General features: G+C 41.7%; 4 protein-coding genes and 1 long non-coding RNA gene across 5 annotated transcripts; 3 read left to right on the forward strand and 2 right to left on the reverse strand.

Moving 5' to 3' along the window:
* Positions 1–678: 678 nt before the first annotated feature.
* On the forward strand, positions 679–27,409 carry Daglb (diacylglycerol lipase beta). The gene is made up of 15 exons (XM_005339709.5): positions 679–858; positions 2,274–2,425; positions 8,782–8,953; positions 9,862–10,120; positions 11,982–12,104; positions 12,989–13,116; positions 13,873–13,999; positions 14,682–14,765; positions 16,448–16,525; positions 19,737–19,817; positions 19,901–20,028; positions 23,932–24,000; positions 24,086–24,158; positions 26,190–26,440; positions 26,550–27,409. The coding sequence occupies exons 1-15, from the start codon at positions 764–766 to the stop codon at positions 26,746–26,748; spliced, it is 2,019 nt and encodes a 672-aa protein (XP_005339766.1). The 5' UTR covers positions 679–763; the 3' UTR covers positions 26,749–27,409.
* Positions 27,410–29,824: 2,415 nt separating this feature from the next.
* On the reverse strand, positions 29,825–55,506 carry Rac1 (Rac family small GTPase 1). Its single transcript, XM_078023682.1, has 6 exons — positions 55,220–55,506; positions 44,700–44,771; positions 42,242–42,359; positions 32,892–32,954; positions 31,815–31,974; positions 29,825–31,477 (listed from the first exon to the last, which is right to left on the reverse strand). The coding sequence occupies exons 1-6, from the start codon at positions 55,252–55,254 to the stop codon at positions 31,347–31,349; spliced, it is 579 nt and encodes a 192-aa protein (XP_077879808.1). The 5' UTR covers positions 55,255–55,506; the 3' UTR covers positions 29,825–31,346.
* A 17,936-nt stretch (positions 55,507–73,442) lies between these two features.
* LOC120887284 (uncharacterized) lies at positions 73,443–74,862 on the reverse strand. The gene is made up of 3 exons (XR_013426823.1): positions 74,601–74,862; positions 73,769–73,838; positions 73,443–73,585 (listed from the first exon to the last, which is right to left on the reverse strand). It is a non-coding gene; the product is annotated as an uncharacterized LOC120887284 (long non-coding RNA).
* A 12-nt stretch (positions 74,863–74,874) lies between these two features.
* Smim10l3 (small integral membrane protein 10 like 3) lies at positions 74,875–87,658 on the forward strand. The gene is made up of 2 exons (XM_078023685.1): positions 74,875–75,259; positions 87,410–87,658. Exons 1-2 carry the CDS (start codon positions 75,074–75,076, stop codon positions 87,428–87,430), a joined length of 207 nt encoding a protein of 68 aa, XP_077879811.1. The 5' UTR covers positions 74,875–75,073; the 3' UTR covers positions 87,431–87,658.
* Fam220a (family with sequence similarity 220 member A) lies at positions 87,492–89,235 on the forward strand. Its single transcript, XM_078023684.1, has one exon. It carries the CDS (start codon positions 87,492–87,494, stop codon positions 88,287–88,289), a length of 798 nt encoding a protein of 265 aa, XP_077879810.1. The 3' UTR covers positions 88,290–89,235.
* Positions 89,236–135,685: the final 46,450 nt, after the last annotated feature.

Raw genomic sequence — 135,685 nt, forward strand, 5'->3', positions numbered from 1 at the left:
AATCAAAGATTTAAGATAAATTTCTCCAAGTTAATATAAATTCATGATGAAATGCCACGTCTCTTAGACTGCTTCCTGCAACGTGCAAATGGTGAAGTTAAACCTAAAAGAACAGAAAATAATATAAAAAGATCTTTACTTTTTCAAAAGCCATGAGGCAAAACGGTAGGATGTTATCCCTTGTTAAAGATGCTCGGTAGGGCCGAGGGGGCCGGCGCACACCTGTAATCCCAGCAACTGGGGAGGCTGAGGCAGGAGGAGCACGAGCTCAAAGCCAGCCTCAGCAACTTAGCGAGACCCTGTCTCAAAATGAAATATAAAGAGGGTTAATGTGGCTCAGTGGTTAGTGGTTAAGTGCATCTGGTTTCCATCCCGGTACCAAAAAAAAGGATGCCTGGTAAGTCCTTAAGTGCTGGCCAACTTCTCTATATATGAAACATTTTCATCGCTAAAAAAGAGGTATGAGGGTCCTTTGCCTTCTCGGGAGCTATACTTTGATCTGGATAGTTCATTTTAGAAATAAGATTTCGTATTATATTTAAAAAGTAAACAGCCATCAGCTGGATCGGCGAGCCTGCGCAGGCGCAGACGGCCGCGGGGCGGGAGGGGGGGGGCGACGTGGGGGTTATTGCGCGTGCGCCTCGGCTCGGAGCGAGCTTGCGCAAGGCCTCGCCCTCGTGGGCGCCTGCGCGGAGTCGCGAGTCGCTTCGCCCGCGGAGTCCGGAAGGTTTGGAGCTGCTCGGTGCGCTGGTGGACCTGCGCCATGCCGGGCATGGTGCTTTTCGGCCGGCGCTGGGCCATCGCCAGTGACGACTTGGTTTTCCCCGGGTTCTTCGAGCTGTTCCTGCGAGTGCTGTGGTAAGGGCGGCCGCTCTGCGGGCGACTGTACCGCGCGGAGGAGGGGCTGGGGGCGCGCTGTCCCTTGAGACAGTGACAAAAGTACCAGCCTGCTGACCGCAGAAGCCGGGACAGGGAAGGCGGTGTCGGGGTCAGGTGCGCGGCCCGGACGTCGGCGCTACAGGGCACGAGCAGCGCCCGGTTGCAACGCTGAGACCTGGCACACGGGAGAGGGGTCCTCGTTGCAGACCAAATACCATTGCCTCGAGCTCTGCTTCTGGAGCCGGGTGCACTTGCTTCATTCCCTAACTCCGCGTGGGAGAGCAAAGCTCCTGCCCTGCAATACGAAAGTTGGAAAATAATGCCCTTCGTTGCATTCTTGAGCCGGTGGTGGCAGAATTTTTCGAGAAGCAGAAAGACTCCTCAAGTGTTGTCTTTCAGAGTGTGGAACCAATGGGAAGCGACACTGGTGCATGAAGTCAGTTCGCAAAGGGTGTGGGCAAGGAGTAATATCATCGTTCTCAAACAGTAGATTCTCAAGGGGAAAGGAATTTGAAAACAAGAGTTATGAGCTACTTCTCAGGAACTTTCTAGTTTTCAGGGCCAGGTTTTCTGAGGTCATTTCCCTGTTATTTCTAGACATGAAGGCCTGATTTCACAAAACTGAAGAAAGCAGTTATCTAGTCCAGTACCCCTTCCTCTTTCTTTTCTTTTTTAATTCCTCCAGGTGGTCACGGGACTCAAACCCAGGGCCTCAAATCCAGGGTCTCACACGAGCACTCTACCACTGAGGTCAATCCCCAGCCCCCAAGTTCTACTTCTTAAAGGCCTGGGCTTGAATCTGTGTAATAAGGCAATCTTGCCAAGTGTTGGGCAGCCTTTTGCTAAAATACCTCTAGGGATAGGTCAGGGTCATTATTACTTTGTGGTTTTCAGTGCTGTCTTTCATTGTTCTGCACTGAATTACAAAATTGTAGTCACAGGGCCACAAAACTACTCTTTTCCTGTCTTATCTGTGCTCAGCATGAACATCTTTACATTTCTGTTTAGTTCCTTCCCTCTTGGTTTTGAATTACACACTGCAGATTATAGTGTGCTTGTTGTTAAACCACCAATGTCCAAATTCTTATTAGTAATTTAGCAAACACATAATTTTTGGCTTACCAGTTGCATATTTCCTCCAGCAGCTCACATTATATTTGCTTATTTGTGATTTTAAAGGGATTATAGCATGCACAGAATAAGAACAATGGTATAAGCATGGAAAGTATAGAAAGCCATGCTCTTTTGTTGACTTGCTTGATCTTTTGTTGATGAAAATTGTATTTCACAGTCAGCCTTGTTTTGAAAAATATTAACTTTCTTTACTTCTTTGAATCATGTTTTACAAAGCTGCTCCTTGGATTCCAATTCTGACCCTCCCTGTTTCTGGACAGGTGGATTGGCGTTCTGACCTTGTATGTCATGCACAGAAAGAAGCTAGACTGTGCTGGAGGAGTTCTTCTCAGCAGTTACTTGATCGTCCTCATGGTCCTTCTGGCAGTTGTTATATGTACTGTTTCGGCCATCGTGTGTGTCAGCATGAAAGGTAGTAGTTTCCTATTTGTTACCTATTTTTTATTTAAATAACCTTATTGAAATGAAATTTGCATACTCTGCAACTCACCCATTTAAAGTGCACAAGTCAATGGTTTTTGCCCAACAGAATTGTGCAACTATCACCACAATCAACCTCAGAATATTTTTATCATCTCCAAAAGATGTACCCATTAATAGTCACTTATTCTCCCCCCCCCCCCAGTTCACCTAGCCCTGGGCATCCACTAGTCTACATTCTCTCTCCATAGATTTGCCTGTTCTGGACATCACAGAAGTAGAATTGTCCTTAATTGGCCTTTTGGTCTGGCTTCTTAGCATAATGTTTTCAAGGTTCATTCATGTTATTCACATTCAGTATTCCATTCCTTCTTATGGCTAAATAAGGTTACATTGAAGGATAGACCACATTTTACTCACTCTACGGTTGGTGAACATTGGATTTCCATTGGGGGCTACTACAGATAATGCTACTTTGAACATTTGCTTGCAGGTTTTTGTATAGATGTGTCTTTTCATTTCTCTCAGATGTGTACCTGGGAGTGGAGTTGCTGGGTCAAGTAGTAACTCTAAGTTTAACCTTTTGGCAAGACTTGCCAGACTTTTGAGCAGCTGCACCTTTTGCTTTCATATCAGTGTGTATAAGCGTTCTAATTTCCTATCCTCACCAACACATTATTATCAGACTTTCTGATTATAGGCATCCTAGTGAGCAGGAAATTGTATCTCATGGTTTTGATTTGTATTTTTTGATGACCATCCTTTCATGTGCTTATTGGCTATTTTTATATCAGTTTTGGAGAATTGTCAACTCTAAAAATATAATTGTCTACTCTAAAAATATATTATCCTTTATAAAGATTATATTATTATTATATAAAGATTATCCTTTTATAAATTATTATTATATAAAGATTATCCTTTTTTTTTTTTCTTTTGGGTGCTGGGGATTGACCCCAGGCCCTTGCATGTGCTAAACTTATAGTCTTCCAGTGAGATATGTCCAATTGTGGATGGCCAACTGGAAGGACAGTTATACAGTGGGTGATAGAGTGTAGGTCCTGACAGTTAGGAATGACCAGCTGAAACAAATGTTAGTAAAATGTTTAATAAGAAAAAGATCCTAGGGCTCCAGATCACTAAGAAGCAGAGCATGCACTCATTTATGATGGAAATATATAGAAAACAGAGCTCTATGTATTTCAGTATTTAGTCAAACTGTGGATCTGTTGGGTCTGGATTGAAGAAGGTCTCCATTCTGTGGTCTCTGTTGATCTCTAGTCTGGGTTTTATTGGTACAAATGCTGAAAGGAGGAACTGAATGTGTACAGCATGGCACTTCCCAGTGCAGTGACAGTGCAGTGACACTTCCCAGTCAAGGCCGATTTTCTGAAAGATAAAGTATTTGGACAGGTGTCATTTTAGACATAGCGTTTTCTAATTCACATGCCCTTTTTGTCAAGTCACATTCCATTTGAACCACTGAGTTTCTAACTGTTATGGGAGGTTCAGATTTGGAACAGTTAAATGTGAACTCCCTTTCCTCTTAAATGTTTTTCTACTGTTTTTGGTGGTGTCAGGACACGTTTGCATTTCTGTGGTGGGTGCCCCTATTCACTCCTCCTAAATGCTCGCATGATGCCTGCACCATCACACCCCTGGTCAGATCCCAGGAGTCCTCTGCAGGTCATACTGTAGTTGTGGGCTGCCTGCCCCACCATCTTCCCTAACCAAGCCTGGCTTTGTTTAGTCCATCCCCACCCCTCACATTCCAACAGTGTGAGAAAAGCTGGTGTGAGCCAGGCTCAGGGTGGTCCTCACATGTGGGTGATTGATTCAGGAGTGGATGTGGGACCCAGTGTGGGCCACTGAAAGTCAGGAGCATGTGCTGGAAGTTTCTAGGGAAGTGCTTCCTTGCTGCTGTAGGAGAGATCAGCATGGCTGTCCTGGGTGGTGCTGCTTCTCTACCCACACACTGAGGAGGCAGCCCCGTGAGAAGCCTGATTCCCATCTACTTCTCAGGACCTGTCCTTTGAGTCTGCACAGGTTCTTCCTGCCTTTAAACCAGTTTGAGTTAGATTTTTCTGATATTTGTTTCTAGAGGTATCCCAGATAAACTAAAAGCAATATCTTATAAGAACTTGTCAATTTAATTACCAATTTGTAGCCAGGTGTGGTGGCACAGGCCTGTAATCCTCGTGGCTTGGGAAGCTTAGGCAGGATTATCATAAGTTTAAGGCCAGCCTCCTCAACTTAGGTTTCACTAAGTTGGGTAGGGCCTTGCTAAGTTGCTGAGGCTGGCTTTGAACTTGCAAGCCTCCTGCCTCAGCCTCCCAAGCTGCTGGTATTACAGGTGTGCACCACCATGCCTGGCCAAAAATAAAAAAATCTTAAAAAGGGGCTGGGGATGTAGCTCAGTGATAAAGTAACTCTGGGTTCAATTTCAGTACCAAAAAAAATTTTTTTAAATTACCAAGTTATTACAAGTAATTACTATTGAATGTCATTAAAACATTATAGAAATTTCAGTGATGAATATCATAAAAAAGGCTTAAAAAAAAAAAAAGGACAAATGGGAAAAGGCAATTGTAACACCTGAGACAAAGAAAGAGACTCCTCAGTATATAAGGATTTCTACAGTGATTAGGAAGGGAACCCACAGGTAATAGAAACACAGGCAGACAGCATGAGCAGTAGAGAAAGCAAATTCAAATGTATAAAATATTTAGCCTCAATCACAAAATAAAATCCCTTAGAACCTTGCATGGTGATGCTGGGTAGAAACAGGCAGCTCTTTTTGTTTTCCGTGCTGGGGTGGAACCCAAGGCCTCAACGTGCTAGGTGAGCCCTGAGCAACATCCTCAGCCCTCAGGCAGCTCATTTGTTGGTGAGAAAGTAAATTAGTTGAGTCCTTTGGGAGACCAATATGGCAATAAGAGTGTGTGTATCTATTTTTTTCCTATATAATTGACTTGTGCAAAGGTGCACTTGTAGGGATCTTCATTGAGATGCTGTTCCTAGAGATAAAACATCATATAACACTATGTGTATCCAAAGGTCACTGATTAGATGGACTGTACTTCATCCTTGTCATGGTCTGCTGTGCTCCTTTACGTGAGAAAGTGATTCCTGGATTTGGATTTGTGGCAAGCCCCTTCCCTTGGACCTCTGATAGTGCCCAGCCTGGGGCAGATGAGCCCAGAACCACTGCTGACCTCTGCCTTTAGGCTGCTGGCACTGAAGCAGGTTGCACGATGGTGAGGGGGAAAAAGAAAGAGAAAATAAGTTGTGAACAGTAAAGGGTGATTTCATGTGGGCTAAGGTCCAGGACATCATATGTCATTTGCTGGTCTTTTCCACAGAATGTAATATGTGTTTGTTTATGTGCAGACTCTCCCTGAAGGAGACACAGCTACTGGCTTACTTCTAGGGAAGGGAACTGAGGACTGGGGTTCCGGGGTGGGAGGAATGCTTAAAATTTACTTTTATTATTATCATCATCACCATTATTTTGTGGACTAGGGGTGGATTCCTGGGTATTATGCTGCTAGACAAGTTTTCTACCACTGAGCTACACCTCAACCCTAAAATTGAGTTTTTGTCAACTTGACCTATTTGAACTTTTTACCTCTGTACTGATTCAGTGAGGTGTATTTGTGTGTGTGTGGGGGGGGGTGTTGTTCGTTTGTTTTTACATTTTAATTTCAGGTCTATTTTAAAATAACACATTGGTAACTTTAATTCTTGGTACAAGGATAACTTCCATTGCCCCTTTTGTTTTATTAGTCAAGTCTTAGTAATTAATCTGTCATTTGAGCAGAAAGACAATATGTATTTAGCTTTACACTGATATTCTCTGAAAGAAATATCACACGTTGTAGAGGGAGTATTTGGAACAAAATAATTGAGTCATCCTTATCCAAGAGACTGATCCTCTTTTTCTTGGTTGTAAATATATAGCTTTGTTGGGAGCGATCACTATTATTGAGTCATTTCTTTTTTTTCTTCAGTGGCACTGGCAGTTGAATCGAGGGACCCTACCACTGAGCTATGTCCCCAGCCCTTTTTTAATTCTTTATTTTGAGACAGGTCTCACTAAGTTGCTGAGGCTGGCCTTGAACTTGGGATCCTCTTGCCTCAGCCTCTTGAGTAGCTGAGATTGCAGGTGTGTGCCACCACACCTTGTTGGTTTATCTTTTTATTGCTGAGCAGTATTGCAAGGTGTGGATGTACTAGTTTAACTTCATATCTACTATAAGAGGCTTTGGTTAGGGCTGGGCTGTGGCTCAGTGGTAGAGCACTTGCCTAGCATGTATGAGGCACTGGGTTCAGTTCTCAGCACCACATATAAATAAATAAAAGAAAGGTCCATTACAACTGAGAAAAATATTTTTTAAAAAAGTGTGAGACTGGGAAGACTCTATCTTTATTTGCACATTCACTTTTCTCTTAGGCAGGTGTAACTATGGAAAGGGACCTTCAGTGTCTCATGTCTTTTCTGGAACCTTGATCTGAAGCACTCCATTTTGCTTCCTCGTCTATGTGTGTATTTCTTTAATGCAGCATTTGTAGCTGTTGTCACTGTTGGCGTTTCAGATAGCGTTGGGACATATGGTGTTAAGACATGTTCTTGTTGAGGGTCCCAGCTCCCCTGGAGGCAGTGTCAGGGTACTGTTTTCTGTTTCTCTAGGAGGGTCAGTTATGTGGAACTGTTTTTACAGATCTGCTTCTTTATCTGTCCCTCAGAGAGAGAGAACTATTAGAAACAATTATTTTATAAAATTTATCTTTGTGCCATAAATGAGTCCAGAGAATGCCTAATATTTTTAAGTGAGACTCTAATTCTCACTTAAAAATATTAACAGAGGATAATTTTTGAAATTTAAAGACTATTTCTTTACCATGTCATTCTTTAGATCGTAGATTTTTTTTTCAATATTGCTTTTGTTTTAATCATTTGGTATTTTTATGTTACTTAGATAAGTGTATCCCCACTTTTTCCCAAAAGGAGTTGATGTTTTACATCAAGAATTTAAACAGGGGCTGGGGATGTGGCTCAAGCGGTAGCGCGCTCGCCTGGCATGCGTGCGGCCCGGGTTCGATCCTCAGCACCACATACCAACAAAGATGTTGTGTCCGCCGAGAACTAAAAAATAAATGTTAAAAATTCTCTCTCTCTCTCACTCTCTCTCTCCTCTCTCACTCTCTCTTTAAAAAAAAAAAAAAAGAATTTAAACACAGTGGTAGAGCACTTGCCTAGCATGTGTGCACAGATGTGTGCCCCCTTAGCTGTACTTAAATGGAAGGGAAGCTCTTTTCTAAAGAGGGAAGTGAGCCGTTGGTTATTTTCTGTATTTCGGGAACCTCTACTGAAGACCTCTACTGATACTTGGATTTGTTTTACAAATACAATAAAAATGTCATGTCTCAATATCAGCCCTCCTCAAGGGGTCCCACACATCAGACTTTTTACTTCCGGGAACAGGGGTATAGTTCAGTGGTAGAGCTCCTGCTTAGCATGGGAAAGACCTTGGCTTCCATCTTTAGCACTAAACAAAAAAGAGTAGTTAACTTCCCCAAAGTGAGGACTACAAGTCAAAGAGCCCCCGTCCCCCGTCTTACAGACCCAGATTATATTTCAGAAAGTACTTCTTACTCTGAGTCTTAGTTTCCTCATTTGTAAAATGGTATAATGACTAAATCACAGTTCATGAAGATTAAAGAATAACAGACATACAGGGTTTAGAATGGTGCTTTGGACAGCACAATTTTCTGTGAGTGTGGAGTTTGTTTTTCTGACTATCAGAACCTGGGCAATGCACCAGGCAAGCACACCTGTAATCCTTGAGAGTTTCAAGTTTGAGGTCAGCCTTAGCAACTTAGGCCCTAAGTAACTTAGCAAGACCCTGTCTCAAAAAATAAAAAGTGCTGGGGAGGTAGCTCAGTGGTAAAGCACCTCTGGGATCAATCCCCTGGTCCAAATTAAAGCAAAACATAAAAAGAACCTGAGGGACTGTATCCTGCTGGTCTGGGACAGCCCTATGGCGTGCCTGTTGCCCCAGCCTGATTATTAACAGTGTCCCCTTTTGCTCTCAGAATTCTCTCCATTTGGGCAGTGATTATGTGTTCACCCCAGTTAGAGCTTTAACCCCCATTGAAGCTGAGAAATGAATCAGGCTTTTTGTTATGAGTCAGGCTTCACCTTGTCAGCTGCTCTCCAGTGAGGGCAATGCTTACCAAGACGGGTGTGGGTGTGCACAGATGTGTGCCCCCTTAGCTGTACTTATGTGGAAGGAAAGCTCTTCTCTGAAGAGGTAAGTGAGCCCTTGGTTATTTTCTGTATTTCAGGAACCATTTGTAACCCTGGACCACGGAAGTCGATGTCTAAGCTGCTGTACATCCGCTTAGCGCTCTTTTTGCCGGAGATGGTCTGGGCTTCTCTGGGGGCAGCCTGGGTAACAGAGGGCGTCCAGTGTGACAGGACTGTTGTGAATGGCATCGTAGCAACCGTCGTTGTCAGGTGAGGCCTTCTGTCTTCTCTTAGTTTTTTTCTCATCACAGATGCCTTTGGGAGGCAGGAGAACAAGTCTTTCTGAGAAACAGGACAGGTAGCCCAGTGTCTATTGGCTTCCTAGCAGAATTAGAATCAGATTGAGTGACTCATGGAACCTTAAGAGACACTGGTTTGTACATGAGAAATAATTCGTTTTCCCTTATATATTTGTCGATGTTTTATTTCTTACTAGTTCTCATTTTTTTGCATTCCCTCTCTTCTAAAAAGGAAGACTACAGACGACCAAAACTAAAAGTAGGATGAGAAAAAATAGAGTGACAGGAGTGGCATCAGGGAATAATAATGTAGTAAGGTTTATAATATGGTTTCATATATTCTAAGCTAAAAATTGACAGATGATCTAATTCCATCTCCTCCTGTTCTGAGTAATGGGCTCCTGCTGTTGCTGCCTTTCCTCAGCCATACCACCAGGGGGCAGCAGAGTCGCCTCACCCATATGCATCTTCCCAGCAGCACACTCCATAAACTCGGTGGGGCGCAAGCGCACAGTAGGGCAACCTAGAAATATGTAAACACATGAACAAAAGAACTATGGGGTAGCGCACAATATGGAAATTCTTTTGGTAAAGGTAGTGCTGTGAAGAGCTAGTTCCAGCTGCTTCTGTGTTCATACTGCAGCTCTGCCCACCAAATAGTTCTGTTTCCTTTGTTTCTTTATTTTTACTACTCTAATCTTTATGGGGCCTGGGTTAGCTATGAGGAACTTTCTTGAAGAACTGAGTTGCTCACCTCAGTCAGGATCTGGGAAATCCACATCCTCCTCGGGAAGGAGCACCTCTGTAGAGATGCAGGGGCTGAGCCATCTGGAGGTGGGGCCCACCGTCACTGAGCCTTTTCCACTCTCTGTTTTGCAGTTGGATCATCATCGCCGCCACGGTGGTCACCATTATCATTGTCTTTGACCCACTGGGGGGGAAAATGGCCCCATATTCCTCGGCTGGTCCCAGTCACCCGGATAGTAATGATTCAAGCCAGTTACTTAATGGCCTCAAGACAGCAGCTACAAGCGTGTGGGAAACCAGAATCAAGTTCTTGTGCTGTTGCATTGGGAAAGACGACCATACTCGAGTTGCTTTTTCGAGTACGGCAGAGCTTTTCTCAACCTACTTTTCAGTAAGCTGAAGGGATATGGTTTGGTCTCTTTCTTCTGTTTCAGTAAATGCTTCTCTGTGAAGATGAGCGCACTGCATCTTGAGCTGAGCCCCCTAGTCTTCCAAAGTGGCATTTGAGAACCTGGAACCTTTGGGCATGGGGCTGGGGGCAGACACTGTGTCTGGGATGAATGCTCTGGGGAGCCATTAACTGCAGGGGCCAGGCTATCTCAAACTCTATCTCGCTAGTCAGGTGCGTCCTGTCATTGACACCTGTTCATTGCATTGTTGAGAGATTTTTTCCAATACTGCAGATGGAACCCAGAGCCTCGCACATGCTAGGAAAGTGCTCTACCATTGAGCCATATCCCCAGCGCTCTTTACTTTATGTTTGAGGCAGGGTCTCACTAAGTCGCCAAGTCTATCCTCAAACTTTTGATCCTTCTGCCTCAGCTTCCTGAATAGCTTCGATTACAGATGTGTTTCACTGTGCCAGGTTTATACTGTCAAGATCTTGAATTCATTTTTAAGGAATAAGGAAGCTGTACATTTCGAGAATGATTTTCTAGTTGTCTTCTTATACATCCTCTGTCCAGCTGACTCAGTGGATACCTACCTGCATAGGCAGAGTCATGCATCCAGGGTAATACCTGTGATTTCTTACCACTTCATATCATGATGGAAATGATAGACTACTCTACTTTTGAAAGAAAGCTTGAAGTGAGGCGATACAAAAGAATGTCATTCTAGAGCCTTCTACTGATTTGAAAATATTTTTTTTTCTTTCGTATTTGGTGTATGATTTTGTCTTTTCATGTAATGTTCTCTGATAAACTGCTGTTATTTTCTATATTGAGACCAAGTAAGGAAGAAAAGTGTCAACATCCTCCATATCTTCCTCTCTCTCTCTCTCTCACTTCTCACTGGTGCCCGACTTTGTACTATTCAGGGCTGGCCCCAGAGCCTGACACCAGGCCACAGCAGCCTCAAGGAGATTAGAGAAGGGTGTTCCCCTGAATCTTGAAGGAGTGCTTCAACCAATATCTAAAGATATTTAGAAGGAGGAAGAAGAGAAGCTGGATATTCTCAGGATTTCTTATTCTTCATCATAGGCAGAACTGATGACCCAGAGGCCCAATGACCAGTACATGGTCCTTTCTTGTGTGCTAGAAGTGCCTGCTGTTGGTAGAGGACTTCTGCTCCTCCATATCTGTCCTGAAGAAAAAGGGTAAGGGGTAAGGTCAGACTCCAGAGGACAGCTCTGTTGCTTTTCTTGTTTGGGGTTTCTTTTACTGTATGCTGCACCCAGTAAGCATACATTCAGCCTCGTAAATCTCTGCTGTAGACTGTTTTAACAAAACTTTTACAGCGGGGCTGGAGTTATGGCTCAGTGGTAGAGCACTTGCCTCACATGCATGAGGCACTAGGATTGATCCTCAGCACCACATTAAAATAAATACATAAAATAAAGATATTGTGTCCATCTACAACTAAAAAAATACTTTTTAAAAAACTTTCACACCAACTTGAAATGATGGTGTAAGCTTGGGTTCAAATTGTGCATTACTAAAATGGTGGAGGATTTACCCATTTACTCCTCGACTTTATAAAAGATTTAAAATAGACTAGAAATAGTTAAGTCACTTGAAGTGGAAGTTTTAAAACGAATAATTGTAGATTTGTCTGAGAACAAGATATGAAAAAATATTAAGCTCACATATAGAAAGAGTCCTACAAGGAAATTGCTTCTTCAATGACTTGTACATGTCATTATATCTATGTGTGTCCACATGTGCCTGTAAATAGTGTAAAATGAATTTTAAGGAGTTACTGGGTAGTTCCTGCTGGATTTTAATGACGGGCCATTTTGATTTCTTTCCCAGGACACAGATCTGGTGCCCAGTGACATCGCGGCGGGTCTCGCCCTTCTCCACCAGCAACAGGACAATGTGAGCAACAGCCAGGAGCCTAGTGAGGTGATCAGCCACTCCCCAGGGGACTCCCAGGTAACCCTGAATTTCTGTTGGATTGACAGTTTTGACACTCACACCTCTGTGTTGATCTTCAAAGAGACACAATTAGCCACAAGCAATTTCAATAGCAGTTGAATCCAGTTTGTGGCTTCTCCTTGTACTTTATCACCTGTCTGTGAGGCAGCTCCTCATCTGGAGTCCAGGAGGTGGAAGCCCATTCTCAGCCAATTTACCATCCATCATGTTTTCAAGGCCCTCTGTTTTAGGAAACTCACTGTTGGATTCTGTGTACCAGAAAAATTCCTTCTAGGGTGGGACTTGAGCCTGGTTCCTACCTCCTGGGGGTGCGTGCTTTCTTCTCTGAGGGATAGAAATAGTTCATCTTTGCTTTATGGTGGTTTTCTGCCATAGATTTTTAAAATTTTCTTTTTTTTTTTAGTTTTGATAGACCTTTATTTATTTGTATGTGGTGCTGAGAATCAAACCCAGTGCCTCACACATGCCAGGCAAGTGCGCTACTGCTGAGCCCTAGCCCCATCTGCCATAGATTTTTATGCTTTCAAAAGTGAAAACTGCAAACAGACTACTTGTGTTTCCCTGCTCCTTGCTGAAACACCCATTTCTTGGCAGTACCTCTTGCAGTTAGAACCTTGCTAATGTCTCCAGGCAGGAGTCAGAAGAATCCTCGGTCTTTTTGATGTTAGCTCCCTCCGTACTCCCTGCGTTTTGGGGTCCATCTAGTCTGTATTTAAGGATTGATTTTCCCTGCAGAAGTTCTCTGAGAGTTCTGGTCAGTGAGGAAAGAGTGGGAAGAATGAGGAATTAGAGTTCTCAGTTTTAAGATCTTAGTGTGTTCATCCTCCCTGTAATGAGTTCCTCTAAATGAAAGCTTTTTTTTTCCCCCCCTTCTCTTACAGGAAGCTGATTTGGATGCAGAATTAGAAAATTGCCATCATTATATGCAGTTTGCAGCAGCTGCCTATGGGTGGCCTCTCTACATTTATAGAAACCCATTTACAGGACTGTGCAAGATTGGAGGTGACTGGTAGGTTGGCTTGGGGTGAGGCTTCCATGTCCACATTTGTCCTTTTTTTAAAAAAAAAAGAAAGTTTTATTTTGAAATCAGAAGTTTTCAAGTTGGTCATGGTGGCACACACCTCAGAATCTCAGCCACTCAGGAGGCTGTGGTAGGATTGAGTTCAAGGCCAGCCTAGGCAACTTAACATAGACCCTGTCTCAAAGTAAAAAGGGGAGGGCTGGGGATATATCTTTGTGGCAGAGCATCCCTGGTGGGTTTGATCTCTGGTATTGAAGGGAAAAAAAAAAAAGCAACAAAGGTGACCAAAGACATCCCTCAATCCTTTATCTGGAGCCACCAGTTCTGACTCATCCCATGTGTACTCTGTCAGCCTCTCTCCATGGGCATATTTCTTTTTCCCTGAACCGTTCAAGATTTACTTATTACTCCATGCTTTTTTACTTCAGCCTGAATTTTCTCAGGACATTCTTTTACAGACCTCCAATAAAATTGTAAAATAAAATTGAAGAAGTTTATCTCTGATTATTAACTAATTTGCAATCAGTAATATCCCTCTTCATGATTTTTCCTCCACCGGGGATGGTACTTTTCACTGTGGTTGTCACAGCTCCCTTTTTTGTTTGCATGCTGGGTACAGAACCCAGCCCTCGTGCGTGGAAGGCAAGAGCTGTGCCACTGCGCACCATCTGCAGCCCCAACTCTTCTGCATAGTCTCCCTCAGCTCGGAACAGCTCCTCCGTAACCTCTTTGCCCTCTTTTTAGTTGCAGAAGCAGAACAACAGAATATGACTTGGTTGGAGGTGATCAGCTCAACTGCCATTTCAGCTCCATCCTGCAAACGACGAGGCTACAATACAGGGACTTCATTCACATAAGCTTTCATGACAAGGTGCAGTATCAAACAGGGGCTCTTAACTAATTTTGCATCCTAGAGTCCTTTGAGATTCCAGTGGGAATTAGGAATTATCCTTTATATAATTCAGAGACACACACTCACCCCAATTCTTGTGTACTGTTTCAGGAGTTCACAAACCCCCCCTTGACTCTCACACAAGTCCATGGATCCAGGTTTAAAACCCAGGTTTAACACAAGGTAGAACATAAAGGGTTCATCAGAGATACCATGCTGTCTCACCTGACTCCAGTAGGTGACAAGATAGTGCAGCCTGAGAATCTGGTGGCTAGCACCTGTGGTCCTGGCCTCCAGGGATGGCCTGTAGCTGCTCAGCACAAGACTGAATTTATCCATCGAATGAACGATCATTGTTGCCGGGACCCAGATGAGGGAGGTGAAGTGAGCCTTGAACCCACCAGGGAGCTTCACAGTAGATTTGACCTACTGGCAGGGGTGAGAGAGGCTAAGAAAGAAAACCGCTGGTCATGACAGTTGAGTGTTTAATGAAGGCCTTTGGTGTGTAGTGTCAAGTGGAGCCCTGGTTGATGAGGACGAGGTGGATGTGTTTCCTCCAGGTTTCTTGTGGCAATTGCAAGGGATGCAGACATGTTCTAACGTTGTATCGTTAGGTGCATGTTTCCATTATGTAGGCCTCACACTGTTTCTCATCCTTCAGGTGTATGAGCTGCCCTTCTTGGTGGCTCTGGACCACAGGAAGGAGGCCGTCGTGGTCGCTGTGAGAGGGACCATGTCTCTCCAGGTAACACTGGACCCTGACAAATTAGACGGGGGTGGGGGTGGAGGGACTGTGCTGGGAGCAGGGAGTACAGATCAGCTAGGCACCCTCGCTCAAAATGAAGGAAACGTTGTTAGGCAACAGCAAAACCACAGGGAAACGCCCTGACAGAAAATGCGGAAGCAAATCCAGAATTGTGAAATGCTCCCTTTTCAAAACACTGTGGGATTGTTGGGAGCAGAGATGCCAGCAGGTTCGTCCCCATCTAGGGGGGCTCTGAGAGGAGCACCTGTTTAGTTCCCCTTCTGAAACTTGCCTGGATATGTGGCCAAGGCCCCAAACCCAAGGGACCACCCCTCAAATCTCCTGTGCCCATAGCCAGAGAGGACTAGTTGAGTCTTGCTGTTGAAAGTCACATGATGCTTCCCAAGTTCCTCTTCCGGTTCCTCACTGGCCCAGTCCTCTTGCCAGTCCCCAGGCAGCTGTAGGCCCCCTTGGTCTCCCCCTGCCCAGCGGCCCCTCCCTTGTTCTCCATCCCAGAGCAGCATTTCTTCCCCTCTCTCGGCGTGCTTTCCGGTTCCTTCTTGACTGCTCCTCTCTCTCACTTCCTCATACTTCTCTGCTGACCCATAAAATGTACTGAGACTCCACAGCTTGTGCCCTCAGCCCTCTTCTGCTGTGGGCCAACTCTGGGGTGCCCGCACCTGGTTCCCAGCACCCCATACTTGCACCTTCAAGGCCATCTGGGTCTCCCAGGACCCTCCGCCCTCCCAGGCCTGAGCTTCCTCAGGACTTCCTGTTTATGCCCACTCTGCCAGCACCCCCCAGTTGCTCCTGAAGAAACAATGGAGTTGTCCTTGCTTTCTCTGGTCACTGCCCCGTCCATTCTGTGTGAAGTTCTAGCCCTGGCCTCTGGCCATGTCCTCTGTTCCCAGCACCATGGCCCTCATTCTGTCCAGGCCTCCTCTTACAGTGGAAAGGCCCCATCTCCATCCCTGTCTCAGCTCTCATCTTCCCAGTGTGTCCTTTCCCATCCTTTTCAAAAACTGCCCATGCTTCCTGCTGCTTTTAGTATGAAGCCCATGCAGATCACCTGAGGGGCTTTGTGCAGTGTAGGTGTGGAGCCTCATCCCAGCAAGCAGCCAGAGTTTAGCTCTTGACTGTGGGCCTCAGGACAGGAGCAGTGCTTTGTTCAAAATCCTGATACAGTTGGGCATGGTGGCACCTGCCTATAATCCCAGCAGCTCAGGAGGCTGAGGCAGGAGGATCGAAAATTCAAAGCCAGCCTCAGCAACATGGAGTCACTAAGCATCTCAGTGAGACTCTGTCTCTAAATAAAATATAAAATAGGGCTGGGGATGTGGCTCAGTGGCTGAGTGCCCCTGAATTCAATTTCTGGTACCAAAAAAATAAGATAAAAAAAACCTGGTACAGGCTCTGTGCTCTGAGGGTCTATGGACTCTGTACAGTCTGTTGGGTATAGGATGACTTGGATGTACCCACAGTCCCTTCAGGTACATGCCTTGTTCCAAGCTGCTGCCCTCAAGGCCTCCGGGCCTGCCTGACTCGTGGGCATTTCTGCTGAGGTCAAGCATCCCAGGGTCCCTTATAAGCAATCTGACCAGGAGCCTGCCACCCACTATCCCTCAGAGGACATGAGTGCACACCACAGGCTGACACTTCTCCTGTCTGTGCCTTTTTTATAGGACATCCTCACCGATCTGTCTGCAGAGAGCGAGAGCCTCCACCTGGAGGCTGAGGTGCAGGACTGTGTGGCACACAAGGTACAGTGGAGTCGCAGGTTCTGTCAGCGCTAATGGAGTGACAGTCACCACATGCCAGCTGCCGCGCACAGCAAGTGCTAGTTCTTACTGTCGTGGTCCCCGCACCAGACCTACGGGTGGCGTGTGTATATGTTTTAGAAACTGGGTCAAAGAGGCGGAGTAACTTATGAAGCCACATAGTTATTGGAGTGTCAGACTGGGCGTGTGAGCCAGAAACGCTGTGGCTTTCCTTCCCTCTTAATTAGAGTCCACTGTCACGGTGACAAAGCTCTTGTGCAATACAGAGCAGCAGAGAAAGAGCTCCTGCCACAGAGGCAGGGACACCTTGGCAGTGCCGCATACTATCTCACAAGTTCTCTGGATGTGTCAGGAGCCAGGGCCTCCGTTTCTCACTGTGCCGTGGGGTGGGGCACAGGAGCACCACCTGATGGGACAAAGAAGCCCCCACGCGCTCGGAGCACAGCCTTAGATTTTTAAACCATGCTTATAGTATTCTATTTTTTTCATTTCTTTGGTGATAGTGAAATATACATAATAATATACATAATATTTGTTATGTTAACCATTTGTTTTATATTTGGGGTACTGGGGATTGAACCCAGAGGCAATTTGCCACTTAACCACATCCCCAGCCCTTTTTATTTTTTTTATAAAGGGTTTTGCTGAGATGCTGAGGCTGGCCTTCAGTTTGTGATCCTCCTGCCTCAGCCTCCCAAGCTGCTGGGGTTAGGGGCATGAACCACCACACCTGACTAATTTTAACCATTGGTAAATGTACAATTCAGTGGCATTAAGTGTTTGCATAATGCTGTGTACCCATCATCACTATCTCTACCCAGGATTTTTTTAAAATATTTTTTTGTAGTTGTAGATGGACAGAATGCCTTTATTTTACTTATTTATTTCTATGTGGTGCTGAGGATCAAACCCAGTGCCTTACGCATGCTACACAAGTGCTCTACTACTGAGCTACAGCCCCAGCCCTCTACCCAGAATTTTTTATCATCCCCACCATAAAGTCTGTACGCATTAAACACTAACAGCCCCCTCTGCAGCCCTTGGGAACGTCTGTCCTGTGTAGTCTCTTTGGATTTGTGTGTTCTGGGAACCTCACGTAGGTGGATTCGTCCAGGTTTGCCCTTTTGCAATTGACTTCTTTCACTTAGTACAGTGTTCAGGGTCCATCCACATTGTGGAATGTATCGGAATTTCGTTCTTTTTAAATCTTCACAATTGTGCATCGTATGGCTGTGCTCGCTTCGTCCACCCACTCACCCGCCCGTGGACACTTGAGGTGTGTCCACCTTTGGCTGTTGTGACTGGTATGGCTGTAAACATGGGTGTGCAAACATCTGTTCAAGTTCCTCCTTTCGTTTCAATCTTGGGGTTGGTACCTCGGAGCGCAGTTGCTAGGTCGTGTGCTGATCCTGTGTTTGAAGGTGAGGAAGCACAAGTGAGCCCACAGTGACTGCGGCATTTTACATTTTCTCTGCCTCCTCGTCAGCACTTGTTATTTGCAGGCTTTGATGATAGCTGTCCTGGGGGTGTGAAGCGGCATCTCGCTGTAGTTTTGGTTGGCATTTCCCTGATGACTCATGACGTTTGCAGAGCAGTTTGTTAACATTTAGGGAAAGTTGGAATGACTCACTTCCAAAGGTCAGAGGAAGGCAAGGACTTGACTTGCTTTTATATCCTTGTTATGAACAGGTGCTACTTCTGTAGTCATCACTTAAAATGGACGAGTGTGAGTGTGAGTGAGGGCTGTGCACTGAACCTGAGCCTCAAGCGTGCTGGGCAAGGGCTCTGCCCGGAGACACTCCCAGTGGGAATTTTTTCTTTAACCTTTAGCTGTCCTTTTGTGCATCAATTCACAAAAGACTGCAGTTTAACTGTTATTGTGTGTGTGAAGAATTTTGAACACCTCAGGGAGCCCTGGAGGCCTTCAGAACTCATGGGCTCTTTTCAGAGAAAGGCTTTCTGTGACCACAAGCGAAGGCCTCTGCCTCACACCAGTTGCCATCTCCAGTACAGTTCGTCCTCCGGCTGGAGCGCCGCTGCCCCAGGCCTGCTGTCTGCTCTTGGCCCTGCCGCTGTCCTCAGTGGTCAGAGCCCAGCCCCGTGCCTCCGGGAGCCATCTCGGCATTCCCTTGTTACCATGTGCCACGGTCTCTTTGGCTCTGTGTGCAGAACTAGCCAAGGGTAGGAACATGATAAACAGCGCCTAGAGGGAACCATGGGGCAGTCTGGAGTTGGGGTCAGGAAGCCCTGAGTGTCAGAGCTTCCGATTGATCCATCCTGTGTGGTGTTCTGCTTGCAGAATTAGCACATTACGCAATCTTATTTGCAGCTGTTGTAGAGATGATCACAATCAGTCTCCCATCTTCCCTCCTCCTCATAGACTGTGAGCCACACAAGGACAGGGCAAGGCCCTCTTGTCTGGGGCCTGGCAGAGAAACTGTCATGAGAAGGCTGTCCACAAGTGGACTGGCCAGCAGGGTTGTCTCCTCTGTTGGGACTGCATAATTCAAGGAGCCTCTGATGTAAAACAGCTAAATAGCTGTATTAGAAAGTTTTAGAATTTATTCTTTGGAGTTAAGCCCAAACCTGAACTTCCTAGAACTCACTTTTGATGAACTTTTTTTTTTTTTTTTGGCCTTTGTAGAGCCAGGGGATACTCGGTGTCATTGGTTAAGGACTGTATTGTAGCTAGACATGATGACACACCTGTAATCCCAGTGACTCAGAAGGCTGAGACTGGAGGGTCTCGGCCTGCCTCAGCAGCTTAGCAAGACCCTATCTCAAAATAAAAAATAAAAAGGACTGGGGATGTGGCTCAGTGGTTAAGCATCCCTAGGTTCAATCCCCAGTACCAAAAATAAAACTAAAAGATAACTGTATTGTAAGCTTTAACATTGTTCAAAAGTGGACAGTCTGCCTCTTTTCTGTGACTGAGCACCTCAGCACTCAGTCATGTGTAAGGTTGGTCTCCCACACCTGGGGGCATCCTGATTATTTTTTTTATTCATTTTATAATCGACTATGTATGTAGTGAGCACCTGTTTCATGCCAGGGTCTGGCCCAGGTGCCAGGAAGGCAGCAGAGAACAGGAGGGCCCCTGACCGCTGGGTCGGGTCCTGTTGGGGAGGTCAGCAGTGAGTGCACACTGTGGGGTCCTGTGTGTGAGCCGTGCTGACCTGCCTGTCTGTTTCAGGGCATTGCTCAGGCTGCCAGATACATTTACCGACGACTCATCAATGATGGGATTCTGAGCCAAGCATTCAGCGTCGCTCCCGTGAGATCCTGTTTTGTTCTTTCCTTCCCCTGTCTTTAGCCGTGTGTTGTTCGCAGTTACTCACTCTGCTCTTCGTCCTCCAGGAATACCGGCTGGTTGTGGTGGGGCACAGCCTGGGCGCAGGAGCAGCTGCCCTGTTGGCCATCATGCTCCGGAGCTCCTACCCACAAGTCCGGGCCTATGCCTTCTCCCCACCCCGAGGGCTGCTAAGGTAATGCCATGCGGTCCGGCGCTTAACAGGGGCTACCCACAAGCTGTCTGGTCCACTTATCTTTTTTAGGGAACCAGGGATTGAACCCAGAGGTGCTTAACCACTGAGTCACATCCCCAGCCGTTTTTTGAGACAGGGTCTTACTATGTTGCTTAGGGCCTCACTAAATTGCTGAGGCTAACTTTGAACTTGATCCTCCCGCTTTAGCCTCTTGAGCTGAAATGATGTAAATCTAAGATTCATTTTATAATAGACTATTTTTTAGAGCAGATTTGGGTTCACAGCTGAATTGAGCAAAGGTACAGAAAGTCCCTGTCTCCCCCACACTTGCAAGCCTCCCCCATTGTCAGCACCCCCAGCTGTCACCTGTCGCCTCTGATAAGCCTACATTGTCACATCTCTGTCAGCTAGTATCCATAGTTTGTGTTAGAGAGTCTCTTGGACGTGTACATTCTATGGATCTGGATAAATAATGACATTCTTATGAATTTACAAAGTATTTTTCTTTGCTGATTCATTATTCTGATTGGACTGTCCTCTGTAACCTTTCACCCTGATTATTTTTTTTTAATTGTACTACGGTTAAAAAAAAAAAAAAAGACAAATTAAGAATAAAAAATAAGAGAATAAAAAAGGGCCTTGTGCCTAATTATAGAAAATTGGGAAAATATAGAAAAGTGAAGAGATAAAAGATCCTTCCTCCCCCCCCCCCCCAGTGCTAGGGATGGAAGCCAGGGCCTAGATGTAGTAGACAAGTGCTCTACCACTGAGCTACACCCCAGCCCCACAATTTTTTAAATAAAATTAAAAACTCAGAGTAGGGAGCATAGCTGGTGCAGTGTATGTGCCTGTTGTCCCAGCTACCACGAGGCTGAGGCAAGTAGGGGGTTACTTGAGCCTAGGAGTTTAAGGTGGGCCTGAAACCTCATCCCAAAAATTCATGTAGAGAGAGTTCATTGTGTGAGCTTCTATTTAATTAGCTTCAGTACAGTAATCTATCAACATATGGCTCATCTTTTTATGTACCTTCACCCTGCTTCCCACATCCCCCACAGCTGAGTTAACTTGGAAGCAAATCTGAGAGAGCATATCATTTTATCTGTAAATAACCCTAATATAAGTAAAACATAAAGGGGTTAGGGGCTGAGAAAGGGGGATCACAAACTGAAACTGATTTCCATGTAACTATAAAACTCTAAAAAAAAAAAAAAAAAAGAAGAAGAAGAAAAGATAAAGGGCTTGGTAATTTTGTTTTGTTTTGCTTTGGGGGGTGAACTGGGGATTGAACCAGGGGCACTCTACCACTGTGCTACATCCCCAGCCCTTTTTATTTTTTAGATGGGGTCTCACCAAGTTGACCAGGCTGGCCTCAGACTTGAGATCCTACAGCTGCAGTCTCTGGAGTAACTGGGATTGCAGGCACATGCTCCACTGCACCCAGCCACCCAGCTTTAATTCTTTTTAATAATGTCTTAATATCTAGTAATAGAAACACGTTTCCCCAGCTATCTCCTAAATGTTTTACAATTGGTTTGTCTGTATTCGTATCCAAAACAAGGTTCTTACATTGTATATGGTGCATTTGCCTTGCAACTGTCTTTTTTTTGGAGGGAGGTGGGTTCCAGGGGCTGAACTCAGGGGCACTTGACAACTGAGCCATATCCCCAGTCCTATTTTGTATTTTATTTAGAGACAAGGTCTCAGTGAGTTGCTTAGCACCTCACTTTTGCTGAGGCTGGCTTTGAACTCGCAATTCACCTGCCTCAGCCTCCCGAGCCGCTGGGATTATAGACGTGCTCCACTGTTCCCGGCTGTACCTGTGTCTTTTAACATACAGATTTTACCCTCTCTTCTGTATTTGTTGAAGAAACCACGTCATGTGTGCTGAAGAACTTGTCCCCTTCTGGATATATATCCATAGTGCCATTGAACATTATCTCTCTCACCTAGGTTGTTTGTAGTTCTTTGAAAATGATACTGAAGGATTTGATCAGATTCAGGGTGCACTTCCTGTCCGTATGACAAAACCTATCTGCAAATATCGCTTACTTTGAAGTACGTAGTTTGTACAGGAAATTCAAGAGAGATACATAAATGCTGGGATCTTTCCACCTAGCACTGCTGGGAAACAGTCCCTGGCCACATTGACTCCTTAGCCTGTCAACATATGAGCTGTCCTGGCCACGGCCACGGCCACAGCCACAGCCACAGGGAGTCCCTTCAGATTGGTTTCTCCAGCCTTTGACCAACCCCATTTGTCGGCTAGTTTTCTCACTTTCTGATAAAACAAACTCTCCTAAACTTTTGGGCTTAAAATGGCCTTAATGGTTTTTTTCTCTGTTCAAATTTGGAATCAATCATACTTCAAGGAGTGTCAGTTCCTGTTGTGGAAAACAGGACTTAAGAGACTGTAATGCAGGGTCAGTTGTGGCTCCTTTCAGCAGAAAGAGGCAGGGAATGGTTTTGTTCAAACCCTTCTCCTGGTGTGTGTATAAACACAGAGATCAGGGATTGAGAATAGTAACACTAATGTAGCTTCCAACAGTGTGAGTATCAGAAGTAGCTCCAGAGTTCTTTGCAGTTAGTTTGTTCATAGGATCTACTCCTGCTAGGGATATACGATCAAATTGCAGTTGTTTAAAGTCACTTGAAATAACTGATTCATGTATCCCATTTGGTTTTTGATTTTAGAGATTATTTGTGTTATTTGATTATGTTCTAATTATGTTAATTATTACATTAACAAAATGTTAACATGGTTCCAGAGACAACCCTACAGAGCAGATACATTCAGAGAAATTTAGTTTCTATCCTGTTCCCTCAAAAATGTCCTTTCTTTCATTCCAGAAGTAACTGTCTGATTTTTTACTTTTCCTTATTATCATATATCAAGCATATCTTCAACTTTTTTTTTAATTTACTTTTTTATATGGTGCTGAGGGTCAACCCAGTGTCTCACAAGTGCTAGGCAAGCGCTCTGCCACTGAGCCCCAGCCCCGGCCCTCTTCTTTTTTTTTTTTTTTTTTTTTTTTTTAAAGAGAGAGTGGAGAGAGAGAGAGAGAGAGAGAGAGAGAATTTTTAACATTTATTGTTTAGTTCTCGGCGGACACAACATCTTTGTTGGTATGTGGTGCTGAGGATCGAACCCGGGCCGCACGCACGCCAGGCGAGCGCGCTACCGCTTGAGCCACATCCCCAGCCCCAACCGGCCCTCTTCTTAAAGGCAGCTATTATACCTGCTCTTGTGCCTCATTTTTATTCCTTTAACTTCAACAGCATAATCTTTTTTTTTTTAAGAGAATTTTTTAGTATTATTTTTTTTTTTTAGTTTTTCGGCAGACACAACATCTTTGTATGTGGTGCTGAGGATCGAACCCGAGCCGCATGCATGCCAGGCGAGTGCGCTACGGCTTGAGCCACATCCTCAGCCCCAACAGCATAATCTTTGAGTGCACCATAACAGTACCCAGAACCCTGTCTCACGGCAGTAGAGAACTCAACTGGATGGTTATAGGCTGGACCCAGTTTTCTGTGGACAGATGTTTGGGTGGTGACCAGCCTCTGCTTTTCAAGTAGCACCACAATGAATAGCTTTCTGCCTGTCCTCTTACATTCTTGCCTCTTACATTCTTAGGTAGATTCTGCTAGGTGGGGTGGCAGGGCCAAAGGTCAACATGTACTTTGGTCTGCTCTCTGGATCCAGTCTGACGCTTTGCTGTGGAGTCTTCATTGAATGTCCGTGTGGCTCTAATAGAACCTGGCGAGAGCTGCTCTGGCTCAAGCCACTTCTCCCCCCTGGAGGCCAGAGAAGAGCTATACCAACCTCCCACTGACCTGGCAGTGTTGCTTTTTTCTCTCTGAAACTGCAGAAGACTGACTTGGCCTCTTGTTTAAAATTTTCAGCAAATCTCTTTACGAGTACTCCAAGGACTTCATTGTGTCACTTGTCCTGGGAAAGGATGTGATTCCCAGGTCAGTGTGCTGGATGGTTGGTCAGTGGGTTGGGGTAGTTGAAAATACTGAGTACTGAGTCTGAATCTCATCTTTTGCTAAACAGGTTAAGTGTGACCAACTTGGAAGATCTGAAGAAAAGGATCTTGCGAGTGATTGCTCACTCTAATAAGCCTAAGGTAATCTGGGCACCAGTGTTAAGAGGGTCTGCAGGGAGAGACCTTATGGAGCTCAGGAGCTCTCTGGACTCAGCCTCAGGGAGGGTACTTTAAGCTGTTGCCCTAAATTCTGTTGCTGCCCTCTGAACAGATTTTTGTCCAGGACTTTGATACCTAAGAAAGCAAATGGCTAAAGCAAGTACACGAAATGCCAGTTAGGAAGTACTGTAACAGAATAATCCTGTTCTATTGAAGTGTTTTGCCTTCTGCCAGACTTCCTAGGCCTGTTTTGTGACTATTCTGGTGCTTTTGGAAATACTGTCTGTGCTTAAGAAAATAAGATTTTAAAATAGATTTTAAGGCTGCTAAATCAGATTTTATGTCCACATTATAGATATTATGCAGTTGTAAAGACAGTGATAGAAGCCGGGAGTGTAGATCACTTGCCTAGCATGCATCAACCCCTGGGTTTGATTCTCAGCACTGAAAAAACAGGTACATGCCTGTAATCCTAGCATCTCAGAAGGCTGAGGCAGGAGGATCGCAAGTTTGAGGCCAGCCTGGGCAATTCAGACCCTGTCTGAAAATTACTAAAAAGGGCTGGGGATGTAACTCAATGGTAAAGTATCCCTGGATTCAGTCCCTAGTACGGCTGTAGATTAATTAATTTTAGAGGAGACAAGGAGCTATTTATAGACATGTATGATTGGGTTTTGACTAAAATTTTGAAAAATATATACCAAATTCCAAAATGTGATCTTATTTGGATAATGGAGTTGCAGATGATCATTTCTTTTGTTTTTTAAACATTTATTTTTTTAGTTGTAGTTGGACACAATATATTTTTATGTGGTGCTGAGGATCGAACCCAGGGCCTTGCACGTGCTAGGCGAGCACTCTACCACTGAGCCACAACCCCAGCCCACTTTTTTCTTTTTTTGACAGGAGAAATAAATCTTTATTCAGTAGCCAAAGAATGGAAAAGAGGGAGCTTTGCTCATGAATCAGCTTCTCCACTTAAGGGGGCCAGGGTTACAGACACAGGTAGGATTAATGATGGTGAGAGACTGGGTAGTAAAGGGGAGGAACACGTGACTTTTTTGAGATTAGGTAAAGATCTTCCAGAACTCAGGTGCCACCTCTTTTTATTCCTTTTATGGTCCAGTTTTTCCAATCATGGCAGCTGGTATATGTCTTTAGCCTTAGAGTAGGGAGACAGACAGACACAGACATTAGGCAAATTCAAGTCAAATCAACCTTATAGTTCTGGACAAAACATTCCTCAGATGATCAATATGTCTATATGCAAAGCTGAGTAAAATCTGACCCAAAGATTAAGGCAGCAAAGGAGAAAGACACAATATGAAGGCAGAGATGCCAAGTGGTCATATCCCAGTCACCCATTTGATACTTGTAGGCCCAAGTGAAGTCAGAGATTTTAGCAAAAATAGCCTTCAGGTGCCTGAAGAACAGCTGAGGCCCCCCTTCCATCACAGCCCACACAGCAGAGGTGTCTTCAGTTCTTTAACTTCAACTTTTTTTTGATTTGTTGCTAATTAGGAAAAAAACTAAACTATCCTTGTATCAGCCATCCTCTCCAAATTTCCTAGAAAGTAGTTTCTAAAGGCTGGGGTGTAGCTCAGTGGAAGAGCATATGCAAGGCCCTCGGTTCAATCTTTAGCTCCCCACAACCCTGAGAAAGAGAGAAAGAAAAAAAAAAACTAGTATCTAGTATCTTTAAGGGCAGGGTAAAACTAATTTGCAAAATTTCATGAAAAGAATTAAGGCATAAGGCCCAGGGGTCCCATCTCCAGCACCACCAAAATAAACAGTGATTTTTCTCATCAAAATATGCATAATATAGTTTTTAAATATTGCTACAAGTATGTTGGCTTTATCACGCAAGAGGCACCCAACACTGGTTTAGGTGGTTTGGCTGAGAGAACTTCCTGAACCTGAGAGTTGCTGCCACCTAGCAGTCCCGTGAGATCCCTCTGGTAAGGGTGGCAGATCCTCAGAGGACCAATGTTCTGTCTTGGTTCTCGCCCTCAGTACAAGATCTTGCTGCAAGGCTGCTGGTACGAACTGTTTGGAGGGAACCCTGATAACTTCCCAACCGAACTGGATGGGGGTGACCAGGGAGACCTGACACAGCCTCTTCTTGGGGAGCAGAGTCTGCTGACACACTGGTCCCCAGCATACAGCTCCTCCAGTGATTCCCCACTTGACTCTCCACCCAAGTACCCGCCTCTGTATCCTCCTGGCAGGATCATCCACCTGGAGGAAGAGGGCAACTCAGGGAGGTGAGTGTGAGGGTGTGCAGGTCTGCACTCACCACCAGGGGAAGAAAGCGTGTGCTGGAGACCAAACTCAAGAAACGCTCACTAGCTAGTATTTTCTTCTCTGTTGAAGGTTTGGCTGCTGGGCTGCTGCTCGGTATAGAGCAAGGTGGTCACATGAAGCAGAATTCAGCAAAATACTCATAGGCCCAAAGATGCTGACAGACCACATGCCAGACATCCTGATGAGAGCCTTGGACAGCATGGTGGCCGACAGAGCAGCCTGTCTCTCCTGTCCAGGACAAGGGGTCTCTAATACAGATGTGGTATAATCAGGTATCCTGGGAATGGCCCCAGAACAATGGATTCATACATTAATTCTTAAACCAACTTAATGCGCAAATAACTTCCATGATGCCAGTACACTGGATGCCCACTGACAGGAATCTGATGGGTACTCAATTTAATGAGCTTCAAGATGACTCAACAGTCCGTTGGAACTACTTTTGATCATAGTGGCAGCAGGATCAGGAGTCAGGGAAGCGTGCCAAGACTACGGGGCTGCCAAGACAGCAATGTGGGGAAGCCAGGTGGAAGCAGCTCCCCGACCCACGCCACCTAAGAACGGCCCCAAAAGGGCAGGAATCCAACGGCATTTGAAGACCCTAAATGGACTGTAGCCTTCCCCCACTCAGGGTCTTGTCCTGCTACCACTTAGGTGGGTCTGAACTTGGATGACAGGTGTATAGTTTATTTTTCCATATCTCAGGGTACTAAGGGCAGCCCTGAGCTCTGTCTTCAAATGAAGATGAGCCAGGTCGGGAGGTAAGCAAAGGCCACTCCTGCTCCCTCAGCCTATGGCTCTGCCTGTGTTTACACCACCTGGGTGTTTAAACAGCGAGAGTTGATAGTTTGATTCTCATGTATTATTTTGGCTCTGAGGCCAGCCAGTGGGTTCAGAAGTTTAAAAAATAAAGTACTTGCACACCATGAGTAGTATTTCCAGGTAGGTTTGCTTTACTGAGTTGTTTTACAGCAATTGTTTTAAGTATTGGCTTTTTCTGCCTACTGTAAACAAAAATGAAATCTTAGATTTTCTGGGCATTCTGGCTAAATATTAAAGATGCACAAGTACCCCGTTTCACCCACAAGACACCCAATAAATGATGGTTGAGGAATTTCTCTGAAAAGCATAAACCCACAAGGATGGGGGAAAGCTAGAGACAAGAATGGTTGGCTCAAGAATGACTCCCAACCAAGCGCTGTGACCACCTGTGATCCCCGTGGCTCAGGAGGCTGAGGCAGGATTTCGAGTTCAAAGCCAGCATCAGCAAGTGAAACCCTAAGCAACTTGGACCCTGTCTCTAAATAAAAAAGGCTGGGGATGTGGTTCAGAGATTAAGCACCCATGGGTTCAGTCCCTGGTACCAAAAAAAAAAAAAAAAAACCATTCCCAAGTAGGAAAGATGAGCTAGCTGGCTCACCACCCAGGTTCCTAGGAACTGAGCAGGTGTGAAAACAGCTATGTCCAAAGGATCTGAGGGGGAGGAAAAATCTGGTCTGGCCCTTTGCTCTTGGGCAGAGGGTGGGGTCTGCGCATCAGCAATTGAGGAAAGGGAATGACCTTCCTCAGAATTTCTCACTGTACTCCCTGGACAATCGGGGAGAACACGCCAGGCAAATCAGACCTCTGGAGACCTTGCTCAGGTAGGCTCCTAGCTGTCTCAGCCATGTCTGGGTTCAATCCCCCTTCTGAAGGGAGAAGGGGACAAATATAAGAGTACTCCACTGCTGCCAGGTTTGCCTCAAAACACAAGTTTCTACACTTCCTGGGGGCAGATGGTGAGAACTAACTTGCTGTCCTAGTGCCACCACATGCTCCCTTACCAATGAGGAACAAGAACAGAAGTGACAAAGAATACACAGGCTGAAGCTCCAAAACGCAAGGTGAAGCTGGGGCCAGAGAGTGCTGTCATCACAAAACTGTCCTAAAGAGCTAAACAGTGAAGAGTTAAAGAACATCTGAACTGAAAGCAGGAGATAAATTATCAATCTAAAATTTTAGAACAGGCCATGAGTATCACAGTAGAATGGTTATTTTCAAAGATGTAAAGGCTTAAAAATACACACTTTCCATTCCCCCATGTTCTCAGGAATCTCTTGGAAAAGTTATTCATCAGGATGAAGGAAATAAAAGATCAACATATAAGAGGTGGATGTCATCAAATGATTTTGAGACTTAGGAAAATCTTGAGACTCAGACAACAGATGGATGCTGACTGTTGAACTTTCAGTGAGTACACAGAAGCTGGGTGTGTTGGCCCACACCTGTAATCCTGGAAGCTCAGGAGGCTGAGGCAGGAGGATCTTGAGTTCAAAGCCAGCCTTAGCAACGGCAAAGCACTGAGCAACTCAGTAAGATCCCATCTCTAAATGAATACAAAATAGGGTTGGGAATGTGGCTCAGTGAGTTCAATCCCCAGGACCCTACTCCAAAAAAATAAGTACACAGAAAACCAAATTAAACATCCCAAAGAAAACCAAAAACGTAGGAAAAGAAGGGGAAAAAAAGAAAGGCAGAGTTATTACAAGGGAAAAATAGAAGTAGTTAGTCTATATAGCAATAATCACATAGATGCTTAAAAAAAAAAAATCAGTATTTCAAGAATGGGAAGGTTTGAGGAGTAGGGTTGCAGTAAGGAGAGAAAGCCTCAAGTCTTTCACCATGGGAGTAAATCTGAAAGATTCAACAAACACGAAAAGCATAAATTTAGGTGTGTAGTAAATATCAAATTTTCAATTGGTACAGCATTTGCAAACAGGGCTCTAGGTTCAGTGCCCAGCACTACAAAAATAACCTGGAGTATTACCTATAGAGGGCATGAAGGGAGTAAGAGACTGCTGTTCTTTTTAACAAACTTTCAGAATTTTTATCTTTAAAAACTGCTTACTTACCTTTGGTTTAAAAAAAGCTCAAAAATATAAGACTTTTCAAGGAAAACTGATTCTAACATCAACTTTTTATGTATGTTTGAGACAGGATTGAGGTGATGTAGTCCACCCCCCACCCTACCAAGCTCTCAACACTGGGATATTGGCCCTGAGCTCTGGCCTAGGACACACGCATCCCAGCATGCCTATCTCCACGTGGACAGCTTGCAGCAATTCAATAGGCCCAAACATGACCCCCACTCCCCGCCCCCACCAACACACACACACACACACACACACACAGTGTATGGTTCGGCTGCGGACTCGCCCACTTTTCCCCTGCAGGTGACACTCCCTTTGTCCATCCACTGTGAAAATGAAAGCCTCTAGCATTCCAGGACTTTAAAATCCACTTTAAAGTGAGACACACTAGGAGCTTGTTCATCAAATTCTCAAAAATTCGAGTATTACCAGTCATATGATTCAAGAATTTATTAAGTCATACATGCAAAACATACTGCTAATTGCATTAGCAAAAGATCAATGTAAAAACACTCCACAATTCTGCAACTGTCAATTTAAAAAATTTTGTTCTAGTGGTTGAAAGGTCCAACATTGTGTTCTTGCCAGTGAGTTTAAGTTGTACAGAACATTGTTAGCACTAGCACAGTTTACAGAACCTCACAGACCCAAAGGAACATCATTAGGCAAAGCCACAACAGGAAGCGTGTGTCCGTGTGTGTGTGTGAGGTAAACAGGGTCAGTATTAGTCACGTGACAGTGTTGGTAATCTGGCAAGACAGTGATGTTAAGAAGGTTCATAGTTGAAGAATATCTAAAATATTTTAAAAACTGTAAAGCTGCAACACATGATTTTTACACCTAGTTACTAGAAAACTAAGGAAAGCATTTATTAGCTTTGAATAAAGTAACATGAAAACAGGAATGCACTTTTACTAACCTACAAAAAAACTAATGCATTATCAGAAAGATTTATAGTACAATTAGGAGGCATATTGCTCATTAAGAAGGGGTTCTATAAGAAAAGCACTTACTAAGTTAGCAACTATGGGAATGGCCGTTCAAAAGTGAATTAAATGCCCAATTCCGGGAGGGATGGCAAGTATAGGAAAATGGAGAAGCTTAAGAAAAGACACTTAATACCGACCTTTCTTCATCTACTGCATTTGACAGAAATTAATCTTTAAAAATCTTTACCCGTGACACTTTTTTATTCAGTTGAATTATTCTGTGTACAATGTAGTGTAAATTAATCTCCACTTATATTTAGTCAAAATACTGTCTTCATCCTTTGATCACGTCGTGTTTCACACACTCCACCCAGCACACCCACGACTAGGAACAGAATACTTCATTAGAAGAAACACGTGAATGAGAGTTCTGTTCAAAGTCTCTGCAAAAGCTAGTCGACTGATTAAAAAAAAAAAAAAACCTCACTATGAAATCAGAAACTTATCCAAAGAGCTGAGTTATACTCATTTCATTACAACATACAGTACAGTTACGTGGTGAACATGGGCTGATAAGTTACTGATGCATTAAACGGCAACATTTCATTAAGGAGGCTGTGCTGCTTCACACGATCTCAAACTACTCGGAAAGCGTCTGCACCTCCTGACTTCAGAAGCGCAGTCTTCTTAGACAAAGGTCTCCCAACAGTTTAGTGCTCAGTGTTCTCAGCACAACGCAATTTAGTTCAGAAGGTATTTTGGCAACTCTTAATCTGAGCAAGAATAGGGACTTTCGAAAAATAAGGCTTTAAGAAGGCTTGTCACTTTAGGGCTAAATTTTAATAGAATGTGAGTTTGAGCTCATACACTTAAAACAAACCCTTAAAATTACTGATTGGTTCAAAATGGTTTTATGGAAAAATTAATCTTTAACAAAAACTTGGCATTGAGTGCGAAGGCTCCACTGTTTTTGAGCAAAGCATACAAAGGTTCCAAGGGGCAGGATCAAGAACGAGGGACTTGGACATTTACAACAGCAGGCATTTTCTCTTCCTCTTCTTGACAGGAGGTGGGCAGAGAACTGCTCGGATAGCTTCATCAAACACTGTCTTGAGGCCTCGCTGTGTGAGTGCTGAGCACTCCAGGTATTTTACAGCACCTACGAGACACACAGCCACACAGCAATGTACACTCAGCATGGCACGACACGACTCCTGATCAGGACAGCAGTAAAAGGCTGCTCCCCTGGAACCCTGCACCTTCTTCTGCTGATGTGACATGGCACTGCAGAGCCAACTCTAACTCTAACCCCACCTCCACCTCCACCTCCCAAGGGCTAACTAACACTAAGGCCTAGAAGGGCCTTGCTGGTTCCCCAAAAGCAAGCCAACCCTAAGCAGGAAAAATACATTCTCTCTACATCCCCAGACTGAACCTTAGCCTCTCACTAGAGTAAAAGACATGCAGATCAGGTAGGAAAATGCAGGATTTCATACCAATCTCCTTAGCCATGGCTAACCCTTGTGGATAGGTGATGGGAGTCAGCTTCTTCTCCTTCAGTTTCTCAATTGTGTCTTTATCATCCCTAAGATCAAGTTTAGTTCCCACTAGGATGATAGGAGTGTTGGGACAATGGTGTCGCACTTCCGGATACCACTAGATGTGAAAAGAACAAAGTCTGTACCATTCTCCTCCACAGATGACCTTGACCTAAATTACAACTAAGGTGCCAAACTGTGCCAACCACCCCACTTCAGCTGCTGCCTGTCCTTTGCACCTTCCAGCTCAGCCTGAAAGAACTGTTAAGAAATAATCCTAGCAAGCCAGGACTCCTGGCATGAAGGAAAAAAATCAGAGGAAATCACTTTATTTGGGGGAAAACATCCAATTCTTAGGATTATCTCAGAAAATTCATCATCTGTTCAGGGATAAAAATACACAAACTACCTAGTGGAGTACTCTGGCTCTGCCACCATTGCCCACCCTGAAAATGTCCCTGATTATTACAACAAAAAGGTCTCTCTCCCTACATTGACAAAGAACAAGCAAAAAGAAATGGTCATTAGACTGACTCCAAAGATGTTCTTTATTTTCTGAATGAGACCTGAAGCTTTAGAAATCTATATCCTAAAGGCATTGCCTAAAAACTGATTACGGGACTAAGGATATAGTTCAGTTGGTTAGTGCTTGTCTCACATGCACGAAGCCCTGGGTTCAATCCCCAGCACCACAAAGAAATAATAATAATAATAATAATAAACCTGATAAAGTTCCCAAGAAATAAAATCACTAAGACCAATTTGAATAACTGAAAATTCATAGCACTAAATGATATTTTTTTATTGTTCCTTCCAATATTTAAAAGAAATAAGCATTACATGCCTATAATCCTAGCTGCTCAGGAGACTGAGGCATGAGGATTACAAATTGGACATCAGCCATAGCAACTTAGTGAGATCCTGTCTCAAAAATTTAAAAACTAAAGGGCTAGGGAGGTAAATTTAGTAGTAAAGCACCCCTGGATTCAATCCTCAATACCAAAAGAAAAAAAAACAAAACAAAATCCTACTTACCTTTGCACGGACATTTTCAAATGATGCAGGACTCACAAGGGAAAAGCAAATTAAGAAAACATCCTATAAAAAGGAAACAGGAAAGCATTCAGAAAACAACCTTAAAATGAGGAAGATGATTTGCTTCCTAAAGGCTGCTGGGAATGAGTCATTGGGTGCGGTGCTTACTGGTACCAGCAGCTGATGTCAGAGGCCAGCTCACCCCACTCACCCCACCAGTCTGTCAGACGACTCCCAAATCAGAACCAGCACATCAAGCAACTAGTGAATTATGAGAAAGGAAGGGAGAAGGAAAATACTGAAAGCTGTTGGAGGCTGGGAAAGCATCAAATCAGACCCCCAGGGGGCCTCTTTTCCCTAACTCTCAACTGGAGACCTAATTATCTGTTATAAACAGGCAAAAAAAAGTACAGTAGTGCTCTTCCAATACTTCTGTAAAATATGATCTCTCAGTTTCCCAAAAGCAGAGTCAATTTTAAAAACATTAGCTACAAACAATATGCTTTTCATTAAGTTTTCTAATAGCAGGTTAAGTACAAACATTTTTAGATTATCACTGAGTTCCAATTAAACTGCTGTCACAGTCCCTGGCCACAAAATAGTGGCTGGCTTATTTGCTGTCCCCACCCTTCGCTCTCCAACAAAGGGTTATTTAAGTGTGGAAGTAGCATCTTCCTAGCTGAGAACCACCTAGATACAGTCACAGACTCTCAAGCATAATCAGGGCCTCTGGAGAACTTGCCCCCAGGGCAGCTGTTGCTAAATAGAGATGCAAAGGAAAAGCAGCGCAGAGTAAATACTTGAAGAGAATTGCTGGTTAGACAGAAAATATTTGACTTTTTCTTCCCATGTAATACTGCACATAATGTAAAATTCAAATATTTACCTGTATAAAAAATGCCCAAGAGTTTCTAAAATGCTAGGATTATAAAACATATCCCTAGAAAAACGCAATTATGCTGCTTTTGAAATGCATACAATTCCCAAGCTAGCACTTTAAACCATCCAGCTGGTTATCTTGTACCTGAAAAGGAAAGAAACATCCCATACAACAGCTTTTTTATGAATAACATTGTTTAAATACTGGCTCATGCACAAGCTTGTCCAAGAATCACCAGGGCACCCCAGCATCCAAGTTGATTGCAACCATCTCAAAGCATGAGTGGGTTAGCTCACCAGTGCCACACAGCCACCCAGACAGCCCACCACACAGGACAACACAGCAAAGAGAGAATGCTCTGGCAGCAAGGTTAGTCCTGCCCAGGCTCAACATGAAGCCACCCCTGTGAGTTCCCAGGTGGATTCTCACACCACCTCCTCTAATCAGCCCAGAAGGGGCCCTCTCACAAACCCTTCCTTGCACTTGGAAGGAGGGAAGCAAGCAGTTCAGAAACTGCTTCAATCAAGCTGGTAGGTGACCTGTCACGCTCCAATGAAAGCTTTTTTCATCAAGCAAAACCTCACCTTGAGTGAATTACAAACAAAACACTCAAGGAACTTGAGGTTCAATAAGAATTCCTAGGAAAACTAAGTGAAATGAGAGAAGAGATAAAGCTTGAGGCTTAAGTCGATTGAAAGTCTTACATACGGCAATCGGCTTGTCTTTGCCCCTGGACGTTATATCCTTACCATACGTGTCTCCAACCTAGTAACGTATGAGAACTTTGTTTGAGTTCAGTACAAACTGAAGAAAAATTAAAAAAAAAAAAAAAAAAAATCAACGTAACCTGTTATTTATTCTTTATCAGAATTTCAGCTCAACCCTCCTGAGGGATCCAAAAGCATTTAATAACCTAAGACATCTTTGATGCCAAACACCACTGAATCATTCAATGAAACCTGGCCAAAGGTTTCATTCCATCAGTGCAGTTCAACAATGGTCAAGTCAGACAAAACAACTGGGGTGCCACAAAGGTGTTCCTTCTACTGTGGAGCACACACCAGAATTTAACACATTCCCATGCAGCTGGAAATGTTAGCAAGTGTCCCCTAACATAAAGGCCTGCTCATGTGCTGTCACTGGCATAAGTCAGCAACAGGCACTTCTTCAAAGAGCTGCATGCAAGTTCTTACAGACAAGTCCTGCAGAAGCCTGCATACAGAAAAGGCACCTGCCTGTGAAACATGCCTAATAGAACAGACTTGAGGGTTTTTCCAGGACACAGCCAGAGTTGAGAGCTGACAATTCTAACACTGAACACTAAAAGCTCCTGTGCAGAGCTGTGTTCCTGTCTTCCTCCTAGTTCTGTGTGTAGTATGGATTTAGACTTGTATTACCGAAATGAACAATGCGATTCAAAGTAAGACTCAATTCCAAGCCCCACTGTGGATTTGGTGAGGTTGCTCCTTAGAGACAAAAGTTAACAACATTTCCAGTGTTTACCACAATGCTTTTAATTCACTTCTTTGCTTCAAATAAAAATCAATAGACTTATTCTTTCAACACAGAACTCTTGAGGATTCTTCTAAGGGCAAATGAGAATTATCCTAATTTCATCTCACTCAAGATTCTCTAATTTATAATTCAAAGATAATATTTGTTTCCCCTAACCCTCCTGATTTAATGTTTGGGCTGTTTTTAAAGATTTGTCCTCTGAAGGAATTGATGAGGGGCCAAATATTCATTGTGATCCACACTTGCTGAGATCAGTCTCACAAAAAACAGACTCAGAATACCATCTAATCACATTTGTTGTACCCTTTTCAGTTTTTAAGAACATCTTTTTTGATAGATAAGGGATATGCACAACAGGAGCCAAGCAGTTCCAGTTCCCCTCCTTTGCGAACACTGCACCATCTGCCTGTTCCTTCCTTGTTGCTTTTTCTTCCCCCAGCCTAAATATAGCTTTCAGAAAACATGTCTGGTGCTTCTGACACTTACTTTCTACCACCTATTCCGTCCAACTCTACTTTCCTAACACCGTGGCATGTGAGGTTGTGCTGGTCAACCTGGCTCTCTGTTCTTCCCTGTCCTTGAACCATCAGCAAGCACTCCTTAGGAATACCTGGCTCTTTCAAGGTCTCTCACTTTCCTTCTTCACAAGTCACGTGGCTGTTAGAACACCTCTAGTCCTGGCCTATCTTTCCTGTGACTTGAACACTAATGCTTTCCTCAGATCACTATGATGTTTCCAACTATACCAGACGCCCAACATGCCTTTTAAGAAAGTGGCAAGTCTTCCATGTCTTTATTAGTCTCCTATCACAAGCCACTTCCCTTCTTCACTGGTCAAAAGTACAGACAGAAACAATTCCACCAGCTGCTCCTCTGCCTGTCTACAGTACAGTCCACACTGATGGGCTGGTCTTGGTAGAATGTGACTGGGCAGACATCTGCATGGCTGAAATCTCACTACTCCAAAAGCAGTATTGTTTCTTTCATTTTATTCTCTTTTCCGGTCAGTGTTGGAATTCTGCCCTGCCCTCAACTTAGTACTGAGGACTGAGCCTATGGGTGCTTTATCAATCCCCAGCCAGAGGCTGGGGATTGATTAGAGACAGGGAATCACTAATCAACCCAAGCTGTCCTGGAACTTGCAATCATCCTACTTCAGCCTCCTGATTAGCTAGGATTACAAGTGTGTGAAATTTTCTTTTTGTTAATACAGGCATTTTATGCGCAAAGAAAGGACCAGGATATACATACATGACAGAGAAAAGGCAGAACTAAAAAAAGCTGGACATGTGTCATCACTGTGGAACCTCTAAGAAAATAGGCCCCAGAAAAAAAAAAAAGAAGCAGCCCAACACCTGGGAAGTAGCCTGGTGCCAACAGCTTTGTCACAGTGGGCCTGTTGAATGTAATAATTTCTCAGAACATCAATATCAGACAAGGCCCCATGTGACCACAATGAAATGAGACCAAAAGTAAAGAAAAAGACAAACTTATAATCTTGTCTAAGTGCAGACAAGTCAAAAGAATCACTGCAAACTACAAAACTGCTAAACATCCACTGCTCCTAATAAATGAGTTACATACTTCCACCACAGCTTTAGTTTTGCTTCATCTCCCCACCAACTAGATGATCAAAATATACCAATGCAGAATTATCCTGCTCCTGATGGTATGCATCCACAAACAACAACTTCCTTTTTGAGCCCTACCACTCCCCCAACCATACAGCACAAGAGCAAATCTCACCCCAGTTTTCAGGTATTTCTCTTTCATGGCAAAAAGTAACAAACCCAATTCTGCTTAACTATAAGTGTGTTCCTAATGACCTGTAGCCGAAGGACACTGACCCAACTAATGAAGGCTGAGGCCTTTTGAAAAAAAATCAAAATTTCCCAATTAAACCAGGCATGGTGATACACACCTGTAATCCCAGCAGCTCGGGTGGCTGCGGCAGGAGAATTCCAACCTCAAAGCCAGCCTCAGCAAGTCGGCAAGGCCCTAAGTAACTGAGCAAGACCCTGTCTCAAAATAAAATATAAAAAAGGGGACTAGGGCTGGGGATGTGGCTCAAGTGCTAGTGTGCTCGCCTGGCATGTGTGCGGCCCGGGTTCGATCCTCAGCACCACATACAAACAAAGATGTTGTGTCTGCCGAACACTAAAAAATAAATATTAAAATTTTTTTTAAAAAGCGGGGGGGACTAGGGTTGTGGCTCAGCAGTAGAGTGCTCACCTCACATGCGAGAGCCTGGGTTCGATTCTCAGAACCACATAAAAATAAATAAGTGAAATAAAGGTATTGTGTCCAACTACAACTAAAATAAATACACACACACACACACGGATGAGGATGTGCCTCAGTGGTTAAGCACCCTTCATTAATCCCTGTAACCTACCCCCCCCCAAAAAAAATTCCCAGCTATATAAAGCATAGTTTTTCTTTTATCCAATGTTGCAGCAGTCTAACCCACTATTAACCCACTAGGGTGCCACAAAGGTGTTTCTTCTACCTGTAGAGCACACACCAGAATTTAACACATTCCCATGCAGCTGGAAATGTTAGCAAGTGTCCCCTAACATAAAGGTCAGCAACAGGCACTTCTTCAAAGAGCTGCATGCAAGTTCTTACAGACAAGTCCTGCAGAAGCCTGCATACAGAAAAGGCACCTGCCTGTGAAACATGCCTAATAGACCAGACTTGAGGGTTTTTCCAGGACACAGCCAGAGTTGAGAGCTGACAATTCTAACACTGAACACTAAAAGCTCCTGTGAAGAGCTGTGTTCCTGTCTTCCTCCTAGTTCTGTGTGTAGTATGGATTTAGACTTGTATTACCGAAATGAACAATGCAGTTCAAAGTAAGACTCAATTCCAAGCCTCACTATGGATTTGGTGAGGTTGTTCCTTAGAGACAGACAAAAGTTAACATTTCCAGTGTTTACCACAATGCTTTTAATTCACTTCTTTGCTTCAAATAAAAATCAATAGACTTATTCTTTCAACACAGAACTCTTGAGGATTCTTCTAAGGGCAAATGAGAATTATTCTAATTTCATTCCAGATGTGGACCACCTACAAAAACTTAAACCAAATAGTTCTTTGAATTGGCATGAGGATTGGTAAGGGGAGAAAGAGGAAGGCTGGTGGTGAGCAAGTCCCCTACTTTAAGCTTCAAAAACTCCTCAATCTTGGCAGTCCTTCCAAAGACAGACTCAGAATGCATCTGACATACTTTTGTAGGCTTCTCCTATAATACAGCCTCTAACAAAACTAGGCTGTCCCAAACCCCTGGTATTAGAATCGTTTACCTTTATACAAAGAAGGTTGGGAAAGCATCAAAATCTGCACATGCTGTGTGCCCAGGCAGATTTCAAGGGTATGTGCTGTGAGACCTACGAGATATCTAAAACAAAAACTCATACATCAGCAAGGCCTACAGTGGGTCCACGCTTGCTGCCCATGACAGGATCAAGCATGCTTTCCTTATTGAGGGAAAGAAAACTGCTATGTTGAACGGACAAGCAGAGTCAGAAACCTACATTTTTAAAAAGTAATAATTAAAAACTGAAGCTTGAGTAATAAACAGTCAAAAGACAAAAAAAAAAAAAAAGACCTTAAACTAAGCAAAAAAATACTACTTGGGCAATTTTGAAAAAATGTGTAAATATTTATTATGTTTGCAGAATTGAAAACTTAGGACTTAATGGGTTAAAACCTTCAAGCAGGTGTGGTGGCACATACTTATAATCCCAGTGACTCAAAAAGCTGAGACAGGAGAATCACAAGTTCATCCAGACTTGTTGAGACCCTGTCTCAAAATGGTGGGGTGGGAACAGGATATTGGGGATATAGCTCAGTGGTAAATCATGTGTTCTATTCCCAGCAAAAAAAAAAAAAAAAAAAGGTGAGAGGAGGGCTGACCTAAACAGAGGCCTACCATCTCAGCAAACAGTCTACATCAGCTGGATCAGACACCCACAGGGCATAAGCCTTATGATGCTGACATACCACTCATGTTCCTACTCCTGTCACTAAGTCCACACAGTGAAATAGAAGATGTTGGATTTGAGCATTACTTTGATCTACCTATATGAGCATGCAGAACTTGCAAAAAAATATAGGTAACTTATTGAAGGGTAGAAAAGCCCTTAGGATTATTTAATTTGGAAAAATAATTTGAAGGGTAACTTCAACTGAAAATGATGACTAGCTGCTCACTATCTTTTGGAGAACCAAGTAGAAATTAATGGTTTAGACAAGATTTAGTTACATAGAACTATACAACAGAGAAGATGCCAACTTTAAATAACATGAAGAGCATAATATCTCTTTTTTGCATGGCCTAAATAAGAAATCTTCAACCTGGCCCTTCAGGAATGGGTTTGAGAAGTCTTGGGTAAGCCACATAAAAAGCCCTGCAGTCCAAAGAGCCAAAATCAGAGATCAAGTTCCATTCAACACTTAGGTTGAGAGGTTTCCCCATTACCAACAAGACACCAAGGTGCCATCCTGTAACTCCCAGGCCAAATCCTCTAGGTAAAAAGTGATTCAAAGTAATGAGACATCCGGGCCCTGGTACCAAACCATTTGGGCCTGCCCCTGAGCTCCCAAGATCATTCCTTTGCAAAAAGGAGTTGAAACAAGCATATCTTTAACTGCTAGTCAGGTGCTCCTTAAGCACCCCCACTCACCCTCCTCAATTCTGGCACATGATGTATTACACAGCAGTCAGTTTATGGGTCTTTTCTGAAAGTTACTTGAGAGCAAGAACCCTGTCTTATTCCTTTTTTCCTACTCAAGTGCTTTATAGGAAAACAGTCCACTGATGTACATAGTCAAGACCTAAAAAGTTTAGTCTTAAGCCCCATCAGGGCAACATCCCCTTTGATTTCAGGCCTCTAACATAAAATAACAACATAGCTTTCTTCAATCTGAGAGTTCACCCTATCTGTGCTCCTCAGCAGAATGGGACTCTTGCCAAGTCACCTTTGACTTGCTATGAGTGACTCCCTCAGAGAAAATGGCCTTGCCCTATCCTATATCCCCTGAGTCACAGTGGGGTGGCTCTCATTTCTCAGAAATGATGCCACACTCTTCCAGATTATCTAGGGGTTGATATTCCTATTCTACCAGTCACTGTTTTTAAATCCACTTAAAATTTGGAATGATTTGCCAGGCACAGTGGTGCACGCTAATCCCAGCAGCTCTGAAGGATGAGGCAAGAGAATCACAAGTTCAAAGCCAGCCTCAGCAACTTAGCAAGGCCCTCAACAACTCAGTGAGACCCTGTCTCTAAATAAAATACAAAAAAGGGCTGGGGATGTGGCTCAGTGGTTGAGTGCCCCTGAGTTCAACACCCCCCTAAAAAAAGGAATGATTCAACACTCACTGATTACAGAATAGTTTTCAAGATATTTAAGATTTTGAACCATTTTATGTTTATGGGCTGATTTTTAATACTTAAATCACATTTAATTTTTAGCTATAGATTTAACTGAGAAACCACCCAACTGAAACCTCCCACACTATATTTAGCACTGTTAACTGAAGTATAATGTGCAAAAACTACATAGTTTAGACTGTATTTGGCAATACTTCCAGCTAGAAACAAAATGCATGAGACTGTTGGTTAGAGGGAAAAGGCTGTATTCAAAATCTTAAAACTATCACTAAACAGGAAGTTTGTTTTGAAAAACAAGATCTAAGAAGATAATGGTTGGGCTGGGGTTGTAGCTCAGCAGTAGCATATGTGAGGCACTGGGTTCGACCCTCAGCACCACATAAAAATAAATAAATAAAATAAAGGTATTTTGTCCACCCACAACTAAAAAAAAATTTTTTAAATACATAACACTCAATTAAAAAAAAAAGAAAGAAAAGTAATGATTAAGTCAATTAAGGCTACCCTACCAATCAGGGCTCATATATGATCATTCTCTAAGCTCTTCCTGATCCCATCTAGCACATTCACAGAAAATGACACTCACCAAAACACAACTTTCACCTAATGAGCCTCTACACTGATCAAATTGTATCAATAAGAATGAAGAGGAATCCAAATAGCAGTTAACACTAGAGTGTGTGCAATATGCTAAGAATTTTCTATGTACATTACATGTATTAACTCACTCAAGAAACAAAGAGGCAAAAACTAGAGAAGACACTGTCCAAGGTCACACAGCAGCTAGGAAGTGGAAAAGCAGGATCTGAACCCTAGGAATTTGCTCTGCTTCCTCTTTAAGTACCCATTGTTCTTGCCAGCTTCTGCTCTAATTCACTTTTTAATCTTTTAGTTGTTTTATAGAGAGGCAAAACAAATTTTTTTCTGATTGGCACAGCAGACCCATTTTATAAAAATAAAACCTCAATCTACATGGAAAAGATTTAGGTCTAAAGTCAAAGAATTATATATTTTATAAGAAAAAAATTATTAAGCCCTGATTAAATACTAATGTGGTTTAAAGAGACCTTAATCTTAACTACTTAATTTGATACTGTAGTGAAAAACTGTCCCAAAGCAAATCATCTTCAAATTAACTGCTATTAAAAACTGGTTTGTGACAATAAAAGCATTACCAGTTTTATTATGAGTGGGGGAAGTTTAATAAATATGGTAATTCTGTTTCCATGAGAAGAGGACAGATTATTCAATAAATAGTATTATATTTTACCTCCACTTGGAGGAGAGTCTGATGCTTGCCTATACTATACTAAAAATGAATTATAAATTAAAGATAAAACCTTTAGCTAAAAAAAAGCCTAATAAAATTAAATGAAAGAATGTAGAATGCACAAGGCTAAATAACTGGTAATGCTCAAAAAGTAAAAATATGAATTGCATGTAGGGAACCAATTTACATTGAGTGCTATTACTCAATATACCCAAATCACAGCAAAATAAGCAAACCATAGATATGCATTAATAAAACATTCTAGAATAAATCATTAAAGTCCTTACTGTTTGTGGATAGGAGAGGGGGCGCAATCTGTCATAATCTTCTTGTCCAGCTGTATCCCATAAGCCCAGATTCACAGGTTTTCCATCTACCATAACATTGGCAGAATAGTTGTCAAAACTGTAGAATGAGATAAAAGTGGTTAGTCACAGACAAAGGATCAAAGTCACTGTCCCAGCAGCACCTCACATCTCATAGAAGGTTTGCTAAAAGGCAGCAAATGGACCTGGATACTTCCAGGCCAGGAAATGACCACAAAGGCAAAAGGAGAAAGAGCTCTGAGAGAGAACGGCAGGCAGGATGGCTGAAATGTATGAGGAACCAACTAAACACACACATGAGAAAGAAAAATGCCTGAGAAACAAAGGACAAACTACTAAATTTAAGTGAAACAAATTTCTGTCAGCAATAAAAAATCTTTGCCTTAATAAACAAAAAGTTGGGGCTGGGGTTGTGGCTCAGTGGTAGAGTGCTCGCCTAGCATGCACGAGGCACTGGATTCAATCCTTAGCACCACATAAATGTAAAATAAAAATATTGTGTCCACCTAAAACTAAAAAATAAATTTAAAAAATAAAATAAAATAAACAGAAAGTTTAAGATTTTTTTCCAGGAAAAAGTGGAATTAGTTCCTCCTTCAAATCCCACGTGTGAAGTTTTCCATGTACATGTCTTATAATTTTCAAGAAGTGTTTCCAGCCCTCACATCTGAGTATATGGAGTGATACTTGGTACAGTCTTGGTCATCCATGCCTACAACCAAAGTACAGTGGTAACAAGATATACCTGACTTTAGAAGCCACCCATGTTTTCAAAATGAGCACACCTAATCACATCAATGTTTAAAATAACTTAAAGCTACTATACACAAATTAGTTACTATAGGAAAAGGCAACAGAGAAAAAAGGCTTATAGGCTGACAGATATTTAAAAAGTGCTACTGGCATCATAGCTAATTAAAACAAAAATAAGGGCTTTATGATTTTTTTCAAGCTTTGCAATTTAAGCCAAGACAAATACCCTAATACATTATTAGTCTATAAAAGTCAAGGATTTACTTTTTATATGCTTTTAATACTTCATGCCTCTTACTATACTGCAAGAAGAGCAGAGTCGAGATCTAAGCAAGCTCCCAATATAATTTACAGAATTTAATGACCTAACTTGTTTTTATAAATAAAAGGTTTGGGAGGTGCCCATGGCCACTACTGGTAGCAAAGTAGGTTAAATGAATGTGGTAATTCTACTTCCATGAGGAAAGGACAGATTATTCAATAAGTATTCAATAAACAGTATTGTATTTTCCCCCCACTGGCATGGGTGGAAAACCAGATGCTTGCCTCATACTATACCAAAAATTAATTAAAAACATTAGCCAAAAAAAGCCTACAAAAAAAAAAACTAGATAATATTCTTGCATCGAGGCAAAAAAAAAAGTGACCAGTGGTATATAATCAGGTATAGTACTTCAAAATCAATAATCATTAGGGATTTAAGCTCTATCTATATGCATAGATAAAGTAAATTCCCACCATAAATACAAGACAACTAGGACAGAGTGTTACCATTTACATACTTTAAAATGTTCAATGGCACTTTCACAGAGCACCTAAGCAGTGTGCTGTGCTTGAGCAGGGCGGGACTTAAAGTCATTCCTCTCCACAGTGTCTCTGCCTCCACTGGGATGCACAAGACTCATTGGGCCACAGTGAAGCTTGGCTACTTGAAACTCCCTGGTAACCCAACATCAAAAAAGCATTTTGCTGGAGCTGGGATTGTGGCTCATCAGTAGAGAGTTTACCTAGCATGTGCGGGGTGCTGGGTTTATTCCTCAGTACCACATAAAAATAAAATAGAGGTACTGTGTCCAACTACAACTGAAAACAAAAAAAGCACTTTTCCTTCTCCACCCAATTCTGCTGCCCTTGGGGAAGATGCAGCCCAATGGCCATTTCTATCCTACCTGGTTTCAACTGTGAAGCCTGTAACTTAACAGTGACCTAGAACCAACTGATGAATGACTTGTCAGAAAATGCCAATTAAAATCTAATGGAATACTTCACGTTTCACTTCCCATAGAGCCAAATCTATCCAAAACTCTTACATTCACAAGAATTGTTCTCTGACCAATCTCTGGTCGGCTTCCTTTTGACTAGCTCTGGATTTCTTTATATTACTACCAAGTGCTATATCTCACACTAAATTTTAACTTTGTTTTCTTGAGTATCTAAAAATTAGAAAAGCAAGGCTGTGTTTGTTCCATCATGTGAGAAAATTATATTAAACTGACCAGGTATTTCATAAAAGTCCAAAATACTTACAATTAAATCCCAGACAATGTTTGAGAGGAAAACAAATTATATCCACATATACAAGCATTAAGATAGGGTTAACAACAAATGGGAAAAAAAATCAGAAAAAAACATATCAGACAATACAAATATAACTGAAGATACTTACACAGTGGGGATATACTCTCCAGGAAATGCATTGGTTGTATAACTGATCAGTAGGCAAGTTTTACCTACAGCTCTAAAAGGAGAAAAATAAGATTGCTTAGTTGACATGAACAAAATTATAGTTTTCTTTGTTCTGTTAAAATAATTTCTAGAAATCCAAACAAACCAGCATTTTTTCAGAAAGGTAAGACTTTGGATCCATCTAGTTCTATTAAGGTTATGTGGTATTAGCACCAATAGTCAATATTTGTACAGTTGTTTGTACAAATTACAAAAGGAAGTTACAAAAGGAAGAACATTTTAAAATTTAAAAAATGTTTCTTCTGTGAACATCTTCTGTGAACAAGCCTTTCATACAAGAAGTTTTAAGTTCTGTACTCAATGTATTAGTTCACTAATACTAACGCAAACATAGCTTGCCCCTGCAACATACATGCAGTTATTTCTGTAAGAACTAACTTATTTTGTCATCCCTCAGGGACACAGCTCAAACTTCCATCCACTTCCTAAAGGTTTCCCTCAGTTTTGACTCTTCTCCAGAGCTTTTAGTTAAAAACCACCTTACACAAATGTTCTCACATTAATTTATCTGTATGCATTTGCCACGTCATGAGCTTTTAAAAAAGGGTCTAACAATACAGTCTACACATATTAATTAATAGCTCAGAGATGATAGTGTAAACTTCCCAAACAGTTACAAAGAGAAAGTAAAAGAGAACCATGTAGAAATAAATATTCAGGGCAAAAGAGCCACCTGTACAACTGGTAATGGGTACAGACTGGATCAATATTACCAGTAAACCATCAGGCAAAAGCCAAAGTGGTGATTCAGTCTCCCAACCACCTGAAATGTTTTTCAAGAGAATATTTCTAAAAATTAAGATTCCTGGGGCCGGGGATGTGGCTCAAGCGATAGCACACTCGCCTGGCATGCGTGTGGCCTGGGTTCGATCCTCAGCACCACATAGAAACAAAGATGTTGTGTCCGCCAAGAACTAAAAAATAAATATTAAAAAATAATAATAAAAATTAAGATTCCTAGCCCAGGTGTAGTAGCACACATATAATCTCAGTTACTCAAGAGGCTCCCAAGTTGGAGGCCAGAATGGGCAACTTAGCAAGACCCTGTCTCAAAATAAAATTTACAAGGGGCTAGGTATGTAATCAGTGGTAGAACACTTGTGTAGAATGTGCAAGGTCTTGTGTTCAATCCCCAGTACAAACCAATCAATGGACAAAAATAAATTAAGGTCACTGCACCACTATGCAGGGGCATGGTTGGAGTTTTACAGCATTCATAGGTTGACTTCTTCAGAGCTTTCTAAAGGCTCAATTCACTAAATGTCCTCTATAGTGAGCCCAGTTTCTTGCTGTTTTCTGTTGGTTTACCAAAGTTAAGATGATAAGAGTTCACTATGGTATTGGTTTAAAAGTTTTTTATTGTTCAATCCCAAATGCCATAAATGGATTCACCATAAAGAAAGTTTAGTGCTTTCCTATTTTTCCCTCATACTCTAAAGTTTTAAAGTGAAAATGTCTCAACAAGGGCAGATTACAGGCTCATTCAGTCTTGCCAGTACTTGTTTTACTCCTAACTTTATTAAGGGCTTAACAAAAGTTGGAACTCTCCACCCCAAAGATCTCACAATCAAACATTACATCATCAGAAGGTAACTTCCAACTTCTAAGGTTTCCTAAATAGAAATGAGTCATTGGACATACATTTTGTAAAAGGCTTAGACTTTCAAAATGAACCTGTATAAGCAAGAGTCAAAAGATTTAGAGTCAGAAGCCTGCGTTTGAGATCCAGAACCAACTATCACTAAGTGGTTCCAATCTTTTGGCAAGTTCCAACTTTCTTTATATGCTTCAGTTTTTGTGTTTACCAAACAGATGCAAAACTACCAACTCATTCAGCAAACTATTGTGAGCATAAATTCAGTTTTAATTTATAGCAAGTGTGTACTATAAGAAGTATATTAGGCACCGAAGATATTTCATTGAACAAGGCCTCACAGAGTATGTGCACTTATTAAACTAAAAAATGAAGAACACAATCATTACACAGAAGTGCTGGTATGAGGCTGGGGATGTAGCTCAGTGGTAGAGTGCTTGCCTAGCATATACAAAGCCCTGGGTTCAATCCCTGGAGTCCAAACAAATAAATAATAATCATCATCATCATCAGTATGATATTAGTAAAGATGCTCTGGAAATGCACAGCAAAAAATCTAACCTAATCTGGGAATGCACAGAAAAAAATCTAACCTTGTCTTCGGGGTAGACAGAGAAGGCTGCAATGTATGCTAAAAACTTATGAGGAATGAAGACAGAATGGGCAAACAAAGCAACAGCAAATGGGGAGGCCCAGAGTTGAACGAAGCCCAGCATAACTTAACAAGAAATATGGGGGCAGTGGTAGAGGAAAATCTGAAGAGGTGTCATCTCCTTAAGAAGAGATGTGGGATTGATCCTGCCTACAAGCCAGAGAAGGTAAATTGCCAAGAATGCATTCGATTTTCCAAGAAATATCCAAATACACTGTGGAAAGAGGACTGAGGAAGGTGTGACATGAGGTAGGAAAATAAGGAAGCTGCTGCTGTGTTCCAGTGGTAGTCTGGACCACAGAGAGAGACTGTAGGGTGAAAATAAACGGGCTGTTTCATGAGCTACTTAGACACAAAGCAGAACAATCATGGTTTGGCCATGGTTTGGATGTGGTAGTTGAAAAAGAAAGTGGAGTCTAAGGCCAGGATAAATAACCCCTTTTTCAAAATGACAAATGGTGTGTAGAAAACGATAACAATTCTTGTCACTTAATGTCTAAGACAAGCAACTATAAATGTTTTAAGATAAAATATCTTGCTGAACACACTGGTGCAGGCCTATAATCCCAGTCACTAAAGATACTGAGGCAGGACGATTTGAGACCCTGTCTTAAAATAAGTAATAAAAAGGACTGGGATTGTAGCTCAGTGGTAAAGCACTCCTGGATTCAATCCCCAGTACCAAAAAAGAAAAAAGATATTGGCATAATCTGATACTGGCTGATAATTTACTATCAATCATTATTGGCTACAAATCTATGTTCTTTTTTTTTTTTTTTGGGGGGGGGTACCGGAAATTGAACTCAGGGGCACTCAACCACTGAGCCACATCTCCAGCCCTATTTTGTATTTTACAAAGTGAGACAGGCTCACTGAGTTGCTTAGTGCCTTGTTTTTGCTGAGGCTAGCTTTGAACTCTCATCCTCCTCCTTCAGTCTCCGGAGACACTAATCTATAAGTCTTTACGAAAAAGATTAAATTGTGGAATTCTGATTTTTAAAATAAGTACATGCCCTACCTTTTTTTAATTATTAAGAACAAAAAAATTAAAAATTTTATTTATTCATTCCTTGTATATATAAAAATATAAATCAGAGGCTGGAGTTGTGACTCAGAAGTAGAATGCTCGCCTAGCACATGTGAGGCGCTGGGTTCAATCCTCAGCGTCACATAAAAATAAATAAATAAAATAAAGGTATTCTGTCCAACTACAACTAAATATGTGTGTGTTTATATAAACATATATAAATCAACTCTAGAGGTCAGAGTCAACGTCTGCACTTGGCAAAACAACTTGAACATAAATGCATAAAGAATGTCAGCCATGTTGGATCACAGTGTGGACAGGCTCTTGTAGAATTTCTGAAAATTTTTGCTTTGGAATTTCCAGTTTTACATATTTAACTGCTAAGTTAAACCTCTTTTTAATCTTTGAAAGATGTTATCACTCTAGAAAATGAACCTGGATTGGCCTGCAGGGAGAAAGCTCATGTCAGTTCTATATTGGATTTCTCCAAGTTCACGACATTACAATTTTTTAAACCTGTATTTGACTAAAGCCAATAACGTACATTCTGTTAGGTTCTTCACTTTCCCATTAAGAGAATGTTTTACTTTTTTTTTTCTGCAAACCTTATTATTTCTTGCAATCTATAAACCACAACTTAAAAGCACATAAAATCAACAATTACGAAACACTGGCAATTTCCTCACATTAAAAAAATAAAAATAAAAGGGGGGGGGCCTGAGGTTGTGGCTCAGAGGTAGAGCACTCGCCTAGCATGTCTGAGATAACTGGGTTTAACTGGGTTTGATCCTCAGCACAACATAAAAATAAAGATATTGTGTCCATCTATAACTAAAAAAAAAAATTTAAGGGATCTAGGAAGCATAAATAATTTTCTGCACTGCTTTTCAAGATAAATTGATCTTAGGAAAGAAAAAACATTTTTCCAAGGACAACTGTAAACCAAAACAAAGAGCATGCAATGTCATTTAAAAACACAGTTTTGTTTTGTTTTAGTTTTTTTTTTTTTTTTTTTTAATTGGAGAATGAATTCAGGGGCACTCAACCACTGAGCCACATAACCAGCCCTTTTAATATTTTATTTAGAGACAGGATCTCACTAAGTTGTTTACACTCCCACTTAGTTGCTAAGGGTGGCTTTGAATTCAAGATCCTCCTGCCTCAGCCTCAATTTACAGTGAGAAATAAGGTATGGGGATTCTGTAACAAATGCTTAAAGAGAATATGTACAGAAAAAAACATGAACTAGTAAGAGAAGTTCAGGGGTTGAGGTTGTGACTCGGTAGTAAAGCACTTGCCTTGAAAGTGTGAGGCACTGGGTTTAATCCTCAGCACCATATAAAAATAAAGGTATTATGCTCATCTACAAAAAAATATATTTTTAAAAAGAGTAGGTCAGAGGTGGGGTTGTAGCTCTGTGGTAGAGCGCTTGCCTAGTATGTGTGAGGCACTGGGTTCGATTCTCAGCACCACATATAAATTTAAAGAAAAGCACATTGACAACTAATATTAAAAAAAAGAGAGAGAGAGAGTAGTTCAGTGTTACAAAAACACAAAACCCAATCTGAAATCTTAAGTTCTATTTCCAACAGTGACTATCACAGCAAATGAACAGAAAGCTAGCCAAAACCAAACAAAAACAGAAAGCTAGCCATCATCACCATTAGAGGCTCCCTAAAAAATTAAGATTCCAGGACTGGAGATATAGCTCAATGGGACAGTACTTGCCTAGCATGTGTGAGACCCCAGTTCAATCTCCAGCACAGGGCACACACATGTGCACACACACACACACACACACACACACACACAAATTAAGATTCTGTTTAAAGTTTCTCAAACACTCAAGGCTGAAGACACTACATATGAATTGTTGAATTATGGGCTGTCTCTTCCTCTGGAGAAGGTCCACATTCTCTCCTGAATGTGTATTTCTTGCTTTATCTCAAAAACTTCTCACTCTTGACACAGCCTACATTATCCCTTAAATATCTCTACTTTCCTAAATAAACAGTTGTGTCTCTGAAAAGGAAAAAAAAAAGAGAGAGAGAGAAAGAGAGAGAGAGAGAATGAATACTAAAGTGTGAAACAGATTTTTTTTCCAGTCCACCCTTCTAGAATCAAGTCCAACTATGGTGTAGCAGATATGAGTGAGCTCAAGATACAGAGTTCAAAAATATATATCTTAACTGCATACCACTCCATTCTCCTTCAACTCCTCTATTAAATCCCCTGTTAGTGGGATGATATGTGATAAAGCAAATAGAGTAAAATACTGACTACAGATTATAGTGGTGAGAATACGGGTGTTGACTATACTCAATTTTTCTGTATGCTTGAAATTTTTCATATTAACCTGTTGGTGGAAAAATGTTCCTTCTGATGACATGTGATAACTATACTGATAACAAGACTCCTGATAAAAACAACTCCCTCTAGGAAGACTACAATCAGAAGACAGAGCTATCTGTGATACAGAGGTGAAAAAGTAGGAAGCACTAAGATATTAAATGACTAATGCAAAAGACAGAAGATTATGACAGATTGAAGGTTTCTAAAAATGGCTTCGTGATACTCCTCCACCTAACCCAATCCCAAACTTTTACTAGTACTGCCATTCCACACCCCCACATTGCTGGGAATTGAACCCAGGGCTTCAGGCATACTAGTATCTGTATCCTGTATCCCTAGTCCTGTATTTAAAAAAAAAAAATGTATATTATTATATATAATTTTGCCAACCATTATCAGTCATACATTAAATCTAAACTTGTAAGCCAGTACAGAGAATTCAAATACCTTTATAACAGATCAAAACTAAAGAAGATAAAAAGTAAACCTCAAAACATACCAAGACAATTTATGAAGAACTGAAATTCATTTTTCATGCTATCACACAGTTCAATGGAAATACTAAATGGCACACATTCTTATAAAGATGATGTCACAAGAGGCATTTATCACACTCAACTAAAAAAAAACACCTAGGCAGCTATGTCTTAAGTCAGACACTGTGGCACACAGATCACTGGTCCAACCAAAAATCATTTTGTTTGAGGTCTTCAAGTCATTCACCCTCCACCTTTTCTAGTCAACCAAAGTTAAAACAACACTATTAAATACTGTTTTCGGTTGTGGGTATACCCCAGTGGTGAAGCATATACTATCCCCAGCATCAAAAAAATTTTTTTATTTAAAAAATTTCAAAACAGTTGTGAGATGCTGTCTTACCTAAGTAAAGAGACAATCTTAAGGCAGAGGTCCCCCTCAAATGAAAATTATAGGTCCTACATTCAGGAAAGAATACCTTTTTTTCTTAAAGATTTTTAAGATGAACACAATATCTTTATTTATTTTATTTATTTTTTATGTGGTTCTGAGAATCGAAACCAGTGCCTCACATGTGAGGCAAGTGCTCTATCACTGAACTATAACCCCAGTGCCAGGAAAGACTATCTTTAAAAAATAAATCCTATCTCATATTTTATACCCAATGCCAATTTACTGCTATACAGGAAATTATATACCAAAAGAATACAAGCTAGGGGCTGGGGTTGTGGCTCAGCGGTAGAGCACTTACCTAGCACATGCATCCTCAGCACCATATGAAAATAAATAAATAAAATAAAGGTATTGGAGCTGGGTTTGTGGCTCAGTGGTAGAGTGCTTGCCTGGGTTTGATTCTCAGCACCATATATAAATAAATGAACAAAATAAAGCCCCATCAAAAAATTTATAATAAATAAATCAATTAAATAAGGGTATTATGTCCAACTACAACTAAAAAAATAAAATTTAAAAACAAAAAGAATACAAGCTAAATGATTCTCACTATAATACGGTTATAACATAGTTTATAATTCCTTAAATAAGAAAGCTTGGGGCTGGGGTTGTGGCTCAGCAGTAAAGCGCTTGCCTAGCAAATGCAAGGCCCTGGGTTTGATCCTCAGTACCACATAAAAATAAATAAATGAAATAACTACAACTACAACTAAAAAATAAATATTTAAAAAAAGAAAGCTTGCAATTTGTGAAACCTCAATCAGTTTGCCTTCATTGCTTTTATTATTTTTAATTGTTTATAATTCTATAACCTTAAGTAGCTTTAAGCCCCACAAAATTTAGGCCCATATTTATAATTAGCAATTTCTGAATAAAAAAAATTAAAACTATAATATCAGAAATATTATTTGGTTAAAAGTAGAAAAATATTTCTGGTGTGAAAATTACGTATGTACCTAGATTTTTCACTAAAATAATGTTTGCTACATATTATCCCTTGACGTAATATAGCTTAAACTCTTCTGTAAAGGCACATTTCATTTACATCACTTAGCTATATCACTAGTCAATACTAAATGTCAAATGCAGTCTTAAAAATCATACTGAAAAAAAAAAAGCCAGGAACTGTGGCTTTCTGGTATCCAGTATGAGAGTCTCTTGGAATACTCTACTACCACTGAGCTATATCCCCAGGTCTTTTATTTTTTTTATTTTGAGACAGGGTCTGGGTAAGTTGCTGAGGCTAGACTTGAACTTGCATCGCTTCTCGGCCTTTTGGCTAAGATCAAGTGTAGACTTGAACTTGCCATCCTCCACCTCCGCCTCTCTAGGTTGCTGCAACATTATGCACAGCAGGAACTACATATTCCCTCAGAGTCTTCCAGTAATAAAAAGAGCAATAGTAACAATGACAACAATAACTGGCGATTACTAAGCACTCAGCAAAGAGTAAGGCACTTATCAGGCTCTTAATATTTACCTTTCCCTTGATGCATCTCTTCAGGATGAGTGATATGGTCAAGGTTACCCCATAAGTAAGTGGTGGGGTGGGGATTAAGGAAGGATATAGTTTCCATAGTGGACATTCAACAAGTATCTGGCTATATTTTAAAAAGCTAGGGCTAAGGTTGTGGCTCAGAGGCAGATGGCGTACCTTGCATAGGTAAGCACTGGGTTCAATCCTCAGCACAACATAAAAACGAATGAATAAAATAAAGATATCATGTCCATCTACAACTAAAAATTAAAAAAAAAAAAAGCTAATACAGGGATGGAGGTGTTGCTCAGTGGTTAGAGCACTTACCTAACACATTCAAAGCCCTGGATTGATACCTAGCAACAGGAGCTGGGGAGCCAAAACAGGACATTACAGGTCCATGACTTGCTCATATTAATTAAATTAAATGTAACTGTTGTGTGCATACATATATATTTTTGGGGAAGTGGGAGGATACCAGGAATAGAAATGCCTCTGGAGGCACTTAACCACTGAGTTACATCCTAAGCTCTTTTTATTATTGCTTAGGGCCTAAGTTGCTAAGGCTGGCTCTGAATCTGCTATCCTCCTGCCTCAGCCTCCTGAACCACTGGGTGCCACCACACCAGGTTTCTCCTTAGATTTTAGTCTTGGAATTCTTCAAATAACATCACATACTATGATTGAGTACTGAATTAGCAGCAACTTTTTATTTTATTTATTTTTTGGTACTGGGGATTGAACCCAGGAGGGCTTTACCACTGAGCTACATCCACAGCACTTTTTGAGACAGTGTCCCACCAAATTGCCCAAACCAGCCTGGGCTACAGCAGCCTCCTAAATTTCTGGGATAAAGTGGGATTACAGGCTTGCACCACTGCAACTGGCCAATTTAACTTTTAAAAAACTAGTATGTAGTACTTTTATATATCCCATGCCACTACTGATTCAGTATTTTTAACTTTTAAAGGAAATTCAGATAACTATATGACATGCAAAAAGAAGAAAACTTCATCTAAAATAATTCACTATAGGGGCTGGGGATGTGGCTCAAGCATAGAACGCTCGCCTGGCATGCGTGCGGCCCGGGTTCGATCCTCAGCACCACATACAAACAAAGATGTTGTGTCCGCCGAGAACTAAAAAATAAATATTAAAAAATAATAATTCACTATAAAACTGAACATCTTTTCCAAGTGACAGAGTAAAGCTTTCTTTCAAAAAGTTAAAGAAAGACGCAGATACATTCAAATTAAGTGAACCTTACAATTTCTAGTTTTATACACAGAAGCCAGCAAATGGGCAAATCCCAAAGACTGGTTATCTTACAAATATCAGTTGTTTGTCTTTCATTTCAATTAGTTATAGAAACAATTTCAAATGTCCAACCTAGAATCATCTAAATAAGTTGAAAATCAACAAATACATTTAGAAGCATAAAAGTAAAATCAATGCTAAAGTTAAGTTTGGAGAATATTAACCAAAAATTAACGGTATGCCAGAACTTGTCCTTCGACTTTACTCAACTTCACAACGTACCAGTTGCATTCTGAGTTTCATGAAACTGCTAGTAATTCTCGAGCTTCCTTGTTAACACTAACCTACACAAGCAAAGCTCAGACGCGCATTTTTGCTCGGATTACACTGAGATTCTTGTTTCTATACGGGGGGGGGGGGGGGGGGACGAAGACGAATAAGACAAGTCTTGTATTCCTCAAGGGCCTGTAACCACCACGGACAGTAATGAAAAGAAAAGCCTAGAGTCACACGGAGCCCGTTCTGCTCCAGCCATACCTAATGCATTAAATGAAGGTCCATTTGGAAGTTTGGATCTGTTGTTTTGTTTTGTTTTTAGTCTTTATGACACCAGGCTCTTTTCAGAACCTTCTCTATCAGATCGGGCTCCTCACAGATAGCATCTCAATTAAGTTTCTCCACGAAAAGGATCATTTTAGAACCCTTAAAGTGGAGAGGTGCCAATCAGAAGCAACCTGGTGGTCCTAAGTAAGTTTGGAGGCCGCCAAAGTGGCCCGTGCAAACAGGCATCCAACAGGACCGACTCCGGGTTAGAGATGAAGGAAGAAACCAAAAAGAACTCCTTCCTCCATGGGGAAAAGGGACAACCACCTCCAAGCCCGCCTAATCTTCGTGCCAACCAGGGCGGGCGGCGTCCGCCCGGGAAGAAAGCGGAGGGTGGAGTTCACTTTTCCCTCCGGCCCGGAGCGCCCAAGCCCTCCCCCACCGAAGCGCCGGAACCAGGCCCGCGCCGCGGCCCGGGAGGCTGGGAGCCAGCGCCCCGCGAGGCCCGCGGCGGCCACGCGAGCCCGGCAGCCGGGCCCAGCCCGCCGCCCTCGCCGCCCCCGGCCCTCCCTGGCCCACCCCGCCGCCCCCAGCCCGCCGGCACTCACCCGTCTCCCACCACCACACACTTGATGGCCTGCATCTGGGCCGCTCGCGGGGCCGCGACAGCGGCCGAGCGCTGAGACTCGAAGCGGCGGGCGCGGAAAGCGGCGGGCGGGCGGACGCGCGGCTGCGGGCGGCGGGGCGCGGGGTGCCGGGGCCGCTGTCCACGCCGCCTCGCCCTCCGCGGACTGGAAGCTAAAGCCTGGCAGCGGCCACCACCCAAAGCTGAGGAAAACTGCAGAGAAACAGGAAATGGCCGCTCCACTCACATCCGGCCTCCCCTCCCCCCGCGCCGGCGCCGCCGCTCCCAGGCTCCAGGCGGGGCCGCTCCCGCCCGCGCGGCTCCCGGGGTTCCTCTGGGCTTCGGGAGCGCTCGGGAATGCTCGGAAGCGCTCGGCTCGGGCCGCGGGCGCGCCTCGGAGGGCAGCGGAGTGGCCGCCATGTTTGCGCGCTAATACTCCTGGGCGTGTCCAGGCCTGGAGATCCCCACCTCGGGAACCGCCCGGCTTTGGGTCTGAAAAAGAGACCCAGGTTCCGGGATTCCCACGGGCCCTCGTCAGCTCCTGACCAGGCCCGCCGAACCACCTGCATCCCCTTTTTTTATCCTTTTTATATAATAACCATAACTTATGTCATTGATATGGGTCTTTCCAAAAAATTCGAAATCTAAAATTGTACCTCGTACCATTAAAATAATCATAATGAATACTTTGGGGAAAACGGAGGATTGGCTCACTGGCAGGTCTGTAGTCTCTGCCACTGGGGAACCAAGGCTGGAGGACCAAAAGTTCAAGACCAGCCTCAGCAACTTAATGAGACCTTGTCTCAGAAATTAAAGACTGGCGGGTTGGGAATGTGGCTCAAGCGGTAGTGCGCTCGCCTGGCATGCATGCGGCCCGGGTTCGATCCTCAGCACCACATACAAAGATATTGTGTCCGCCGAAAACTGAAAAATAAATATTAAAAAAATTCTCTCTCTCTCTCTCAAAGGGGGGAAAAAAAAAAAGAAAGAAATTAAAGACTGGTGATGTGGCTTCAGTGGAAGAGTTCAGGCCATCAACAGCAGACAAGCGCTTGCGCACACTCACTCACAGAAGCCAGGGTGAGAAAAGAAAAGCCTCTTTTAAAGGTTGTCAATATCTGCAGATAAGAAAATATATATATATATATATAATTCATCCATGATTAAGAAAGGGAATCTAAACTGGGTATGGTGATGCATGCCTGTCTCTCCCAGACTCAGGAGGCTGAGGCAGGAGGATCACAAGTTCAAAGCCAGCCTGGACAATTTACGGAGACCCTGTCTCAAATTTAAAAAAATAAGAAGGCTGGAGGAGTAGCTGAGTTCAATCCCCTGCAGGAAAGAAGGAATGAAAGTGAATTCTATCTGAAAACAGGAGCATTTCAAAAAATATTGTTTTGTTTATGCGGTATTGAGGATGAAACCCAGGGCTTTCTGCTCTACCACTGTAAGACCCCACCCCAAAACCTTGGGTTTTTGTTTTTCTGATATTAGGACTTGAACCCAGGGTGTTCTACCACTGAGCTACATCCCCAACCCTTTTTTTATTATTTATTTTGAGAAAGGATCTTGCTAAATTGTCCAGGCTGGCCTGGAGCTTGTGATCCTCCTGCCTGAGCCTCTCAGAGTTGCTGGGATTACAGGTTTGGGCCACCATGCCTAACTTTTTAAAAATTCCTTAGAAATTAAAAAGCAATAAAGACAAATTTTTAAAATGAAAATATAAATAAATAAACAGAAAAGAAATTAAAAAGCAACCTAGCCAAAATTCAAAACTCAGTGGAAAGAACGAAGAAAAAGCAAAGGAGGGAAATGTTGAACCACGATGCAAAGAAAAGGCTACCAACTCCAATTTTAAATCAAATTAAAGCAAGCTTATATTGTGTACACAGAGAGAGCTGGCCAGCCACTGTCTCACCCAAAGCCAGGCTGGAGAACAGCTGTCCAACTCTCCAGGAAAAAGGCTTCATAGCATAAAAAGTAACAAAAGGGGGTGTATTGGGAACTTACAGCAAAGGAGATTCTGGCAAGCATAACAAAGGCAGGTAGCAGGTTAATGATCTACATGATTCAATATTTCAGGAAAGGGATTAAATTGATATTCCAACATCAGAATTGATGAGGGGCTGCTAAGATTTTATGAAGGGTTATCATATGGTCAAGGAGAGCCAGGCATGGGTGAGTTTGGAACACAAGCAGGAATTCCCAACAAGATTAGCCCTCACAGTATGGTCAAGCCAAATAGGTATCTTAGTCAAACAGAAATGAGCTTTTTATAACTTTGTGCCGAGATGGCTCCCAATCTTAGAATAGAATTAGGTTGGGTTCATCAGGAAACCTTCATGAAAATACTGAAAAAAAATTTCCCAGGCCTGAAGGAGTTTACTGATGGAAAGTGCCAACCCCTATGGATGAAAACAGACCCACTCAGAGGACATGTTGAACAATGTGAACAGATAAGATACTACAGGCTTCCAAGGAGAAAACACAAGACTTAAGGAAACAGGAAACAGAATGGCTTTGGGTTTCTCAGCATTAATAGTGGTGGGGCATTGCTTTCAAAATTCTGAAGGAAAATAATGTTCAAACTAGAACTCTTACTCATAGCCAAACCAGTGATCAGAAGATGGGTAAAATAAGAACATTTTCTATACAAGTTCTCAAAAAAAAAAAAAAAGTTTTACCTCCCACATACCATATCCCAGGAAGCCACTGGAACATATGTTCCTCCCACAGGAGGAAAGAAAACAAAAGAGGATATGAGAGGCAGAAACTGGAGATCAAACAGAAAAGAAATGAGAAGACATCCCCCACCCCCCACCAGCCCAGGTCATGCTAACTGCTCCATGAGCAGCCCACATTGGAGCATAGAGACTTGGTGGCTTCAACCCACGCTGAGTCTGGTGGCCACTTCCTCCAGGGTGAACAGCCCAGGGAAGCAGCACTTTTGTTGGCCTGCTCAACTCTGATGAGGGACCTTTGAAGTGACAGCAAGAAGACAAGAATGAGAAAACAGAGAAATGCATCTTGCTGCAAGTGCTTATGCCGGTATCTAGGTCTTTCTTTTCTCCTTGTTCTTTCAAGCGTTATATTATTAAAAAAAAAAAAATTTAAATACACAGAAAAGTTGAAAAAAATAAACAGCAAACACCCATTGATCTGCTTGAATTCTACCATGAACATTTTAACAGACTTGTTTTATCCACTCAACAACTCATCTATTTCTGATCTGTTTCCAAAAAGATTACAGAAATCAGTACATTTCACCCTTAAAAACTTCAGCATTCATATCATTACAGTATAGTGTTCCTCCTCCTCCCCCCTCCTCCTCCTCCTCCTTCTTTTTTTCAGTACTGGAGATTGAACTCAGGCCCTCAGACACGTGAGGCAGGCAATCTACCACGAGTCATAACCTTAACCCTTTTTAAATGAAATCATACAGTGTATATTCTCTTATATGTGACTCCTTCCTCTCAACAGAAGGCTTTTCAGATTTATTCATGTCGTTTTATCAGAAGTTCATTCCTTTTTTTTTTTTTCCTCGGTTGGTACTGGGGATTGAACCCAGTGCTCCACCCCTGAGCTACATCCTTTTAATTTTTTGTTTTGAGACAGTTTCTCACAATATTGCCCACGCTTGAACTTTATATTTGTGTGTGTGTGTGTGTGTGTTTGTGTGTGTGTGTGTGCATATGTGTGTGTTTAGTTGTAGATGGACACAATATCTTTATTTTTATGTGGTGCTGAGGATGGAACCCAGTGCCTCACAGTGAGAGGCAAGTGCTCTACCACTGAGCCCCAGCCCTAGCCTTGAACTTTTGATCCTCCTGTCTCAGCCATCTGAGTAACTGGGATTAAGGGCATGAGTCACCAAGCCCAGCTCATTCCTTTTTATCACTGAATAGTAATCCATTATAGGATACGTCATGGTTTATTGATTTCCAGTTGATAGACACCTAGAGTGTTTCCAGCTTGGACTATTATATGTAAAGTTTCTAAGAACAAATCTTTTTAGAAAAATGTGTTCATATATCATGGGTAGGTACCTAGGAATGGAATTGTCAGATCACAAAGTAGATGTGTTTTATCTTATAAAAAATTTATATATATATATATTTCTTAATACTTTCAATTCAGTTTTGCTGTGAATCTAATATATATATATATATATATTTTTAGACAGACACAATATCTTTATTTTATTTATTTATTTTTATGTAGTTCTGAGATTTGAACCCAGTGCCTCTTATGTACCAGGCAAGTGCTCTACCACTGAGCCACAACCCCAGCCCCAATGCTTGCCTTTTTTAAAAAAATCAGGTTTTTTTTGTTTTTGTTTTTGTTTTGTACCAGGGATTGAATCCAGGAACACTTGAAAATTGAGCCACATCCCCAGCCCTTTTTTAAATATTTTATTTATAGACAGAGTCTTGCTGAGTTGCTTAGGACCTCACTAAATTGTTGCTGAGGCTGACTTTGAACTCATGACCCTCCTGCCTCAGCCTCCCAAGCCACTGGGATTACAGGTATGTGCCTCTGTGCCTGGCTTAAATGGGTCTTTCAATTTTACTCATTCTGTTTTTAGTGGTATATCATTTTTGCCTGTTAAAATAGGAATAAAAAGTAAATTCACTCTAGACCAGTAGCGGTGGTGTGTGCTGGTCAAAAGGCTTGTGCATCTCTATGCAAGGGACAGACTGTTTGCTTGGACCCTGTCCTTACTGCTAATTCACAGTATTTGTCCCTGGAGTCAGGACACTGGAGGGTTAGAATCCTGCCCCGAATTTGGGTGGACAAAATGTTTAAGATAGTGCATTCCCCTTCCAGTCTCCAGTCTGTTTGCTCGTGGGCTCCCTGAGGTTCCTAGCTGTAGTGCATCGTGTGGGTTTCTCTCTAGAAATGCAACCTCCATGCATAAATGTCTTAACAGAAACATTGAAAAGAGTAGAAGGAGCCAGGTGTGGTGGTACATAGCTGCAATCCCAGCAACTCGGGAGGCTGAAGCAAGAGGATCATAAATTTGAGGCCAGCCTCAGCAATTTAGCAAGGCCCTGAGAAATTTAGCAAGACCCTGTTTCAAAATTTAAAAATGGAGCCAGGGGTGTAGCTCAGTGATTAGGCATCCCTGGGTTCAATCCTCAGTACCAAAAGAAAGTATAAAGAAAACAAACACAATTCTTTTTTTTTTTAAAGAGAGAATGAGAGAGAGAGTGAGTGAGTGAAAGAGAGAGAGAGAGAGAGAGAGAGAGAGAGAGAATTTTTTAATATTTATTTATTTTTTTTTTTAGTTTTCGGCGGACACAACATCTTTGTATGTGGTGCTGAGGATCAAACCCGGGCCACACGCATGCCAGGCGAGCGCGCTACCGCTTGAGCCACATCCCCAGCCCCACAAACACAATTCTCGTGTTTGTGTGTATGTGTGTGTGTGGTGCTGGAGATTGAACCTAGGGCCTTGTACATGTGAGTCAAACACTCTACCAACTGAACAATATCCCCAGCCCCACAATTTGTTTTAATTGTATGTTTTATTTAATCCAGTGTAGTTAAAATATTAATCTATGTAAAATATAATTGCAATATTTTCACTTTTTTGTACACATTAAGTCTTAGAAATCCACTGTGTATTTTACACCACATTTCAATTCAGCACATTAAATGTTGGGACATTAAATATTGGGACACTAAATGTTTATCAAAAATATCTGCTGCTGGGCTGGGGATGTGGCTCAAGTGGTAGCGCGCTCGCCTGGCATCCGTGCGGCCCAGGTTCGATCCTCAGCACCACAAACAAAGATGTTGTGTCTGCCGATAACTAAAAAATAAATATTAAAAAAAAAATTCTCTCTCTCTCTCTCTCTCTCTCTCTCTCTCTCTCTCTCTCTCTCTCTCTCTCTCCCTCCCTCCCTCTCTCTCCTGCAGCTGGGGTATGGCTCAGCGGTTAAGTGCTTGCCTCCCACGTGTGAGGCACTGGGTTCCATCCTTAGCACCACATAAAAGTAAATAAAATAAAAGTACTGAGTCCATGTATAACTAAAAAATATTAATATATATATATATATATATATATATTTGCTGCGCCAGTTTCAGTGATGCACACCAGATAGCCCAGTGACTCGGGAGGCTGAGGCAGGAGGATGGTGAGTTCAAAGCCAGCCTCAGCAATGGCAAGACATTAAACAACTCAGTGAGACCCTGTCTATAAATAAAATACAAAAAAAGGATGGCATTGTGGTTCAGTGGTAGAGTGCCCTTGAGTACAATCCCTGGTACCAAATATATATATATATATATATATATATATATATATATATACACACACACACACACACACACACACACACACACACACACACACACATATATATATATATATCTGCTGGGCCCAGTGGCACCCAACTGTAATCCCAGAGACTCAAGAGACAGAGGCAGGATGATCACAACTTCAAAGCAGCATCAGCAACTTAGTGAGGCCCTAAGCAACTTAGTGAGACCCCATCTCAAAATAAAAAATAAAAAGGGTTGGGGATGTGGCTCAGAAGTGGATGATAGGTTGTACCATTTAGGTTTGTGTAAGTACACTATAATTTATGTGTATGTGTGTGTGTGTGTGTGTGTGTGTATGTGTATGTATACACTGGGGATTGAACCCAAGAATGTTCTACCACGGAGTTACATCCCCAGAACTTTTTATGTTTTTTTTAATTTTTTTTTTAATTTTTATTTTTTTAAGAGAGAGAGAGAGAGAGAGAGAGAGAGAGAGAGAGAGAGAGAGAAGGAGAATTTTAATATTTTATTTTTTAGTTCCTGGCGGACACAACATCTTTGTTGGTATGTGGTGCTGAGGATCCAACCCGGGCCACACGCATGCCAGGCGAGTGTGCTACTGCTTGAGCCACATCCCCAGCCCAGAACTTTTTATTTTTTATTTTGAGACAGTATCTCGCTAAGTTGCCCAGGCTGGCCTCAAACTTGAAAGCTTTCTGCCTCAGCCTCCTCAGTAGATTACAGGCAGGCATCCCTTGCTTGGATACACTCTTGATATTTGCATGACAAAATTTCCTAACAATGCATTTTCTCATAAGGTATCCCCATTGATTATAACCATATTGAGTACTAGTCCACAAATTTAAATGTAATTAAGTGCAAAATGTAGTCATTTACTTCCTTGCTGCTTGCTTGCTTGTGGAAGAGTCTCACTATGTTTCCCAGGCTAGTCTCAAACTCCTGGGCTCATGCAATCCTCTTGCCTTAACCTCCTGAGTAGTTGAGACTACAGGTGCATTCCATCGCACCTGGAAAAAATCCAGTTCTTTAGTTGTAGCTGCCACATTTCAAAAGTTCAGGAGCCACATGTGGCCATAGTATTAGACAGAACAGGTTTAACCACGATGATGACGCTAACACTGCAGCAAGCCCCTACCTGGAGGGACCGTCAGAAGTGTCTAAAAGTATAAAAGTTCCTTTTGTGTGTTTTCCTCTCCATGGTAGGAATGTCACTGACCATCTTTTTATTAATTTGTTTTTTTGTAGTTGTAGATGGACAGAATACCTTTATTTTATTTTTATGCGGTGCTGAGGATCGAACCCAGTGCCTCACACATGCTAGACAAGTGCTCTGCCGCTGAACTACAGCCCCAGCCCTCACTAACCATCTTACCCACTACATTACTTTCCTTAGGATCTTCCTTTAGGTCTAGGCACAGTGAAGGCTGTACTGCTCCTGAAATATCACTGCATATTGTATTCGTGGGTGTGTTTATATTTGTGTGTATGTGTGTCCAATAAAGGAAAAAAAATTCTGCAAGCAAAAAGCAGCCCTCAGCAGATACCAGTCCTGCTTAGGCCTTGATCTGGGACTTCCCTGACTCCACTGTGAGAAATAATTTATTCATTTTTTTTTATAAATCATCCAGTCTATTCATCTATTGAAGGGCATCTAGGTTGGTTCCACAGTTTAGCTATTGTGAATTGTGCTGCTATAGACATTGATGTGGCTGTGTCCCTGTAGTATGCTGTTTTTAAGTCCTTTGGGTATAGACCAAGGAGAGGGATAGCTGGGTCAAATGGTGGTTCCATTCCCAATTTTCCAAGAAATCTCCATAATGCTTTCCATATTGGCTGCTCCAATTTGCAGTCCCACCAGCAGTGTATGAGTGTACCTTTTCCCCCAAATCCTCGCCAACACTTACTGTTGTTTGTATGCATAATAGCTGCCATTCTGACCGGAGTGAGATGAAATCTTAGAGTGGTTTTGATTTGCATTTCTCGAATTGCTAGCAATGATGAACTTTTTTATATATTTGTTGCTTGATTGTATATCATCTTCTGAGAAGTATCTATTCAGATCCTTGGCCCATTTATTGGTTGGGTTAAAAAATGTGGCAAATATATACAATGGAATATTACTCAGCAATAAAAGAGAATAAAATCATGGCATCTGCAGGTAAATGGATATAGTTAGAGAAGATAATGTTAAGTGAAGTTGGCCAATCCCCCAAAAAACAAATGCTGAATCTTTTCTTTGATATAAGGAGGCTGATTCGTAGTGGGATGGGGAGGGGGAGTATGGGAAGAATAGACGAACTCTAGACAGGGTAGAGGGGTTGGAGGGGAAGGGAGGGAGGATGACGTTAGAAATGATGGTGGAATGTGATGATCATTATTATCCAAAGTACATGTATGAAGACACGAATTTGTGTGAATATACTTTGTATACAACCAGACATATGAAAAATTGTGCTCTATATGTGTAATAAGAATTGTAATGCATTCCGCTGTCATATATAAATAAAAATAAATTAGAAAATCAACCAGTCTATTGTATTTTGTTATAGCAACAGACAGAGCAAGACAATGGAACATCATCAGCTATGGGTCTTACAGAAAGCTACTCTGGATTAAGAGAGAGAGAGAGAGAAGGAGGAGGAGGAGAAGGAGGAGGAAGAGGAGGAGGAGGAGGAAGAGGAGGAGGAGGAAGAGGAGGAGGAGGAGAGAAGAGAGAAATGGGAAGAATCAAAGAAAAGGCTAAGTAACCAGGGCTCAGGAAGGACAGAATCTGCCTCAAGAAACCTGTGCCACTCCTCAGGCTTCCATTCCTGATGAGGGGGAGGAAGGAGTCTTGGTTGGTCTGGTCTGCTCACCAGCCCACCCACTGGGGAAAATACAGAGACTTGGTGACTCATTCAACCACAAGGAATGGAGTAGAGGAAGTCCTCTCAAAGAACAGGAAATTGTGGCTGGGCAGGCAAAAAATAAAAAAGATATCCACCATATCCGTGCAATGACAGAGACCCAAAGTGACAATGGCTTAAAGAAGACCCTCGTTTATTTCCCTCATGTATAAAAATCCAGAGGTAAGTAATTAAAGCTGGTAGATAAAGCCTCATGGCCCAGCTCCTTCCTCGTGGACCAATGCACAGTTCAGGTCAGCACATCCATATTCCAAGCAGAGGATGGGGAAATGGAGAGGAAAGGATGCAAAGAGAGCATGCTAAGTGTCTCTTGAGGAGGTTTCTGGGGCACCACCATGCTTCCTATTCTATTCATTGGCCTGGACGTAGTCATGTGACCACACCAAGCTGCTGTGCAAGCTGGGAAATACAGGCCCTGCTAAAAATTCTGTTACCCCTAAAGAAGAGAAGAATGGGGGCTGGGGATGTGGCTCAAGCGGTAGCGCGCTCGCCTAGCATGCGTGCGGCCCGGGTTCGATCCTCAGCAGCACCACATACCAACAAAGATGTTGTGTCCGCCGAGAACTAAGAAAAAATAAATAAATGTTAAAATTCTCTCTCTCTCTCTCTCTGTCCCCTTCTCTCTCACTCATTCTTAAAAAAAAAAAAAAAAAAAAAAAAAAAAAAAAAAAAAAAAAAAAAGAAGAGAAGAATGGATCCAGGTCCTGCCACATGCATCATGTGCTACCTGGCTGCCCACTACTCACATAACTTCTACGTTTCTGCACACTCAATATTTTTAAATGCCCCCTACCCATCATAATGCAATCATTATCTCACATTCACCCAAGGACACACTCCCTCCTTTCTCAAGAGAAAAAACACAGAATCAGGTACAGGTACCACAACAACTCCAAGTCAGGACCTCTGGGGAATATTCTCTTCCTTCAAATCTGTCTCAACATTGTGCAATCCAACAGAAGTTTAACCAGGACCAGTTCACCCTTTATACAGTATTGAGAAAAAAAAAATACATATATATATATACATATATATAGAGAGAGAGATGGCGAAATGTCTAATTAACAATATCACAGCATAGCAAGCAAAGAAATACTGGTAAACACTACCCACATCCCCATTCCCACAGTCACAAGCCAGAACCTCTTCCCCTTATATGACCTTTTCTAAGATTTCTTTTGTCTGGCATCGAAACTAGTGGAGATTCTTTGCTCAATAAGTTGACCCAAACTTTGCTCCCTGAAAGATCTGAGTACTTGGAGGTTCTGACCCCATAGGGATTCTGACAGCCTTTTGAGGCTTTATGCCTGAGATATCAGTCATCTATTGCTGAGTAACAAATTAACCCCAAACCTTAGAGGCTTAAAACAATAGAAAACAGCAAGCAGTGGTACGAATTATGTGGTATAATCATAGCCACTTCTACATCATCCTGTGGATATGGGAGGGGGCCCACAAACACACACACTCATAATCACTGTCTCCTGCTGTGGGAGGATAATTAAATTAGCAAGTAGTGAGAACTACTGATGGGTTACTCCGTGTCTACTGCTTTTGCTACAAGCAAGATCCATAAGTAATGTATTACAAGAACAATTCTTTTTCTCAAAAACAAAAATGTGGCCAGGCCTGGTGGTATATACCTGTAATCCCAGGAGGCTGAGGCAGGAGGATTGCAAGTTTGAGGCCAGCCTTAGCAATTTAGCAAGACCCTGAACTTGTGTGTGTGTGTGTGTGTGTGTGTGTGTGTGTGTGTGTGTGTGTATCCAGGACCGAACTCTGGGGCACTTGGCCACTGAGCCACATCCCAGCCCTATTTTATATTTTATTTATAGACAGGGTCTCACTGAGTTGTTTAGTGCCTCACTTTTGCTGAGGCTAGCTTTGAACTCGAAATCCTCCTGTCTCAGCCTACTGAGCTTCTGGAATTACAAGCGTGCAGCACTGCACTCGGCTGAGGCCCAGAACTCTTACACTCCACTTCAACTATTATTGACACATGACCAACGCTGTGACTCCCCACCTTCCACACTGGAATACTTTATTTTGCCATTCTTTCTCTATGTTTCTTCTTTCCATATTTTTATTGGTGCATTGTAGTTGTACATAAAGGTAGGACTTGTTACTACGTATTTGTACATTCACACATCGTAAAAATAGAATTTGGCCAATATCATTCCTCACATTGGAGTATTTTAAAGCAAACCCTCTTTATCATATGATTTCATTCATAATTACTTCGGTATAAATGTCTAAGATAAAGACTTAATAAAATGGTTTTGATTACAGGACACATCTAGCACACTTAATAATTCTTTGACATCCGAAATACCTCATTTGCTGGGATGATGATGCACACCTGTAAACCCAGTGGCTCAGGAGCCTGAGGCAGGAGGATTGGGAATTCAAAGCCAGCCTCAGCAAAAGCGAGGTGCTAGGTAACTTAGTGAGATCCTCTAAAAATAAAATACAAATTAGGGCTGGGGATGTGGCTCAGTGGTTGAGTGCCCCTGAGTTCAATCCTGAGTACCAAAAAAAAAAAAAAAAAAAAAAATGGCTAGGGATGTGGCTTACTAGTTAAGTGCTCTTGGGTTCAATTCCCAGTAACAAAAAATAAAAATTAAAAATTAAAAAAATAAAACAGAACTGGGGAGGTATATCAGTATTAAAGCGTCCCTGGGTTCAATTCCCATTTTTAAAAAGGGGGGCTGGAAGGGTTGTGGCTGTGTGGTTCAGTGGTAGTGCACTTGCCTAGCATGTGTGAGGCACTGGGTTCAATTCTCAGCACCACATATAAATAAATAAAATAAAGGTCATCAACAACTAAAAACATATTTTAAAAAGGGGGGTGGGGAGTAAATTACATATATCATACAATGTCTATAAATATTTAGTATGTATTTCTGAAATATAAACTACATATCATACCTACCTAATCTCCCCCACTTTTTTTTTTTTTGCTGCTTTGGGGTTTCAGCCTAGGGCCTTGCACATTCTAGGCAAGTGCTTTACCACTGAGCTTCATCTCAGCCCTAATAAATCATCTTTGCTGGAAAAATTAAGCCATTTTCCCTTTGCTTTCACACCACAACACAGAAGACTTCTGTGACCCTTCAAAAAGCATGGAAGGAGTTCCCCACCAGCAAGCAAGTAATTCTGCAGCAAACACCTGCTGGGCATGTCCTCACCGAATTCCATTCTAGCACTGTCTATCTGGAGATCCAGTCAGACCCTCTAGGTTGAGGGCTCAGTCACTGGGATTGCGTCTCTAACTGTACGTGCTGAGCACAAGCTCCAGGTTGAGACTTGTGCTTCTGACCAACTAGCTATAAAATGAAGCCAGCCTCAGCAACTAAAATGAGGTTCCTACAATCCCCTCCTTGGGTTCGATTAATTTGCCTGAGCAGCTCACAGAACTCAGGAAAACACAGGTATTGTTTTATCATAAAGGATGTCACAGAGGATACAGAGAAACAGATGTTGGGTCACAAAGGGTGGGCTCTATTGCTGGCAGACTGTTCTGATTCTTGAATTCTCTGTGCAGCATTTCTCCCAGCAGGGGGTGGGTCAGGAACACCCTTCTAGAATGAGGAGGGTCTTATCCTCTACTATTAGACAAGGGTAGGTCAGAGAAATTCTTTATGGCAGCTCAAAGACAGAAAGGTGGGGGAAGATTAGAATTTCTATGTATTACTCACCTTGAGAAAGAGAAATTTTAGTTTCTACGGTTTGTTTTGCCAGGTAGGCAGAGTTATGAGCCAGGAACGGTGGATGCCAAGTGAAATATATGTATATCATAATTTCAATTTTTTATAGTTGAATTTTAATTATAGACATTTGCCACCACATTCAGCTGACTTTTTTTTTTTTAAAGCAAGGTTTCACTGTCATTCATGCTAGCTTTCTGACTTTGAATTTTAAATTCTTGGGCTCAAGAGATCCTCCTGCCTCAGCCTCCTGAGTAGCTGGTACTACTATGCCAATCAGCCAATCCGTTGACTCTTGAAAGACCATATACTGGACTTTCCAGATCTCTGTCTCTCTCTCTCTTTTTAAAATTAGATCTCAACTCCCTTCTACTTTTTCTGTTCCTTTTTTTTTTTTTTTTTTTTTTTAATGATGCTGGAGATTGAACCCAGGGCTTTGTGCATGTGAGGCAAGCACTCTACCAACTGAGCTATACCCTTGGCCCTCTCTTCCTATTTTTGCAATAATATTTTCTTTTAAATGTCCTCATATTTTAGGTTTTGCTGACTTCCTCTGTGTAATCATTTTATATGTTCTTCTGGTAAATTGATGTAGAGCTTGGATAGATCCAGTTTTTTCCCAAGAGTATTACATCAAGAGTCACATGTCCGGGGCTGGGGATGTGGCTCAAGCAGTAGCATGTCGCCTGGCATGTGTGCAGCACAGGTTCGATCCTCAGCACCACATACCAACAAAGATGTTGTGTCCGCCGAGAACTAAAAAATAAATATTAAAAATTCTCTCTCTCTCTCCTCTCTCACTCTCTCTTAAAAAAAAAAAAGAGTCACATGTCCAGTGTGACATTTTTCATGATCATATTGTTGTAATGTGAGCAGCCCTTGATGACATTGACTCATCAAGAGATGCAAAATGGTATTCTTCCCCCCCGCCATTGTACTGGGTATTAAGCCTAGGGCCCCACGCATCCTAGAAAAGTAATGTCCCACTGAACTATATCCCCAGTCCTTAAAATTTTATTTTGAGACAGGGTCTCCCTAAGTTGCCCAGGCTGGCCTTGAGCTTGAAATACTCCTGCCTCAGCCTTCAGGGTACCTGGGTACAGGCCTGTGCCATCACATCTAACCTATAGTTGGATCTGGAATGTCACTAAAAGGTCCATGTGTTGAAGGGGTGGTCCTCAGAGTGGTACTATTGGCATGTGGTGGAACCCTTAGGAGGTGGGGCCTAGCAGAAAGTACTTAAGTCATCAGGGGTAAAAGAGACCCCAGCTTATTCCTTTCCATCTCTTTTTGCTCCCTGGTGATGAGGTGAGTGGTTTTGCTTTGCCACATGTTCCCACCATGATATACTGCCTTATCATAGGCCCAAAGTAATGGGGCCAAGTCATCATGTATTAAAACCTACAAAACTGTAGCCCAAATCAAACTTTTTTCTTCATAAGTTGATTATCTCAGGTATTTAGTTATAGTAACAGAAAAATGATGAATACAAATATGAATTTATTTGGAAATAGGGTCTTTGTAGGTGTCATGAGTTAAGATGAGGTCATATTGGAGTGGGGTGGGTCCTAAACCCAGTGGCTGTTGTCCTTATAAGTTGAGGAGAGGACACACAAACACAGGGAATTTGTCTATGTGAAGATAGAGGAAGGGATTGGAGTTATGCACTCACACAAACCAAAGGATGTCAAGGATTTCCAGCAATGCTAGAAGGTAGAAAGGGCAAAAGAAGATCTTCTCCTAGAGCCTTTAGAAGAACATGGCACTGACACCACCTTGATTTCAGACTGGTGGCCTCCCAAACTACAAAAGAATGAATTTCTGATATTTAAGCCACCTAGTCTGTGGTCATCTGTTACAGCATCCCTGGGAAACAAATGCAGGTACCATAGTGAGCTGCACATATTTGGTGCATTTCATTTTGCTGCAATTGGTATCTTTAGGGATGCTCAAATTGTCCTGTTCTTGGTCAGTGTGAGCCTCTTTCAGCTGGCTTCTGAGTCTTTCTGACACATCCCTTTTAGTCTTTGAGAACTTCCTTGCTATTTAGTGTGACAAGAAGGTCCGGGCTCTGCCTCAGATTTGGAATCTGTTAGTGAGATATGGTATTCAGAGACTCCAAGTAGCATTTGGCCACCAAAGGTGCTCATTGCTACTAGAGTAGTCACTATCCCTAGCACTATTCTTAGGGCTTTTCAGCGACTAGAGCTGGAAAACACACACTCTCTCTCTCTCTCTCTCTCTCTCTCTCTCTCTCTCTCTGTCTCTCTCTCTCTGATTTCATGCCATACATCCAATTCAGGATTACAGTGTTTGGGGTTTGTTTATTTGTGTGTGTGTGTGTGTGTGTGTGTGTGTGTGTGTGTGTGTGTGTTGTGGTACTTGAAATTGAACTTTGAACCTGGAGGCACTCTACCACTGAGCTATATCCCCAGCCCATTTAATTAATTAATTTTGGTACAGGGAACTGGACTCATGGCGTTTAACCACTGAGCCACATCCCCAACCCTTTTTACTAGGATCTTGTTGTTTAGGCCCTAAGTTGCTGAAGCTGGCCTCAAACCTGTGATCTTCTTGCCTCAACCTCTCAAGTTGCTGGTATTACAAGTGGGCACCACTGCACCCAGCTCATTTTATTTTTGAGGGTCTCAGTGAGTTGCCTATGCTTGCCTTGGACTTGCGATCTTCCTGCCTCATCCTCCCAAGTAGCTGGGATATAAGCATACCACCACATCAGGGTTTGGCTATACTGTTTTTATTGAATCTTGACAAGTTGGTATTGTTAATTTCTTTCTCCTATGTCAAAAATCCCTGTTCTCATTTATCAACAGGATTACTTGGTATAATACAAACACAAGATTTTCAGAATCATAACATATGATTACTGTAAACAGCTTAGAAATTTATCCTAGTTTTTCATTTCAGAGGATACAGTCAAATTACAGATTTTGTTGATCAAACCCAGGGCCTCATGCATGCTAGGCAAGTGCTCTATCGCTAGGCTACGTTGCTAATCCCAAACTATATTTAATGTTTCTTGGTATAGTTCCTCTTTGTGTGTAGTTAGGCTACTAACTGGATATACAGATTTTTCACTTGTTTTCATTTTGCTCTCAAAAATTAGTTTTGGGATGGGGATATAGCTCAGTTGGTAGAGTCCTTGCGCTGCATGCACAAGGCCCTGGGTTCGATCCCCAGCACCACATACACACACACACACACACTTTTTTTTTTTTAATTAAAGTTTTAATTATTTTTTTTTAGTTTTTATTTTTTGGTACTGGGAACTGAACCCAAGGCACTTTACCACTGAGATACTCCCCAGCTCTTTATTTTTATTTTTTTATTTTTGACACAGTGTCTCACGAAGTTGCTTAGGACCTCACTGAGTGCTAAGGCTGACCTCAAAACTTGCAATCCTCCTGTTTCAGCCTCCCAAGTTGCAGGGGGTTACAGACATACACCACCACACCTGAGAAAGTTTTAAGTTTAAAAATGTAATTTTGTTTCATAATGGTGTAAGACATTTGCATGATTCCAAAGTCAAATTCTACAAAACAAGGTATATCCAGAGAAGTATAATATTTATCTCCATATCATTTTTTTCAAATTTTCTTAATTTTAGTTGTAGATGGACGTAACAACTTTATTTTATTTAGTTTTTTTTTTTTTTAATGTGGTGCTGAAGACTGAACCTAGTGCCTCACACATGCTAGGCAAGTGCTCTGCCACTGAGCTATAGCCCCAGCCCCCTATCTCCATATCCTTTACCCTATTCCTTCTTCCTCTTACAGGTAAGCACTTAAAAGTAGAGTTATGATTTCTTCTTTCACTTAAAGAACAAACAAAAACACAAATATGTGTGTTCATACATATTTACGTGTGTGTCATGCACATGTGTATATATGTATGTTATATATCCTCCTTTTCTTAGGTAAGTAGTGGAATTCTGTGCATACTTTTCTCCCTTTGACCTTTTCCACATAACATTATGCATTCTTTGTACCTAACACTACCTAACACGGTGTCAACAATTCACATTGACCTTGATCTGTGACGTGTGATATGATGTGTGATATGATGCACCAAGGTACCTGGCAAGAGCCCTTTTGAGGGAGACTAGAAACTTGCACTTTGTCACAATGGTAACTGAACTCACATGTTTAAATCTACCCCACCCTTCCAGGAATATGCAAAGAATAGAAATTATTTTTGACCCCATGATCATGCATGTTCATCCCCCCCCCATGATCATGCATGTTCATCCCCTCTTCCTGAAGCATCATCACGTGCCCCTCCTCCTTCTTCAGGTTGCTTGTGGTCTGTGATTTAACTTTATTAATCATAATGAGTATTAATGGATCTACCAATTTGCATCCTGTCTAAGGGCTCAAGGACACTGAGAATAGCTACCACTTTCTGGGTGCCCTCTATCTGCCGGGAACTGTGCCTGACACTACAAACCTGATCTCATTTACTTCTCACAAACACCCTGTAGGATGAGTGTCCTTATCCTCATTTTATAGAATCAGGTCACAGAAGCACTAAGAAGTTGCTGAATCTGGAACCTAGTTTCTGTCTGCTTTTCACACCAACTAATTTCTACCTGAGACACAGCTTTGCTAGCAGGAGAGAAAACTGTAGGGAAAGCAGATGGATCCTGTTGATCAGTTGTTAATAGAATTATTCTCCATTAGCATCTTCTCATAATGCTTTGCGCCTCTGTGAAAATATTTTTCACACTGACTTATAATTAGTTCTATCTGTTCCTCAAATTATGATCAGCAGTGCCTTCCTAGAGACGCTTCATGAAGGACTGATTTGAATGCTGTTGTGAGCCTAGAGGAACTTACCAGCTGCACTGTAACTTGGAACCAGTTAACTCTGCTATATTTGACACTTGAAATCTTATTACCTTTTCTTTGTGTTCCCTTTGACATCTCAGGAATGTCTAATGATACCAGGCTTCCTATCCAGTTCAGTTTAGCTTTTTTGTTAATTCTGTGTGCTATTGTGTATGGCAACTAAAGCTCTTGTTAAAATGTCTTGTTGCTTCAGTGGCATTTAAAGAAATGAGTAACCAGGGAGGCATATATATATATATATATATATATATATATATATATATATATATATATGTCTCACAAGGCCACACCTCATCTGGTCTTTCAACATAGTTCAGATTAATAGGACTGCCAGTTCTCTACCAGATTTTACAAGCCTGACAATAAATTTAGCTGATCCAAACCTGTTGACACACTGCCAAACTGATTTTGTGTCTTCTGGAAAATTTTTCTCCAAAGACTCCAGTCTTTAAAAATCTTTATTTGCCTGAAAGATTGCCTAAAGATTTTTCCATTTTGCTGTTTTTAAAGGGATCACTTGAAAAACAACGATAATTCAAGCAGCATGTTTTCTTCTGTGCTCAAAGATAGCATCCAATGTGCACTGAAAGAAAAAAAAATAGCTTACATAAAAAGGGAAATGAGTATTTTAATGTCAACCATAACCGTGCTAAAATGTAATGCTGGAAAAATAAGGGAAACTAAAGATTTGTGAATTTTTTGAAAAAATATTATTTTAATAATAAAGGTAGGGCTGGGGATGTGGCTCAAGCCGTAGCGCGCTCACCTGGCATGCGTGCGGCCCGGATTCGATCCTCAGCACCACATACAAACGAAGATGTTGTGTCCACCGAGAACTAAGAAAAAATAAATGTTAAAATTCTCTCTCTCTCTCTCTCTGTCCCCCTCTCTCTCTCACTCTCTCTTTAAAAAAGAAATATTTAAAAAAAAATAATAAAGGTAGCCCAAAAGGTAAAAACCCCAAAATATCTACTTAATATATTTCCCTGAAATGCAATGAATAGTAAATATAGACAATTATACAATAGACATTAAAATAACATTAAATATCAATACTAGAAACATTCTTTATGATTTGTAATCTTCCTCTTTGAAGTACAGGTACATAAATATTTAAGAGAATGATTTTGAATATGAATCCACTCGGGGACAAAGGATTTCAACATGAAATAAACTCATTTTTTACATTCTTACTTTCTACTGTGGCTTACTTAAAGGTTATTTCATCAAGGAAATTCTTTTTTCCACCCTTACCAAATCCTCAGACTTTCTCATCGGTTGGGCAGACGTATTATGACAAGAAATATTTTGTCAGAAACTAGAAGGAAGGAATAGCAAATTTTCAACAGAAACCTAGATTTCTAATTAGCAATGTTAAAGCTATACAAAAAGCCTCAGGACACTAGAAGTTTTGGACGCTTAAGTATTTTTACTTTTCACATCAGGTGGTTTAATTAAAATTAAACTCTATATAATTAGACATTGAACAAGAATGGCCGGAACTCCAATCCATAGGGAGAATAGACTACCAGTTAGACTCCCAAAGGACCCTTTCGCTTTTTGAAATTGTGATCAAACATAGGTAACATAAAATTTACCACTGTCACCGTTTTTTAAGAGGCATAAAGTACATTCATTTTGTCCTGCGGCCATCGCCACCGCTCACCTCCTCCCTTTGTTTTTATTCTTAGGCTCACCCATAGGGGGCAGCCGGAGACAACACACCAGCATCGCTCCCCTACGCCCTTTCGCCCACGCATGCGCGCCTCACCTGCTGGAAGGGGCGGGGGCGTGGCTGGGTGTGGCCTGTGGGCCGCGCAGGCGCGGGGCGGGCTTTGTGACGTCAGGCCGCGCGGCCGGGCCGGGACCAGGCGGCGGCTCGCGGAGGCGCTTCCCTAGCGTGACGCGCGGACTCGGCTGCCTAGTGGCCCGCCCGCCCGCCGGCCTCACCGCCGCCTCCCTCGCTCCCTGAGCGCGCCGTGCGCAGGCCAGCAGCCGGGGCGAAGGCCCGGGACGACGCGGCGCGGAGAGGGACGGCGGGCGGGCGGGCAGTGGGAGCGCCGGTCTCTATATGGCGGCGGCTCTGTCGGGCCTGGCTGTCCGCCTCTCGCGCTCGGCCGCCGCCCGCTCCTATGGGGTCTTCTGCAAGGGGCTGACCCGCACACTGCTTATCTTCTTCGACCTGGCCTGGCGGCTGCGTATCAACTTCCCCTACCTCTACATCGTGGCTTCCATGATGCTTAACGTGCGCCTGCAGGTGGGTGAGCCGCGCCCGCCGGGTCTCCCGGGCCCGGCCCTCCCCGAAAGGCCCAGAGGGATGCAGATGCCCATGGTAGCCACTATCGATTGGAGCCTGTGTGTGTGCGCCAAGCACCGTGCAATTTCTCATGCAACCCCATTCGAGAAAAAAAAAACAAAAAACAAAAAACACTGAGGTTGTTATCCGCCTTTTGCAAATAAGGCTCAGGTTGCAGGTACCACACCTGGGGGTGGGGTCGGAGGAGGTAGCACCGGCCCGGAAGGTCCCAAAAAGGACGTTTTGCCCTGAAGATGACAAATTGTTGGGTTCTGGTGGTGTATTTGAGTAAATTTTCTGGTTCCCAAACTTTGGGAGGTTTTAAAATATTATCTTCATAGCTTAAGATAGATTGCAAGATAATGATGTTTTGATCACGTTATCTAATTCATTCTAGCCTAGGGGTTGGGGTGGGGGTTGAAGTGAGGTGGGGATAAAGTTGAGAGAATGAAGTAGAGGAGGTAGAGACGTAAAAGGTTTCAAGAGGGCCGAAATAATTCAGATGTGAAATAAAAGGGCGCGCTCACCGGCCACTTTCGCTGTAAATGACTGACATTTCTACAACTCTTGAATTAGCAGATGCCTTTTTTCTAGCAGAAGGGGAAGGTGTCAATTTGGGAATCCTTCCTCAAAGAAAAATGGCTAGATACTGAGCTTCTTTTGAATTTCTTTTTTCACACCTCGGAGTGTCCCAGGTTTTGGGGAGCTAACTGTCCATCAGTACTTAGCATTGATATGCAAAATGAGTTAGTTTGAGCAGTAGTACCAGGTTTTTCTCTGGTTTGGTCGTATCAGTGTAATTGGTGTATCTTCAGGTTTTTGGTCCCTGGCACAGGTGGTGATAGACTACATGAAGCCTAAAGCCAACTATTGATCAAAATTGTATTAAGGGTTAGCATGGTGGTTCATGCCTGTAATCCCAGTGACTTGTGCTGAGACAGGAGGATCCTAAGTTCCAGACTAGCCTTGGCACATCACAGGGCCCTGTGGAGATCCTGTCTCAAAATTAAAAGGCATGGGAATGTGGCTCAGGGGCTAAGCAACCCTGGGTTAAATCCCTGGTACCAAAAAAAAAAAAAAAAAAAAGAGTGGAAGTGAACATGTCTTTATTTTAAGGTCCCATTGACATACTTTTATGTTAAGAAAAGACTTTTGGCATCCATAAGCAGTACCAGGCTGAAGGAGTAGAAACCCAAATATCTTTGCAGCAGGTGGTATAAATGAATAAAGGGTGCTGAGTTTTGGGATTAAGGTAAACCAGAAAGCCTGTGCTCTAGCCAGTTACCACCCTGTGGAAACATGGGCCCAGTATTGGCCAGATCTAGTGATCTTAGAGAAATCAGATGTCCTGATTTTTAGGTATCAGGTTAACCTGGATTTTTTTTTGAAAGTGGACAAAGAGAAAAGTATATGCAGGCTATATCTGACCCCCAAGCTCCCACTTAGGAACCTTATGTCTAGAGTTACATATGATTTGTACTCATTTATAAAGTCACAAGAAGGACTGTAAGAACACCTACATAATACTGGTATGTTGAAGATTACCGTGTTTTGTATAATTTAAAAAAGAATTTTCTTAAATATCCACTTCTCTTATTTGTGATCACCTTTCTAATCTAAACTAATCACCTGTCTGAACTATTTCAGTATCTTTTATCTGTTCTCCACTGGGCAATTCAGTTTTTGGGGTATCGGGGATTGAATGTGAGGGCATTTGACCCCTGAGCCACATCTCCAGCTCTATTTTGTATTTTGTTTAGAGACAAGGTCTCTGAGTTGCTTAGTGCCTCACTTTTTGTTGAGCTGGCTTTGAACTCTAGATCCTCCTGCCTCACCCTCTGGAGCAGCGGGGATTACAGGTGTGCACCACAGTACCCAGCTCAAAAGTTTTTTGTTTTGGCTTTTTGCTGTGCTAGGGATTGAACCCAGGGCTGGGGTTCTATACTGACCCCCCCCCCCCAGCTCAAAAGAAGTCTTTGAAACACTAAGTGGGGTCTGGCCATCCTTAAAACAGCTCCCCTGGAGCTATTCACATTTCTTACCCTGCAGATCTGGCTTCCACATATCTGTTGCCTGTCACATGACTTATACCATGCTTACTGTGCTTGCCCGGGGCTGCCTAACTGCTTGCACAGAGCCCCTTCCTGCCTCTGTGCATTCACTCAAGTTCTTTCAACCTGAATGCTGGTCTTACACTTTAATTCTTTAGCTCTCCTTTCAGAGAGGACTTTGGAAATCACCATATTGCCATCATCTTGCATCTGCTGTCTTTATTGCAGATGTGCTGAAGGCTCATTTGTTTCATAGGTAATAAACAGTAAAGGACTTCATATCACTGAGACGCCTGTGGTTTCCAAATAGTACATTTGTTTGTAGGACAGTGAGATCATCTCTGGAAAGGTTATTCAAATACAAATTTCATAATAAGAACTCTGCACTGTAATAATTGAGGGCAAGTGCATTTTGGAGGAGGGAAATTGGATCTATAATAAGAGTGGTGTGGGCAGTCAGTGAGTGCAGATACACCAATCCCAGAAACCCTGAATGGGTGACTTGGTGAGCTTGACATCAAAAGGTAGATAGTCCAGGCACAGTAGAGCTTCGAATATGGGGAGCTGAATGGTGGGCTCTTAATTCAGGGACACGTGCGTACAAAGGGAGGGTGGTATGGAGATGATGACCAGGTACCTTGGAGAAGGGATTTCTCAGAACTGCACAGAATTTTAGACTTGAATCCTGGGTTTGATCAGGTGCAACAAGCATCTGTCTCACAACCTGTGGGTGAGATAATGGTATTTTACAACTGTAATACTTAAGTTGGCTACTGTAAGCTCCCCTGCAGGTTTTAGAGTTTATGTTCATTTGTGAACAATCACTAACTTAACTGGTTTAGGGGTTTAATTATTCTGGCCTCTAGTAAAGGGAACAAGAAATGGAATATGGCACCAGGAAATAGAATCCGAGTAAGGGGGACAGCCCCAGCTCATGCCCTTTTTTTCTCAAGCATGTTGTACCCATCCCCTTCGATTAGGGGTGTTAGAATCTATTTAGGAAGCATAAGTCTTAAAGGATTTAATTTTCTACATGTTTACTTAGGACCCTCAAATCTCTTGATTGTAGTGAGTCATTTTAAGGGGATTTACTACCTCTTCAGTATAAAAGATGATTGAATGAGAAAAGAGATGCAAAAGGGCTTTGTAGACTGAGAGTGTTATGATGTAAAAGTGATATTTCTAAGCAAATCTTAATCTCTGGAGTTAGTAGCATCCTACTTATTTATACAGAAGCTGAGGTACAAGGCAGTCACAAAGGGAGAATCTGTACTAAATACTAAATGTAGTAACAAAACAAGAAATGGCACCAGGAACCTGTGGTAATTTACAAATCATGCCCAAACTTTTCAGTTATATGACCTGTGAGAAGATCAAGTATGTTAATCCCAGGTCACTCAGATTCTTATAAACATCAGGAGAGAAGGCCTGAAAAAGAACAGAGAAAGGAAGATATTGTGAAGGTTGGTAGTTATGGTCAAACCAAGCAGTGCCCTTGTTTCACTAACAGCCTTTTGCTGAACTGGTCAATGCTGACCCAGCCTGTGAACCTTCCTGTGGCTGCTGCCTGTCTTCTGGTTCTTTCTAGCCTCTCTCTCTCAATGTCTCTGAATGACTCTCTAAATCCATAGCTCCATAGGTTTTACTTATTACTTGGAAATCTTTATTCTTTTGCATCCCAAGGAAGGTAGGGAGCTGGTTGGCATTTTAAATAGGGCAGACAGTGGGCCCCATTGAGAAGGTGACATTTTGAGCGAAATCTTGGAGGAGGTGAAAGCTTCAGCCATGGAGATATCTAGGTTGAAGGAGTGTCATGCCAAGGGAACAGCTACAACCAAGGCCCCACACCTGGGACAAACCTGGTGTGTTCCAGAAATGGCAGGAGGCTGATGGGGCTGGAGCAGTCGTGAGAAGATTCAAACTGAGAGGATTTGAGGCAGCTACTGTGGTTTGCAGGCATTGAAGGACTGAAGACTTTGACTGAAATGATCTTATGTCTGAAAATTTTTGTTTAATTTTATGTGGTACTGGGGATTTAATTTAGGGGCACTCTATCACTATACCTCCAGCCATTTTTTAATTTTTATTTTGAGGCAGGGTCTTGCTAAATTGCTCAGGTTGTCCTTGAACTTGTGATCTTCCTGCCTCAGCCTTTCATGTGTCACTGGGATTATAGGCATGGGCCACCACACCTGGTTGAACTATTTAAAAAAGTAGTAAAAATCCTGAGACCCCCCCATTCCCAGAGTTAATTGCTGCTTGAAATGAGTTTTACTGTGTTACTTGATTTACGTCAGACCCCTCAAAGAAAATTGGGTAAAATTATAGACTATTAAGAAAACTTTATAAGCTTTGCAAAAGCTTAATATATCAGGTCAAAAGAGTGAACTCAAGCTTAAGAGTTCTGACTTCAAAATAATGAACCAATTGTGTACTTGAGATGTTAAATACCAAAAGTATAGGAAACAAATACTATGGAATTTTTTCTGACTTTCAAGTGAATGCTTTAATCATAGTTTTTCATAAATTTTTTATTTTGAAAAATATAAATCTATATAAAACTAGACTAAGATAGCAAACACCTATATCCTCAACTCATTTCTAGAATCCTACACTTAATTATATAATGGTTCAAGCAGATATTAAGGTATATGAATTCAGTCTCTATTTACTAATGTTAAAAGATAACTGCCATATATACAGTGTGGTGGAGGGAAGCTTAAAAACAATTTATTGCTGAAGGTGTTTTTCAGTGATAAGAGTATGTGCTTAGAATGTGCAAGGCCCTGGATTCAATCCCCATCACATGAAAACAAACAACAGTGAACCCTGATCTATTACCCATTTGAAAATTCTCATTAATAAGCCTGTCATTGCCTGGGGAGGCACTGCAAGCCCAGGGGAGAACCTGAGCCTTGCTTCTCAGATGACTTGTGGAGAAGGGCCATTGTCTTCACCTCCTGATAGCTTTGTAGGATATGATAAAAATGAATTACTTCTACATGCATCAGACAAAGCTGGAGGAGCTGGAGTGTAGCTCAGTGGTAAAGTGGGTGCTTAACACGTGTGAGCCCTGGGTTGGATCCTCAGCTCCCAGATAGTGAAAGAGACCACTCACAGAATGGGGAAAAGTATTTACTAATCACATATTTGAGAAAGGATTGATAGCCTGAATATATAAAGAACTCGTATAACTTGAAAAATAAACCCAGTCCAAAAATTGACAAAGGACTTGACTAGAGGTTTCTCTGAAAAGAAGATATACAGATGGCCAATAAGTCCATGAAAAAATGTTCAACTCTAAGGAAAATAAGTCAACCACAATGAGGTAACACTTTGCACCGGTTAGGATGGCTGTTGTTTTTAAAAAGATATGGGAGAAGTGCCATGCACAGTGACTTGGGAGGCTGAGACAGGAGGATCACAAGGTCAAAGCCAGCCTCACCAACTTAGTGAGGCCTTAAGCAACTTAGACCTTGTCTCAAAAAAATAAAGAGAGTGGGGATGTGACTCAGTGGTTAAGTGCCCCTAGGTTCAGTTCCTGGTTCAAAAAAAGAAAAAAAGAAAAACACATGTTTGTAAGGATGTAGAGAAATTGGATCTCTTGTGTGTCACAGGTGGGAATATAAAATGGTGCAGCTGCCATGAAAAGCAGTTTGGTGATTCTTCAGAAAGTTAAACATAGAATTTTACCATATGACCCAGGAATTCTGGTTATATACAAAAGAGATGAAAGCAGACTGAAATACTTGTGCTTCCAAATTCATATTCATAGCAACATTATTCACAATAGCTAAGCAGTAGAAATAATTGAAGTATCCATTGACAGGTGAATAGATAGACAAACAAAATGTGGTCTGTTTGAAGTGGAATGTTATTCAGACAGCAGAATATTAGGCAGTTTTAAAAAGGAAATTCTGATACATGCTATTTCGTGGATGAACTTTGAGGGCATTATACTAAGTGAGATAAACTGGTCACTAAAGGACAAATACTGTATGAATTCCACTTAACATGAAGTCCCTGAAGCAGTCAGATTCATAGACACAGAAAATAGGATGGTAGGGAGCTCATGTTTAATTGGTACAGAGCTTTACTTTTGAGGAGATAAAGTTCTAGAGGTGAGTGATGGTGATGGTTGCATAAGGTGAATATTTTAATGCTACTGAACTTTACATTTAGAGATGGTTAAGATACTAAATTTTATGTTGTGTGTATTTTACTGCAGTTTTTAAGAGAGTAATTAACAGAACTATCCTTGGATGTTGTGGTAATGTTAAGTTGCCATTAAATTTCCCAAATGCCTGTTCTTAATTTCTATTCTTGTCTGCTCATGATGATAACCTGGAGGCATACAGATCCTTGAGTGAAAGTGGCAAGAAAGCCATTGGGATTGACCAAGAAAAGAGAATAGGAGGAGCCCCCAAAGTAACAGGCACAGAAGGTGGGGAGGACAGTTTTGTGTTCCTTTGTAAGGACTTTGGGTGGTACTCTAAGTATGGCAGGAAAGAAGTTTTTAAGCTGAGGTGTATGACATAATTTGACTTGCTGCTCTTGTGTTTTGCAGTATTAGGAATTCAACCCAGGTCTCCCATTGCTAGGCAAGCACTCTACCACTTTACTACCTTCCCAGCCTTTTATTTTATTCTATTTTCTTTGTTTATTTTTTGTGGTGTATTTTATTATATACCAGGGGTGCTCTATCACAGAGTTAATAGCCTCAGCCCTTTTTATTCTTCATTTTGAGATAAGGTCTCACTAAGTTTCTGTGGCTGGCCTCAAATGTGCAGTCCTGCCTCAGCCTCCTAAGTCACTGGGATTACAGTAGGCATGGGTCACTGTGCTTGGCAACATTTGTAGTTGTTGTTGGCAGCCCCTCACCATGTCAGGGGCTCCCTTGGGTGGGCTGTACTTGCTCTTCAACCTCCACCAGCCTGGGCCAGGCCTTTGCCATTCCACTCCATTCCATTGCACTTGCCCATATTGAGGTCACTTTCATGTTGCCATATGCAGCTGTCTTTTTTTTTAAAAAAAGTCTCCATTTTACTGAACCTCTCAGCAGCTTTCTGTCTTTCATTCTATTCTGCTTCAGTATCTTGATACTGGTAACAATAGCTGCTGGCTAATTGGATGCCCTTGGGATGCTGGTCAGAGAAGATGCTGGGTGCTTTCTCACAATGAATCCTCACAGCATCCTGGAAATCTCAATTTCCCTGAGCATGGTGAATAGCCTGGTCTCTTGGGTTGTACCCGAGTCCATTCCACCTCAGCGCACCTTTGAGCATCCAGGTGATCAGGAAATAGGGAGGTGGTTATAGAGTTGGCACAGCTGGTTTTGGAAGGTTAGGTGAGATTGAGCTGTGCTGCAAGATCAGTGACAGGAACTCTGAGGTGTGTTCTCTTTGGTTATGAGTCTGCTTAATTTAGAAATGATGGAGTCATTTTTGCTTCTCATCTTCTAAGCTATGTAGACATTTGGGGAATTTGTTTCAGCCACCTCCAGCCTGATCATCTTAGTCACAGGCACAGTGATACTGCAGTAAACATACCAACGCTCACACCTACAGGCAGGGTGAAGCCAGTTTGTCTTTGAGTGTGTGTGCGAGCCATCAGCACCTAGAATCCTGCTTGAGTCCCATTAGCGCTCTGCTCATTTTAGCAGTGACTTCCCGTGTCCCCTTTAGGAGTAGCCTTGCCAACTTGCTTTTAGAAACATTGGGGCCAGGATATTTTTAGTTTACAAAGCAGTGTAGTCCAATGTCAGTTGCTGCAGGCCTTGAATAGCCAGGGTTAGGGCAGGTAAGGGGACAGGCATCCAAGAGGGCAGCAGCTGCTTAATTGGGTCAGGCCTATTATCATCCAGCAGGCTGGCTGCCTCCAACAGGGGCAGGGATTTGTGTAGAAGAGGGTTTCTTGAGGCTTGTGGACCTACCTGGACAGTCTCTTTTCCCTGAGCACATTGCCCCTCTCAGCTCTTATCTTTGATGGAGAGCAAGGGGATAGAAGTTCTGGAATTTATTCCCAGTACTGCACTTTCTTTTTCCCCTTGAACTTCAAAGTAGACTCCTTCCCTCACTGTGGTGTTTTGATAGACAAGTTTGTTTGCCATAATTTATGCTGTTATTTGGTAGACTTGGATGGAGGGTAGAGGATGATGAGGCCTGGAATCAAGGAGGGTATTATAGATACACTATGAATGTATAGATACATTTGTGAATTGCTTTGCAGTTTATTCTCACTATACTAGATATACACTTGTATAGTGAGAATAAACTGCAAAGCAATTCACAGATGGCTATTAAATATATCTAGAAGTCATTTGGAAGTTATTTTTGGCTCTCAAAATGTAACTACTGTATTTAACAGTCTAATATCAGGAGGGTTCAGTTTAAGGCTTTGAACCAAAATGTTATCAATGACCTGTTGAAGTATTTTTGGTAAGAGAATTTAATACTAGCTTATTACTGAATTTACTAAAGAATTGGAAGAACTTCAGGGAATGGTTTATTCTGTCATGATTAAATACATGATTACTCTATCATTAAATACATGATTATTTTAATTGCCTCACTTAAAATATTTTAACAATTCTGAAAATATTTCATCTTTCTGAATAGTATTAAGTCCTTGTAAAAGGATATAATAAAAGTGGTTAGGAACTAATTTTCCTGAGAGTTGTCCCATATTAAGTAACCTGTTTTTTTCTTCATTAAAAATACTTTTAAGGGGCTGGGGATGTGGTTTGATCCTCAGCACCACATACAAAGAAAGATGTTGTGTGCGTGGAAAACTAAAAAATAAATATTAAAAAATAAATAAATAAATAAATAAAAATTTTAAAAAACTTTTAAATTATTCTTAAAATGTACTTAGGGCTGGTTGCAGTGGCACATTTCTATAGTTTCAGCTACTTGGAAGGCTAAGGCAGGAGGATCCCAAGTTTGAGGCTAGACTGGGCAACTTAGACCCTGTCTCAAAAATAAAGCGCTGAGAGTGTAGCTCAGTGGTAGAGTGCCCCTAGATTCAAGCCCCAGTACCACAAAGAGAAAAAGGCTGGGGGATATATATATAAATGGCCTTTTTGTTGTGGATTCTTTCCAGTTTGTCCACCACAATGCAGCCAGGGTGATTCACCTAAAAATGTAAAACTAGCCATCATTTCCTTCCTAAAAATTCTTCACTGCTGCTCCATGAAGACCCAGCTCATTGTGACAGTGGTCAGTGCCTTTCTAACTCTGGGCTGTTTAGCTCCGTGGCTCCATTCCTCAGCTCTACTTGTTTTCTGTTTAAGCCTCCAATAATGCACTACTGTTTTCTCTCTCTCTCTCTCTCTCTGTCTCTCTCTCAGGATTTAACTCAGGGGTGCCCTTCCACTGAGATACATCTCTAGCCCTTTTTATTTGTTTTGACACAGGGTGTCTCTAAGTTGCTAAGGCTGGCCTTGAACTTGTGATTCTCCTGCCTCAGCTTCCTGTGTAGCTGGGTTTACAGGTATGAACTACTACACCTGGCTCTAAAGTTATTTTCTTTTTAGTATACTCAAATTAAAAAGGGAGGGAGGGAGGAAGGAAGAAAATTTACACAGTTACACATTTATCTAGGGTGTTTTTTTTTTTTTTTTTTTGGTACTAGGAATTAAACCCACGGATGCTTAACAACTGAGCAGCATCCCCAGCCCTTTTTATGTCTTATTTTGAGACAAGGTCTCACTGAGTTGCTCAGGACTTTGCCAAATTGTTGAGGCTGGCTTTGAACTTGTGATCCTCCTGCCTCAGCATCCAGAGTCACTGGGATTATATGCGTGTGCCACCATGCCCGGCTCATATAGCTTTAAGAGTCTACTGGTTCCAGCTGGGCATAGTGGTGCACACCTATAATCCCAGCAATTCAGGAAGCTGTGGCAAGAGGATCACAAGTTTGAGGCCAGCCTCAAAATTAGTGAGACCCTAAGCAACTTAGACCCTAAGATGTCAAAAAATAAAAAGGGTTGAGGGAGTGGCTTAGTGATAAGTGCCTCTGGGATAAATCCCCAGTAGCGGGTAGGAATGGCGGAGTCTCCTGGTTCCCTAGATTGCTTCAGAGAAAAAAGCAAAAGATTGGTTCAAAGAAATCACCCTGTCTGTAGCCACCACTTTCAGCCTAGGCTGGTTCTCTTCACTGCTTGCTTCACTATTGCTAAATTACATGCTTGTGTTGCTTCTTGGTTTTTCATTTTTTAGGTTTTGTGCTTGTCTTCTTGCTGTGGAAGACAAGGTGTTCTCACTTATGGCCCTTCCTGTTGGTAGAGTTATTACATTTCAACAAGATTGCTATTTCATAGGCTAGCTTAGAAATACTATATCTATTTTCATATTAATAATCTGTTTTTTTTATTTTTTAATAAAAACAGCATGTGTCCAAGATTTTATTTAGCTTATCAATATTATATATATTAGGGAACTAGTAAGATGTTACAATCAGATTAAAGGAGAATTCAGATAACATGCATGCAATCTAGAATGTTAATCTGGAGCTGGACGATGGCATGTGCCTGTAGTCCAGCTGCATGGGAGACAGGCAGAAGAATCACTGGAGTCCAGTAGTTCCAGGCCAGTCTGGGCAACATAGCAAGACCCTGTTTCCTGAAAAGAAAAAAAATGCTAATGTGAATTTACAAATAGATAAGATATAAAACTGGTCAATATTGACAGGCATTAATTAATTGTATTATACAAGGCACAATTTTCATTCCTTTGGACAGGAATTTACTAGCCTTACTCTTAAGAGTTTTTGATAATTTACAGAGTTATAAAGCCAATCAAAGACACAGAAAGCTACAGTTCCCTATAAAATTAGAGAACCTAGAAGGATACACTGGAGAGCACAGCAAGTAATCTTGCTTTTTGTTCCATTTAGAGCCTTTCATGATTCTTCTTGACATCTTCCCCATTTGGAGTGTAATAATGACAAAGACAGATGATTCTTGATCACAGAACAGTCTGGCCTCGTTAGGTTTGTAGGTGCAACAAGAGTTTTGATTGGCCATTAGCCACCTTAAGTGTACTCTCACTGTATATTGAACTACTATGGTACAGGTCACTCTGCAGAGGTTTTCATGAGGAATCTCAGATGAAGCTTTAAAGCCTCTTTTTTTTTTTTGCAAATCTGAAGTTGGTAAACTAAACCCAAGAAACTGCCGTATATTTACCTGCAGTACCTGTAAGTCTGGATAAATTCTTTTCTTTTTTTTTTTTAATTTAGACTTTTTTTAATATTTTTTAGTTGTAGTTGGACACAATACTTTATTTCACTTATTTAATTATTTTAATGTGGTGCTGAGGATTGAACCCAGGGTCTCATGTGTGCGAGGTAGGTGCTCTACTGCTGAGCCACAACCCCAGCCCCATAAATTCTTTTCTTAATGAGGCTATATGTTTGCTGAGGTTCCTGGCCTGCCAGGAAGTGATCTTAAAACCACCTGAAAACTGAGGTCTTACTGGAGAGGTCTTCAGGTTGATTTTTGGGGTAAGCACTTATAGATGTTGGATCTGTAAATAATATCAACCTTCTTTTCCTAAGAGTGACTTATCACACCAAGAAGCTCAAATAGGATACTTTCATTAAGGCCTTGGTTGTATAATTGAGTCATACAGTAAATCCTGGCTAAAGACAGATTTTTATTGAATCTATATAAACATTTTCTCATACTCTTTGGCATGAAAGTACAAAGCCTCAGAATTTTGTGCCTTTTTTTTTTTTTTTTTTTAATATCATACTGGGAATTGAACTGAACCCAGGGCATTCTGCATGCATTCAGGCAGACTCCCCTCCTGACCTATACACCAAGCCTGCTTTTCTTATTTTTATATGTTTGTAGAAAATTATGTATTTGTAATGTGCTGGGTTATTGTTTAATCTCTATTAGGTGGTCTGTCATTCTGTCTTTTTGTCCTAATGCAGGAATTGTTGGTACTCTATAGTTTGTTAAAGAGATCTTATGTTAGGAAATGTTTGATGTGTGCAGACACTATTAAGACTCTCTAGCTTCATTGTAGAATTTTAACGTGATTGTCTTTTCCAGGTTCATATTGAGATCCACTGAAGGCCCTCCCCTGATTGACAAAGGTGTTACCCCAGGCTCTCTGCATCAAAGAATACAAAACATGAGGGACGGAGGAGGGACCCTCGGCATCTGCCTGATAGAAGCAAAGTGGGAGGGAGGAGATGACTGGTACAAACAATTATGTAGCCTTAAGAAAAGAACACAGAAGGAGAGCCCTTGCCCAGCAGATATACCTTTCTGGATGGATAAGTCTGCAGTTGATGTAAATGGAAATTCACAGAATGAGGTGTTATCATTGGAAATGAAAAACGATCTGAGTGACACTGATCTCTTGCTTCACAATGGCAACAAAGAGCTTCCATATTTGAAGAAATCAATGGGAAGAAATTTAGCTCCCGTAGCTGCTCCAACCAAGGCCATGGGTCTGTCCTTTGCTCCTGCAGAAGAGCATCTTGCTGGGGTGTTCCTCAGTGTTGGGGACGCTCTGGGAAGGGACTGGCTAAGAAGTGGGCCCAGAGCCATGGACAACCAGAGAGGACAGTGCCCCAAAGGAGAGCCCTGGGTGTCAGGACAGCCAGTCCATCCGAAACTGTGGGAAATGGTAGTTTTTAAGGGTGAACCACCAAGTGCTCTTCACGAGGGACTAGGCTCTGAGTCAGAACTGTCTCGCCTGCGTTCTGTGCTGCTTGCAACACTGCACTCCTGTCCTGAAGTACTTCTAGAGGACAAGACAAGATGTGTTTTCCTTGACCATTTAAAGCCCATGTTTTCAGAGCAAACAACAGAGTATAAGAAAATGCTTTCATGTGTAAAAAGTACCTCAAATGGTCTGGAGATAACACTGGGGTTACTGGCTCTACAGCCTTTTCAATTAGCAAATCCCTTATGCCATAGTTAAGGTACAAGCAGAACAATAAAATAGTAGATTAATTTTAGAAGTTGTCCTAGAATGATTTCTTTCCCATTAAGTCTGGATGCAGACAGCTTAGTTGCTCAGATCCTGCTTTGACCAGACAGAGGAAGTCAAGTTCACTCACCAAAAACTGATCGATGCAGAAGGAATTTTTAGCATGTTTTAAATTGTGCTTAAAAGATACTCAGAATTGGTAAAACCCTTTCAGGTGATTATTGATATATCCAGTTTAATATCAGATAAGCACATGGTGATTTAACATGAAATTCTTTATGTATCTCGAGATCTCTATCCATTTTAAAGGGCTATTGTCCCAGACATCATCTTGTCTCCTCAACTCGTCTCTGATCACCTCCTGGAAGTGAATATTTGTAAAGTCTACCTACTGTATTTTTATTAAACCTTGCTAAGCTCATGGCAAGCTGTTGCCATTTCTGCATCTCATAGAATAATTTTGGTCTGCAGCAAAATCTGACTTCTTTTCTCATACTCCTTCCACTTGAAATGCTGTTTAAATGGAGGCCCTATGGTGAAAGTTGCAATATTAAATTTAATCATCTCAAACTAGGAACCCTAGCAGTGTTACCCTAAGTAAAAAGGAACTTGAGACTCTTTGCTCTGGCTCAGATGTAGAGAGGCAAATCAAGAACTTCCTTTACAAAGTCCTAAGAGTTGATGTCTTTTAAGATTTTTCTGAAGTGACTCCTTTTGTTGTTCATTGATAATTTTATTAATAAAGGTCATTTAAAAGTGTAAGTTTTTAAGGACTCCCAAAGTGAGACTTAAAACAGCTATTTGGGGGATAACTGATTGCATATATCAATTTATATTGTGTGCTAAATTACTATGCCATGTGCTATTTTAGTGTTTGGGGAAAATGCAGAATAAAATCTGTTCTTTAGCATAATAAATGTCATATTTTACGTGTGTACTCTCAGTTCTCCTTGTCTTTTTATTAATTCTATCTTTTTTTTTTTTAATTTTTTAATATTTAATTTTTTTTTTTTTAGTTATCGGCAGACACAACATCTTTGTACGTGGTGCTGAGGATTGAACCCAGGCCACAAGCATGCCAGGCGAGCGTGCTACCGCTTGAGCCACATCCCCAGCCCTCTATCATCATCTTAATAGTTAAACATCTTTCAGCACCAGGCAAAGTAGGTTGCCAATGCAGAAGACTAAAAGCAGGGTTTTGAAAACCAAAATGTAAGACTAGATTGTAATGCCACTTTCAACTTTCCTCCCACGTTGGGATAAAGCAGTGCATTGTAATGCTTTGGGGTGATGCAGATGGTGTCCTTTTAAAGTAGCCATCTCCATCCCATCCAAATGCCACACCATCTCGACTGAGCAGTTAGAGACCTAGTGGATGCATAGTCCCTTTGGGTGTCACTGATGGATTTACAGGGACTATTTTCTTGTCCAACCTTCCTTATACTGGTTGTTGGTGTGTTTTGTTTTGTTTTAAAGCTCACTCCTTTGGGATGGAACTTTCCATGACTCATTTGTTTTGTAAATTGCAAGTACATTAATGTTCAACCAATTGCCAAGAAAAAGTACAGAATTCCCTTCTTAGCATCAAAAATTTGAAAATTTTCATATGGCTATTTTTAGAAGATGTGTTTTCTAATTGGTTTTTGGGAGAAGTTCACGATCACTTTTTTTTCTTTACATTGGAAATTTTTTTTTTTTCTGTTCGTAGACTTAACTGCGACTTTTCCCTTTGGGATTGTGCTGGGTTTCTGTCTGAATATGCCCTCTCCTGTGGAAAGTTCTGGGGCAGGAGGTTCACAGTCCAGAAGAAACTGATGATAAATGTACCATATAGTTTCATGACTACGAAACAGGGTCTTCTAGGGGCTGGATCTTCTAAGGGCTCAATGGTAGGGCACTTGCCTAGCATGTGTGAGGTACTGGGTTCAATTCTCAGCACTATATATAAAGAGATGAATAAAATAAAGGTCCACCAACATTTTTAAAAAAGTGCCTTCAAAAATATTTTTATTTTTGTGAAAATTAGTACGGAAGTGAGATGTTTTTTCAGGTAAATTAAGTATCCATGATTGAATTATAAAATGATTTGAAATAAAATGAAACAATGAAAAACAAAAGCAGTTTTAACTGCAGTTCTTAAATTTGTATGCTCTGCTCCCTCCCCCAAATTCTGCTCTTAAGGGTTGAAAGCACAATCATTTTAAATTTAGAAACAATACATAGTACAAAATCTTGGACTTGGTTATTTGTATTTGGAAATGATTTCCTTTTTAAAAATAGCAATGACGAGGTCTTCAAGTCCTGAAGTTGCAAGCCTATGGAGAATAAAAAGTAAACTCTTAAATAGGTTGTTCTTATATGACTTGATTTAATCAACAGAAGGCAAGATACATGGAGTGTAGTGTAAATATCTATATGTTCTAAAATCCATACAGACTATTTGCTATAATTTGACATGAAATGAAAAATATGCTGTAAAATTCTATTTTTTTTCTTTTTTCTTTTTTGTACTGGGGATTGAACCTGGGCCCTTTGCCACTGAGCTGCATCTCCATCCATCTTTATTTTTTATTTTGGGACAGGGTCTTGCTAAGTTACTGAGGCTGGCCTAGAACTTGTGATCCTCCTGCCTGAGCCTCCCAAGTCACTGGGATTACAAGTATGTATCAACACAACCAGCAATTACCATGTAGAGAATTTTATTTCATGGTAATATTTAAGTTCTTTTTAAACTTTCCAAGCAGAATAAAAGTGGGGAGGGTTTCCCAAACTATGAGTGCAGAGTTGAACACTGCTTTTCTGTATTGGCAAGGTTGATGATTTTGAAACAGCCTGTCCTGGTGGCTATATATACACTGTGAAAATCTGACCCTAGAAGCAGAAGATCCAGTTCTTAATTGAGTTTAATGGCTGCTTTCACTTGGCTCCTCTTCCAAAATGTTCTTTTTCCCAAATATTTTTTTTAATCAAAGCTCAGTTGATCAGATAAAACAAGGTCATCTGTTTTCTTTCATTTTTAACTCAGCACACTATCGAGAGATATATATTTGTATGATGCAAATTTTCAAAGGTGCTTGCAGAAAAGGCAAACTTCATAGAATCAGCTTTTCTTTTTCCTGAAATAAACTGTCTTGCGCTCTTGAGGTTCATCAAGACTTTTTTAAAGGGTGGATTTGGTTTTGTTGGGATCAAACATGCAAGTTTTGCTTTGGTTGTGTTTTGAGTAGATTATAGTTATTTTGAAAAATTGTTTTAGAGCCTAGGGGTGTAGTTCAGTGGTAAAGTATGCCCAGCATGCACAAGAGCCTGGATTCCGTTCCCACCCTCCAAAAAAAAAAAAAAAAAGTTTAGGTGCATAATGATATAAGGAATTTTTCTGGGTCTCACACAATATGGGCAGAATGGAATTCTCCAATTAACTGTTTACTGCTCTTAGTTTGTTAAATGCAGAGGATTTGACCTGTTTCCTTCCCCTGTCTGCCTTAGAGTTCTGATTTTGCTCTCAGAAATGAGGCCTGGGAGGTGTAACTCAGTGTTTAGCACATGTTTAGCATGCATTTGGCCCTGGGTTCAATCCCTAGCACCAGAAAGGGGAAGAAAAAATCACCAAGCCATGAGTAATTTGTTTGAATATTAGGACTAAATCTCTGTTTTCTAACTCTGAAAGCTGATCTTCGATTGTATATAGGGTTACAAACACTCTTCTGCTGCTGCTTATTTCAGACAACAGAAAAAGCATCATGTAGATGCTCCTGTGAAGTTGCATAGCTACCTCTTCATTGGAATTCTCACATGCTTCGAAAAACCTAGAACTTTGTAGGGTATGTAAAGGGAGGGGTATCCTACCTAGGACATAGGTATGTGTCCAGAAAGCACTTTTCTTATAACCCCCACTAAGATTTGACAAGGACACTTGTTCAGGAAAACCCACTGCATGAGGAAGACCTGAGAAAAGGGGGAGTCAGCTTATTGTAAAAGCAGGTGCTTTGTTTTACAGGTGGAGAGAACAAACACATCTGAATTCGATTCGAAATTGAGAACGCAATAAGGGAAATAAACACTTTTTCTACCCTTGCATTGTGGTGCCTTGGGGAGAATAAATTGAGGTAGATTTTGCATCCCCACATCCAGGAGAGTGACAGGCAAGGTTTGTGGTTAGAGTTCACATTTCCTACTTTTCTGTGTAAAAGCAAGGTTTGACAAATACATGTTTTAAAAGGTTCAAATGGGCAGGAAGTGTAGCTCTGTGGTGGAGCGCTTGCTTGGTATGCTCAGGGCTCTGGGTTTAATCCCCAGCACTGCAAAATAAAATATCCAAACATTGGGATGTTCAGTCCCTTTTCTCCTGTAGGAGGAACTCAATAACAAGAATACCCTAGCTTGGTTCATATAAATATTGTGGATTTAAGTTAAACATATTCTATGTTCTAGTGGGTACTATATATTCCAGCACTCCTCTTTATTCTTTCTACTTGTTGTACTGTTTCCAGAGAAGGGTCCTGGCACGTGGCACACACCTATAATCCCAGTGGCTCAGGAGGCTGAGGCAGGAGGATTGCAAGTTCAAAGCCAGCCTCGGCAACTTAGTGTGGGGCCCTAAGATCCCATCTCAAAATAAAAAAATACAAATAAAAAGGGCTGGTGGTGATGTAGCTCTGAGGTTAAACACCCCTGGGTCTAAGATTTGCGTCATTTATGTGGTGGTGAATATTATGCCAATAATGACTGTTTTTCTGTATGGAGAATGAGTGAATTGCCTTTTGACCATGAAAGTGGTAGAATACTGTGATTCAGCTTCTAGACCTGACCTTGATGTGTGACATTTGCCCTTCTCAGATTCATGACAGCTAATTTTGGTTTGTTGGGTATTTTAGTCAGCTTTGTCATAATTTCTTTGGGGGCTCATGCTTTCAGAGGTCTCAGTCCATAGACAGCCAAATCAATTGTTGTGTTGCAGGTGAAGCAGACCATCCGGGCAGAAGGGTGTGATGGAAGAGAGAGGCTCAGGACATGACAATCCAGAGGCATGGAGCTCTTTGCTCACCTGGGACGAAATATAAACCCAAAGGCACACCCCTGCAGATGACCTCCTGCCCAGTTAATTCCTGTAGTCCTCCTACCTCAGCCTCCTTCCTGGGTTGCTGGAATTACGTGGATAATTTTTAAAATTTCCATGGAAAATTCTCACTTCTCTTTGAAGGTGAGCAACCTAAGTCAGAAACAGTGGATGGGAGGCTACTGCGGGTCAGTGCATATTAAGTGAATCTCCCAGGTGATCTATGTAGGAAAATGAATAAGCAGAAAACATAACCTGGGTCTGTACATGTGAGGTTCACATTCGCCACAAGAGGGAGCTATGTGTTCAAGAGGGAGTGTGACCGCTTTGGAAAGGCTTTTTTTTGCCGCCCCCCCCCCAATTCTTATGCAAAAATAAATGTAAAAATGCTGGACTTGGTCCACTTCAGCATGTTAACTTCAGTGAGTGTAATGTATCAAACCTTAAAAAATCACAACTCATTCAAAACCTATAAGTGATGCTCTAAAGCAAAAAAAAAAAAAAAGTTATTTTTGGGTTTTATTACTTTATTGTTGTTGCCGACATTGTTATTTTACAGTGCTGGGGATCAAACCCAGAGCCTTGTGCATGCTGGACAAATGCTCTACCACTGAGTTACTCTCTAGTTCATACACACACACACATATACATACATACACACACACACACATACACACACACGCATATACACATATGAATATATTTACTTGATTTTCATAAAAGGATCAAGTTTACTATTTCATTTTTATTTTTTGTAGTTGTAGATGGATAGAATGCCTTTATTTTATTTGCTTATTTTTTTTAATGTGGTGCTGAGGATCCAACCCAGTGCCTCACACATGCTTGGCAAGCGCTTTGCCGCTGAGCTACAGCCCCAGCCCAAGGGGTCAGTTTTATACCACACACAAGAGAACAGTCATGTCAAGAGCTGGCTTTTTAACATTTTCACTTTGCCCAAGGAAATGTACAGCTCCTAGGCTGTGACTCTCAAGGGCACACATGTCTTCCCGGGGTGGAGCTGTGCTGATTCAGGGGGACCCAAGTGGCCTCTTTCTATGCTCATTCTTTGCAAGAGAGCCTCTTGGAAACCCTTAAGGGAAATCTGCATTGGAGTACAAGTTATTTTCTCATTACAGAAATCAGAACTTTGAGTTTCTTTTGTGGCTTGTAATGAGTCGTTCTTTTTATTTTTATTTTTTTATTTTTAAAATTTTTTTAGTTGTTGATGGATCTTTCTTTTATTTATTCATTTGCAGTGCTGAGAATCAAACCCAGGGCCTCACACATGCTAGGCAAGTGTTCCACCACTGAGCTACAACCTCAGTCCATAATGAGTTGTTCTTAAAGTATAGGAATCTATTATAAGATTGGGCTGTAATACCAGCGGTTCCGGAGACTGAGGCAGGAGGATTGCGAATTCAAAGCCAGCCTCAACTGGCAAGGCACTAAGCAACTCAGTGAGACCCTGTCTCTAAATAAAATACAAAATCGGGCTGAGGTTGTGGCTCAGGGGCCAAGTGCCCCTGAGTTCAATCCACAATACCCTGCCCTGCCCCACCCCACCTGCCCCCCAAATTGGAACAATTATGGTTTTATGACATCACTTAATTATTACTCTTTCTGATGCATTTTTGTAAAAGATTAAGGAAAATTTTTTAAATGATAAATTGGGATAATAGAGTATATATAAACAGTTCATAAGCTATTTAATGTCTTAGAGATGTTTTGAGTAACACTTAGGACTTATAAAAACAAAGCAGTTTGTTTGAATAAACTCCAGACTTTCTCTTTGTTAGACGTTTCTGTTTTAGTCTGTTGTGGAAAAATCACTAGGCTGGTACTTTCTCTTTCCTGTGTGGGTTCCACATACAATATTCAGAGCTCCTTGGATATATTTTGCCAGATCACAAAACCTGGTATGAGTTTATTATAGAACTCATATCTTTGTTATAAAACTCATATCTTTAATTATTTATTTTTTGCAGTGCTGGGTCTTGAACCAGGGCTTCACATGTGCTAGGCAAGTGCTCTACTACTGAGCTATATATCCCTAGCCCTTTAAAAATATTTTTTAATTGTACATATTTATGGGTTACAGTGTGATAATTTCATATGTGTTATAATTTAAAATTCGTTTGCTGTTTCTCACCCTAGCTACATTTCAAATGCTCAATAGCTACCTGCAGCTGATGGCCACTGTACAGGGCAGTACAGATACAGAATGTTCCCATCATCATAGAAAGTTCTTTTGAACAGCTGGTGAGACTCCTATAGACACACTTATGACAATATTACCTCTTCTGAATATGAAAGATGTGTGTGTGTGAGTGTGTGAGAGAGAGAGAGAGAGAGAGAGAGAGAGTGGGGATGGAACCCAGGGCCCCACACATGCTAGGCCAATGGATGTTCCATCAGTGAGCTGCACACCAGTCTCTGAAATGCATTTTCCATTAGGCTGGTAACCCTAGTCTGTGGTCTGTAGGAGGGGACAGCATACCCTTCACACGCCCAGAGGAAACACACTCTCGGGTTTAAAGCTTGGCCTTGGCTCTGGTAATGGGACAGTTCATAGGATTTGGGATGATTCATGAGAACATCCTGTACCGTCCCTCTCCACAGCCATTGGGGGCCTCGAGGCTTGAGAGCGGATGCCTGAGACTTGAGGCCTGGACAGTATTTGTCCCCCTGGAACTGTGGGCTTATTGAGGAGCCCTTGAGCCTCTTCCAGCTTGAGGCTAGACTTGGCCTCCCCGCTTTGTTGCCTCCAATGTTACTTCTTTTCCCAAAAATAGGATTTGGAATTTATTCCCTCTGTGACCTAATGCATCTTACAGTCATAGGCAGGAAGTGAATGTTTTCCTGCCAGGCCTGTGAACTCCCCTGGAGATGGGCTGAGAAGGGTATTCCTCCTTCTTCCTACCTCACAGTAGAATATTGCCATGATTAGGAGGAGAGGTTTTTTTTTTTTTCTTTCTTTTTTCAGTCAGAAACAAACTGAGAATGAAAGAGCAGAGTCAGGATTTGCTTTGCTGCTTGAAGAAATTCAAGTTCTAATGTAAGCAAAACCCAAGGCACTTGAGAAGACACCGTCTCCCAAACTGTGCAGCAAGGGAGTTTAGTTTGGCTAGATTCAGATGCTCTTGGAGTTTCTGCTTCATAAATGAAGGACAAAGCCTGGCACAGTGGCACACACCTGTAATCCCAGTGATTTGGGAGGTTGAGGCAGAAGGATTGCAAGTTTGAGGCCAGCCTCAGCAACTTAGCATGGCCATAAGCAACTTAGTGAGACCCTGTCTCAAAAATGAAAAATAAGGGACTGGGGTTGTGGCTTCATGATAGAGCACTTGCCTCCCACGTGTGAGGCCCTGGGTTAGATCCTCAGCACTACATGTAAATAAACAAATAAAGGTATTGTGTCTAACTATGACTAAAAAATATATATTAAAAAAACATAAAAAGGTCTGGGGATGTGGCTCAGTGGTGAAGCACCTCTGGGTTCAATTCCTAGTACGGGAAAAAAAGAAAAAGAAAGTATGAACAAGTGTTAGTAATGATGCTTCCTGTCTACTTGGACACCATCTTGGGCTTCCTCTGCAAGGGCTCATAAAAACAGTGAGGTCGTCTCATTGGGGAAACATGTTCATTTCCTTCAACTGATTTAGAGCAGGCAAGAGCATTTGGCTGGGTGACCTCATGTGTGAGTGAGAATTGGAAAACAGACCAAAGCAGGCAGGCCAGGGCTCAAAATATCCTGCAGTAGTAATTTTGGTTTTCCAGGGAATGTATTTCACTGAGAGAGCGTGCCAGGCTCTAAAGATAAGCAAATGAACCAGCCAGCAGTGGATCTCAGGCATCCACAGATTGGGGAGGTTAGTGACCCTAACCAATCATTAGCACACAGCTGCAGTGGCCAAGCAGTTCTCAGGCTGGGTGGCATCTAGGAGGTGTTGGAAGGCACTCTCACACACCTGCAGCCCACACTTCCAGCTGGCTGGGTGGAGCCTTCTGTTACCGGGGTGCCACTTCAGCCCCAGCTAACTGCTTCACTGGCAGCTGCTGAGGCCCCTGTGAGCACTGGGAGCTGAAGCTGGCCAGAGACAGTTTGAGATCTAGCTTGAGACTGCAGAAGCCCAACTTCTCCTGCCCAGCCTGAGCTCCTAAGGACCTCTGGACCTCTGAACCTTACAAGCTCAGACACCCCCAGACCCAAACACCCAACCATTCATCATCCTTGCCCTTTACCCAAGAGACAGACTGGAGGTCTGGTACCGTCCCCTATCTCGACTAGGAGCCATCGTCTTCTCTGGGTGGCTCTAATGGTCTCATACCACATGGTCACACACCAAGTCCTTCCCTCTGTGGCTGTGGCCCTGCTCCTACTGCAACCGTCAGTGCTAGCAAGCAGGCTTTGCCTCCTTTTTAGTTCTTTGCCTAAGAAAGAACTTCATCGTCATGACCCAGTTGTTTAAGGCAAAGAAAATGTGGAAACTGAGAATGAGAAAGTCGAGTCGGGATTTGCTTTACTGCTTGAAGTAATTTCTCATTCAGTTCTAGTATAAGCAAAACCCCGTTACTTAAGATGACTAATGGGGGAGATCCACATTAATTGGATTTGCCATTAAGTGGGTGTTTTTTCTACCAAATTGAACAGCAAATTATTGGGAAGACTTAGAACGAAATAAAAGTGTCAGAGGCAATGATGACAGGGGACCATTCAACGCCTCTGCCCTGGCTGCCTTGGGAGGCTTCCCAGGCCTTGCAGCTGGTCTGGCTCCATGGGGCCCCTAGCCTTCCCCTGGTGCAAATTGACCCCCTTTCCTCCTCCCTTTCTCAGTTTTTTAGGATCTGTCTGCTTTTTCTTTTCCACCCAAAATGTCAAAACTAACCCTTATTTCTTGAGGTTCCCCTTCTCCAGTGTAAGTACAGTTTCCCCAGGTTCTTATAATCCCCAATAATGCATAAGTGCTCTTCCTATTAATAGCATCACTGTAATTATTACAGAGACATCAAAGAACAAGAGATAAAAAAGAAGAAATGAGGGAATGAGGGAGTTAGTGTGTAATGAGTGAAGTTTCAGTTTGGAAAGTTGAACGAGTTCTAGAGATGGATGTGGGTGATGGTTGCAAAACAATATGAATGTGTTTAATGCCCAAGAACTGGACACTTGCACTTTTTTTTTCACTTACACTTAAAAAAAATGATAAAATGGTAGATTTTACGTGTAACAGTCAGCTTTAGTTACTATAGTAAAATATCTGAGGCAAGATACTTATGAAGAAAAAAGGTTTATTCAGCTCACACTTTTGGAGGTTCAAGAGCATGTGCTGGCATTGGTTTTATTCTGGTGAGGGACCTCTCAGATGGTAGTGGTGGGAGCATGCATAAGAGTAAGTGATCACATCTGGACATTTTCGCTCTTAAGTCTTCCCAATAATTTGCTGTTCAATTTGGTAGAAAAACACCCACTTAATGGCAAATCCAATTAATGTTCAGAGAGAGCCAGTCTCAGACTTTTATAACAACTGTCTCAAACAACTGTCTCATAACAAATGTCGAGGCAGGGGACAGTACCAGACCTTCTGAGGGCAGGACTCACAGTGACCCAAGGACCTCCCACTAAGCCCCACCTCTTAAAAATTTTACTACCTCCCAATATTTCTACCCTGTAGACCATGCCTCCAACTCATGGGCCTTTGGAAAACAAACCACCTTCAATCCACGGTATATGTACATCGTATCATAATAAAAAATTTAAAGTAACAAATGTCCTGGGGTCTTGTGAGATTCACTTAGATGAAATGTTTAATGGCCCAGGTTTCCTTTCTGACTTGGTTATGGAAAGACCTTTTTTGGCCGTCTCTGTCTCTCTTATTCTCTATCTCTCTCATTCCTGAAAATGGGGTTTCTCTACCTGTTCCCCGCTTTGTTCTTCCAGTTATAGAACTTAACTCTCTGTTATGAATTGAATATTTGTTACTCCTCCCGCCCCACCAATTCATATGTTGGATCCCTGGCTCTTAATATGAAGGCATTTGGAGATGGGGGCTTGGGGGGTAATTAGGTTTAGATGAGGTTGTGAGGGTGGGACCCACATGATGGAATTAGAGTCACTACAAATAGAGGAAGAGAGCCCTCCGTGGGGGAAAGTGAGTCAGCCAGCCTCTTCATCTTGGACTATCTGGCATCAGAAGCGAGAAACCAACGTCATATTGAAGTCCTGCCATCTGTGTCATTTTTGATATATCAGCTAGGGCAGATTAAGATACCCCCCAAATCCAAAAAGTCAATTAGTCATAAGAATGTCATCAGGCCTGGAGGCTCCTATCTCTGAGCTCTCTGGTTCTCTGAAGAAGGGGTAACTAAAGGACTGTTTCACGATCCAAGCATCTCCCACTAAACACCTCTTCTTAAATGGGTTCTACCACCTTCCAGTACCACCAGTCTGGAGATCAAGCCTTCAACACAGGGACCTTCAGGAACAACCACATTCATAGCATGCAAGAGCCGAGATCATCAGCTTCTAACTTGTGGTTGCAGAGGACCACCAAGGAAACAGTCTCAGAGACATAGGGTTGAGTTTCAGCTGACCATTCAACAGAGATCCTCAGATTTCTTATTTATGAAATCCAGACTCTATCATCCCCTTCCCAGGCTTGATGCAAAGACAGACGATTGAGTGACAGCCACATAATGGATGCCAGACCCGCTTAATCTCTTTCCCTTCTCTAACCTTGAGGGACAAGACAACGTGTTCAAGATTATATGAATGCAAAGCCCCTCGGGAGAGGAGATATGGGACTGCTGCATTCATCTGCTCTTTCAGAAATAATGGGAACCAATAAATGAGTCATATCTGTAACCAACTCACGTGAAAAGATGCTCAACATCATTAGCCACCAGGGAGATGCAAATCACAGGCGCTAGACTGGTTATAATCAGAAAGACATAAATGTTGGACAGGATGTGGAGAAATTGGAACCCTTGGACACCGTTGGTGGAATGAAAACTGGTGCAGCTGCATTGGAAAACAGTTTGGCAGTTCATCAAACAGCTAAACATAGATGATTTACCATGCAACCCAACAATTTCCCTCCAAAGTATACTCTCAAAAGTATTAACATTTTAATTAAGGGGCTGAGTACATACCTGTAACCCCAGCTATTCAGGAGGCTGAGGCAGGAGGATTGCAAGTTCAAGGCTAGTCTCAGCAGCTTAGCAAGACCTTGTCTTAAAATTAAAGGAAAAAAAAAAAAAAGAAGTGGGGATGTAGCTCAATGATAGAGCACACCTGGGTTCAAGCCCCAGTACTGTCCCCGCCAAAACAAAAACATTTCCACACAAAAATTTATAAATGAATGTTCCTAACAGCATTAATAGTAGCCAAAAGAGGGAAACTCCAATGTCTGTCCAGTGATAAGTGATGAACAAAATATGATATATTTGTACAGTAGAATGTTATTTGCTCTTATAGACCGAATGTGTCCCCCACAAATTCATATGTTGAAACCTACCCACTAAGCGATGGTCTTAAGAGATGGTCCTTTAGCAAGTGATTTGGTCACCCAGGTGAGCCTCCCTGTGTGGAATGATTGGCTTTGTGTGAAGAGACACAGAGCTTGTTCCCACACTCTGCCAAGTGAAGATACAACAAGATGCACCATCTCTGAACCAGTGGCAGGATCTTACCAGGACGGTCTATGCCACCCCCTGATCTTGAACTTCCTACCTCCAGAACCATGAGAAAGAAATAAAGGTTTGTTTAAGCCACTCAGTCTATGGAAATTTGAGAGAAACAGGAATAAAGTACTGATCCATGCTACTACTTGAATGAACTTTGAAAACGTGATGTGGAAGAAGTCAAGGCAAAAGGTCACATATTGCATGACTGCATCTATGTGAAATAATAATAAGTCCAGAATAAGTCAATCTATGGAAACAGAAAGTACATTCGTGGTTTTCAGGCCCTGGGGTGGGGTGGGAAAGACAAAGAAGGTGATGACTAAGAGGTCCAGGATTTCTTTTGGGGGTGATGAAAATGTTCTAAAGTGGCATGTGGGGATGCTTCTGCAACCCTGTGAGTAAACTAAAAGCCATTAAAGTGTGAAGTCTATGTGGATGAATTGTGAGGTATGTGAATTGTGACTCAATCCAGCTGTTTAAGTGGAACCAGTGATTCTATGTGACAGGAAGCATGGGGTGGGCGTGGGGCAGGGCAGGTCCCGTGTAGATGGGCCACACTTGGTGGTTCTCAGAGAGGGCTGCTGCACTGGCCCCCAGAGGAGACTTTGGAAATGTTTATGGGTAGATTTCAGGTCACTCAATGGCTGGGAATGATGTAATAATTGAGAGGATGAGAGTTGAGGAAGCTAAACATCCTATACTGCCCAAGTTAGTCATGCACACTAAGACTTGCCTTACCTAAGAGCACCGACTCTCTTAACCCCTCAACTACAAACACAGCTGGGGATGGGGAAGGGGCATGGTGACTTCCTGACCTCAACCCTGTGCATCTTAGGACTTTGCCACTGAAGGCTTTATAAAGCTCTATTGTGGGCTGGGGTTGTGGCCCAATGGTAGAATGTTTGCCCAGCATGTGTGAGGCACTGGGTTCGAGCCTCGGCACCACATAGTAAATAAAATAATTATGTCCATCTACAATGAAAAATATTTAAAAAGAAAAAAAAAAGCTCTATTGCACTTTCCCAACCATAGGAATAGATCTGTTAGATTTTTGTGTTGTTGTTCTGTTTTGTTATTCATTTTTAGTTTATTTTTATTTTGCAGTATCAGGGATGGAACCCAGGGTGTCACGCCTGTTAGGCAAGTACTCTGTGTCTGAGCTACATGTCCAGCCCCCTTGTATTTATTTTTGACTGCCACATAGTAATTGAACATAGTTATGGTGCACAATATGAGGTTTCCATTCATGAATACATCTATTCCTCACCTCTCGAAGGGTCTGTTAGCTCTGGTTTTGGCCTGGCCCAGGCTTGGTTATTTGTTTAGGGGTTATTTTTAGCCCTTAGGGAACAGATTTGAGGTAAGTTGTTTGGGTACTTACATAGCTTTATTTTTTTAACCGATCATGACTATTTTCAACTGAGTAGAAGTTATAAGACAGAAACATTTCCTTTTTAAGGCGGTATTTCTCTAGCAGTTCTAAAGACTAATCCAAAAGATTAGCAAAAATAGCCAGTTGTTAAATTGCTTGAATCTGGGAAACACAGGCGACAGACTTCTCTCAGTGAGCTTCTCAGAGTGAGAGAAGAAAGGAAGGGACTGGGAGATTACTGTGGATATCTTTGAGCAGTCAACTCCCTACTGAATCCAAGATTTTTCTTTTTTTAACCAGAAAGCTAACCTTCATCAGTGACAGATGGCATATTCCTGGCTCCAAACTGCATGCCTCCAAATTTAAATTATAGTAAGAACTATTCCTCAGCTAGGTGCATGGTACCCTCCTGTAATCCCAGCAACTTGGGAGGCTGAGGTAGGAAAATAGCAAGGCCAGCCTCAGCAACCTAGTGAGGGTCTAAGTAACTTAGTGGGACCCTGTCTCAAAATAATTCTTAAAAAGGGCTGGAGATATGGCTCGGTGGTAAAGCACCCCTGGGTTTGTTCAATTCCTAAACCAAAAACAAAACAAACAAACAAACAAAAAAACCCTCAGGATTCTAAGGGGCTGGGGCTGTAACTTAGTGGTGAAGGGCTTGCCTAGCATGTGCAAGGCCCTGGATTCCATCCTCAGCTCTGTAAAACAAAAGCCCAAAGGAACAAACAGAGCGGAGGTCATCACTCAGCAGTAGAGTGCTTGCCTAGCATGTGTGAGACACTGGATTGGATTCTCAACATCACCTAGAAACAAATGAATGAAATAAAGATATTGTGTCCATCTACAACTTAAAACAACAACAACAACAACTATGGACTTTCTTCTAAAAACAAAAACAAAAAAACCCAGAACAAGGAAAGACCTAGTCCTCTTACTTCTTTTGGGTCAACCCTATCCATCAGCTCATTTAATTCAGCGTGTTTGATCTGATTCTGTGTTTGTGGGAATCATCTGGCCCCTGGGTTTCCCCAGAGTTTTAGAGAAGCAGATCTCAGCCCTTTTCAGCCCCAGCAGCAAGAGGCCCAGAGTTGAGCTTTGTCCTCAAAGATTACATCTAAACCGAATATTTCCTTTTATGTTTTAAAAACAAAGATGCTTTAAACTTAGGAAACATACACACCCTTGAAAACATTATGGTAAGTAAAATAAGTCAGACACAAAGGACAAATATTATATGACTCCATTATATGAAGTACCTAGAGCCACCGAATTCACAGGGACAGACAGCAGAAAGGTGTTGCCAGAGGCTGGGCAGGGGGTTTGAGGAGTCAGTGTTCACTGAGTAGAGCCTCAGTTTGAGAAGATGGAAAGTTCTGGAGGTGGATGGTGGTATTATAATACCATGGAAACTTCCCCCTAAAAATAGTTAAGATGGTAAATTTTTATGCTATGTATATTTTACCACAATACAAATATTCACACCCATATATATATATACACACCATTAGCTACTATGTCCCATCCAAGGGCAGGGCTCAGCAAGACGTCTTGGAAATCACTTAGACCAGGGCTTGAATCCTTCCTTTACCACTTCCTGCTGTGTGACCATGACAAGGCACTTAACCTCTCTGACCCTCAATTGACTTCTTTTTTTAAAATATTTTTTTAGTTGTAGTTGGACACAATATCTTTATTTATTTTTATGTGGTGCTGAAGATCGAACCCAGTGCCTCACTTGTGTAAGGCAGGCACTCTATCACTGAGCTACAGCCCCAGCCCCTCAGTTAACTTCTTTATATAATAGTATTAATATGTGCATCATTAGAGTTGGTGTGGAAGATCACTGGTACTAAAGTATGCAAAGAGCTTTCTCCTGTGCCTGGCACGTGGTAGACACTTAACAGATGCTTGATTATGATTGCCAAGGGGAGAACTTAAATTCATTGAGACCCTCATTAATAGCAATTTTTAAATAGTGACTCTAATAATGTGGAGTTTTCTCTGGTGTGATTTTGCATTCTTACTTTCTAGATAGCAGTCTGGTTAAAAAAAAAAAAAAAAAAAAGACTAAACCCTGGTTGCTAACCCCAAATGCAAGCGTGTCTTAAATACTGTCTGTATGTTTGGGGGTCCTGGGAAATAGTTCATGGCTCAAGTTCAGATCTGGTTATTGGCAGCAGAAGAAACTTGGAAGGGGTGAGTCACAATGAGCAGTCAATGATGGGATCTGAAGTATGTGAAATATATTCTGCACATAAAGATTTCAAAGGTAAAAATAAAGAGCTAAGTAGTTGGTCAACCGCAACAATGTAATTGCTTAGTAGGTCTTCAGGGTGTGGGTTTTCACAGTGTGCTTCTGGACAGCCTGTCCTGTTCCACCCATCACCGGCCACAGCCACTTAGTGCTGCAGATCCTGGCAGCTGTCAATGGCCTTGAAGGAGGTTACTGGAACTATTCGAACAGTAACTTCGAGCCCTGTAGGAAGATCCAAGAACTACTTACAGTGGCATTTGTGTTCTGGGCTGTGTTATTGATGTCTAAGCTTTCTGTTTACTGGAATTTGGCTCCCTTGACTTTCTTTCCTCCAGCTCTATTGAATATGATTGACAAATAAGTCAACTTTCTTGATTTAACCAGCAACATTTGCAAACAGAACTTGACTTTTAATAAGCAATCTGTATGTTTAGCCTGTCCGTATTTCCACTTTGCATTTCAAATAAAACTGGAAGAAGTTGAGATAAATTAATTTAAATGAAGCTTGAGTGTCTGATAGTTATTTAGCATGAAAGGCATGAGTTTAATTTCAGTTTGAGAGGATCAAGGCCCACACATTCCTTCCTTAAACAAATTGTTTTTTTTTTCCAGACTACAAAAATACAAACATCTTTTCTTTTTCCTTTCCTTTTTCTTTTCTTTCTTTCTTTCTTCTTTCTTTTTTTTTTTTTGATACTGGGGATTGAACCCAGGGGTGCTTAACCACTGAGCCACATCCCCAGCCCTTTTTAAATATGTTATTAGAGTCAGGGTCTTGCTGAGTTGCTAAGTGCCTCACTAAATTGCTGAGGCTGGCTTTGAACTCATGATCCTCCTGCCTCAGCCTCCTGGGCTGCTGGGATTACAGGAATACACCACCTGGTGAACTGAAGGTACATCAAAACATCTTTTCTATTTATCATGATCCTCAGGTTGATTTGTATACTAAATTATTTACATATGTCTACATATATGGAAATTATTTATTTATTTTAGTTCTGGGAATGGAATCCAGGATCTTACACATGCTAGGCAGGCGCCCTACCACTGAGCTACATGTCAGTTCTAAATTAACCATTTTTAAGTAAACAATTTAGTGGCATTTAGTACATTCACAATGTTTTACAACCTCTACCTCTATCTAGTTCCAAAACATTTATCACCCCACAAGAAAATTAACTAGCTGCTCCCCATACACACACTATAGATCTGCATTCTTTTTCTGCAGATCTTATCATATTCTGTATATTCTGTATATTCCAAGTGGAATCATTCAATATGTGACCTTTTATGTCTGGCTTCTTTCATTTCACATAATGTTTTAAAGGTTTCTATTGTAACATGAATCAGTGTTTCATTCCTTTTTTATAGCTGAGTAATATTTTACAATGTGGACATACAAAAATTTATTTAACTACTCATCAGCATGTGGACATTTGGGTTGATTCTAACCACATGGATGGGCCCAATTTGCCCTGGGAACTGATAGAACAAGGCTATAATATCGAAACTGGAAATGCCCCTGCATCTCACAGCATTTTCTTCTTTATACACCATAAATGGGATGAAAATAAATTTCACTGAAATTCCTAGATCTGGGGTTTGTAAATTATTACTCTTTGGGGACTTTTTTTTTCTCTCATAGAATTCATTTTTTTGTGTTTGATATTTGAAAGACTTTTTGTGTTATTTTAACCTCAGAAACTTACATAAGGTCATTGTCACTTTAAGTCAACCCCCTTGTATTGTATTTCAAATTGTGCAAAATGTTTGTTTTATTTGGAGTGTTTCTAACTGTAGTTGTATAAATGGGGACCAGTAGCTCTACACTTCCACTAGTCCTAAGAATCACTGGAAAAAAAAAAGTACAGACTGCCAAATCCCATCCCCAGATGGCCTGATTTATAAAGGCTGGCTGAACCTCAGCAATCTGCATCTTTCAGGCACCCCCAAGTGGTTTATAGACTACAGATGTCTTATGTCTTGAGTTATTTAGTAAGCATATCAGATTTGAAAGTAAAGCTTTTTAAAACATAAATTGAAAGATATGTTGAAAATAATCCATTGAAATCCCAAACAGGGGCTGGGGATGTAGCTCAGTGAAAAAGTGCATATTTGACATGCACGAGGCCCTGGGTTTCAACCTCAGTACCCCCTACTTTCCCCCATCCCTGTAAATCCTTTTTTTTTTTTGTACAGGGGATTGAACTCAGGAGTGCTTAACCGATTAGCTACATCCCAGTTATATTTTGTATTTTATTTAGGGACAGAGACTTGCTGAGTTACTTTTGCTAAGTTGCTGAGGGTGGCTTTGAACTTGAGATCCTCCTGCCTCAGCCTCCCAAGCTGCTGGGATTACAGGTGTCTGCCACTGTGCCCAGCCTCCCCTTGTAAATCCTAAAGAACATATCACTATAAAGTATATGTTAAGTGAAAATGGAAGAAATACTTAAAAACTTTTGATAAAGATAGTTTTTTTTTAAGCCTAAAGAAATTTATATCTGCTCCCATATGATTTACTTGCAATTAAAAACCACATAGCATATAGTTTACTATCTTAAACATTTTTGTGTAGCATTCAGTAGTGTTAAGTACATTCACATTGTTGTGCAACCAATCTCCTAAAGGTCTTCATCTTGCAAAACTGAAATTATCTATTAAACAAATCCTCATTCTTTCTCCCTCAACTCCTGGTGACCACCTTGCTATTTGTTTCTGTGAATATGACTACTTTAGATACATCATATAAGCAGAATCAGACCACATCTGTTTCTCTCTCTCTCTCTCTCTCTCTCTTTTTTTTTTTTTTTTTGATAGTACTAGGGACTTGAACCCAGGGGTGCTCTACTACTGGGCTACATCCCCAGTCCTTTTTATTATTATTTTTTTTTTTAAATTTTTGAGACAAGGTCTCACTAAGTTGCTGAGCCTGGCCTTGGACTGGCCATCCTCCTGCCTCAGCCTCTCAAGTAGCAGAGATTATAGGCATACCCCAGTGCCCATCCCTAAATCTGTCTGTCTGTGTCTGGTTTATTTCATTGAGAAGAATGCCCTCAGGCTTCCTCTGGGTGTTGCTTCTGTCCAATTGTCCTTTCTTTTTAAGGCTAATTGCTAATTGATACTGTATGGATACACATTTTGTTCATTCATTCCTGGACATTGGAGTTGCTTTCACACCTTGGCTATTGTGAATCATGCTGTCAATTATGTTTGATTTTAGCCATTCTAATAGTAGTGATGTCTCATTCTAGTCTTGATTTTCATTTCTTTAATGGCTAATGATATTGAGCATCTTTTCTTATGAACATTTTTATGTCCTCAGTTGATATACCTATGTCCTCTTTGGTGACATATCTCTGTGTGTCTTTTAACTACTTTTAAGTTAGATGTTTTGGGTTGTGGCTGTAGCTCAGTGGTACAGCACCTGCCTCGAATGTGTGAGGCACTGAGTTTCGATCCTCAGCACCACATAAAAATAAAGATATAAAAAAATTAGATGTTTTTGTTTGTGTATATGCTTTTATTGTGTAGATTGATTTTCTACTGTTGAGTTTTGAGAGATATTTATATATGCTAGGTACTCTATGTAAAAATATCTGTATTGCCTTTTTTGATATTAGAAGTAATGCATATTCATTATTTAAAAATTTCAACGGTTTTGAAACATATTTATACAGAATGTGACAGCTCTCAGTAATTCTAACAGATATAATATCAACTGTCTATCAGAAGTTTTTTTTGTGGGGGGGCGGAGTACTAGGGATTGAACTCAGGGGCACTCAACCATAGAGCCATATCTCCAGCCCTTTTTTGTATTTTATTTAGAGACAGGTTCTCCCTGATTTGCTTAGCACCTTACCATTGCTGAGGCTGGCTTTGAACTCATGATCCTCCTGCCTCAGCCTCCCGAGCCTCTGGGATTACAGGTGTGCACCACCGTGCCTAGCTGTCAGAAGATTTTTATGTACATACTGTAAACATTTGTGTGCATGTGTGTGCATGTGTGTGCTGAGGATTGAACCCAGGACCTTGTGCATGCTAGGCAATATTCTACCACTCAGCTACAGCCCAGCCACTGCACATATAATGTGAATACGTTTTCTTTTGTTTTTTCCTTACCAAAATGGGATGATATGCAAACAGTTTTAAACTTGCTTTTTGAAAAAATTTCAGGTGTCATGGACCTTTTTTACACCTGGGTCTGTGAGATCTATCTCATGCTTTTTAAACAGCTGTGTCATTGTCTGGTTATACATGTAAGACTTCAGAGCCCAGAAGAAAGCATTCACTCAAAAAGCAGGCAAGTTCCCATTGTATTTCATGCTCCACATATGTTTGGTATTCATCCTCCTGAAGTAGAGGGTTGTAAAGTATCTTAGAAGCCAAGGCAACACCCAAGTTTAACAGGGCTCAGGCTTTTAACTGAGAAATTAGTACTATGCACTAATGACCTATTATGTTTTTATGAAGTTTTCTTGATGGCCTATAACCTCTTCCCTAGTTTTCTTCCAGGAACTTCCCATTCCTGGTGTAGATTAAACAGTAAGGAAAACTGACTTCCGGTTTCAAGCTTCCATGAGTCCTGGGAACAGGGCTCGGGGATCTTTGCTACATTGTGGAAATTGATCTGATACTCTGCAGCAAAAGCTGCTGCCTGCCCTTGTGACTCAGATTAGAAACCTAAATCCCAAAGATGCCTTGAGGCCTTTTCTCCTGGGAGCCTGGTTTTCTTTCTGAATTTCTCTCCTGCTCACCCCCCTTAGGCACTCCAGCCACACAAGACTTGGGGCCCTTTCAGAAGGCAGAGGAGCTGCAGGCTCTGCCCTGGGGCTTCCTCTGAGGGCTGCTTTTCTCCATGTAGCTACATCCTCATTCCCTTGGTCTTTGCTCCTAGACAGCTTCTTAAAAACAACAACAACAACAAACAAATTAAGTAAACACTTTGTAAATTATAGGACATTTATCAATTTGGGACAGTGGTATGGTTTCTCAATTCCCACATTTTTCCAACAGAAAATTTTGAGGAAATGTTTCAGCCTGGGAAAGGCATATGACTTTTGAATATCCACAATCTCCTTTTGTTCTGGATAACAGAGGCATATCAGTGAAATGATCTTTGCACAAATATTCTTCACAATTGCACAATAGTTTTGTTTTGTTTGGTACTAGGATTGAACTCAGGGGCACTCGACCACTGAGTCACATCCCCAGCCCTATTTTGTATTTTATTTAGACACAGGGTCTCACTGAGTTGCTTAGCAGCTCACTTTTGCTGAGGCTGGCTTTGAACTGGTGATCCTCCAGTCTCAGCCTCTGGAGCCACTGGAATTACAGGCATGTGCCACTGTGCCCAGCTTGCACAATAATTTAAAACACTATTCTATGTCCAAAGAGCAGTTTCAAAAACCTCTTAGCAGCCGAGTAGGAATAAAAACAGGAAAACAACTGAATGGCTGTGGTTAAAATGGTAAACTTGCTCACAAGGTTCTTTTGTCCATAGCCCTTATCATCTTTTTTTTTTAATATTTATTTTTTAGTTTTAGGTTGACACAATATCTTTTTATTTTATATTTATGTGATGCTGAGGATTGAACCCAGTGCCTTATGCATACTAGGTGAGCACTCTATCACTGAGCCACAATCCCAGCCCATCCCTTATCATCTTTAAAAAAAAATGTGGTAAAATGTACATAACATAAATTTTTCTACTTCAACCATTTACGAATGGCCAGTTCAGTGGCATTAATCCATTCATTTATGTACTGAATAAATATTAATCTGCTCCTAGTGTGTGGTAGGCCCTGGGCCACATATGGGATATAGTGGTGAGCAAAACCAGACCCAGTCCCTGTGTTCGCAGGCCCGGATGGGGAGCACAGATGGACATTAGTCAGAGGATCACACAGATTTCTTGTTAAAGAGAGCCAAGGCGGAGCCATTCTCCTCTACTCCCTTTCCATTTGTTTGACAAAAAGGGCTCATTTGGCTCTTTTTACTGCTGCATTTTGAAAGTTATATATATCCTAGATGCAAGTCCTAGGATATGTGATTTTCAAGGAACTTCGCCAAGTCTGTAATCTGTCTTTCCATTCTCTTATCAAGGCCTTTTTCAGAGAGCCCATGATTTCAATTTTAATGAGGTCCAACTTATCAAATTTTCCTTTTATGGGTTATGTGATCCTAGGTGTTTTTTTTTTTTAACTGTAGTAAAACACATGTGACCCAATTTCCATGAGCATACTTGGTACATTCACCATGTTGTATAACCATCGCTACTATCTAGTTCCAGAACATTCTCATCACCCAAAGGCAATCTGTATCCATTAAGCAAACGCTTCCATTGCCCTCTCCTTTAACCATTGCTTTCTATCTCCATGGATTTATCAGTTCTAGACATTTCCTATAAATGGAATCGTGCAATATGTGGCTTTTGTGCGTAGATCATTTCACTTTGGGATGATATGTTTGAACAATAGGTTTTTTTTTTTTTTTTTTTTGGCTAGACTTGTCCTTCTGTGACAGGTCTCATTCTTGCCTGGTCCTAACATCTGTTATCTCAGAGCATTCTGGCTCCAGCCTTCCCTCCTTCCAGCCCAGTACCCCATTCCCTAGTCAACTCTCAGCAGTAGCCTAAGGCTCTCTGCACCTCAGTAACTGGCTACTTACTCTCCTGGCTTTCCTGTTCCGGCTTTCTAGGCAAGTCTGCTCCAGGCATTTGGTTCTATCCCATGCATTTCCACAGTTCCCTAATATTAGGCACTTTCCCCTATTCCTGCCCTTTCCCCCTATTCCCTTCTCCCTTGTTAAAACCTAATCTAGCCACCCATGACTTCTTCCTTTCTCATCCTCAAACCCAATAATCACTTTTGATCAGAAAATGGCCAAGTAAATGGGCTTTCATGTAAGATCATCTAGATTTGGGTCTTTTATTCATTGTCCTAATACATTTGAGCAGGTCACTTGGCCTCACTAAGCCTTAGTTTACTTATCTATGAAATGGGATAATACCTGCTTCGTGCTCATTAGAAGGATTAAAGAGGATGGTAGAGGAGCTTAGCCCAATGGCTATAAAAAAATGGCAGAGAGAAAATGATTGATGGTTGTGACAGATTATACTGAACACAGAGGACCACAGCAATCTCATGTGCCACAGGCTCCTTCAGAACCTTGTCACTCATCAAGAGATGAAGTCTAGGAGAGATCAAGAGAGTACAGCAAGAGGATTGGGGAAGGGAGAAGGGGAGGGAAAGGGAAGAAGATACTGAGGAAGGAGACTGGGCAATTTATGTTATGTTCATGTATGAATATGACATAATGAATCTCACTATTATGCATAATTATAATGCAGCAACAAAAGTAAAAAGAAATGTTAGCTGGGTGCGGTGGCACATGCCTGTAATCCCAGAAGCTCAGGAGGCTGAGACAGGAAGATCATGGGTTTGAAGCCAGCCTCAGCAACAGTGAGGTCTCACTAAGCAACTCAGTGAGACCCTGTCTCTAAATAAAATACAAAAAAGGGCTGAGGATGTGGTTCAGTGGTTGAGTGTCCCTGAGTTCAATCCCCAATACCCCCCCCCAAAAAATAAAAATAAATATTAAAAAGAGAGAAACAGAATCTAGTACCAGCCCACCTTAGATCCAGATTTACAATACTTGTAATCAGTAGAATATGACATAAATTATCCTAAAAGTCCTCCAGGCTGTGTCACCAGTCATAAAAGGCTGTGCATTTCTCGTCTTGTTTGCTGGAATGTTTGTGCTCCTGTAAAAGCTGTCACATGATGGTTCACATGAGGCCGCCATACCACACAGACGCACGCCCAGGCTGCATGCGGTGGTCACATGCAGGTGATCTGGCTGACAGTCCAGTTGAGACTCCAGCAGGAAATCAGCATGTGAGTGAAGATGCCTCCAGATGAGTCCAGCCTCCAGCCGTAAGTCTCGCTGTCCCCAGCCCTGAGACTTCCCAGGTGAAGCCACGGACATCACTGAAGAGGGACAAGCCATCCCTCCTCTGCCCAGTGTTAATTTCTGAAGCATAAGCACACTGACCTAATACGGTGGTTATTTTATGCCATAGGCTTTGGTTTGTGTGGTTTGACAGCCGATTCTCCCTGTGGATTTCAGGAGCATTGTGAATGGAGCCATTTCTCCATGTCTGTCTCCATTTGTACTATCTCAACTCAGCCCCTCATGTTACCTGCATCAAGTTCTAAACTTCTCTTTCTGTCTCAATCCTCCAAACCTCCATTAGTCCACATTGATCTTTCTAAAAGGCAAACCTGGTTCTAGAACCTCACCTTCCTACACATATCCTACAATGACCTCAGGCCCCAGCATCAAGGGTGGAAGTCCAGAGAGATTAATCAACCACAACATTAAAAGATAACATATTTTAGGGAAATGTAGGCTGCTATAATGAGATGCTTTATCTCATTTTATTCTAGTCCACCCCAACATAAAGAATGTGCTAATGCTCAGAGCGGCTGATATATTTGGAAACTGAAAGTAGATTCTTTATTGGGAAACATGTTACTACAGAGTCCACCCATCTATGAAAGATTTTATGTAAATGCTTTCAGGCCCTGGGAATTTTAGCTAGAAAGTTTAAGAATGATATATTTAATCAGAACATATGTCATTCAATTTTTTTCAAGTCTTATGGGACATTTGGAAAAATGAAGTACAATCTAGTTCTATGAGCTTTTTAATCACACAGTATAGACGAAGAACCCCTTATAAGACCTTGGCCCCTGGGAGTGGGGTAGGGAAAGCCCAGGTGAGCAGGTCCAGGAGTTAGGTGCCCAGGATACTGGGTAGGAGAAACCCAGGGAAGCAGGCCCAAGTATTCCTGTTCCTTCTTGATAAATACTTGGCTCAAGGGACTCACTAAGCCAACGTTTCCTCTAAATTTACCTTCTAGGTGTTGGCCAGTGGAATAGGAAAAAAAACTTTGAGCTCAAAATGTGATGTTTATTATTTAGCAAATGATTTTTTTGGGGGGCTTCTGGGAGTGAACTTAGGGCCTTGCCCACACTAAGCAGTCACTCTACCACTAAGATACAGCTCTAACCCTGGCACACTACATATTATTTTGCTTTTTGAGATGGGGCCTTACTTTGTTACCCAGACTGGTCTTCAACTCATGGGCTTAACAGTCCTCTTGCCTCAGCCCCACAAGTAGCTGGAACTATTTGACACCACACCAAGCTTTTGTGGCAAATACTTTTTTTCTTTTTCTTTTGCAGTACTGGGGATAGATCCCGGGGACACTTTTCCCCTGATTTCTACCCCCCAGACCTTTTTATTTTGAAACAGGGTCTCACTAAATTATCCAGGCCGACCTCAAATTTGCCATCCTTCTGCCTCAGTCACCTGGGTCACTGGGATCACAGATGTGCATCGTCACACTCAGCTTGGCAAATACATTTTAAAGGATGTTGCCCTTCAAGGTTGTTTTTAGCTGATCATTTGGAATATGGGAACCCCATTCTCTATTCCTTACATAGTAAATGGCTATAATCACTTTGGAAAATATAGTAAAACTTCATATTAAGATGAACAACAACAACAACAACAAAAAGCCTTTGTAAGGTGGGGAAATGGAAATGACCCTTTTTAAAATGTTCTCTAACCAGTAACTTTTGCCTTGAATATGGCTATTTGCCACGGTAGAGCTAAGGTCTCCTGAAGAAAGCTGAGAATTCTTATGTTGAAAGGCACTTCCTTCTGTTATTTGATTACCTTCCTGGTTTTGTCTAATCTCACCCAGATTACAGTCATATTTCTTGGTCTTTTTAATGTGTGTATTAAAATATCAAGCACAGAGTCTTTGTTCTGTGGTCTTGACTTTTTGTGCACTCCGAGACATATTTTGGGACTCTGACAAAGAAGAATGTTGGCTTTAAATATCCTTAATGTCTTGAAGCCTACAATGTTGTGTTCAGCTTCTAGAATTTTTATGCATTCTGATGAGGTATTTTATTTAGAGAATACTTTGTTTTAATTAAGCCCATCTGAAGAGACATTCAGTTTTTTGAAGGAATGTGTTTTCTCCCTCACAAGTCAGTTATATTTATAGCATTCATAAACTAAGTTATTAGCAAAGACAAAATTTTAGCTGCAGTGTGGCTGTGTCTTACTAAGGTCATGGAGAATTCAAGAGAAGGAGACCAGGCTTAGCCAAAGCATGCGGACAAATCAAGAGCAGAGACACCCATGAACTTCACGTTCAATCTTTTTTCTTATTTTCCTAAAATGTTGGGGTTTAAAAAAATTTTTTTTTAGTTGTAGATGGACACAATACCTTTATTTTTATTTATTTACTTTTATTGGTGCCGAGGATCGTACCCAGTGCCTCACATGTGCCAGGTGAGTGCTCTACCACTGAACTACAACCTCAGCCCTTGGTTTTTTATTTTATTATTTTATAGAAGAATTTCTCACCTCCCAATAAAACATGCTAAAGGTGGTTGCTATACTTGTGAGTGTTTGTGTGTGCGTGTGTGTATGTGTGTTTACTTTTTGAAAGTTTTTTTGGTTCCGAGAAGAAAACCCACAGTCTTGCCCATGCCAGGCATGTGGTTTACCAACGAGTTACATCCCTGGCAAATTCTGTTTTATTTTTTTAATAAGTGCCTGCTGTAACTATGGAGAAAATCTACTGTGGAAATTTCAGTCCTTCCTTTGTTCAGCTGAGCTGCATTTAGAAAACAAAGTTTATTTTTTCTCAATGTTATAGTCTATGTCCACATAATAGAATACACAGAAACTACAGAAAAATAGAGACAGGACTGGCTGTGTCATATGGTGGTAGAGCCATTGCCTAGTATGCACAAGGTCCTTGGTTTGGTCCCCAACACCAGGAGGGAAAAAAAGAGAGAGAAAAAGAGAGAAATTAAAGGCATCTTTAGGACTTTTAGAAAAGGCAGCCTATATTCTTCTTTATTCTTCTGTGGTTCAGATAATATCATAAATGTTTTTTTATCCAGCTCTTTATTATACTAAATATATGTAACATAAAATTCACCCTTTTAACTTTATTTATTTATTTTGGTCCCAGGGATTGAATCCAGAGGGGTTTTACCACTGAGCCACATCCCTAGCCTTTTTTAAATTTTTTATATTGAGATAAGGTCATGCTAAATTGCTTGGGGCATTGCTAAATTGCTAAGACTGGCCTCAAAAACTTGTGATTCTCTTGCCTCAGCCTCCTGAGTAGCTGGGATGACAGGCATGTGCTCCACTAAACCAGGCAAAAGGGCATGAACAATTTAAAGGTTTTCAAAAAAAAAAAAAAAGATAATATCAATTTGCTCTTCCTACAGGGTTTTATCAGTTCACATTCCTGGCATCTGTGCATCTCTTCGTGGGAATGACTTATCTGTATTCAGCTTATTATTTTGGTGACACAGTGAAGACTATGCATATCACAATGTAGCTGTTCTTACAAACAATGAGCCACAGATGAACCTTTTCTGGTTTACTGTTGAGTTTGCTATTCATATTGCAAGTCCATCCCATCAAACTTCAAATCTCATGTAAAATTTTTCTTTCTAGCAAATTTCTGAGCTGCCATTCCTGTACCTTGGTGAGATAAAAAGCCAGGATTCAGGTCCTAAGCTCTCTAACTGTGAGTGGCTGATTGGCCTCTTTGGGCCTCCCTGTTCACCCCGAGGGCTCACCTAGCTATAAAACCCTCAGGAAAAACAACTCAGGCCTCAAGAGGCACCAGCAGTCTGGTAAGGACAGTGTTTGGTACACAGTCGGCATAGGTTAAGTGCAAAGTTCCAACCCAATGATCCCATTATTGATGATAGTGCAATGAGAACTCGATAAAGTAGTAAAATTTGTTCCTGTCCCTTACAAATTTATTTTCAAGTGGGAAGAAATATATTCTTACAACATGGAGCTGACTTTATTGATTTAAGAATATCATCCACAACCCTCTCTCCATGCTAGCAGTAAAGTTGGGATGTCTTAGAGAAGTCACCACCTAGAGACAGCTCTCTTCTCATTTTTTTCACAATAACTAATATCTGTGCCAGGCATATAAGACAAATGATCTATAATCCTAAGAACAATTTTGCAAGGTGGGGATTATTGTCCCTATGAATAAACCAAGAAACTGAGAACTGGAGATGTAGCTTAGTGGTAGAACACTTTCCTATCATGTGCAAGGACCTGGGTTTGATCCACAACACTGTAAAAAACCAACCAACCAACCCCCCAAAACACCGAGAAATTTCAGAGAGGCCAACCACTGTGCCAGAAGTCAAACAGCAGATAAGAGGGAGTAACCCTCTTCACTCTGTGCTTAGTTTGTGGGGACACACAGATATTTTAAAATCAGAGTGAAAGGTACAAGTTAATCCATTATATTAAACTTAATTAGTTATTTTTGTGCTGCTGGGGATTGAACCTAGGGCTTCACACATGCTGGTGAGCATTATACCAATGAACTGCATCCCCAGCCCCAACTTTACCATTTTAAAATGGATAGATATCTCAGTGGCATTTAGTATATTCATAGTGTTGGGCAACCATGGCCTCATCGAGTTCCAAAACATTTTCATCACCTCAAAAAAAACCTGTGTCCATTCAATAGCCACTCTCCACTGCCCCTCCGACAGCATTTGGCAACCCCCAATCTGCTTTCTGTCTCTATGGACTTATCTACTCTAGACATTGCACGTAAGCGGAATGGTGTAATTATGTAGTCTTTCGTGTTTGGCTTCTTTCACTTCACATAATGTTTTCAAGGTTTATCTGTGTTGTAGCGGGTGTCAGTTTCTTCTCATGCTGGAGAAATAGTCCATTGTTTGTATATTCCACAGCTGGTTTATCCATCCATCTGTTGACAGGCATTTGGGATATCTCTGCCTTTTGATTTGTGAATTGAGTTGCTAGGATTTTTGTGTATGTCCATTTATTTGAGTATGTTTTCAGTGCTTTTGCTTACATGCCTTGGAATGGAATTGCTGGGTCCAACAGTAATTACATGCATAATTTTTTTTTTTTTGAGATAGGGGTCTCACTGTGTTGCCCAGCCTGGTCTCAAACTCCTAAGTTCAAGCGATCCTCCTGCCTCAGCCTCCCAAGTGCTAGGACTGCATAGGTGGTGCGTGCTTATGTTTAACTTTTTGAGGAGCCACCAAACTGTTTTCCACCATGGCTGGCTCATTTTACATTCCTACCAGCCATGTAGGAGGGTTACAATTTTCCACGTCCTTCCCTGGGGACCTCGTCTGGGTGGGGCCTTTCTGTTTCTCCATCACAGTGGTTCATCTCCCATCAGTTTTGAGAGTCTCCACGCTATTTCCCTCCATGACTCATGATGAAACATGAACTGAAGAGCACCTCTTGTGACCTGGGAATGGCCTTTAGTTCTATTGACTTGCAAATTCCCATGGTCACAAGAGCTGGAAGGGATTTTGGAAGAAATATATTTCTGCCTGCGTCCTGCATGAGCCATGGAAATGGGGTTCCCCTCGGTGGAATGGGCTGGCTGAGAAATAAAAGCTAGGAAAAATAGAATGAGGAAGAAAACCACAGGACACAAGAAGTAGTTTCAAAAGCAGGGATGGGGGTGGGCAAGCCATTCAGACAGATGGAGCTTCTAGACTTTATATGGGGAAACATCAAAGGCCTTCCATAGAATGTTCTTCACCAAAAAAGGTTAAAGTTGGGCTGTCCAGTTCCCATCTCGGGAGCTACTAAGAGGGATCTTCCTAACAGAGTGGAGATAAAGGTCACATGCATTGGGCCATCTATTGCAGCGGGAGAGCCAAACCTAAATCTCCCTGGCTACCATACCAAGAGAAGATCCTCGTGTAATTCATGAGTGGCTTCCCATAGTATATTCCAGCTTTTCTGGCCTCTGCTTGGATGCTTCCTGCAATGAGGTTCTCACAAGTACATCCTTAGCTATTTTCTCTTCTCTCTGGAGCAGAAATCTATTTCTTTAGAAGAGGAGGTTCAGGACTGGGGTTGTATTTCAGTGGTAGAAGTCTTGCCTGGCATGCATGAGACCATGGGTTCAATCCCTACTACCACAAGAGGAGGAGGAAAGAGGAAGAGGAAGAGGAAGAGGGGGAGGCAGCATAATTCTTAAAGCTCTAATTCTACTTGAGATTTGAAGAAGTGGAGGTTCAAAGAAGGCTCTCTGGAGGAGGGGAGGGCTGAGCTGCACTTTGAGGATGTTGCATTATCTAGGGAATAAAAGGTGCTGAGGCATGTTTCTGGCAGAGGAAAAGTACTAAAAACATTTTCCAATTTGGTTTTGTGTGCTTTCCAATTTGGTCTTGTGTGCTGTGATCCTTGTCCTATCAGGGGGCTCCTTGGGTGTATTGTTGGATGCATGGTGTTGGAACAGAATCGCAGCCATGCCATGAGGCCCGAGGGGAATGGAGCATTTCCTCATCATTCCATTCATTCAATATGCAGTGATGGGCTGGGCACTGGGTGCCTGTAATCCCAGCTACTGGGGAGGCTGAGGCAGGAGGATCACAAACTTGAGGCCAGCCTCAGCAACTTAGTAAGATCCTATCTCAAAATAAAAAATAAAACAGCCTAGGGATATGACTCTGTGGTAGAGCACCCCTGGGTTCTATGTCTACTGCCACTACCAAAAACCAAAACAAAACAACAGCAATGCTCTAACCTAAGAGGCATAGCCTCTTCATCACTCCTCTTCTTGAGTTTTCTAGAAGCCACTTTGTTTCTGATCCTCTAGGACAGGCAAATGCGACATCTATAACTAAATGTGTCAATTATTAAATCTCACACCTAAATGAATAGTTCTTGCTGAGGTACACAGTATGCAATGTGGCTCAGAATCCATAGAAATGCAAATTCCCTTGGTAGGGTGAAAATGAAAAAGATCCTCCAAGGATCAAGTTACAAATCATGTTCTCTCCATAAAACTTCTCTTTGTGTCCTAATATACTACTTTTTAATTTTTTAATTTCTAAGGAAGAATACCAAGGATTTAAATGGATATGTATAAGTCAGCTCATTGTTAGTTATGTCTGGGGACAGGGCAATACATAAATAAACTTATCACATTCAAATTGCCCTTTAGCTAATATTGATATAATTTTTATTTTTTCCCCTATATTGGAGATAAAACCCAGGAGCACTCTCTCCTTGAACTATACCCTCATCCTTTTTCCGTTTTTATTTTGAGACAGGATCTTGCTAGGTTTCTGAGGCTGACCTTCTACTTGGGACCCTCCTGCCTCAGCCTCCTGAGATGCTAGGATTACAGGTGTGTGCCACCAGTAGTATTAATAGTATTTCTTTTGCATCCTCACCAACATTTATTGTTACTTGTGTTCTTGATAATTGCCATTTTGATTGGAGTTAAATGAAATTTCAGTGTAGCTTTAATATGCTTTTCTCTAATTGCTTAGAGATGTTGAACTTTGTACAACCACTCTGGAAAGCAGTATGGAGATTCTTCAGAAAACTTGGAATGAAATCACTATTTGACCCAGCTATTCCCACTCGTTGGTATATATCCAAAGGACTTAAAAATCAGCATACTACTGAAATGCAACCACATCAAAGTTTATAGTAGCTCAATTCACAATAACTAAGCTATGGAACCAAACTTGGTACCCTTTCAACAGATGCATGGATAAAGAAAATGTGATTTTTATACACACACACACACACACACATACACACACACACACACAATGAAGTATTACTCAGCCATAAAAAAGAATGACTTATGACATTTGCAAATAAATGAATGGATCTGGAAACTATCATGCTAAGTGAAATAAGCCAGTCCCCAAAAGCGAAAGGTCAAAAGTTTTTGCTGATATGTGGAAGTTAGCCCACAATAAGTGGGGACAAGAATGGATATTCAGTAGATTAGACAAAGGGGAATGAAGACAAGAGAGTGGGGATAGAAAAAGAAAAGACAGTGGAATGAATCTGAAATAATCTTCCTAGGTACTTATTTGAATACATCATAGTGAATCCTACCATCACATACATCCCTAAGAATGGGGTACTAATTAGAATAAGATATATTCCATGCTTGAATAATTATATCAAAATGAAATGACACTTTTACTGCCATGTATAACTGAAAAACACAAATGGACAAGAGTTGACCTCGCGGGGGGAACTAAAACTGAAGGAAAGAAATAAACAGGGCTGGAGCCAGCTGCTTTTTATCAGGAAAAAAAAATTTTTTTTTCTTCCTCCACCAAATCTTGTGTAAGTAGCACAGTGAGACTGCTCCTTTTTTCTTTCTTCCATTTTAAACTTGTGAAGGATCCAGGGGCTGGGCATTCATCATTCAAGTAAGAGCAACTGGGGAAATGTTAGAAGACGCTCTTACAAGAGAAAAGTGGCTAGAAATTAAATAGAAAGTGTCAGACTGGGGGTGTAGCTCAGTGGTAGAGAACCTACCTCTGGCATGTGGGAGGCCCGGCGTTGAATCCCCAGCATTGCTAAATACATAGGTAGAAGACGTCATAGGAGTGGACTTAAGAGAAGCAGAAGTTCCCTTGTTTCTACCCTAGCCCTTCCGAGGCTCTGGCTCCACCAGAAGGTAGACTTGTGTTGTTGAATCTTCAGAGTCAACAGCTAATCTCCTGCACCTCAGGCCTCGGACTTCTTGGGCGGCTCCCCTGGGTTTCTGGTTTTAGAAGTTTTAGATAAGGGCTAGGTAGCAAGAGAGGCCTTGCAAGGAGACCATCTTTCCTCCATCTTCCCTCCCTTCAAACCCTGGTTATTGGGAATAGGTTCAAGCCTACTTTGCTTTTTTATGTTTCCTTTCTCGCTAATCACCAAATCCCTCCAGCCTAAGGCTTCTTCTCAGAAACCCGGCAATTAGAAGAGGAAGGCTGTCTATTACTGACACTTCATTTGGAGCCCCAGCATAAATAATTAACCTGAAGTTACACTCAGAAAACTAATGGATGGGGTGCCATTGGCAGAGCTGCCTGGGAGCTTTTTCTCATGGGTTTTTTCCCCCATTCACAAAATACAGGAAGCGGATGCAGCCCTTTCCATTAGCAGGAATGAGCTGTCTGTGCTTGAACACTTAGAGAGGAAACCACAGCCAGACACTTTTCTCCTGCACTTAAACTTGAGATTTTCTCTTGGAGCGGTAGTCTGAGGCTCTGAACAGCATTTTCTCCTAGGGGATTCCACACACCACCTAAGGGAAGGCCTGGCTGCAGTTGCCTCCGCACACACTGATTTCAACCTCCTGCCAACATGATGTGGTCCCTGGGGAAGACAATGGAGTTTGGAGGGGCTTTGGCCACATCAGCTCCCACTCTCTCCTTGGCTAGAATGGTCAAGGTGAAGGTTTGGCTGCTATTTTGATTTTGATTTTTAGTTTTCTGTGGTACTTGGGGTTGAACCCAGGACCTCACACATGCTAGGCAAACGCTTTACCACTGAGCTACATCCCTCACAAGGACAAATACTATATTATTTCACTTACATGAGGTGCCTAGAGCAGTCAAATTCAGAGACAGAGCTGGTACAGTGGCACACGCCTATAATCCTAGCGGCTCAGAAGGCTGAGGCAGGAGGATCTCGAGTTCAGAGGCAGCCTTAGGAACTTAGCGAGGCCCTAAGCAACTTACTGAGACCCTGTCTTTAAGTAAAATATTTTAAGAAAGGGCTGGGGATGTGCCTCAGTGGTTAAGCATCCCTGAGTTCAATCCCTTGTTCAAAAAAAAAAAAATTCAGAGACAGAAAGTAGAATGGTGTGTTTCAGGGACTGGTGGGGGTGGGTGGGAATGGGGAGTTAGCATTTAACAAGGACGGTTTAAATTTGAGAACATGAATGAGCTCTGGACGTGGATGGTAGAGATGGTTGCACAACAGTGTGTGTGTACTTAGTGTCAATCAACAGTACACTTAAAAAGGTTGAAAATGGTAAATTTTATGTTATTCATTTTTTATCCCAATGCACTTTTAAACAACCAATGAAAAGTGTACGATCCAGTGGCGTTTGATACATTTCCACTGTTGTGCACCACTACCTCTCTCTAGTTCCCAAATATTTTCATCCCCCCACCCCCACCCGCAAAGGAAACCTCATACCCATTAAGAGCTACTTCTTCTTCTACCCCCACCTCAGTCCCTGGCAACCACCAATTCACTTTCTGTCTCGTCGGATTTACTTATTCTAGATACTTCCTATAAATGGAATCACACAATATGCGCTCTTGTGTCTGGCTCTTTCACTTAGCTTGTTTTTTTGAAGCTCATCCACACCATATCATGTATCAGTGCTTCCTTCTTCCTCCTCCTCTTGTTCTTCTTGTTCTTCTTCTTCTGAACTCAGGAGCACTTAACCATTGAGCCACATTCCCAACCCTTTTTTAATTTTTTATTTTTTTCATTTTAAGACAGGAATTCACTAAGTTGCTTAGGGTCTCCCTAAATTGCTGAGACTTTGAACTTACGCTCCTCCTGCCTCAGCCTTCCGAGCTGCTGGGATTGCAAGCATGCGCCACCGTGCCTAGGAGTGCTTCCTTCTTTTTTATGGCTAATAGCCTACGGTGTGGCTAGATCACCTCTGGAGTGTCCATTGATTTGTTCATAGACTTTTGGGCTGTTTCCACCTTTTGGTGACTGAGTAGTGCAACTTTGAGCATTTGTGAGCAAGGGTTGGTTTGGGTATATTATTTCACTTATATGAGGTGCCTAGAGCAGTCAAATTCAGAGACAGTGGCACAAGCCTATAATCCTAGCGGCTCAGGAGGCTAAGGCAGGAGGATCTCGAGTTCAGTGGCAGCCTTAGGAACTTAGCAAGGCCAGTGGGGAATGTTTGGCTGCCCTTGGTTCTCAGGTTCTTTCTATCCTTGCCAAGAAGGCTGCCCTTCTTTACCTGTAGTCAGGCTGGTCCTGCTGTGGCCTCCTGGACCACATGGGACAAGTAATGCTTCTTGGGGAACCTGATAGGTGACATGTTTCAGAGAGTCACAGCACTCAGTGGCCACCCAGCAATTAGGAAGCTGCCTTGTCATATTCCCTGGGGAGGGTGCCAAAGGATGTGGGCTGGCACTTCTGACTGTCATTGGTTTTTTAGAAGTACACAGGGAAAAAAAAAATGTCTGACTCGATGGGACAGGTGTAGTGAGAATCCACCTTCCTGAGTCACCTCCTAGGGCGCTTTAATTTCACGTCTCTGGACATCCTGTCTAACTTCAACTTGTGTGTTAACAAGATGTATAAGACGTAAGGACACTGAAATGGGAGGGGACCCAATGTGTTCAAAATTCTGTCCCAGCATGGCTCATCACAGAGCCTCAGGAAATTATTGCTGCTGTCCAAACACATCTGAGGGTACATGAGCCAAGGAAGAGGGAGGATGGGCTCTGACAGCATTAAAGATCATCTGCTGTGGAATTTCTGTGCTCTGCAATTTTCACACCTTCTTAATTTATTGGAGTGGAACTCACACAACATAAAATGAGCCATTTGAAAGGGAACAACTCAATGGCATTTAACATTCACCCTGTAGTACAACCACGGCAAAAACCAAGTGCACCACCCCAGAAAGAAACCCTGGACCCAATTACACAGGAGCTACTTAAAATTTCCATCCTCGGTGTAAAGTCCTGGCGCCTGGATCAGTGCCTAGGCTCTCTGTTAGAGGCTCAAATGAGAGGTGACAGAAGATGGGGAAGGAAGATGGCGACAGGAGAAGACACAGCAGACGCAGCATATATCCAGAGGGAGGGTGGGGGACTGAAATATTTTCCTGTTTTTGTATTCCAGAAGCTAGATGGGACCCTGGAACATTTGCTGGGTTCTTTGATGTCCACTTGGGTGGTCTTGGGCAAGTTCATGTCTCTGAGCTTCACCTTCTGGGCTCTAAAGGCAGCTAACAATACTAACCTTGGGGAGGGAGGGGGAAGGGGCTTGGGAGGGGGGTTGGGAGGGCTCCCTAGAAGATGTAAAGGGACATTGTCAAAAACAGGTGCCTGAAATTGGTCCGTATAGTCCTGCTGTACTTAATGGTGATGGTGATGTGACATTGGTGGGTTGATGGAAGGGCTGGGGATGGCTGGAAACAAGCCCCCTCCCTATTCCTTTTGTATCCTAAATCCAGGAAAGGCAAGGATAGAGACAGGGAGGAGACCAGGAGACACACTGAGGAATCTGCCTCATTTCAGGAGAAGCCTTTTTGGACCCTGGGACGCCCTCTCACTGGGCCTCCCCTGCTTCTGCAGGGTGCCTCCCCAGGAAGGTCCAGAAGGCCTCCTCTCTGTCTCCTTTGAACTTGGCAGCCTGGAGGAGGTCGGAAGGGCTGTGACTAAGCTCCCAGCCAGCTGACAGCGAGCAGGCGCCGCAGGAGAATGTGCCCTGGGCGCCACATTGATGTGGCCGCCCCTCCAGAGCATGATTTTTTGTTTGCTTGTTTTCCAACTGCTCTTTACACGCAGAAAAATGCTGCCTGCATGAGGGTGGGTCCCTTCTTTCTTTTTGTAGAAGACATTTCTTCAGCTCCCAGATGGAATCTGGAATTCATTCTCCCGCTCAGAAGCCACACTGACAGCTCAGGGATGGGGGAGAGACTCCCTTTACTAAAAACCGTGGAAAAGATGGAATCAAAAGGTAGTGATGGTTTCCTGGGACTTTTGTAACAAATGAACATAAACTAGGTGTTGTAAAAACAACAGAACTGTATTCATTCAACGACTGAGAAGCCAGCAGTCCAAAATCAACTTGTGCCCGTGTGGTAGCACACACTTGTAGTGTCAGTGACTTGGAAGGCTGAGGCAGGAGGATCAAAAGTTCGAGGCCAGACTTAGCAACTTAGTGAGACCCTAAGAAAATAGATTTTTAAAATGGGCTGGGATGTCGCTCAGTGGTAAAATATCCCCTGTGTTCAATTCTCAGTAAAACAAAAACAAACAAAAAAAATCAAGGTGTGGGTAAATACAATGATTCCTCTGGAGGTTATAGCGGAGGATTTTTCTTGCCTCTCTCCTAACTTCTGGTGGCCCCAGGAATCTTTTGTTTTTTCCCACATCAGCTGCATCAGATCTATCCTTTGCCTACACAGGGCCGTCTTCCCTGTGTTTATTCTCCTTATAAGGACACCTGTCATTGGGTTTGGGGCCCATTCTAACCTAATACGACTTTATTTAACTGCTTACATCTTCAAAGACGCTATTTCCAAGTAAGATCACATTCTGAGATTCAGGGAGGACATGAATTTTGGAGGGGACCCTATATAACCCAGTATGTGAACAAAAAATCCTTATGGCAGCTATGATCCCCAAATCCCAATCACACAAATTTTGTTAAATTCAAAGCCAGACTACCTCTGTTATCCCTGCTCCTCCTTTAAAGGTACTAATACTTTTTAATTTGTTTTTAGGTTAATAATGCCTGAGGTCTCTTGTGTCCCTTTCCAGTGACTACCATGCCACACCACCCGCAAAGAGCCACTTGTGACCCTGGGGCCCTTCAGGGGGCAGTCAGAAGTGTAGGGGGTTTCACTGGGGGGCAGCATGATGTGGGGGCTGTATTCACAACCTTTGAAATGCAGGTATAGCACCCAGAATGGACAGGGAATGGAAAGACCTCACTGTCATGTGGAGGTCCCAGTCACTATGATGAGAAGGTCCGTCCCAGTCACTATGATGGTGGTAGTGGCGAGGACCCAGCAAAGGCTACCTGTGAGAGGATCCCCCAGGTGCCCTTGTCCCCTGATCTTCACGTAGTGTCCCCCAGCCATGATGTCACATGTAACTACAGAGAACTGACATTGGCATAGGGTGTGTGCAGTTCTATGTCATTATGTCACACATATGAATTCATGAGGCCACCACCCACAGTTGGGACACAGAACAGTCTCACCATCGCAAAGTCTCTCTCTTGCTGTCCCTTTATATTCACAACCCCCAAAACATGCCAACCCCTGGCCACTCCTAATTTGCTTTCCCCTCTTTATAGCTGTCATTTTGAGAATGATCTAAGTGGAATTCTACAGCAGGCAGCTTTTTGAGACTGTTTTTTTTTTCCCCCACTCAGCATAATGCCTTGAGATCAATCCAAGTTGTTAGGTTTTTTTGTTTTTTTGTTTTTTTTTGTGTGTGTGTGTAGTACTGGGGACTGCATATGCTGGGCAAGGGCTCTACCACTGAGCTAGCTATATCCCCAATCCCTTTTTACTTTTTATTTTAAGACAGGGTCTTGCTAAATTGCTGAAGCTGGCCTCAAACTTATGATCCTCCTGCCACAGCCTCCCATGTAGCTGAGAATAATGTGTCACCACATCTTTCTGGCTCGTTTTTTTCTTGCTGAGCAATTTTTTTTTTTTTTTTTTTGGTACTAGTGATTGAACTCAGGGTGCTTAACCACTGAGCCAAATCTCCAGCCCTACTTTGTATTTTATTTAGAGACAGGGTTTCACTGAGTTGCGGAGGCTGGCTTTGAGTTCATAACCCTCCTGCCTCAGCCTCCCAAACCACTGGGAGGCCTTGCTGTGCAATATTGCATGGTGTATATTTACTCGTTTAACTTTACATCTACTTTCAGACAATTAATTGGGTAGTTTCCCATTTTTGGCTACCAAAAATAAACTGCTGGGACTGGGGTTGTGGCTCAGTGATAGAGCACTTACCTCAAATGTGTGAGGCCCTGGGTTCAATTCTCAGTACCACATAATAAATAAATAAAGGTATTGTGTCCATCTCCAACTAAAAAATATTAAAAAAATAAACTGCAATGAGTATGTTTTCATTATTCTGATAAAATATCCAAAAGTGTGATTTCTTTCTTTCTTTCTTTCTTTTTTTTTTTCTTTGTTTGGTACTGGAGATCAGACCCAGGGGCACTCTACCACTGAGCCACATCCCCAGCCCTTTTTATTTTTTATTTTGAGATAGAGTCTCCCTAAGTTGTTTAGGACCTCACTGAGTTGTTAAGACTGGTCTTGCACTTAGGATACTCCTGCCTCAGCCTCCCAAGTCACTTGGCTTATGGACACAGGACCATCTCACCTGGCTAGTACTCAATTAATTCTTTAAGGTATTTTGCATTGTATTGTCTTTTTAATTTCAAATTCCCATGTGTTCAATGCTAGTATGTAGAAATTCCATTCAACTGGTCTATTTCATTTTGGATGAATTGTGGTAAATTTTACTCCTTGAAGAATGAGTTCATTTAATCTACACTGTTAAATTTATAAACATGGAGTTGTTCATAATATGCATGCCCTCACTAATCTCTCTCTCTCTCTCTCTCTCTCTCTCTCTCTATGTATGTGTGTGTGTGTGTGTGTGTGTGTGTATGTGTGTGTGTTATGCTGGCAATTGAAATCAGTGTCTCGAACGTGCTAGGCAAACACTCTACCACTGAGCTACATACCCAGACCTAATATTGGTAATTTATGTCTTCTCTTTCTCTCTCTTTTTGTCAATCTTGCTAGAAGTTTGTTGATTTCACCAATTTTTTTCAAAGAACAAGCTTTTATTTTATTTATTAATTATTATACTTTTTTTTTTTTTTTTTTGCAGGACTGAGGTTCAAACCCAGGGATGCTCTACTGCTAAGCTACATCCCAGGCCCTTTTATTTTTATTTTTGTTTTGAGATAAGGTCTTGCTGAGTTGCCCAGGCTGGCCTCCAATTTTGATACTCCTGCCTCTGCCTCTTAAATTGCTGGAATTATAAGCATGCACCACTGCGCTTAGCTTAAGGACAGCTTTTAAAAAATAATTTTGTTGAGTTGAAATATGCATAACATCTGGGTGTGGTGACACATGCCTATAATTCCAATTACTTATTACTTAGGAGGCTGAGGCAGGAGGATCAGGAGCTTGAGGCCAGCCTGGGGAGCATAGTAAAATGCCCATGTCAAAACCATTTGTGAAATATACATAGGCATTGTTTTGCTCTCTCCGCTTTTAAGATCCTTCCCTTCCCTTTATTTTTAGAGGTGTGTTTTGCATTGGACTACTTTGGATTTATCCTTCTTGGGATTTGCAGCTTCTTGAATATGTAGATTTGTAGGTTTTTTTTTTTTTTGGTGCTGGGGATTGAACCCAGGACTTTGTGCATTCAAGACCAGCACTCTATCATCTGAGCTATATCCCCAGCCCAAGGCTTACGGTTTTTGAAATTATTTATTTATCTCTTTTTTCAAAGGCAGCAAGTTTTCAGCCATTATTTCTTCAAATATTTTTTTTTCAGCTTTGCTTTCTTTTTCCTCCCTTTCTGGAATCCCCCCACCCCGCCCATAATAAATCTTAGATTTTTGTTATACTCCCACCTGACTCCGAAATTCTGTTTTTATTGTTATTGTTGTTGTTTCAGCCTGCTTTCTTTCCTTTGTTCAGATTGGAGAATTTCTGTTGCTTTCTCTTGAAGTTCATTGATTCTTTGTTTCTTCTATTCTGCTGTGAGTCCATCCATTAAATTTCTTTTTAAGTTTTTTTTTTTTTGGGGGGGGGTGGTTCTGGCAAATGCCAGTGCTCTACCACTGAGCTACATTCCTAATGCCCTCATGCCCTTTTCAAATTTTTGAGACAGGATAAATTGTGTAGGCTGGCCTTAAACTTGCAATTCTGTTGCCTCTGCCTTCAGAGTAGCCTGGATCATAGGCCTGTGGCATGGTACACAGTCGTATCTATTCTGTTTCTTTGCTGGACTTTCTATTTTTTCACTCCTTTCAATGGCATTCCTAATTGCTTATTGGATGTTTTTCTAATGACTAGTTTAGAATTTGATACAGGTAATTCTAACACCTCTGTATTGGTATTGGCATTGTTGATTGTCTTTTCTCATTCAACCTGGGATCTTTCTGGTTCTTGATATGAGTGGTTTTCCATGTATCTTAGAATTTTTGATAGTACGAGACTCTGGTTCTTATATAACCATTATGTCACCAGAAACAAAGAAAGCGGGGACATCTTATCCCTGGGAGCTTGGGGTAGAAGTCCAGCTTTTCCACTTGGCCTCTGTTGACCTCCTGGCATGTTGGGGAAGGAACACTTCATTTCTGCTGAGTGGAGGAGGAAGTTCATGTTCCTCCTAGGGCTGCCCTGATACCATAGGGTGAGAAGGAGCAGTGTTCCTTACTGCTCCTCGGGGCCTCCACTGATACCATGGGGCTGGTTGGCATTGTTAAAAGAGAGGGTGTCAAAGTACTGATTTTCACTGAGTGCCCATCTAACATCACCCCAGTGTGGGAAGGACAGGGACCTCATTAGTACCTGGCTAGAATGAAGTCTCTGTTCCCCTCTTGGCCTTTTTTGATTCCACTGGGTTAGGGATGTTTGCTCTCAGCCTTGGGAGAGTGAAGGTTCAGACTCCCAGCTCAGCCTTTTGCTGATGTTGGTGGGGGTGGGTGGGTTGGGGTAGAGGGTTATTGTCGAAAGTTCTCTATCCTAGTAGGCAACGCCTTTCCTGATCTTTTGGCTGGACAGAGTAGCCTTTTTTTTTTTTTTTTTTCTGTTGAGGCTTTTTTTTTTTGCACCGGTTTTTATGGATTTCTAAATTTCTGGCTTTTCCAGCATCCACTCTAGGATAGTTGAAGAAGAAAGAAAATCAGGGAATTTACTACTGGGTCATCCGGTGTGTCCCATATCCCTAGCCTATTTGCCTTCTTATCCCACCTTTCAATCTTCTGTTTGTTTCATATCAATGTTCAGAGATGTCAGTTATACTTAATGGGAGAAACAGGGAAGACTACTCCTACTTCATCGTTCTGGGATCAAGAATCAAGAGTTGTGGTAAATGACATTATTGTTACTTTTTTTTTTTTTTTGTCCTGAGATTGAACCCAGGCCTCTATCATGCAAAGTATGTGTTCTACTACTGAGCCACACACCTCCCCCACCCCAAGACATTATTTTTAACAATGTAAGCAATCAGGAAGTTCTGGAATCTGCCCACACTATGTTGCTAAAGAAGAAAGAGATTTAACATTGTGTCATTGGGCAGCTAAACTGAAAGAAATGCAATCATTCCCTGTTTTGACTCCAAGGAAATAGGGGTCCTCAATAAACTTCAGTGATAAACTTCAATCACATTTATTAATTGCTAACAATGTATTTGCTTAAAAAACAAAAGTAGAGCTCTAAAAATAAATTTATGAGATTATATATGAGGGAGAAGTATCTGAGTGTGTGTGTACAGTAGATCCCACTCCTCTTTTTTTCCCTAAGAAAGGAGTCTTGCAGGTTCAAGGAGTCCACAGGGCCCTCACAGTGACATTGGGTGCTGAGGTCTGCCCTGTACATGATGTAAAGTCACTGACTGATGATGGCTCCTGTTGAATTTCCAGGTTCCCAGTGTGGTGGCTATGCTCTAAGAAGCAGTTTATATGAGTAAAAGGAGAGGGCACAGGGTCTCCAAATTCCCTTATTGCAGTGCACAGGTGCGACTATGACCCTAAGAACCCAGTTCGTTGGTTCGTTCATTCTCTCTCTCTTTCTTTCTTTCTTTCTTTCTCTCTTTCTTTCTTTCTTGAGGATAGAACCCAGGGGAATTCTACCTCTGAGCTATATTCCCAGCCCTTTTTATTTTTTATTTTGAGATAGGGTCTTGCTAAATTGCCCAGGCTGGCCTCCAACTTGCAATCCTTCCTCAGCCTCCTGAGTCACTGGGATTACAGGTGAGCACCACCACTCCCACTAAGAATACAGTTGTTTAGTGGACGGATGAATAAGAACTGTGGAGCTGGGTGCAGTGGCGCATGCTGGTAATCCCAGCAGCTTGGAAGGCTGAGGCAAGGGGATCACAAGTTCAAAGTCAGCCTCAGCAACTTAGTGAGATCCTGTCTCAAAATAAAAAGGGTTGGGGATATAGCTTAGTGGTAGAGTGCCCCTGGGTTCAGTCTCAAGTGCCCCTCTACCCCCCCAAAAAAGTGTTGAACACTTTATAAGCTGAGGGCATAGAGCAAGGTAGGTTGGATTCCAGAACGTAAGCTTGGAGTGAAAAAGCAACTGGAAGTTGGCATTGAAAGTGGGGATCCCTGGCAGGGCATGGTGGTGTACACCTGTATAATCCCAGCAGCTCAGGAGGCTGAGGCAGAAGGATCGGTAGTTCAAGCCAGCCTCAGCAACTTAGCAAGGCCCTAAGCAACTCAGAGAAAACTTGTCTCTAAATAAAATATTAAAAAGGGCTGGGATTGTGGCTCAGTGGTAGAGTGCTCGCCTAGCACAGGAGGGACTTGGATTTGATCCTCAGCACCACATAAAAATATGTCCATCTACACCTAAAAAATAAATATTAAAAAAAGAAAGAAGCCCTTAGAAATTTGGCTTTGCCTCCTTTCTTCCTGACAAGTGATCTGACTTGTGAATGACCAGGTAGGGCAACTGTACATCTATCATAACAATTTATTCACTGAATGCTTGCTATGTACTATGCACTATTTGTGTACCATAGCATCTAGTTCTCATAGAAACCTTATGCACCAGGGTTTGTTGTTGGTTCCATTTCACAGAAACCAGGACGTAGAGAGGTGAACAATTTGCCCAAGGTCACACAGGCAAGAAACAGAAGTGCCCAGCTCTCTATCTTGACAGCCTGGGTTATCAGATATCAGTGGTGGCACTTGGTGATGCATCGTGGCTGGAACCCAAAGTCAGTTATTGGGTGTTATGTGACTATTTTACAAAGCCACTGAATGGCCAGAAGTTGTGACTAGCTTTTGCCATCTTACAAGTCACATTCACTCTGGTGTAGTTAGGCTTTCCAAATCATAGTGCTCTATGACCAGTGGTCTGTCACTGATTTGAAGGCAAGGAGCACATCCCATGTAGAGGACCATGATCCCAGACAGACGTTCTATGTTCTTATATTTGTCATTTTACTCTTTTTCTTTAATTGCCTGAATGATAGTACACTTTACACCCCAGGATAGATTCTCTTGATGATTTTAAGCTGTATACAGCAAACTCTGACCAACTTCATTTTTGAAATTAATTTTTTAAAATTTTTTAGTAGGTCAGGGACAAATTATAAAAAATGAAGAACTAGATAAAAATAACACAGCTTTTTTAGTACTGTAGAAGACAACTTGCATACAATAACTCTTAATATTGATGATGCCTTGAATGGTACACTGTCTTTCTTCCAAGAACAAATAGCTCAAAATAGGGGCCAGACTATTTTTTTCCTAAGTTTACCACAAAAGAGAAATTCGACTGCTGTTGTTCTTGCAAAAATGCAAATTATAAATCAATCTGAAAGGAATTAAGCTGCCCTTGGTAACATGAGGCCTGGGAACTGGTGTCATTTGTGTGGATTCCAGTGGGGATTTAATAAGACCAGGTGGACAGCACTGAACGGTTGGGGAGAGAGACAGAACGGGTTGTCTGGGTTTTTGAAAATTTAATGAGGATGTGACTTGACACATGGACTCCTGTTGTTTGCTTGGGCAGAGTGGAGCATGTTAATCTGTTCAAGATCATCTCCATTCCTAGACGAAATCAGATTTTAGAAAACATTACTTTTCTTTCGTGACCATCAGCTGACAGTGAACTGGCTATTGTATGTGCCTTCCTTGGATTGGACCAGACCCTTAACCAGATGTAACGGATTAGCCAAGGTCCCCATCTACTACGGACAGTCACCACCATGTCTGCATTTCTTGACTATCAGAGGTTATCAGAGGAGATGGGAACTGCTCTTATGCAGGAACTGGAAGCATCCACAGCTCAAGCAGTGTGGGAAGACTCTTTCTGGACAAGCAAAAAGAGTCTTGGCAGGGTTTTGACTCTTGTGATTCTTAGAACAGCAAGAGGACACTTGTGTCTGATTTCACAGACTTCCACTAGCAGGATGAAGAAGGATATACAAAGAAGTCCTGACCTTTCCGGAATGTGCACATTCTTGACTTTGTAAACTATTTCTGCAATCGTCAAAAGGCTCATAAATGGGTTTCAACATGTTTTCAGAAGGTCTCCCACATTTCATGGTCCTGTTCATCTACCAAATACTGTTGTTTTCTCGATTTTTCACATGGCCACACCTGGCAATGGAGAGTGGAGATAGAATACAGATTATAGTCTCTATTCTGAAGGAGTTTAAAGGTTGCAAAGTTAGCACACATGAAACAGCAAAAACTGAGAACATCTATAAATAGGATAGGGCATTGAAATTACAATTAAATAATTATTTGTATAATTACTTGCTTAATGGCTTTTAGGCCATCAGTCCCAGGAAGACAGGGACTTCACTGTATTCCCAGCACCTAGAACAGAGATGAATGCAGGAGGTATCTAAATTTTTAGTGTCTGGCTGAGTGACAGCAACAATGTAATAGTTGGGTTTAATATTATTATCTTGGAGCAAAGTCTGCTGCACAAATTAGTTTCCTTCCAAATTCACTTATATGACTTTCATCATCTGAGCAAACTGCTAATAATTGAGTGCGCCTATCTTAGTGGATAACTAGAATACTTAATGGTCTTGCATGTAGGGGCAACATTAATTTAAGCAGATAACTGCTAACAGTAGAATTCAAGAAACACCAGAAATCACCTCTTTTTAAAAAAATCTAATTTTTCTCTGAAATATTGATTCATTTGTGTTGTGAAGGTTTTAAAGTCTTCCAATTTCCCCAATAAAGTATAGAAAAGACACCCTAAGCCTTTATTCTTCCAGTACCATTTTTTTTTGTTTTTGTTCTGATACTGGAAATTGAACCCAGAGTACTTTTCCATTGAGTACATCCCTAGCTGTTTTGTTTATTTATTTAATTTTGAGACAGGGTGTTGCTAAGTTGCTGAGACTGGCCTCAGTCTTCCCAGTATCTGGCATTATAGGCATGCACTGCTGTGCCCGATTTCTCCCAACACTTTTGCAGGATTTGTTGGAATGGGAGCACAGGATAACCTGTGGGATGATATATTCTGCTTACAAATAATTGGGTTGTGTTTCATATGGAAATTAGATTAGATGGAGATCACAATTTTGGGATTCAAACTTGGAGAGAAGTACCTATAGATCACACTTTAAGGAGACCAAAGAATTAGGAATTGACATTGAAAAGCATTTATAATTGATAATATCTTTGAGTTCAAAGCTCTACATAGCACATTATCAAGTTCAAAGTATGCTGTCTTTTTTTTTTTCTCAGTAATGATGCTCTTATCTCTAGATAACAAAGCTGACAGGAACAAGATCAGGAAGCCACATCTGTGGGTTGGGACTTGGACATATATCTCCTGACTCCCAGATCCTTTTCCTGTTGCATCTTTGTCACACAAACTGCCAAACATTTTATCTACACCCAGAAGTGTCCCTACAGTTTAGGAAGCACCAGAATGCTGGGTGTTTAATTCTTGAGGTTATTAGGAAATTGAACTCTTTGGAATCATCCCATGACTTTGAACAAAAAGGTTGAAAACTGTCTGCTTTGATAGATGATGGCGGAAGGATCCTTTGATTCAATGGGCAATTTGTAAATATAAAACAGTTGCTGGAAAATTCTATTAGAGATGAACTATCTCCTCCATTACAATGTTTGCTTTTCTTTAATGCAATTTTGTTCGAGCAGAAGGCTTGGAAAGGCTCACATTCAATGCTTCAGGAAGAATTACTGGAAACGAGATATCAGAGAAAGACAATCCATAGATTTGGAACAGGGGGGGAGTGCTAAGCCTTCCGCCCAGCTCCTGGCTGTGCCCACGTGAAATTGAATTCAGAGCTCCTTCTGCATCATAAATCCTGGCAGCTGGCAGCAATCCAAGGGAGACTGGCGCTAAACTCCAAGGGCATCTGACGCCAGTCTGGCCAACCCCTATTAAAGCCCTCTGAGGGCTGCACCCCAGGTGTGCTGGATTGGGATTCGGTTCCTACCTCAGGACAACATTCATTTATATACCTTGCACTTTGTTAATTTAAAGATGCACCCATGGTCAGAAAAAGGAGAGGTTTCATTATATTTCAAAAAGCTGAAAGGCTGTCATCAGTTCCAGGACAGGTCCTAGGATAGGAGGGGAAAAGTCTGACTTCTCAGTGCTTTCATTCCTAGATCTTTTTTCCGCCCCCGGAGTGCACGTGCGAGTTAGA

Source organism: Ictidomys tridecemlineatus, chromosome 10, assembly GCF_052094955.1.
Source record: "Ictidomys tridecemlineatus isolate mIctTri1 chromosome 10, mIctTri1.hap1, whole genome shotgun sequence".
Lineage (NCBI taxonomy): Eukaryota > Metazoa > Chordata > Mammalia > Rodentia > Sciuridae > Ictidomys > Ictidomys tridecemlineatus.

Excerpts from the sequence above, each read along its gene's own strand:
- Daglb (XM_005339709.5), top strand. The coding sequence starts at position 764 with ATGCCGGGCATGGTGCTTTTCGGCCGGCGCTGGGCCATCGCCAGTGAC. Across the intron at positions 14,766-16,447 it reads GAGGGACCATGTCTCTCCAG|GACATCCTCACCGATCTGTC; the intron begins GTAACACTGGAC and ends CCTTTTTTATAG. Across the intron at positions 20,029-23,931 it reads CCACCCCGAGGGCTGCTAAG|CAAATCTCTTTACGAGTACT; the intron begins GTAATGCCATGC and ends TAAAATTTTCAG.
- Rac1 (XM_078023682.1), bottom strand. The coding sequence starts at position 55,254 with ATGCAGGCCATCAAGTGTGTGGTGGTGGGAGACGG. Across the intron at positions 44,772-55,219 it reads TGTGTGGTGGTGGGAGACGG|AGCTGTAGGTAAAACTTGCC; the intron begins GTGAGTGCCGGC and ends TTCTCCTTTTAG. Across the intron at positions 42,360-44,699 it reads GGAGAGTATATCCCCACTGT|TTTTGACAACTATTCTGCCA; the intron begins GTAAGTATCTTC and ends CTCATTCTACAG.
- Smim10l3 (XM_078023685.1), top strand. The coding sequence starts at position 75,074 with ATGGCGGCGGCTCTGTCGGGCCTGGCTGTCCGCCTCTCGCGCTCGGCC. Across the intron at positions 75,260-87,409 it reads TGCTTAACGTGCGCCTGCAG|GTTCATATTGAGATCCACTG; the intron begins GTGGGTGAGCCG and ends TGTCTTTTCCAG.
- Fam220a (XM_078023684.1), top strand. The coding sequence starts at position 87,492 with ATGAGGGACGGAGGAGGGACCCTCGGCATCTGCCTGATAGAAGCAAAG.